The 121,896-nt window shown below is 41.8% G+C and overlaps 10 protein-coding genes, 1 long non-coding RNA gene and 1 other non-coding gene across 15 annotated transcripts in view; 8 read left to right on the top strand and 4 right to left on the bottom strand.

Annotated features, from left to right (window-relative positions):
- Nucleotides 1-1,543: 1,543 nt before the first annotated feature.
- On the bottom strand, nt 1,544-6,519 carry LOC128436634 (BTB/POZ domain-containing protein 1). 2 transcript variants are annotated; one of them, XM_053418429.1, is made up of 8 exons: nt 5,946-6,519; nt 4,738-4,894; nt 4,106-4,211; nt 3,819-4,016; nt 3,429-3,621; nt 3,248-3,335; nt 2,440-2,586; nt 1,544-2,342 (listed from the first exon to the last, which is right to left on the bottom strand). In XM_053418429.1, the coding sequence occupies exons 1-8, from the start codon at nt 6,362-6,364 to the stop codon at nt 2,184-2,186; spliced, it is 1,467 nt and encodes a 488-aa protein (XP_053274404.1). In that variant the 5' UTR covers nt 6,365-6,519; the 3' UTR covers nt 1,544-2,183. The 2 variants fall into 2 exon arrangements, with proteins under 2 accessions (XP_053274404.1, XP_053274412.1); XM_053418437.1 differs by having other exon boundaries at nt 3,429-3,558.
- Nucleotides 6,520-7,415: 896 nt separating this feature from the next.
- On the top strand, nt 7,416-10,765 carry LOC128440796 (transmembrane 6 superfamily member 1). Its single transcript, XM_053423639.1, has 10 exons — nt 7,416-7,527; nt 7,636-7,739; nt 8,047-8,148; nt 8,239-8,338; nt 8,595-8,677; nt 8,900-9,018; nt 9,376-9,480; nt 9,562-9,654; nt 9,740-9,859; nt 10,574-10,765. Exons 1-10 carry the CDS (start codon nt 7,436-7,438, stop codon nt 10,763-10,765), a joined length of 1,110 nt encoding a protein of 369 aa, XP_053279614.1. The 5' UTR covers nt 7,416-7,435.
- Nucleotides 10,766-11,679: 914 nt separating this feature from the next.
- Nucleotides 11,680-17,747, top strand: zrsr2 (zinc finger (CCCH type), RNA-binding motif and serine/arginine rich 2). Of its 2 annotated transcripts, none has more exons than XM_053427276.1 (11): nt 11,680-11,961; nt 12,409-12,485; nt 12,570-12,660; nt 12,786-12,894; nt 13,192-13,278; nt 13,673-13,711; nt 13,890-14,020; nt 14,137-14,350; nt 14,875-14,930; nt 15,024-15,133; nt 15,255-17,747. In XM_053427276.1, the coding sequence occupies exons 1-11, from the start codon at nt 11,915-11,917 to the stop codon at nt 16,226-16,228; spliced, it is 1,935 nt and encodes a 644-aa protein (XP_053283251.1). In that variant the 5' UTR covers nt 11,680-11,914; the 3' UTR covers nt 16,229-17,747. The 2 variants fall into 2 exon arrangements, with proteins under 2 accessions (XP_053283251.1, XP_053283242.1); XM_053427267.1 differs by having other exon boundaries at nt 12,409-12,488.
- Nucleotides 16,460-21,274, bottom strand: LOC128444683 (AP-1 complex subunit sigma-2). The gene is made up of 5 exons (XM_053427288.1): nt 21,097-21,274; nt 20,105-20,283; nt 19,448-19,556; nt 19,221-19,358; nt 16,460-18,257 (listed from the first exon to the last, which is right to left on the bottom strand). Exons 2-5 carry the CDS (start codon nt 20,281-20,283, stop codon nt 18,210-18,212), a joined length of 474 nt encoding a protein of 157 aa, XP_053283263.1. The 5' UTR covers nt 21,097-21,274; the 3' UTR covers nt 16,460-18,209.
- phka2 (phosphorylase kinase, alpha 2 (liver)) lies at nt 21,116-38,334 on the top strand. 2 transcript variants are annotated; one of them, XM_053427247.1, is made up of 32 exons: nt 21,116-22,832; nt 22,933-23,029; nt 24,596-24,754; nt 24,929-24,976; nt 25,346-25,514; nt 25,634-25,716; nt 26,184-26,264; nt 26,384-26,482; nt 26,574-26,720; nt 27,166-27,219; nt 27,373-27,495; nt 27,579-27,674; nt 27,882-27,989; nt 28,212-28,290; nt 28,503-28,637; nt 28,710-28,819; nt 28,956-29,100; nt 29,457-29,535; nt 29,636-29,790; nt 29,885-30,055; nt 30,654-30,763; nt 30,853-30,989; nt 31,076-31,238; nt 31,689-31,768; nt 31,862-31,940; nt 32,035-32,164; nt 32,346-32,447; nt 32,996-33,114; nt 34,380-34,433; nt 35,662-35,895; nt 35,989-36,189; nt 36,580-38,334. In XM_053427247.1, the coding sequence occupies exons 2-32, from the start codon at nt 22,952-22,954 to the stop codon at nt 36,751-36,753; spliced, it is 3,702 nt and encodes a 1,233-aa protein (XP_053283222.1). In that variant the 5' UTR covers nt 21,116-22,832; nt 22,933-22,951; the 3' UTR covers nt 36,754-38,334. The 2 variants fall into 2 exon arrangements, with proteins under 2 accessions (XP_053283222.1, XP_053283229.1); XM_053427254.1 differs by lacking the exons at nt 21,116-22,832; nt 22,933-23,029; nt 24,596-24,754; ... (2 more) ...; nt 25,634-25,716; nt 26,184-26,264 and having other exon boundaries at nt 26,388-26,482; nt 26,551-26,720.
- On the top strand, nt 32,732-32,819 carry trnar-ucu (transfer RNA arginine (anticodon UCU)). Its single transcript is given in 2 exon segments — nt 32,732-32,768; nt 32,784-32,819. It is a non-coding gene; the product is annotated as a tRNA-Arg (tRNA).
- Nucleotides 38,335-42,465: 4,131 nt separating the features above from the next.
- Nucleotides 42,466-43,810, top strand: LOC128444652 (inactive protein tyrosine kinase pTKL). The gene is made up of 2 exons (XM_053427235.1): nt 42,466-42,760; nt 43,210-43,810. The coding sequence occupies exons 1-2, from the start codon at nt 42,524-42,526 to the stop codon at nt 43,678-43,680; spliced, it is 708 nt and encodes a 235-aa protein (XP_053283210.1). The 5' UTR covers nt 42,466-42,523; the 3' UTR covers nt 43,681-43,810.
- Nucleotides 43,811-46,310: 2,500 nt separating this feature from the next.
- On the bottom strand, nt 46,311-54,043 carry ppef1 (protein phosphatase, EF-hand calcium binding domain 1). The gene is made up of 18 exons (XM_053429347.1): nt 53,980-54,043; nt 52,669-52,701; nt 52,428-52,555; nt 51,993-52,053; nt 50,382-50,545; nt 50,202-50,316; nt 49,833-49,879; nt 49,494-49,660; nt 49,345-49,381; nt 49,091-49,240; nt 48,367-48,527; nt 48,026-48,260; nt 47,753-47,938; nt 47,529-47,671; nt 47,060-47,166; nt 46,805-46,968; nt 46,595-46,679; nt 46,311-46,516 (listed from the first exon to the last, which is right to left on the bottom strand). The coding sequence occupies exons 1-18, from the start codon at nt 54,041-54,043 to the stop codon at nt 46,311-46,313; spliced, it is 2,253 nt and encodes a 750-aa protein (XP_053285322.1).
- Nucleotides 54,044-57,560: 3,517 nt separating this feature from the next.
- Nucleotides 57,561-62,280, top strand: rs1a (retinoschisin 1a). The gene is made up of 6 exons (XM_053427223.1): nt 57,561-57,615; nt 57,954-57,979; nt 58,207-58,333; nt 60,513-60,654; nt 61,290-61,485; nt 62,128-62,280. Exons 1-6 carry the CDS (start codon nt 57,561-57,563, stop codon nt 62,278-62,280), a joined length of 699 nt encoding a protein of 232 aa, XP_053283198.1.
- Nucleotides 62,281-65,159: 2,879 nt separating this feature from the next.
- Nucleotides 65,160-93,396, bottom strand: cdkl5 (cyclin-dependent kinase-like 5). Its single transcript, XM_053427211.1, has 21 exons — nt 93,138-93,396; nt 90,378-90,702; nt 88,294-88,328; nt 80,582-80,627; nt 80,326-80,462; nt 79,752-79,872; nt 79,286-79,345; nt 78,363-78,453; nt 76,956-77,058; nt 76,003-76,089; nt 75,343-75,423; nt 75,052-75,221; nt 73,395-74,254; nt 72,678-73,018; nt 71,803-71,904; nt 71,442-71,547; nt 70,604-70,739; nt 69,940-70,045; nt 68,822-68,983; nt 67,270-67,518; nt 65,160-66,735 (listed from the first exon to the last, which is right to left on the bottom strand). Exons 2-21 carry the CDS (start codon nt 90,412-90,414, stop codon nt 66,328-66,330), a joined length of 3,438 nt encoding a protein of 1,145 aa, XP_053283186.1. The 5' UTR covers nt 90,415-90,702; nt 93,138-93,396; the 3' UTR covers nt 65,160-66,327.
- Nucleotides 93,397-96,443: 3,047 nt separating this feature from the next.
- Nucleotides 96,444-118,929, top strand: scml2 (Scm polycomb group protein like 2). Its single transcript, XM_053427200.1, has 14 exons — nt 96,444-96,532; nt 100,508-100,577; nt 100,789-100,857; nt 101,775-101,845; nt 102,784-103,018; nt 103,674-103,762; nt 103,858-104,101; nt 113,528-113,835; nt 114,170-114,302; nt 114,420-114,626; nt 115,590-115,763; nt 115,887-116,102; nt 116,398-116,549; nt 117,082-118,929. Exons 2-14 carry the CDS (start codon nt 100,556-100,558, stop codon nt 117,205-117,207), a joined length of 2,046 nt encoding a protein of 681 aa, XP_053283175.1. The 5' UTR covers nt 96,444-96,532; nt 100,508-100,555; the 3' UTR covers nt 117,208-118,929.
- A 1,957-nt stretch (nt 118,930-120,886) lies between these two features.
- The window catches only part of LOC128438877 (uncharacterized), a 13,802-nt gene continuing 12,792 nt past the window's right edge, over nt 120,887-121,896 (top strand). The window contains exon 1 of the long non-coding RNA XR_008338394.1: nt 120,887-121,131. This is a non-coding gene — a long non-coding RNA (uncharacterized LOC128438877). The remainder of the gene's footprint in view (nt 121,132-121,896) is intronic.

Here is a 121,896-nt window from a genome sequence, read left to right as displayed (position 1 = left end):
CGCCCCTGCTCTCTCTCCCTCTCTGAGTGCACAAATATTTTAAATGATTGTACCAGTAGAGATTAGTCACTGACAAATTACAAGATGAGAGCTTGAGCACATTTTCAGAAACAGCTCATAAATAGCATAATAAACACGTATGAGACGGTTGTTTCATATCTAATCAGACTGTACATTTGTTTTGTTTATTCTGGTGATTCACTTTTTTAAAGTGTATATGTAGGTAAATATATTCTGTATATGAATAGTTACACATGTATATTTTGTTATATAACAATAAAGCCTACACTTCTCTCCACCATCCCCTAAATAGAAGGAGCTTTCACTGGGTTTGCTTTTACTTTCTCTTAAGACCTTGAATTATTTTTTACGTGTCCCAGGTGAGGGCAGAGGTCTCTCAGTATTTGTCCTCCTGCTTCTTCAGCAATTCGATTCTGGTGGTTTGTTAAAAACCAGTGATTCTGAACATGTTTCTCTTCTAGAGGCTGTGTTAGTGGGCAGCCAGCTCTCCAAGTGACTCACCTGACAGCCTCTCCTGTCAGAGCCCACTCACAGCCAGAGAGAGTGGCCTTGTTGCCACTGCCTGTCTCATGTGAATGTGCCAATTGTGCAGTTGAAGAGCTCTTCATCTCGGTGCTGCAGCCTTCAGCTTCGTTTTCTTTTCCACTGGCAAAATAAGAAACACACCTCATCCGACAAGAACTAATCTGGGACTGTTGCGATTTATAGAAGGATTGAGGAAGACACACAGAAGCTGAAACGACAACGCTGACTCGTTTTCTTGGAATTTTATAGAATTTGAAACTCTCAACCTCCAGCCGCAGCCTTCTGATAAAACAAAATGTCTGTTTCCCTTCAATACCTGCTCATAGATTTTAAACACTGCAACACCAAAATGAATACAATCAACAGCTATATCAACTGTTTGGCTCTGTTTCCTCTAAGATTAACTTCAAGTTAAATCTTCAGGAGTAGGTTCTTTATAATTTTTATATTTATATTAATAAATGTCAAACTTTTTCATCCACTAAATATTTTGACAGCTAATACCACTTGTGACCTTACAGCTTAATTTATTCATCCAAAGCATAAGACAATTTCTGTGAGAAATAATTTGATGATATATGATACACATATGTATTTAAAGAGAATATTTTACGTCTTGTATTGCTTTCCTCTTTAATAGTTATCATATATCTTTGTACTTTTTGGTACTCTTTGCAGCTCTGATCATATGGATTTAAGTTTATATGCATTTTATTTACTGGGGCACTTTAACTTAAATATATACACACCCACTATGATATTGTGACTTTTAATTAAGGAAAAGATGAATGATAAATCTACACTAATGTGATAAAAAAAAAGGGATATTTTCCACTTAATTTTTGCTGTTGATTCTTTGCTTAACCTCCATGCTGGGAGCCACTGGCTTTCAGAGTTTGTTGTATAGCAATAGACAGTATCTGGCACCACCTAGTGACAGGAATAGGAATAATATAAACTAGCAGCAGTATGGTATACATACAAAATATAACCAACACCATCTTCATCTGGAATTTATTAAACAATCCTACTTTGGTCTGACCACATTTTATTGACAAAAAAAACATTTTTGTACATTTTAATTAAGTGCTAAGCGAACATGAAGTCAGAAATTACAGCATGTACCACTGGCAAAGTTACACAACACACATGGATCCTGAACACAGTGCAAAAACAAAGTTCTTGAGGATACCAGCTTAATAAATGACGAGTGCACAATTAAAAAAATTGCTAATTTTACACTTGCAATAAATGCATCAGAATAAAACTGACCAAATAAAGTGAAATGGCATCAACCAACACATGGAAGCTGTCTCTGTAGTTTCATTCGTCAGCTGACTGATAGTAACACTCACACTGGACAAGAGTATTTAGATCATATAAAAAAGGATGACACCGGTCATTTAGTGTTTCCATGCCGTGATTTTCACCACAACTGTGACCGTCTCCACATTCCTGATCGCGTCTGTACACGTCTATTCTATAGACAGATACACACGTACAGCATCGACACGCACTCAAACACACACATTCTTGATTCCAAGGGATCGTGAGGCACTACGTACGTTTGTATATCCAGCAAGCCAAGTTTTTCCAGCAGTCTGAGTTCAGTGTACCTGCATGACACCGTGTTAAGTCTAGGTGTAGTAGATGATCTCTGGTATCTGCCCGTCCTCCACCGACGTACCGTTGTTATTTCCAGGTGAGCTAAAAAACAAAAACGTCGTCTTTGTCCCTGTGGCTAATTCCTGGGTGACTTTCTTCATCCCCTTTGTGCCATAATGTGAATCTGAGCCCTGAGGAGAGGAATTAAAAAAAACAGGCCCTGGGTTAGTCCTATTTATGGTCGTGTTTATTCGTCCTATTTTTGAAATGGAGCAAATTCAGACTGACCTTTAAGGTGGCACATGCAGTGTAGCTGACATTGGGAAGGATTTCCACCGGTTCTTTGAACATCACTCTGAATGTGCTCGCTGTGCCGTCACAGCTGAAGCCAGTGTCGTTCTGGCCCAGTGTGATGCGTTTGTCGCTCTCTATGATCTGAAGAACAAGATTAAGTCTTTACTGGATGGAAGAAAAGACATTAAGGAAGAAAATCCACCTCTTACCATTCACTCTATATTCCACTATGTCCGTTTTAATTGTTGGTTGAATTAAACCAGCTATTTGCACAGAGCAATGTTAAAAGTTTTGAAAACTAGATTATAATGATTACAATTAAAATAATAAGAATAATACATACAATATGAACATAACAAGACCAAATCAAAATAAGAAAGATAACACTTTGTTATTGGTTAAAATCAGGTATTATAAAAATATATATTTAGGAAGGCCCATTTAGAAGCCTTTTAATACCTGATTTTAAACAGTTATAGTGGGTGCAGCTGAAACTTCGTCTGCGTGGACGGTAACAACTTTATGGGAAATAGACATCTGTGCTGCAAATAGTGCTGCACACAGAGATAGAGTCCAGCTACAGAGCAAAACACCAAGTTAGAGATCTCTCATGTTACTATGAGAAATATAAAAAGGATTTGGTTCCTTATGAAAATGTGGCCGAACAAAGTCGAGTTTGATTTGCACCACAGTCTGGGTAATAAATGGGAAGCGCTGGCTTATTTAATCCTCACCATAAACACATGGATGATATAAACTATGCAATTTTTTTATTCATCACATTTGAACAGTATTAAGTTACCTGTATGTTGACCTGGTAGTCAGTGGGTCCATGTATTGACCCATACAAGCCAAAACCCACTATGGATATTCTTCTGTTAACGTTGAATCTTTAGAGAGAGACAAACAAGAGAGAGGAAATTAGCAAACACAATCAATTTACTCCGATTGATAACTAACCGGGGATGTTTATGTCATATCACCTGATTCTGTCGCTGGTACCACTGTACCCCCATCGACTCTCAACCTGCTGGAATCTATTAATGCTGCACTCCTCCCCCCTGAGGCAGCAGCGAGGCCTGTCAATGTAGTCGACCCGTGGTTTGGGGTTTACTGTAAAGTGTAAAAACAGATTTACCACCTCCCGATCGAACAATATTCCAGACTGGGCAGGCCCTGTTGCACAAGAAAGAATATCAAACTGGTTTCTGTGGTTTGAGTTGTATGGACACAAAAGGAACATGACGAATATGTTTATTAATGGCTACAATGGTGTGTGCAGTGTTTAAAAAAAACAAAAAAACATTGCAGTATAAGAAACGCACACAGTGGGGTCTTAAAGTCTGAGACCACTGGTTTATTTTTTGGCTTACCTGCAGCAAACTCCTCAACAGTCATGAGCGGAAAGCGGATGAGAGGGAGGGCTTTCCCCAGAACCTTCTGCTTGTTCTCCGAGGTCGGGGGAAGCTGCTGCCTGTAGCACTCAGCCTCTGCCCAGCGTACCACCGCCCCGAACAGACGGTTCTCCCTGATGCTGAGAGTGTCTCTTTCTAGTACCGCACATAAGGTGTCTACACACACAAACACAAAGGATATTCATCATCTCACATCCGCGTCAGGCTGCGGAAAAGGTAATAATATGTGAGTGAGACTCACGTACCAAGGTCAATGTCTGTGAAGCCCTCAGCGTTTATTGCATCTGCAGTGCTTTTGTCTATGGTGTCCAGGCAGAGACTGGCAAGTTGGGGCTCATCAAATAACCTTGCCTGTAACGAGAGTACAAAAGAAGCCACACTCACTAAAACTGTTTTCAACTCATGAAAGGTTTTGGTCAAGACATTTTCCTGTATTCCCTAAAGCTCATAAATCGTGTTGTCTTCTTGTTAAGTTGCCGTCTTCAGCATTTTCTACATGTGTGACATCTCATTTTCATCCTCAGATATTTGTATTCTTTTTTTGTTATAAATTTCATCAACACGCGCACTGGCTTATTCTCTGATATGCTCACTCTGACATTTTCTGGACATTTCACTCAGGGACTGCCAGCAAAGGTTCCAGAAAATGTCCAGGACAACTGACTCAGGCATTTGCAATCTTACATAAAGCCTCTGTGGAACCTTTCAGGAAAATGTGCAGACTTCAACGCAGGTCTAAAAGTAGCTCAAATATCCATTAATCAATTCTGGTAATTTACTTTATACTGTATTTACCAAAGGAGAACTACTGGGAATATTGTTTAAAGTCACATTTGCTGTTTAATGCCAATGTCAAGTATGAATATGGGACAATGACCTGAGTGAGGAGCATGAACGCATTGTCGGCTCTGAGGTGCTTGGTGAGGAACTCCACGCAGTGACCCTCCAGCGCAGGCACCGCGTACTTCTTAGCCGTATACAGAGTCGTCATCACAGTCTCGGGACCGATGTGGACCTCGTCAGAATACAAGAACCTGTGCAGATGAGACAAATGTTTGTTTTTGTATCTGCAGTATTAAATCAGAAATCTCAGGCCACCACATTTGAGGCTGTCAGTGGATTTCATGGGAAATTAATCGAACATATGTAGCTGATGTTGAAATACAGCTGATCTGTAATGAATAGATGGTAAGGTGTAACTATTGCATTCTTATCTTGGGATTGATTTGTTTGTTATTTGTCAGCAAGATTACAAAAAAACTACTGGACAAGTTTTGAAGAAACTTCATGAAAGGAGGCGGTGAGGGTCAGGAAAGAAGCCTCGACATTTTGGTGCAGATCCACAGATTTTCATCACATTCTTTAACATTGTGATTTATTGTTAAGCTTTTTTTTGATACTGGATAAAATCAGGTGTGGCAATAGCTGCAGCTTTATTCAATTTAATGGGAATGTTGGGCCTTGGTGAAGTTATGACTCATTCTAATCATCAGACACTTCAAATTTCTTTGGGCCCACATTCTGCACATCCTTCATGTGGAATGATGACCTTTTGGTGGTTCAAGGCTGTTTGCCAGATCTGGGCCACAAGTTAGCCATAGCATGACCACATGTCAACCAAAGGATGCCAACGTATTTTGTACTATTTGGGCCAAAGTCACTATTTACTACCTGAGCCACTTAAGGTTCACATCCAGATTGCACCTCGTCGTGAGGACCCCATGTTTGTTTTGGAATGTTTGGGCCGCTTTTGCTATTGAACAAGTGGGTCACTTAAGGCCCACATCCATTTAGTTCGAGCCACAAAATTACCTGAGGTGCTGCCTCATTGCCTGAAGTGGCCAACATCCGTATGCTACTTGGGATTCAGTAACACATGCTCAGTCATTTTGCACCAAAGCTACCCTGACACTGTGCGTCTCTAGTGGTCTTGTGGTTATTGTATTACAGTGATCCAGTGTTACGATAGTCATGTAGCTCAGGTTTGTTTATCCCCAGTGATCAGAACAATGGCTACATCCCACCCTCCTTCAAATGTGACTGGAGCTTCACGTGCACGTTCCCCGCAGTGACCACCTGTCCCACCTGAGCAGGGCGAGGAAGGCTGCCGGCTCCACATCAGGCAGCTCGATCTCCGCCGAGGTGGTGGCCATGCCTCCGTTGAACATGGCATCGAACACGGCACTGCCGGCGGCCAGGACGAACTTGTGGGCCGGTATCCTCTGGGCCTGTCTGCCCTTCCCCACGATGAACCTGACGTCGCTGAGCAGCTCGTTGTTGAACAGGAATGCGAAGCGCTCCTTCAGGGAGCTCTTGGTCGCCTGCCAGTTGTACACGGGCTCCCGGTGCAGGCCGAGCCCCGGCGGGGAGGCGGACGAAGCGGGACCGGAGGCCGGCATGTTGGAGATCCCCGCAGCGGCTCCAGAATGAGCCGAGTTGGACGCTCCCTCCTGCCCGTCATGGTTAGACGCCAAGCCGCTGCTGCTCCCGCTCCCGGTCGCCATGACAGCTCCCTTGCGTTGGTTTGGTTCTTGACTCTCCCTCCACGATGCACAGCTAGTGGTGCCCGAGCAAACACCGTCAGAAGCGTGCGTGTTGTTATTTATTTACGTCGCATCCATTCCCGCGGACGCCATCGTTCCTGCAGCTCCCTGCTAGCTACGTTTCTCCGGAAGTGACGCTACGCACGCTTCCGCCAAAACAGTTTTTTTCCCCTCCTTCCATTAATCTTTATTGCTGGGTTAGAAATTGACCAAACACACAAGCTGACAAATTAAAAAGAAACAAAGATAAACACTACGGGAAATAAGTGATTTTTCAATTCAATCCATAATTTATTTTATTGTGTTTATTTTCATTTGAGCTGTGATGTGCCATTTCCCAACAAATACATAGTAAAGTGAGGTTTATGATTTTATTAATGATAAATACGTTTCGTGCTTCAAATTGTCTACATAACCTTCTAAAATACACCATATTTATTTTGATAATTAAAAAAATAGAAACTGTTATTTTCCAGTTGACATCTAGATGTCACTCCCTGTATGTCTGTTTGTGTGTGTGTCTAGTCTTTGACCTTGTCAGTACCAGTAAACCTAATGGTGACCAAAGCCTGGTCCTGAACAGCAGCTGGATATCGGAGATCCTGTCTATCGTTAGTTGTAAGATATAATAGTGCTTAGGGTTGAATTGGTTATTGTTGAGTCTGGGGACAAGGTTTTGGTTAGGATGTCCACAATAAAAGGAAGACAATGCAATGTCCTAATAAGGATGATATATTTATGTGTGTGTGTGAGAGAGAGAGAGCAGAGTGTAGGTAGGAGACAGAGAAGTGGTGAGGGACAGAGAGAGTGGGGGATAAAGAGAGAAATAGAGAGGGAGAGCATTGTAGAGTAGAGTAGAGGCAGAGTGGTGGTTCAGAACATACTCTATCACTCTACAGCTAAAAATAATGTGGACCTTTTTTTATATTTACACCATCCGAGCTTCTTTGAAACCTTTTTTTTTTTCTAAATAACTTTTTTTAATCAATTCTAAGTTCTCGGATAACACAAATCTCTGAAAGCTGTTCGGCCATGAGTGCTTCTGCAGGGACGGGGGTGTTCGTCCTCTCCTTGATGTCCATCCCCACCTGCTATTTGTTCAACTCCTTCATTTACAGCAATAGGTGAGTGACAGCAGACCGGCTTTTTTATTAAAGTCTTTCATGTGAAAACCATTTGTCAGATATTTAGGAATACTCTTAAACTATCTTTTTTTTTGACTTTGCATTTAGTGCTGATCTTTTCTTCTTCGCTGGGTGTACCACAGTCTTCATCCTGGCAATGTCAGCTCATTTTATGATCCTGAAGAAAGCTCCCACAGATCCTCTTTTCTATGGTATGAATTACCATGTGCATGTATCTTGTTGTATTTTTAATTTGTACAGAGCAACATTGCTTTTATACCAAGTCATGAGATAGAAATCAGTTCTATTGGACTTTTGAATCAATAGCTGCATATTTATGGTGTTTAGAAGTTTTGTTGTGGTGTGAGGGGTTTTAAAATTGTGAGCTATTGAAGTGATACACATTATGTTTGCATGGTGTCCATGTCTGATATAAATGTGGCCTCAGTCAGCAACTGTGTTTACTCCAAATTATCCCACAATCAAAGTGAATGAAAGTTCATGCATGTGTCTGTGCAGTGTTCGCTGTGTATGCATTCCTCAGTGTGGTGAATCTGATCATTGGGCTGGAGCAGGACAACATCATTGATGGATTTGTGACGTTTTACCTCAAAGAGGCAAGTCATTGTGCCAGGTGTGTGTGTGTGTCCTGTTTGTGGGTTTGTCTCTCTACACATTCTCACTGATAAATCTGCCCCGTGTTTTAGGCAGATCCACATATTAACACAGCTCATGGGCACATGATCTCCTATTGGGACGGCTGTGTGCACTATCTCATATATCTGCTCATGATTGCAGCCATTGCTTGGGGGTGAGTGTGCTGCATTGTTCACAGGGAGTTTTACCACAGCTGCATTACTAAATATGTTAAAATGTACTCCATAGTTTCCCTGATACTATACTAATGCCCATACCATAGTATTTGTATGTGTTGTAAAGTTGTTTGTATTTGTTTGTATACTTCAAATAAAGCTTACAGAATCTATTACTTAATCTATCTGTCTGCAAGTCTTAGGAGGTATAGTGTGTTCATATGGCTTTGACAATGTGTTGCGTGGTTTGCACAGGGACAGCTACCGAGCCATCGGACTCTACTGGGTGGGATCTTTTCTCATGCGTGCCATTGTTTACATTCTTGGGAATGCTGTGGGTAAGTAGACTAAAAATAATGGGATGCTTTACATGGCTCGTGTATGGTAGCCCATGCAACTCCTTGCACACTCACACCGAGAATACAACAATGGTCCAAGCTTTTCCTTTTTTGTGGATTAGAACTGAAACAGATGCACATTTCACTGTAGACATTACATTTAGTTGTTTATTATCTGTGTTTCCACACAATTATACATAACCTGCCTCTATCCTTTCCCAGGGAAATACGAGACCCATGTTGGTCCTCTGTTCCTCCTCCACATGTTGTACATCTCAGTGTCCGTCTGGGCCTGTTTGCGTGTCTTCAGCCAGCCCTCCATCCAGGACGTTCAGACGACAGTAAGTCATGATCCGAACTCACAGTTTTAACAGTCCCCGATATATTCCTTTTTATTTTCATCAAGATGAATTACCCTTTGAGATATCAAGAATAAAATTGCACTGTCTCCTAATGTTAAAGAAAGAGAGAAATAATTGGAACGGCCCCCTGATTCAAATCCACAACTAAATTTAATTATTATTATTCCGTGGGTCATGCCTCATCCCTCGACAACATTTTATGGAAATCGCTTTTGTAGATTATTGCATAATCCTGCTAAGAACAAAACCTGCAAGTTCTTCTCCAGGTGTGATGATTTTGTCCTATGTTCAGCCAGACTGAATGTGACAGAGAGCTTTCTGCTTTCTTTCGTGCAGAACCTACAGGAGGCTCAAAGAAAAAGTTTACTCCACAGACCTCTGGATTTACTCTTCATTATCTACCTCATCCCTGCCGGGGCTTTCTGCGTCTTCAGAGGCCTGGTGAGAAAACACAAGACGATCAACTGCCCACTTCACAAAACATATAGACTGCCTCTATACTTCAGAATGTCTGTATTCTAGGTTGCTCTGGACTGCTCCAGCAAATGTTGTCGAGACTACACTCAACTGTATGAACCTTACTTGAAAGACCCTTCAGCTTATCCTAAAATCCAGGTAACTCAGTCACAGTAAAGTGGTTAAAATATTCATTCTGAAAACGCAAATCTCTGAAACTTTGAACCTTATCCGTGTTTATCAGATGCTGGTGAGCCTGCTGTACTCTGGTCCGTACTACATCATCGCTCTCTACGGGCTGTTGGTCCCAGGATGTGAGTGGATGCCAGATCTGACTCTCGTCCACTCCGGAGCAGTGGCACAGGTACTTTCTATTTTTTTTGAATGAAGAAAGAATTGCTGGGGTCAGTTTTCCAGACCTTGTTGTGGTTTTTATAATTCAAAGCCATGTAAAGGGATTTCTGTACAGAAAGTTTTAGTGCTAAATATTTTCTCTTCCCGTATGAAGTTATCATTCCTTAGGTAGACCAGGCAAATCTAGGCTGCTCCCAAATGTTCTCCTTGTGGTTTTAGGTTGGTCTCTGTTTAGGTTCTTCCATGTCGTCAAACACCAGTTTCTCCATGAGCAGATATAGGGTCAGAATCAGCACTATTTTATCGGTTTTATATCTAAAGATTGAAACTGAAGCGTGGTGGGAGCAGCACGATGTGGCGATCTTATCTCCACAACACAGAGCAGCTATTGTGTTTGAGCTGCAGGCTGACAGGTCACTCACCGAGAGGATCAGGGCAGAAGATAACTTCAGTTGAATGTCAGCTGTTCAGCTCGGCTATGAATAGGATGGCCGGTCCTCCGACAGCCGTGGATGCCATGAGACACGTTCTGCGTCTCTTTTCAGTGATTTCTTTAGTTTTTTTTTAATGAAAACTGTAACTGACAGAAAATGTTATTAGAAATTATTTGAGGATTGGGGGCCATACCAGTATTTATCCAGACCATTAAAAGAGCAAAAATAGTAACTGTAAAGCTTTTAGTCATTTTCCAATTTTCCTCTCTCTTGTTTTCTTTACTTCACAGGCTCAGTTCTCTCATATTGGAGCGTCTCTCCACAGACGGACACCATTATCCTACAGAGTGCCTGCTGACGGCCAGATGCTATTTTTGCTGATCAATGTCCTGTATGCTGTGGTGCCTCAGGCTCTGTGCTACCGCTGCTGCACCAGGCCGGACTTCTTTCTCAGGCCAACGCCAGAGAAGAAAAGTGATTGACCAGAGTGTCAGTGATGGATAGAGAGAGTGCCAGGGAGGTCAAGGATTTCTAAATAAAAGACTTGCAAGAACTTGCATAGTGCTGCTCTTTTTTTGCAGTTACTAGCAGTTGCTATTTTTGGACAGGGAACTGCGACCTATGGGCTCAATGAGTGGGCAGTATTGGAGACATGACAAATACTCAGGTGTCAGCAGAGTGTCCATCATCTGAATGTCAGGTTAAAGAAAAGAGAACTGTGGATGGGATTCAAACTACTTGACGATACTTATATTTTTGTGTTTTTGTTTGAAAAACTGCTGTGGTGTTTACAGAGAGTGTCTGTGCAGCGCCTTTCAGTCAGTGGCTTGACAAATAAACACATAGTTCACTTGTCTGCGTGTTTCATAGTTACTCTACACAATGGATAATTATAATACCATTTAATCAACATCAGTTTTATTTGTGCCATACATTTCATACAGAGGTAGAATGTGCTTCACAGCAAAACAGATAAAATCACTGTAATATTAAAAATTGCCTTAACTTTAGATTTAGAGATACTATTCAAGATTCAAGATTCAAGATCTTCAAACTATACGTGATCTATTTTTGTTGTATTTCCTGGAGATTTTTTGTTTTTAATTTTAATTTCAAGGGGTATGATAACCTATATACTTATCTCTATGGGAAGGTTTATTGAAGCTATTCCTAAACATAAGAAGAAACCAATCACATTTGGAAAAATGTACACTTTAATTAAATTAAATTTAACAGCCTTTGAGTTTGATAGGAACAACGTTTAAAAAAGGTTAAATTAAATGTCCAATATTATATTATATAATGTTATATTTACAATGTTTACTGTGTATTTTGACAAGAGACCAAACTCATGGAGGGTAGAGTTGACCCGGAAGTACTTTATGTGGACCCCGCCTCTTCCGGCGTCACTCATAATCTAAACAACACAGCTTGCACAGTCCACTGAAGTTTACTACAACCAACTGGAATTACTTACTAATATCGACACATTAACAAACCGAATCTGATTCCGATACAACTCATGTCGCTCAGCGAACATTTGCTCCAGCGATGTTTTTAACTAAACCTTAATGAGAAGAGACCTGCGACTCAAACACGTTGTCGTGCTAACTGGTTAGCCGCTGCTAGCAATGATGGCAGCCTCCACTCCTCCGGTGATCTCTGCTCCTGTGTTCAGGTCCGTGTCTGGCTTTAGATCTTATTAATTAATGTCTTAATAGTGTTTTAGTAATAATGTCACTGTAGCTACCAACACTGAGTTGTTAAAGCTTAACGTCAGATGTTAGCCACCGTCCACATTTGAGTGGTTTTCGGATCATATAGCGACGCGAACACCTAGAGATCGATTAACCGAATAGTCGATCGTCACACAAACAATCGGCTCCCGTTTCGTGTATTGATTAATCGTTATAGTCTGTAAAATCCCGACCTACTACATGTGACGATGGTTGGAGTCTTCCCAGTCATTTTGCTGCACAATACCCTGTAGCTGATTCTTATTTTTCAAGACATATGACCCGTTCTAGCAGACAAAAGCCTATTGGACCTCCCTGTGTGTTAAACAGTTTGCTGCAGGGCACATTGATTCATGTGTCATCTGCTTCCTCCCCCCCCCACACTCTAGTCAAAAGCAACGCAAATCTGCTCAGAGGAAAGACAGAAGGAAGCGGAAACGCCAGGCTCTCGCCCAGGCCAGAGAAGGTGGTATGTACATGTTGTCATCAGCTGGTATTCTTTAAGGTTGTAGCTGCATCATTTGACAGATTATTAACAACGCTCCTTTAGGTTTAAAAAATGGAGAAAGCTGTATTCCTGAGGAAGAAGAAGAAGAAGAACTCCATGATGAAGACGATAATGATGTTGCTGAGGAGGAAAGGTGCGTCAGTACTATTGTCACTCTGCCGTCCTGCAGCTACACATCCAGTGATAAGCAGCCCAGGCACCCTGGTTGTGCAGGCTTTATTTATCTTATCTTTATTTTTGTTTGACTCGTTTTCTCAGACTGCGACTACACGAGGCGTGGCTGCAAAGAGAAAATCGTGCTCAGGAGGAATTCAGGCTTAGGTCTGAGAAAGAGGAAACTGCGAGGAGAAGAAAAGAGGAGGAGGAGGTAATCATGTTTGCTTGCAATTCACAACATTCACTCATGTTCACACTGATGATGATGTGCTGTAGGAAGTAACTGATACAGGAGTTCATTATTAATATGGGATATTTCTGGTCAGGACGCAGATAGATTTAGTTGGGTTTAATAGAGCTCTACTAAAGATTTAAGAATAATTCTGGAGATGTATTGTATTTTTTCCATTAGTCAACAAATACCATGGAAAGACCTGACAATTATCTGAGTATTTATGTGTAGCCAAATCTTCATATTCACTGTGTTTATGTGTTTTTTTATTCACAGCGGATGATAAAGGAGGAATGGGATGCCGAGCAGAAGAGAGAACAAGACGCAACTGAGCAGAAACAGCAGCAGAAACGAGACAAAGAGGTGACACGGGCTCCGGGAGGATAAAAAACTAAAAGAAAAATATCCTCTTCTACATAATCATGAGTATTTACACTGTTCATCTAAAAGTGAAGAATATAATATTCATACGGTCTCACCAGATGAGTGTTTCCTTTGTGAAGTGTTACATTTTTTTCCTTGACCGAGTTGCACGAGCAGCCATCGCACTCCTTAACATACAGAACCTTCAGCTCTCACAGCAAGGATGTATCTTTTACTTTGTGTGACAAAGATCCAGACACCCCCCTCTCAAATTTCATTTCAGTTGTGTGCCTATGAGTCCTTTTGAATGTGGTCTTAACCCACTGAAACAGATATTCTGCAGATTGTTGACCTCTACACATTTTCACCAGCCGTGTGTTTACACCATTTGTAGGAGGCTGTTCAGAAAATGTTGGATGAAGCTGAAAATCAGGTACAAAAACCCAAATGCGATTGATTAGACAACTAACTATATATTTACATAGGGTGAAATGTTATAGAGATCCATTTTTATATTTTAAAGTGCTACGTGAAATCTCATTCCAATCAACATCTCAATCTAGCCTAAGTCAAGTATAGATACAATTTTCTGTTGATGTTCTCACTTCCAGCTCGAGAACGGGGGAACGTGGATGAATCCTGAGGCTCCAGTGACCGAGAAATCAGAGAACTTTGGAACAGAGCTCGATGTAGCCAACTGTCCGTTCTTCCTTAAGACTGGAGCATGTCGATTCGGAACCAGGTTCGTGCTCCATTGAATCACTAGATCTGCTATTTGAGTGATGTATGAATGTATGTACAGAGACTAACACCTCCTCTCTCTATATATTGTCTTCTCTGCTCCTTCTATGAGTCCAGATGTTCTCGGAAGCACAGTTATCCCTCTTCCAGCCCAACTCTGATGATCCGCAGTATGTTTAAAACGTTTGGCATGGAGGAGTCACACCGGGATGATTACGACATCGATGCCTGTTTGGAGCACAGCGAGGAGGACCTGCAGGAAACCTTCACTGAGTTCTACCATGATGTTCTGCCAGAATTCAAGAGTATCGGCAGAGTGGTTCAGTTCAAGGTAAAGAGAGAACAGCACAGGCAGATAAAGTGATGCATGTTTGTACTCAACAGAATTAGATTCAAACTCTGAATAAAACTGACACAGATACAAAGTCTGGAAGTTTGAATATAGGCTTTTTGACTTTTGTTAAACTCAGACATGCTTTTACAATTTTTTTAGATTTTTTAAGTAAAATGAAGAAAGAAAAGATTATTTCTAAATAAATTAAGACATTATCACTATTTAAACAAATTAAAAAATATAGAAACAATGAAATGGTAACTGTTGCAAAATTAAGTCACTGTCCAAAGACTTAATGCATGTTTGTTGAAGGGGTTGTATTGACTTCTCTTTACATCTTAAATTAACACTAAAATATGTAATTTTCTGAAACCTTTGCAAACAACTTTGCCTGAAATAAGCTCTGATATTTTCCAATACTATTTTCCATTCCCAATACCGATAACTGGACTTGCATATGATGATGCTGATATGGAGAAAGGATCCATTACCATTGCATTGAAAACTTTTCTTTTTTATAGGTCAGCTGTAATCATGAACCCCACCTGAGAGGAAACGTTTACATTCAGTTTGATACGTAAGTTTTCACAACATCACTCTGTGACTTTTTCAAAATATATAAACTTTACATTATTCGATTTTTGTAACTCTTGTCCCCGTGTCTGTTTAGTGAGGAGCAGTGTACAGAAGCTTTCATGAAGTTCAATGGGAGGTGGTACGCAGGCCGACAGCTTCATTGCGAGTTGTGTCCTGTTACACGCTGGAAGAATGCTATATGTGGTGAGTAATTTATTCTTACAGACATGAGATATTTTTTTAAAGTACAGTTTGACTTGGTGACATAACAAGATTCAGCTCAGCCTATTAACTCTCCTGCTCATGTTGGTTTTCCGTTTCTCAGGATTGTTTGACAGACAGAGGTGCCCCAAAGGGAAGCACTGCAACTTCCTGCATGTGTTTCGAAACCCTGGCAATGAATTCTGGGAGGCCGACAGAGACCTGCACTTGTCACCAGACCGCAGTGTCAGGGGGAGTCGCAGAGACAGTTGGCGTTCAGAACGACAAGGAGACCGATCGTGGTGGCAGCGCCGCTGCAGCAGAAGCCCACCAAGATCAGAGAGGTCCCACAGCAGGAGGGAGGACAGCAGGAGGGAGGACAGCAGGCGAGGGGACAACAGGAGAGATGACAGCAGGCAAAGGAGCAGGAGTAGAGAGAGGAGGGACTCCCACCAGGACAAAGACGACAATTGGTCCAGATCCAGACACAGTGAAAGGAGGTCAGATAGGTATTTGAGAAGTAGAAGCAGAAGCAGAAGTAGAGACAGAGCGAGGAGTAGAAGTAGAGACAGAGAGCAAGACAGGCTGAGAAACAGAAGTAGAGACAAAGACTTGGAACACAAGCCCAGGAATAAAAGTGAAGAAGGAGACAGACAAGATGGTGATGAATACAAGAGAGAACCTAAAGAAAGGTCAAGAAGCACAAGCACAGAGAGGGAAAGAATCAAGCTTAGTAGAGAAAAAAGCCCCAAGAAACCGGGTAAACATAAGAAAAGATCTAATGATGACACAGACACACACACTCGACACAAACGCTCGAAGAAGAGCAAGAAAAAGAGCAAGAAGAAGCACAAGAAGAAAAACCATTTGCCTGAAGGAACAGCGTCCTCAGGAAACTCGGAAAAGGAGAAAGAGTCGGAGGAAGAGACGAAGAACAATTCTGCTACGACTCCCTGTGAACGGACCAATGAGACAGAGACAATTCTGAAAAACTGTGAAGTAGATGTGAGCGTCGACACTGAGGAGCGTAGTCCTGAGGTGAAAAGTGAAGAGTCTCACACAGACGTACCAGTGGATCTGCTGCAAACAGTGACATGAACGGCTTCTTGATTTGAGTCTGGACTCTGTGTGTGTGTATAGGAGGGAATAAATGTGAGTGGTGAGCCAGTAAGTTAATGGTGCGTTGAACTGGACCTGTGGAACTACATGGTGATAGTTTGAGTAAACACATCACAAGAAAACACCAACACATAGTTTTTTTTCTGAATACATTTATTGATAATAACTTTCAAACAGAAGAAAGAAATGTTGGCAAGTGTGTCGGCAGTGTTTGATAGAAAAGTAATAGATTTATTTTGCACAAATCAAAGAGGAACTTCTTTAATATTTGCTGAACAGAAACACTGTGGTTTTAAGAGTGCAGATTAAAAAAACACTGGACTGCCATAACAGTTTGGGATGAGCATCTGTTTCGAAACGTGTTGACTTGAACAAGCCGTCAGTGATGAATATTATTGATGTACCCTGATATGTGCAGTTCATCTTTCCACCTTCCTGATCCATAAAGATACGCCTGTCTTTAAAAGGACTGTAATAATAACATAATACTGGTGTGTATTTATATATATTGTTACCAAATAACCCAAACATCCTCCCATCCTAAATCCCTTTTCTGCCATGTTAGACACCATTGAGAAGGTTAAACACAGTGTTCTTTGGTCATGTTAATAAGTCTTTAAGAGTGAGCCAAACTATCATAATACATAAAATAGCATTTTCCTTGATTTTGGTCACTATACTATCCTGACCTAAGACTAAGGGAGAGACCAACCTAAGATTTAACTTCAGAGACTGTGACAAACTTCATCTGAAACAAATGCCTTTGTCAGAAAAATGCAAACATGAAAATACAGTTTTACACTAACTACACAAAGACAGCTGGTTTTTAAAAGTAAACATGCACTTCTTAAAAAGAAATATGAAATGGTTAGTTTCTGGAGAGGAGTCACCGAACAAACTTTTACGAACCTGATACTGATTGTTGGTACTTCAATTTAATTTCTCTGCAGGGCTGAATTTACCCATATAGAAGTGATTGTAACAGTTTCAGTGTTTCCCACATTAGCACGAGCCCAAGTTGATAAAAGTTGAATTGTTATATTTGAGCAACAGAGCTGAGCAACAGATCTTCCAAAAAAATGCATTTCTGATGATCATTCGAAAACAAAACTACCCAGGAGGTCATTTCACAACACTGCTGCTTTTCAGAAGTTATTTCTAGGCTTTGTTCAGACTTGATATTAACATCCGCCCTCAGACCCGGTCACGAGTGTACAGCTCTAAGCAGACAAACTCCCAATATGGTCTGAGTGCTTGGATCTCAGGATGCATTGAGGACACATTTTGGTGCGTTCAGACCAGTACTTGGCGCTGACCACGTGTGATCAGATCAATCAGGGCAGATGGGAACACCCAAGTCTGAACAGGGTCCCAGACAACAGCCCAAAATGACATTTCTCCTTACTCAATTTGTACAAGAAGAAAATTTAACATCTATTATTTGATAGAAATGTCTTTTTCATCCACTTGGTTGGAAGAGTTAAGAATTGTGGGGGGGGGGGGGGAAATCTAATTTCCATAGCTGAGTATTTATTCTTTCCTGAAATCCAATGCTTTACTCTGTGACTCAAACCAACTGCAGCTTCAACAGAACCTTAAAAAGTTCCTGAAGCTGAACAGCACAACCAACTCTTCAATCGGTGATGATGGATGATCTTAATATGATGCTGGAGATTTCATGTTGTTGCTACATTGTTCTCTGTGGTGTTTTGAAAAAGTTACGAGAGTGATGTAAGATAATAGCACAGCGGAATACAGCGAGGGAGCTTGTACATAAGGAGACACATCAAAAGCACAGTTGGCACCACATAGAAAGGACATTACAGGAGAGTACAGTACAGAGATGGTGATAATATACATACAACACTGACACAGTGACCAGGAGAAGGTGGGGGGGGGGGTCATGGATGTTGCCAGATCTGAATTGGAGTAAAGAACGGCGAGGCAGCAGAGAGGTGATTTATGTCAGCCCAATCTCCTCTAAAACGCTCCGTGGTGCCTCAGCCTCCTGCAGAAAAAAAGAAAACGTCCCTTGTTGTTAGCTTGTACATCAGTCACATGTTTTGTAGAACACAGGGCCCCTGCACACTATAGTTATAAGTCACTGCAGGTCACTAAATGTCTAACAATAACAGGAGACCTTTCCCATGAGTTGGACCTTTTACAGGCCTGTACAATCCTGCTGGTATCTCAACAGTGCTGCATGCTTTGCTAAGAATAAATCACTGTGCACCGATTCTGTCGACTGAAAATGACTTCAGCCCGGCAGCAATGCAAACCCTCAGGACAGTACCTTCTGTTGTGCACTGGCACAACATGGCAGCATTAATCAAGCACTGGGAGCTTAAAATAAACAAGTGATGGCATGTACTGATGGTCAAGAGGTGAAACTGAAAAACAAAATCTTAGTTCAACTCTTATCGGGTTTGACATGACTGAGCCTGAGAGAAAGTGATTCTTTCTTCATTTAAACCAAGTCAGAAATGAAATTGTTTATTATTAAATCTAAGTCTCATAATTGAAGAATCATCTAAATCAGGGGTCTTCAACGTTTTTCAGGCCAAGGTCCCCCAAACTGATGGCGAGATGGAGCAGGGACCCCCTACTATATAAATTGCATAAAAGAGTGTTTATATTATTCTGGGCCTAGTGCCATGTATAAACATAGCTACCCTGCTATTGTGCATTCAATACTACCCTTGTGGGAAAAACCAGAAGGAAAACCTCCTTTAATGGCAATGAGAAAGGGGTCCTTAACCTTTTTGGGCTATGGGTGCTTTAAAAAACACTCTTATCGACGCTAATTGTGGTGGAGAAAGGTATGTTTGACATTTTCCAACCAAAGTCTAAAATCGATAAATCGAGAACATAATTGAAAGGTTAGTAGAAAGGGAAAATAATCATTAGTTGCCACTTTTCCCCAAGCGCTGTTGACCTGACACTATATCTGTTGATGAAGAACCGTGCGTACCTCCTGCAGCAGGTCGGCTTGCTCAATGGCCTTCAGCACGTTCTTCTTGGACGTCTCCTGGGCCTCTCCGCCCAGCAGGAACTCATCCAGGATGAAGTAGGCCTTCTCAAAGTTGAAGATGATATCCAGCTCACAGACCTGTTAGATCACAACAGAGCAGATGATCAGGTCTGTTTGTTTCCCCCTCCCCACATCATCAGTCAGCGTATTACATGTTTGACACTCACACTGCCAAAGTATTTGTCCAGCAGCTCCACGTATCTGTGGATGATTTCCAACGTGATCAGCTCGTTGTCCTGATCCTCGACTGCACAGCAGAAGTATAGGCTTGCATATCTGCAACAGTAAGAAAGCAACAGATTAACATTGGTGATGAGTTGGGTGTTAATCTGAAAATCACTGTTCAGTCAGCTCTGCAAATGTTGAATGCAAGACCAAGAATTCAGCTGGTCTTCAAAGAAACTAAGTATTTGATGATGAATAAATATTTCAATCAGCATGGTAAAAAAAAAAAAATCATAGGCATATTTGTATCACTGCCCTCAACTGTTTGGCTGTTATCAGTGAAGGGGAGGTTCTGAATTTCTTAACACACCAGAAGGTGAGAGCTTCAGACACTCAAGTGACAAACCAAACAGTAATACAGAAATTTCTGAAATACCAAACAAGAATTTTTAATCCCCAAAGTCAAATGTCTGTCAAATATTTGAAGGTTTGGCAAACTCAAAATCTACTTGCTACATTTTTTTAACCAAGGTTTTCAACTACATCTCCTAGTCAATCTTTATACTATATTACTGTACAGACTGTGGACCTGAGACAAGCAAAGCCAGGGACTGTAAGAGTCCCATGACCCAATGCTTCACCATCTCTCATTCCTTTACCTCTTGTACACAATCTTGAGGTCCCTCCACTCCAAGAAGCTGCACATCTTGGGTTTCCTGGCCAGTATGGTCTGCACCAGGTCCCTGGAGATCTTCTTCCTCTCCTTGTCGGACAGAGGCACGTACCATTTCTGTAGACGCAGCTTTCCCTGCCGGCTGAACAGCAGCATGAACTGCATCTGAAGGAAGGAAGGAGGGAGGGAGGAAGTCCAGCTCATTATCAATTCATGGTTGACTTGAAATGAGACAGATATCAGATTACATGAGCTACATTCAGGGTATTTCACCTGAAGACCTGTTGGACAGAGAACTGAGCTACTTATGGAAAAATCAAGTGCAGCATTGACAGTGACAGAACTCTTCGCACCTCTTTTTCTTTTCATACAAGTGTCTTTTATTTCCCCTTTTCATATTTCCTGTATCAGAATCTGGTTTAGTTGACTTCCCAGGAATACGAAAGTCAGGAGGAATGCTCAGTAAACAATGTATTTAGTTGAGAGGGATACAAATTCATTATAAACTAAAATATAAGAATGATCATGTTCACATCTCCATCAATTTTGTTCCATTATGTGTGGAATGAGCAAAACGTTCAAAAACAAACACCCATTAGCTTAACATTGTGTTTTGACATTAAAAACAAGGAGAAGATGAAGGAAACAAATCCGTTTGTGCTGAGTTATTAACAAACATGTCACATTTATTTCAATGTGCATAAAGTTTCAGTGCAGATAATGGACGAGGGGGGGGGGGGGGGGAAGCCCAACACGTGTACTTATATATTATCCCGTTGACAACACGAGCTAAACGTGCTAACGTGTTTATTTCATGTTTTGCTTAATTTTACGCGCAGGAGGCTTTTCCGCAAAGTTTCGCTAGCCTCCGTTAGCTAACCATGCTAACGTCAACACCGCGTTCTGTGTGGTTTGCGCTCCCCCCTCCCTCCCTCCCGCGACGTTCTGCAGATACGACACGTAAACAGGAGTCTTTACCTTCACACCGCAGCTTCGCTTCAGTCGCTCGCACCGTCAACTTCAGGAGGAATCAAGCGACACACATAACGGACATAGAGCGGACAGGAGGGTCTCTGGCTCCGGGGGGTTAGCTAAAGATGCTAAAAGGAGCTAGCGGATGGTGGCTGCTGCTGGTAAGGCGCTCTGATTGGCTGGGGTCGAAACCTCGGTGCGATTTGATTGGCTGAAGGATTCCGTTATTCTCTGGGTTGTTCCCAGCAGATATGGCTTCTGGTGGATGTTGAGTTTGGTCATTTCACTTTTCTTTGGTATTAATCTAAGAAAAAACAAGGACAGATGGAAGAAGTGTACTAATATGTAGAAATACTCTGGTGCAAATAAATATATAAAGCCAAATATACTAACATGTGCATTACTTCAATACACAAAGTGGTTCAAGTGGTGACTATTTATTTCTGGTTTGCTTGTGAGATTTAGCTCGTATATTTACTTATTTTGCTTGTTTATTCTAAATTGTAAGATTTATTCCTTATCTGCAAAGTAACTGGTAAAAGAAATTGTCAAATAATGCAGTGGAATCAAATCACTGACAGAATTCAAAATCTCATAGAATCTAACGTAAAATATCACATTCCTACATGTGTGTTGTGAGGAGTTATTACAGCATGATAAATTAACTGCTCTACATTGGTGCAGTGAAAAACACATTAATGAATAAGTGTTGAAATGTATAATAGTAAATAATCAAATAAATAATTATATACATATGAGTAAATAAACGTAGAAATGAATGAATACATAAATAAATGTAGAACTGTAGAAATACCTACATAAATAAATACATGAAACTACTGAAATAAATAGTGCAATAAATGTAGAAATAATGACATGTAATAACTACTAAATAAATAAATGTAGAAATGAGCAAACTGAATTAATTTTATTTGGTCATTTACTTACTTATACTACTTTATTATTACGCTATATATTTACAACTAATGCAAGCAAAATGATTGTTGCTATAAGAGAAGATAAAAGATAACATAACATAACATAACATAGGATTAGATAAAACAATAAAAGATAATCCTTCATTGATCCCACAAAGGGGGATTTGCTGTGTTACAGCAGCAGAGAGGACAGTAACATTATAACCAACGTGCAATACATATAAATACAAGGGAATATGAGAAGCATAAGAATATAAATGGAATGGAACTAATATATACAGTGTAAACAGAATATAAACAGCATGAGAATATATACAGTGCAAATGATTACACATAAGCTATTGAATTGCACAGACAGAAATTTATATTACACAGTTATACATATACTTTCCTCACTCAGCTGCTCTTTTACCTCCTATCTTTTAATAGTATTTTTATATAATAATACTAATACATGTGCATTGAACATCTATGACCACAGTTTAAAACCCCTTAAGGTGGAACGTAGAGGTCCTTTAGCGCCCCCTGTCGCCACCAAATCAAACAACAGGAACAAATTGTATTGTTTTTCTCAGTATGGATGAACAGTTTGACACAGACGGTCTGTTACTGTGACACGTCACGTGCTGTCCTCTCCAGCAATCGAACACTGTGACCGGAAACATCTGTGTGTGTGTTTGTGTTCATGTGTGTGTGCTTGTGCGAGCTTATCTCACAAACAGCTGGATGCTACTGGGCTAGCAGGCGTTAGCAGAGCTCCGGTCAGACCCGCGCTGCAGCACCGGGAGCTACGATCACTGCACGGTGGGTCACGGAGTGTGTTCACACGTAGACAGGAGTGTAGACCTGCAGAGACGTGCTCACCGGTGTGTGTGTGTGTGTTTGTGTGTGGGGGGGTTTGCAGAGATCAGCGAGCAGCGAGCATGAGGAGCCGCAGTAACTCAGGAGTGAGGCTGGATGGTTATGCCAGGCTGGTGCAGGAAACCATCCTGTGCCACCAGGTGAGTGTGGTCCAGGCAGAGAGACACACACACACACACACGCACACGCACACACACACACACACACACACACACACATACACACACACACACACACACACACACACACACACACACACACACACACACACACACTAATCCTTACCATCCAAACTAAATGCCATACCCAACCTCAACCCAATTCTTACCTTAAAACCAAGTCTTAACCCTCAAATGTCAACACACAAACATACACTTGCTGCTCTACCAACCAGACCCATGTTGTTTCGCTCCACATCATTGCATTAATCACTAATTTGTTAAGTATTTGCTCCACTAAAGTGCAACGCCCACAGCCGCTCCTTCCGACTCCAGTTGTACAACCTGTGGTCGTTATACACAGAGACTCAGAATTTAGCGTTAAGACCACAACTTTTTAGGTCATAGAGCAAATGCAAGGCTGCAACTTACAAACATGACTTCTCCGAACCATTATCGTCATTACAAATCAATAGATTGTTTTGTTTATAATGTTTATCATTATTGCTATCATTATTTCCTGAACAGATTGTCGTCCAGTCAGCAATTTAATATCCACAGATGTGGAGATTCTATAATAAAATTCTTGGAAACTAGCAAATGTCTATTTGTCAGATGTTGTGGGCACTGCATCCAAATTAATCAATAACTTATTTCCGCTTAAGTGTTCTGTTTTTGTTTTCTGTCTCTTTTTGGAAATAATGAACCTGTATGCAAATAATTATTCCCCTTGGCCTCTCATAGGGTTTAACCTGCTATCAGAGGACAAATATCACTGAGTACACATCCTGAATTGGAAATCTTAATGGCACAAGATTCATGGATTTGCTTCAAAGTACACTGACGTTCCAAAAGTGAAAGCAACACTTAACAAAGCACATTCATTTCAGAATAAAGTACATACTGTAACTGAATTACAACTATGTAACGCATAAGTACTTGACCTTCAGTTCAGAATACTTTCTTTCCACCACTGCTTTTCATATATTTGTGATCCTCCATCTTTTCCTGATGTTTTGTGGTCTCTTTAAGTTCAGGTTCCGATTCAACCAGACTGAGCTTCATAGAAATAAACAAGGCGTGTCCAAAGTTCAGCCCCTGGAATAGACTGAGGACTGGAGAACTATGCAGCTTTATCAGTGTCAACAACCCTGTGACCCACAGCTCCCACTACTGATAGGAAACAGGGCCAGCTTTTCTTAGAAAGCATCTGTATGCAGAACTGTAGTTGGACCCTTTTGGCTGTGAGAACTCTTGAATTAGTATTTTAAATTTTTTGTGATGATGGTTTTATGGACAAAATTATATGTCTGTTAAAAATGATGAGCAGTGGCTGTAAAGTAGTTTTCCACAAGTGTTTTTTAAAACCCTGTGGAGTGTATTCAGGTGGCTAGGAGAGCCCACCAGAGAGGCAAACACATCCAGGAACATTTTCATTTATTGTCAGACCTTCTCTGATCTGAATTTCAGAAGCTGATCAGTAGAAAGACACTTCCTCGCCCTGTCCTTGCTGTAAATTAAGCGTGCATGTGCGTGCTTGTGTTTCAGAGCCCAGTGACGGGTCTTCTCCCCGCCAGTTCCCAGAAGAAGGATGCCTGGGTGAGGGACAACGTGTACAGTGTCCTGGCTGTGTGGGGGCTGGGCATGGCCTACCGCAAGAATGCAGACCGGGATGAAGACAAGGCCAAAGCCTACGAACTGGAGCAGGTGTGGTTGTGACGGAGAGATTTGAAAGATTTATTGATTTATAGGAAATCTCTGAATTTAGTCATAAAAAGGATGAATTGCATTATTTGGCTCAGTTTGATTTAATAATACAAAACAGAAGTATTTATTTTTCGTTTTGCTGCTCACTGATGAGATGCTGTTGCTGCTTTGCAGAGTGTGGTGAAACTGATGCAGGGTCTGCTACAGTGCATGATGAGACAGGTACGTCACTGCGCCGCACATTCATTTGTGTTTGCTCACAGAAACGTCACGTCACATGGTGGCAGGAGATCCACTCAGCCAGTGTTCATGTTCTGAGAAACCACAGCTTGTTATCTGGGGCACTTTGGTATTTAAACAACAGTGATTTATGTGAACAGCTCGTCCTGGTGTCTGGACAGGGTCAGTTACTATCTGCACAGACAAGTCACGATGTTGATCAGAAAAAAAGCTAATGATTATCAATATGTTCGTGATCTAGGAAAGAGGCTTCACCGTCTGTTGCTGGGATATTTATATATATTTAGTGGAAATGTAACACCACTGAGTTCTCTGTTGGTATTTGCATTCATACGCTCATTTGCTTTTCAGGTGGCCAAGGTGGAGAAGTTCAAACACACCCAGAGCACAAACGACTGCTTGCACGCCAAATACGACACCACCACCTGTGCCACGGTGGTGGGGGATGACCAGTGGGGGCATCTGCAGGTGGATGCCACCTCCATTTACCTGCTGATGCTGGCTCAGATGACAGCGTCAGGTACGGCAGTGATGCAGAGGTTTTGGTATAAAGGGGTCACACATACTGTAGGGACACATTTATTATGCAAGCGGCACTGAACATGAGTTGGCTGCTGAGTGTGTGTCGTTGTCGTGCAGGTCTCCGTATCATCTCAAACCTGGATGAGGTGGCCTTTATCCAAAACCTGGTCTTCTACATTGAAGCTGCCTACAAAGTGGCGGTGAGTAAGATTTAGGTTTGGGGTAGGGTTTGCGAGAGAGCAAGAGATTGTGGATGAGAAAATGATCAGAGTGAGACATCACGCAACCAAAGCTCAGAGTTGAATTGTGGGTAATGTAGGAGCTATGGTTTTAGCAAATGGTAAATGGTCTATATTTATATGAGAAGGGACAATTTGGGGTTCAGTATCATGCCCAATACTTCTGCATGCAGGGCAGACGGGGATTGAACCGCCATCCATCAGTTTTAAGGATAGCCGCAAAGAAGAAGAGTGCATAGATTAAATATAAGTTGACATATGCTACATCAATATATATATAAACACTCCATCATGTATCTGACAGTGAATGTAGTGCAATGCTAAGCGAATGGAGTCCTCTTTTAAATATCATCCTCAGAGCCACTGTGCAGAGAGTTCAACGACTTGAGAATTAAGAAATGAAGTCATTACTTTTTTTCCTCCTGCAGGATTATGGGATGTGGGAGCGCGGTGACAAGACCAATCAAGGCATTCCCGAGCTAAATGGCAGCTCCATAGGAATGGCTAAGGTACAGCGGAGTCCATTTGTTATTGTCATTGTTCATTATTCACAGTTTAAAAAACAAAAGTAGAAAGTGCTGTGTAAAATGTCTATTGCTGCCTGGGGTTGGGGTTGGGGGTGTTGCAGGCTGCTCTGGAGGCCATAGACGAGCTGGATCTCTTCGGCGCTCACGGAGGACCGAAGTCAGTCATCCATGTTTTGCCGGATGAAGTGGAACATTGTCAGGTACCTCTGAATTTCCCTCAAGCCTTCTCAGTATCATGGACTGCTCATCTTCTTTTTGTTCTGCTCAGCTTGTCGGTGTGATTTCCCTCAGTCCATCCTCTGCTCCATGCTGCCAAGAGCTTCCACTTCCAAGGAGATCGACGCCGGTCTTCTGTCGGTCATTTCCTACCCGGCTTTTGCCGTGGAGGACGCTGACCTGGTGGCCATCACAAAGTCAGAAATCATAAGCAAACTGCAGGTACAGTCTCAGATGGATAACATATAATCATTTGTGATGGACGACAATAGAAACAGTACACAACTCAGCATTTTACCATATAAATGTCATTGTATGTACAGTCAGTAGGCAATTTTCCTATTAACGAACCACAGACTGCGTACAATACTTCAATCTTGATGATGTTTTCCTACACCTGACATCTATTGCACTTCTGTCCGTCTTGGGAGAGGGATCCCTCAAGTGTGGCTCTCTCTGAGGTTTCTACATATTTTTACCCTGTAAAAGTTTTTTTTAAGTAGTTTTTCCTTACTCTTGCTGAGGATTAAGGACAGAGGCTGTCACACCCTGTTAAAGCCCTATGAGACTAATTGTAATTTGTTAATATGGGCTATACAAATAAAATTTGATTGATTGATTGATTGATGTCAGTCTGAAATCGTGCGTTCTTTGGTGTCATTATCAGGGTCGGTTTGGCTGCTGCCGCTTCATCAGGGATGGATACCGTTGTCCTAAGGAGGTGAGATATTCTGACTATAAACGCTCCACAGTTAAAGTAACTAATGATTGAGGATGTTTTCAGTGGACGTGATTCACCTGGTGTTTTTTAAGTGACCTGTGTGAAGTATAATTTGAGCTGGAAGGTTTACGTTCCCTGCTGTTGTTTCACTAGGATCCCACTCGGCTGCACTACGATCCTGCCGAGCTCAAACTGTTTGAGAACATCGAATGTGAATGGCCTGTTTTCTGGACGTACCTCATCCTGGACGGAATCTTTACCGGAGACCAAGTGCAGGTGATAAAATCAAGTGCACCCGTCCACGTAATGTTTCTACTGTGTGCAGACAACTTACTGGACTTGACTTGAACTTGTCACAGGTCCAGGAGTACCGGGAGGCCCTGGAGGGCATTCTGATCAGAGGGAAGAACGGCATCAAACTTGTGCCTGAACTTTATTCTGTACCAAGCGACAAGGTACACCATAATTAAATGGCCAACAACATTTTACAACAGTGTTATATCCTTTCACACAACAAAAGACAGCAAACTCCAACTTATTGTATCTCAAAGCAGTAAAGTTCCATATTCAGTGGACGGTAAAAGTCTTTTAGTCACATCTGAACCACTGTACCTGTATAATCAAGCATTCAAAGAAGAATGAGCCCATTGTCCCTCTGACAGGTGGAGGAGGAGTGCAGCAATCCTCACTCGGTGGACAGAGTGGCCATGGGGCAGCTGCCGCACATGTGGGGACAGTCCCTCTACATCTTGAGTTCTCTTCTGGCTGAGGTATTCACACGTTACCCTTAGTGCACCACTTCACATCTGCACGAGCACCTGTTTTACTGTGACTCTCACAAATCAGGGATAATGTGGAGGAAAGAGGGCGTTGATGTTAAGATGTTCTCAGTAGACTGTTGAAGCCCTTCACACCACATCTCCTATCGCAAGCTACCTCTGACATCGTGTTCCCCCGTATTTCACCATCTCTCTGTTTGTTTCTACTACAAGGGTTTTTTAGCACCAGGAGAGATAGACCCCCTCAACAGGAGATTCTCCACGAACTTCAAACCAGATGTCGTCGTGCAAGGTTGGTGATCGATGCCTAGTTGTGTCAGAAGTTTAGATTTACCACCTTTAGTGTCTACTTACCACTCAAGTTGTTTCTTTCCTATTAGAGATTTGTGTGAAATGTGGTCATATTTCACTTGTAAATTATGGGCACAAAACATCCAGACGATTGTGCCAAATTGGAAGAAATTCCCTCAAGATGATGTCTTCTCTTCTTTTTCTTTCTTCCAGTTTGCGTTCTGGCCGAGTCGGACGAGATCCAGGAGCTGTTAAGTGATCACGGGATAACGGTCCAGACGATGTCAGAGGTTCTGCCCATCAGGGTCATGCCTGCTCGCATCCTGAGCCATGTCTACGTCAAACTGGGTAAATAAGCACAAAGCGTTTCCTTAGTCAATATGTGTGTGTCCGTTGTGACGTCATGTGTCGTTATCACAGGAAACTGCAAGAAACTGGATTTGGGTGGAAGGCCCTACAGACACATCGGCGTGCTGGGGACATCCAAATTCTACGAGATCCGAAATTGCTTCTATATATTCACCCCCCAGGTAAAACTAGCATAAAATGTTCAAAATCAAAACAACGAAGCCATTTAGATAGAGTCAGTGATGAATTCTAACCTTTAATACTTTGGTTTCTCTCTCTCTGCCTGTTCTGTTCTTCCTTTGTGTTCTCACCGTCCAGTTTCTGGATCAGCATCATTTCTACCTGGCACTGGACAACCAGATGATTGTGGAGATGTTACGAACAGAGCTGGCCTATCTCTCCTCTTGCTGGAGGATGACGGGACGACCCACTCTCACTTTCCCCATCACCCGCACTATGCTGGGTAATGAGAATATCAGCCAAAATGCTTTTTGGGTCGCAGAGGTGTTTATGTTGCAATACTTTTAATGTCCACTGGGACAAGTTGGCAGCCAGGTTGAGTAGCAGTTTTGTATCCACCCATAGACAGTTTATAAAAATAGTCGTAGACTCTAGATTTTGTATTACAGATTTTAAACTTCGATTTAGATTTAATGGAATTGCTGATGTGTGAAACCTTCTAGCGTTTAATTTTAAATGGCAGTGTGCGGTACCTGGGTATGAAGCTGTGATCATGAAGATACACACTTTATATTCCCATAAGGCCATTTTGCCATTTGATCCTTGTACACTGACAACTTCTTTGCTTTTTACATCCAGTTGAAGATGGGGATGCCATTGATCCGTGTATCCTTGCAACCCTCCGGAAACTACAGGATGGTTATTTTTCCGGCGCGAGGTCTGTTTCCATCTGTAACACAACATCACACAATTACTGTAAACAGAAGATGTGCCTTTACATGTGTGTTGTGGTCTTTTTCTTGTGGATGTTACGATAGGGTGCAGATGTCCGACCTCTCCAGTTTCCAGACAACTTCCTTCCACACTCGCCTCAGCTTCCTGGATGAAGAGAACGATGACGGCTTACTAGAAGATGAAGACCAGGATGACTATGGAGACGAATATGGAGAATATTCCAAATGTGGGCCCTCAGGTAGTGTTAAAGACAGTGTGTGTTTCTTTCAGTCGTATTTGATTAGTTGAAGTTGAACTAAGTATAATTGTGGTGTGTTTGTATTTAACTCCAGAGGGCTCAGACGACATGTTTGAGCAGTACCTCACGCAGCTCCTCCACAGCACCAACAACAAGAGCCATCTCCCCCCCATCCAGAGGGGCCAGCACCATGTCTTCAGTGCAGAACACACAACAAGAGACATCCTGTCTCTTATGGCCCAGGTCCAGGGCCTGAACTTACCCAGTGAGTCATCCTTTAAGAGCTTGGTTGAAAGATTTGGATGCTGGTGCACATTCCTGGGATGAGGTTCTGATATCAAAGCCACTGTATTTTAATACATTAAGGGATACAAACACATTTTCCTTTTTAAAAAGTGACAAAAGTTCACAAAACACAAGTTTGTTTTCAACTTTATTATTTTCTCCAGTAGCTGGTTGCACACAGATTTCATGGCCAAAGACTTATTAGATAAATATTTGATCTATGAGTAGAGCAGTCTTCCTCTAACCAGAAAGTCTGCAGTTGATCCCAGTCCCCTTCATTTGATCAGGGGTGGATTAAGTAACTTTTCTCCCCCACCTCTGGTCAATGTAACCATAATTACAAAGGAAGACAGAGCAGAAAAGATTCCAGTTGAATTGGGACTTGAACCGGTAACCTTTTTCCTTTTCTGCTAGTATTAATCACTGCACCACCGTACCGCCTAGGAGCCTTTAATCCATGTGTACAATACAAAAGCCAAACACAAAGTCCCAAAGGCTCTATTTAGATAGATATAATACCAACTTACACAATGTGAGTACAACAGAATTGAATGTTTTTTGGTGTGTGTGTGTTTCAGAGTCTACCATGTACCTGCCTGTGGCTCCTTTCAAGAGCAAACACCGCAGATCTCTGAACCTCCTCGTGGTTCCTCATCCTCAGCACGGCTCACATGCAAAGCAGCACAAGGTGAGTGCAGCAGATCCTTCATCGAGCAAACACGTGTCTGTCGTGACTTCACCGTGGAGCTGAGGTGTCACACTCTCTTCCCTCACAAGCCCCACAGCGTCGCTGACCTGCACCTGCCTCGAGACTCTCAGGGCAACACGGACTTTGCGTCACTGGCGAGGCAGCTGAAGGAGTGCCCCACTCTGCAGGACCAGGCGGACATCCTCTACATTCTCTACGTGATGAAGTACGGACACGGAGAGAAGTGTACAAACACTGATCAATGGAAGCTTATGTCACACCTGAACAATGTGGTTTTCTTCTCATGACCAGAGGAGCTGATTGGCTGGTGGAGCTGTCAGGTCCCGGGCAGGGCGGGATGAGTGTGCGTTCTCTGTTGGAGGAGCTCTATGTTCAGGCTGGAGCCTCTAAAGAGTGGGGTCTCATCAGATACATCTCTGGAATACTACGCAAGAGAGTGGAGGTCCTCGCAGAGGTCAGTGACGAGTCATTGTGGCCAGAGGCCTCGTGTTTTCAGGTCGTCCATCCGTCCCGTTGGCAAACTCACCTTGAGGGAATTTATTTTCTTAATTCACTTGGACTCAAAGATGAACGATAAGAAGTTGAAGGTCAAAGGTCAAGATAACGGCAACCTCGCAATTCTTTTTGCCTTGTGAGCGCATTTTTTAAAAAAGAGAATTATTTCAAATTTGGCAAAAATACTAATTTGGCTAATCTGACTAGATTTTGGTGGTCAAAGGTCAAAGGTGATCATAGTGGCCTCAAAAACTTGTTTTCAGGTATTTGCCCATAACTAATCTATCATCTGAGGGAGAGAGGAAGTCAAAGCCTACACACCAAACTATATGTTCTGCTGCTGCGATAGACACTGCAAACGTGAGCTGTCTGTTACTAATCTCACTCCCCCATGGTGTCTGTTCCTCAGGCCTGCACGGATCTGATCTCCCATCACAAGCAGCTGACTGTGGGTCTACCTCCTGAACCCAGAGAAAGAGTCATCGCAGTGTAAGTCCTGGTAACAGGTGTCTCCAGTTATTTAGTGCTCACGTTATTTAACACACAATAACTTAACTGTTCCTCCTCGCTGATTCCTCTCAGGCCACTTCCTCCCGAGGAGTTGAACACACTCATCTATGAGGCCAGTGGTCAGGACATCAGTGTAGCTGTACTCACTCAGGTACGTCCATAGACCGTATATAAAGAAGTACGTCTCTTTAAACTTGTGGACCTGACATGTGACTTTTATCTGACGTGACGTGTTTGTCATATAGGAAATCATGGTGTATCTCGCCATGTACGTGCGCTCCCAGCCTGCTCTGTTCGGGGACATGCTTCGCCTCAGGATTGGACTCATCATGCAAGTGATGGCCACTGAGCTGGCCCGCAGCCTGCACTGCTCTGGTAGGAGAACTAAGCATGTTTATGCACCACAGGTCTAACTTTTCCTAATAGAGCTCACACATTATGCAACATACACTATTCAATTATGAAAAAAATTCAATTTATTACTTTTATTATTACTACACACAACCGTGAACAAACACAAAAAGTAAACATGAAACGCTGTATGACTCTTTTCTAGGGGAGGAGGCATCTGAGAGTCTGATGAGCCTGAGTCCGTTCGGCATGAAGAGTCTCCTGCATCACATCCTCAGTGGCAAAGAGTTCGGGGTGGAGAGGAGCGGTGAGTTTCACCTTTTTCTCTGCCTCTCTTTGGGTCAGTTTGCGTAAGTGGGCATTGGTTAAAACATGAGATTTAAGTGAAGAAAATAGAACATGAAAAAAGAGCTTCTGAGCCACAAAGACATATTTCAGTCTGCTCCAGTGCATCGGACAGACTGATACTGCTGTCACCTCACCCGCACCATTCAGCTCTATATATATCCATGTATATATATGGAGCTGTGGTATGCCATGTCAAAGTATTTGGGAATGCGGTGGGCTCTGTGTGTGTGGGTGTATGTGTGAGGCTCTGTGGCGCAATGGATAGCGCGTTGGACTTCTAGGGAATACCAAAGGCATTCAAAGGTTGTGGGTTCGAGTCCCACCAGAGTCGACCGATACTTTTGACATGTTGTACTGGTCTATTTGATCCGGTTGTTTTCTCCAACTCCGAATAGTGCTGGCACATCGCCAGTTTCCACCCCCAAAATTACAGTTAGAAATGGCAGGACTTCATCTACACAAGTTGATGGGGTTTTTTTCTCTTTGGTTGTTGTCTCTGTTCATCAGTGCGCCCCATCCAGTCTACAGCCTCGAGTCCGGCCATCTCCATCCACGAACTTGGCCACACTGGTGCCACCAAGACTGAACGCACAGGAATACACAAACTGAAGAGTGAGATAAAACAGGTTGGATGCACAAGTCTGTTTATCTGTCTCTCTCTTTATCTCTCTATCTCTCTATCTCTCTATCTCTCTATCTCTCTATCTCGCTATCTCCCTATCTCTCTATCTGTCTGTCTGTCTATCTATCTTTCTACTTATCTATCTATCTATCTATCTATCTATCTATCTATCTATCTATCTATCTATCTATCTATCTCTCTCTCTCTCTCTCTCTCTCTCTCTCTCTATCTATCTATCTATCTATCTATCTATATATCTGTCTATCTGTCTGTCTATCAATCTATAACAGTGTTGTGTTTTTGGTTACAGCTGGATGGCTCTCGGCCGCTCAGTGTGGGTTGAATTTGATAATTTCTAGCATGGGACTGTTTCTAACGTCTTCCTCGACCTCCGCCTAAATCCTCTTCATAAAGCTGTTGTAACATTTTGTGAGCCACCGCGCCCTCATTGCTGGAACGTCTTCCACTTCAGTAGGAAAACATGCTTCGCTTCTCTGATTGTATTTTTGTAGAAGAGTGTGTGATGGCAGATTTTATATTTAGTTAGGTTGAATGAAGGTATGATAAGTATAGATGGAGAATATTATTCTGAGATGTGTTCCTGTGTGTTTTAAGACTGCAACATGTGGGGGTCAGCTTAGGAGACTCAGATGTGTATTCGTTGGAGATTCCTATGTGCCTCTGCTGAGACAAAAGGTTTTCACACCTAGACTCTTTTATGGGTCATCCAGCAGAGACGGGGGTCTAAGAGAAACTTGGAGTCTAAGCAGATGCCTGATGCTATTGTATTGTAACTTTCAATGGGGTCCTCATTTAGATTGAAGGTGAGCCTGATTACAACAAAGCAGAGATCTGATTGGATGAACATTCTGCATCTGTGTGAGGAGGGGTTTGACTTGTATAAAAGCATTGTGAGTTCACTGTTCATGTGCGCTTGCTCGGATCTTTCAGTGGTACAAGCAAGTTGCCCCCAGCCGCAGCTGGGTAAGAATTAAACAACCAGAATTGATAATTTTCATTGCTGTGAAATGTAATTAAATATTCTATTACAAGTGTTAAACTAATTTTTTTTTAAATTTCATGAGCTTGTGAAAGTATTTCACCATTGAGTTGTCATTTGTTTGTTATTATTATTTTATTAATATCTTGTAAAGTTATTTTCACTTCTCAGATGGAAAAATTGTGCGGCTGCAGCGTGATTGAAACTGTAGTGTGAGAACCATGTGTCCCATCTCAAACTGCTCTCTGTCATCTGTCATCCATGTGTAGATCATCAGCGGGGGTCTTTCCTTAAGTAGCAATGTCACCTCTCCTCGCTCCACGGTAAACCATTCCACCTCATCTGCTTCAAAAGATCCTGCTTTGTTCTGCACTGGGCTGTTGTAGTTAGAATTTATTTATGTTTTTATTAAATCACTTAAACATTTATGTGCATTTCTGCATGTGAGGACAACATTGGTGGTATTTTACCTTTTTATTAAATAGACAAAAATCTGCAATTAATTAAATCTTCTTACAAGTTTATCAATGTTGTCAAAGTACTGATATAGCTTGAGTCAGTGGCACAAAACTCCATCACTATTTATAAGCACATACACGCACACACTTAACTTTATTAATTTGAGTGTAGGTACATAGTTATTTTTCAAGTTGATCAAACAAACTTAAAATGTTCAGTGTAGTAAACAGTTATTGATCGCTGCCTAATTCAGTTCAATTCAAAACAACTTTATCTGTCCCTGGAGGGCAATTCTAAAACATCACAGGCTGGACTTGAACCAAGAACCTTCGCTGTTATGCTTCTGATGCAATTCCTCTACTTTGTGGTTCTTGATGTAGTATCTGTTGAAAACCATGTCAAGCACTTTGTTTTGAAAAGGGATTATTAATTATTAAAGCTTTTATTATATCAAGCTGTGACTACACAGATAGCACTTGTCCCTAAAGCTAAATTCACAATCCATCTTTTTAAAAGTAATTTAAAACACTAACACACAGAATAACACCAGCCTTGTCCTCTAATGTGTCTGCATGTCTGACTGCATGATTTGCTTGATTATATAGTGTTAAATAAATTATTTTCTGTGTGTGAGAGAGAGATGACTGACAACTTATATACATGTATTTTGCTGCTACCAATGCAATGGGTTTGATTTTGAACCAGTTGTAGAACATAATGTTAATGTCAGTCATAATCAGCAGTTGCTCTGTAAAGTGTATAGAATATAAATTGGATATTAAATTAGCTCATGTAAACATCATAATCAAAAGAAGGTCTTATTCAAAGTAAGGTAAGCAGTTGGAAATCGATTTTTCTCTCTTTGATTTTAAACATCAAAGTCTATTCATAGCTCCTGGGGAGTATGACTCCACATGTTTAAAGAAAAAAAAAGGGTAAAAATGTCACTCGAGTCAAATTTGCTTTGATTTGAAGAGTGAACATTTTCCTGCGAGGAACACAGTTAAAATACATGAGATAAGGTTGGTCTACTGTGCTGATGTGGTCCATTAAACATGTTGTAACAGCATCTTTTCTGCTCTCCCGCCACAGCGTTGCAGCAGTCCGTCCACCCCCAGTGGAATCCTGTCCCCTGTGGGTCCCGGTCCATCTGACGGACAGCTACACTGGGAGGACAGGCAAGGCCAGTGGCTGAGGAGACGCAGGCTGGACGGAGCTATCAACAGAGTACCAGTGGGTTTCTACCAAAAGGTCTGGAAGATCCTGCAGAAGTGCCACGGCCTGTCAATAGATGGATATGTGCTGCCGTCTTCTACCACAAGAGAGGTAGCATCTCGCAGACATGCAGCTGTAGATGGATTTACTATCTTCTAGGTGTGTGTGTGTGTGTGTATGTGTTTCATTCTGTTTTCTGTATAGATGACAGCAGGAGAGATCAAGTTTGCGGTGCAGGTGGAGTCTGTCCTGAACCATGTCCCTCAGCCAGAGTACCGGCAGCTGCTGGTGGAGACTGTGATGGTTCTCGGTTTGATCGCCGACGTGGATGTTGACAGCATCGGTGGCATCATCTATGTGGACCGCATCCTGCATTTGGCCAATGACCTCTTCCTCAATGACCAGGTTCTACTGCCTGCATCAGATACAGTTTTAAAGCTTATTTATGCAGCCGTAATGTTGTTAGGCAATACATCCACTAGAGGGCAGCACAGAGGCTTTGAAAATGTACCTCTTAAGAAAGTCCTTGTAACATATAGATGCCTGCAGTTTCAGTATATTATAAAGTAATCGTTCATTAAATGCAATCAATGTAAAGATTTGGTTTAAACGTGATTTGAAGTCATATTCCCCAGCCCTACTGCCCCCCCACGATTTCCTGGGGTACTGCTCCATTTAATCTGTTTAACCTCCGGATTAAATGATCACAGAGTATGGACAACATACACCCGTCTCAAACAATGTAATGATTCAATGTCTGTTTTTTGTTGACCTTTTCTTCCTCTACATCCCCAGAAATCTCACAGCGCCTGTGATTATTTCCTCGAGAAGGACCCGGCGACTGGGATCTGCAACTTTTTCTACGATAGCGCCCCCAGTGGCAGCTTTGGAACCATGACGTATCTCTCCAAGGCGTCGATCACGTATGTCAAGGACTTCCTGCCAAGTTCCAGCTGCCTGATGCAGTGAACAAAAAGACAAGTGTTAATACAACTATAAACACCTGGAGAGACGTTTCTATAACTAAAGTGTCAAGTGGACAAAGTCAGCAAAGCTTCTCATTATCAACTCGTACAAGTCGTGAGATGCTTGTAAGTATTTACTCAATAAGTAGTCAATAAACTCAGTAGCTTTAACACAATAATGTGACATACTAACCTAGGCAGCTGAATTGCAAACCACTAGTTATGTATTTGTTTTTTCTTCGTAAGGGTCCAAACTGTGAACATATTTATTATTTAAACATGCTTTACGGGACTCACTAACATGCGTTTTATTTAAACTGAAATTTGCAAAGATATAATTTCAGTGTCCTTGGTGTTGTGTGTGAGAATATTATATAAACAGCCTGATAGTTGAATATGTCAAATGTCCGGTGGTAATCAGAGGAAACATTTCTATAATTTCTGCACTTTTAAATTCAGCCTCTGCTTTGTTTTTTAATAATATAATTATTAGTAAATCTGTATCTATGCCTACAAATGAACCCAAATCGTTTCCTCTGATACCTGCCAGGCTCTTTATAAGTCAGTGCTGATGATACTAAATATTAATATGTATCTCTTTGAATGCCAGTGTGTTTTGGTCCTTGTGGATGTGCATGATTGTCACCCCAAGTTTTTAATACTGATATGGCGACTAGACATATTTTATTCATTTGTGAACAGTGAAGTTAGGTTGTTTGTGGTATGTTTGGTTCGTGTTTGATAGAATACACAGTATTTTCTCTGTGTGTGAGTCGTATACAGTTAACATGTGAAATATTTGAAACTCCTTCAATATAAAAATATATTTTCCCCTCATAAATCTATATTGTATTTAGACACAGTCAGATTTTAATTCAGGTGCCTCCCATCTGTTTTGGTCATCTTTAAGATGCATGTACATTTTGACTGGAGTTCACCTGAGGTAAATACATGATGTTCTTTTTACACCTGACAATGCAAATCAGAGCAAAAACCAGGCGGTAACGCAGAAAGAACTTGAATTATTTGGATCTGCACCAAACTACAAACGTACAATATCAGTCCCCTTAACATGCCTGATTTATTTACTCAAGATCCATGAATAAGTCTCTTGTTATGTAAAACGAAAGGGGTCATGGCTTGGTTTTAGTTATAATATGTATCGTGAACTATGAGACCTTATAAATACACGTCTTGAAAGGGAGGTACCTAAAAATACTTTTAAGTACCATGAGAAAAGATCGGAAAATATAATAGTAAGTTATTTATTTTTATTTAATTTGCAAAGAATTTGTGAAATTCTCTGTTTGCTTTGTCATTATGGGATATTGACTGCAACATATCAAAATGTAACAGAATTGAAGGGGTCTGAATACTCTCTGAATGCACTGACTGTATATGTACAGAATGAAGTGGCCGTGCAGCCAGATGTTGGTAAAGTGACAGAGGTCCACGATGTGTTGGATAAGGTGAATGTAAGTCTGAGATAAGTGTGACTTCACTTTAACATTAAACAACTTTTATATCTGTGCTTTTCTGTTCAGAGACCAATTCGCAGGACACAATAAAATGTTGATATATTTAACGCCGACTCGTACTCATATCTTTAACATAAAACCAATAAGAGAAAAATAGAGAGGTATTTAAAAATTATTCTACCATTATGATTTATTTATTTTTATAAAACATTATACAGATGATCCATTTATTTACAATGCAGTTCCCTCTCATCTTCATCACAAAGGTATGTTTATCATGTCATTTAAAGTATATTTAGACAGTAATAAAGTCAAAGAGCAATGATGGTTCTAGCATATCCAGAAATTATTGATGTATTAAGGCCGGCGCCTGGTTCTGTAACTTAGAGACGCCTTCTTTGTGGGAGGTGGTCGTCGTCGACTGTTTATTGACCGCCTCCCATAGACTGTATATATAAAGCCTCCTCCCAGTCTTGTTCTCTACACACACACAGTGAACGATGGCAGAGAAAGCATTCCTAGCGTGGGCAACCCAGAGACAGTTGATGGAGCTGCTGAACATTGAAGAGCAACTTGTGATAATTGATTATCAACAACGACAACGACAGACGAGGAGATGGAGGCGGAGGTTGTTTGTACTGCCACTTGACCAACCGACGTCCAACTACGACATGGTAAATATAGAGTTCTTGGTTTCTGAACAGCCTCTGTGTGTTCGAGCTTGTACGCCAGCAGTGTAATCAGAGTGGGAGAGTTCACGTGGTTGTTTGGAGTCTTCTTCAACATATTGCAAACGGGGTAAATGGTGGTAAAAAGCCTGAATTGTAGATGTAATGCAATTGCCTGTAACCTTTGCCATGGCAGCTATAGGCTGTTTTCATATCGCTAAAGAACTGTGGGCGAGTATTGCCTACACAAGTTTTCTATCTCGTCATTGTCGTTAGCAGTGTTGGGCAAGTTACTGAAAATTAATACTTAGTTATAGTTACTAGTTACTTCTTTTAAAAGTAATTGAGTTACTTCACCAGTTACTGTTCATCAAAAGTAATTAGTTACTAGGGAAAGTAACTTTTAAGTTACTTTTATGTCTGCTTTTTAAATGTAATGAATATGAACAGTACTGAACAGTCAAACACAATAAACATATTTTTTGTAATCAACAGGGCAACAGGCCTTCAAATAAAGCAGTAGTACAAAAATCCCTTTTAATACAAAATAACTGTCTCAGTCATTTAACAGTGGTTTTTTTTACCACATTAGGCCCAATGAAATAAAAGTGAGGAGAAGCTTCTCAAACTTATGATCTGAGAGCCTATTTCCTCTTTGGAGAGAGAATCAGGCTCACCTTGCGTACCTGCCTGTAGCTCTCACGGAGCGGACAGATTTAATACACACGCCAACGCTGTCAGTGTTTCCCCTAGGTTTACAGCTTTTTTTGGGTGGGGGGGCCGCGGAAGCTCTCTGTCCGCTGGTGGGAGTGTGCCCACCTGTGTGTGTTCGCATCGGGATGGAACTCCGCCGTGAGCGATACAGAGAGCAGATGAGAAATCTAAACGCTCGATCATGTGGCGGTGGGGCGAAAAAAAGAAAAAGAGCTGTTACGTGCGCCGGAGCGTCCTCATGACTGCCTCTTGTCCAGTGCGATCGTTCCACACTTCCTTCGCGGTCGACCGGTAGATCGCGATCGACGTATTGGGCATCTCTGCAAAAGAGAGTAACGCGAGTAACGAACTCATTTAAATTTCAGTAATTGTAACTGCGTTACTTGATTTTAAAAAATACCTCGTTACATGCTCGTTACCGCTAAAAGTAGTGGAATTACAATAACGCGTTACTTTGTACTGCGTTACTCCCAACACTGGTCGTTAGTAATCCATTCCATAAAAGACTCCTGGTCACAGACTCCAAATCCATGGACAAAGAACAACTGTCTGTTCTTAAAGTGCCCACATTGTTGATGTAAGGAATGCAGTTAGGTTACTTCACCATTGCAGCCATATGCAATTCCCATGTTGTTAACAGACCAACTATATGTTCTTTTGTTATCATGAACAGCCCTCAACTGCCAGCATGGCCATGGACGAAGTACCATCATCATCTGAGGCCTCCCCCGAGCCATTCACTTCCTCATCACCTGAGGCCTCCCCCGAGCCATTCACCTCCTCATCACCTGAGGCCTCCCCCGAGCCATTCACCTCCTCATCACCTGAGGCCTCCCCCGAGCCATTCACTTCCTCATCATCTGAGGCCTCCCCCGAGCCATTCACCTCCTCATCACCTGAGGCCTCCCCCGAGCCATTCACCTCCTCATCATCTGAGGCCTCCCCCAAGCCATCCACCTCATCACCTGAGGCCTCCCCTGAGCCTTTCATCCCCTCACCCGAGGCCTTCGTCCAGGCGACCACTTCAGCTTCTCCGAGGACCAGTTTACCGGCTTCCTTCACCCTGTCCGACCCTCCAGCCTCCATGATGCCGCCATCTCCTCTGTCTCAAACAACAAAAAAGAGGAAAAGAAAGGGGGAGCAGGATATCGGTTGCCTCGCCTGTCACAGGGTCGATTTGGAGGAGCGCAGGCTGGTGCTATTAGGGATTATGTCGGAGCCAGAAGGCTGCGTCAGATTTGTTAATACTCTGGAGGACATAGTGAGGGCAATGCCGCCAGAGATGCGGCGTGCTGCGATGGACAGGGTGTCGACCTATTTGCAGGGCGTAGTCCAAGACTTCGGCACTAAATAATTATTTTATTAATAATAGTTAGTTTGTATTTTGCACCTTGTACTTTTGCACTGTATTATTTCTTATTTGGCACATTTTCTTTTATTACTTATTTTACAACTTGTATGTCAATAAAACACCATATAAGTATTGAAGCAGTTGGATTTTTTTATTCACATGACTGAAAGTCATGGTGAGTTCATGAGGTCGTTATCAGACCATCTGGGTTCGATTGTGACCACTCCCTCTGGGGTCATAGAATTGCATCAGTTCATGTCTCACACCTTTAGAAGCTCCAAGCTGGTCATACATTCTGTGCACTTTGTAAATAGTTCTCTGGTATTATTTGATTAATTTAGGTTTTGCACCTTGTTTGAATGCAAAGTATAGACAGAAAAAAACACCAAATATGTTTTTGAAAGAGTTGGGTTTTATTTACACCTCTATTCACATGGCTGAAAGTCAGCATAGGTTAGTTCATCAGGTCATCTGGGGGTCAGGTGTGCCTTTTAGGCATTTGAACATTCGCTGTACTAGTAGCTCTGATTGGTGAGACTCCTGCCAACATACAACAGCCAGCCAATCAGAGCTCCAGATGCTGTTCCGAGGGTTGGACCAATTAATTTTTGTTATCTATTGAACACTTTAGTATGTTAAAAAAAAACATTAATTAGAGGAAAAACAGACATTATATATTCAGAAACAAATTGATATCAGAATATATGCCATATCAAAAGGTCTGAAATTGGAATAGTTTCTAAGTTATTTATTTTTATTTACTTTGCAAAGAATTTGTGAAATTCTATGTTTGCTTTGTCATTATGGGATGTTGACTGCAACATATCAAAATGTAACAGAATTGAAGGGGTCTGAATACTCTCTGAATGCACTGACTGTATATGTACAGAATGAAGTGGCCGTGCAGCCAGATGTTGGTAAAGTGACAGAGGTCCACGATGTGTTGGATAAGGTGAATGTAAGTCTGAGATAAGTGTGACACTTTAACATTAAACAAACTTTATCTCTGTGCTTTGCTGTTCAGAGACCAATTCGCAGGACACAATAAAATGTTGATATATTTTATTGCCGACTCGTACTCATATCTTTAACATAAAAAAGAAGCAAAATAGAGAGGTATTTAAAAATTATTATAAATAATTATTATTTTACTTTTATAAAACATTATGCAGATGATCCATTTATTTACAATGCTGTTCCCATTCATCTTCATCACAGAGGTATGTTGATCATGTCATTTAAAGTACGTTCAGACAGTTATAAAGTCAACGAGCAATGATGGTTCTAGCATATCAAGAAATTATTAATGTATTAAGGCCGGCGCATGGGTCTGCAACTGCGGCTGTGGCATTTCACGCAGTTGCATCGACGGACTCGTTTTGGTTTATGGATCCCCAAGAATTGCGCGTTCCAAATTCAAAGCAATTCCCCGCCAGTACACTAGGCGGAGTAACGTGTTTTGACGAAGACGGCCTTAGAGACGCCTTCTTTGTGGGTGTGGCAGTCGTCGTTGAGTGTTTATTTACCTTCTCCCAGTCGTGTTCTCCACACACACCGTGAACGATGGAGTTCTTGAGTCAAAGTGAGTTGGACGAGCTGGAGATGATTAACATTGAAATGCAAATGATAATATTGCGAAGGAGGATACGAGAAGAAGAACCAGAAAACAGTAGACGGAGGCTCAGGTTTTCACCTCTCGCTCGACCTGTGAGGGAAATGGACCAAACAGAGGAGATCCGGAGCTTTGACCACCTGGGACCACACGTTAAACACCGGGCGACGTCGTCCAGCTACGACATGGTAAATATAGAGTTCTTGGTTTCTGAACAGCCTCTGTGTGTTCGAGCTTGTACGCCAGCAGTGTGATCAGAGTGGGAGAGTTCACGTGGTTGGTTGGAGTCTGCTTCAACATATTGCAAACGGGGTAAATGGTGGTAAAGAGCCTGAATTGATAATGTAATGCAATTGCCTGTAACATTTGCCATTGTAGCTACAGGCTGTTTTCATATCGCTAAAGAACTGTGGGCGAGTATTGCCTACACAAGTCTCGTCATTGTCGTTAGTAATCCATTCCATAAAAGACTCCTGGTCACAGACTCTAAATGCATGGACAGGGAGCAGCTGTTTTTTCTTTAAGTGCAAACATTGTGGATGTAAGGAATGCAGTAAGGTTACTTCACCATAGCAGCCATATGCGATTCCCATGTTGTTAACAGACCAACTATATGTTCTTTTGTTATCATGAACAGCCCTCAACTGCCAGCATGGCCATCGACAAAGGACCATCGCCATCAACCTCCCCCGAGCCATCCAGCTCCTCATCACCTGAGGCCTCCCCCGAGCCATCCAGCTCCTCATCACCCGAGGCCTCCCCCGAGCCATGCATTACCTTACCAGAGGCCTTCGTCAGGGCAACCACCTCAGCTTCTCTGTTGACCAGTTTCCCGGCTTCCTTCACCCTGTCCGACCCTCCAGCCTCCATGATGCCGCCATCTCCTCTGTCCCGCATGCCCAAAAGAAAAAGGCAGAGACAGCAGGACAACGTGGTGATGGAGTTTCTGGAACAGAGAGGCACTGCTCTGCGTCAACACAAGGAAGCGGATCAGTTCACTCGCTTTGGAGCTACTTTGGCGGATGTGATGAGGAAAATGCCCGCAGAGAGAAAGCATGAAGCCATGTGCAAAGTTTATAACATTGCAGCGGCCTTTCTAAAGGAATGAACGACAGACACTTTATATTTTGCATGTGCTTCAATATTTTGTCTACTTGGTATTGTTTTGCAGTGGTTTTTGCACTTTTTTTACTTGGATATTTTGCACCTTGTTTGTATTTTTCTAGTGTGTTATAATAAAAAATTGGTTGGTTGTGAAACAGTTTGGATTTTTTTTCTTTAAAATTCTATTTACAATTCTAAAAGTCAGCATAACAGGTAAGATCATCAGGTCATCCAGGGTCAAGTGTGCCACGCGACACTGGTGTTCTGCCGAGGTACTGCACCTTCTGGCACAAAATAATTGCATCAATTAATTTTGCACGCATACAGCAGGTGTTCATACAGCCTGCTTTATAAACAACAGGACTGATCATTAGCCTAAAGACAGTATGATGCTTCTTTGCACTTTGTAAATAGTTTTCTAGTATTATTTGAATAGCTTGTGTGTGGCACCTGGTTTACATGCACAGTAAAGACAAAATACGACAACAAATGGGTATAGAAACAGGTGTTTATTTACAATTATAAAAGTCAGCATAACAGGTATCATCGGGGCCAAGTGTGCATCGGGACACTATGTCGTTTGCCATGTAACCGCTCCCTCTGGTCTCAGAAAGAATTGCGAATATTCATTCCTAACAGCCACAGCAGCTCTGGTGGAACGGCTCCTTGTGATCTGTGGTGTCTGAGAGATTAGAGTCGCCAGCCACCACTCTGCGCCACTCACCAGGCTGTACCGAACCTCCTGAGTCTGCATCAGGGTATCTGGGTGGGATGTAGCGGCTCCCGGGTGTGTTTGCCTCATCTGTAATGGCCAGGTACTTGTGAAGAACAACACCTGCCTTGACAACATCCACAGCTTTGTCTGGCAGGAACTCAATTGCCCTCCCAAGAATCCTCCAACGTGCCGCCATGATTCCAAAGGCATTTGCAATGACCCTCCTGGCTCTGGAGAGTCTAGTTGAAAAGCTGCTTCTCCCTGCTCAGATTCGCCCCTGATAATACAACAAAAAAATGCAGTGTTACTGAATAGAACATGGTTGCCCCCTAATCATAGATAAGATACTATCTTCTATCAAATATCAATGCAATTCATTTATGGTTTGTGACATACCTGGAAATGGACGCATGATGTTGTTTGTCGCAGTACTATAATTCGGCCTTTAATGTATGGTTCTCCAAGGGTTGCGTGTGTTGCAAAGTAAAGTAAAAGTATTTAACATGGGCGAGGAAAGGAGGCGGAGCGCTTTTCACAGCGCTTCTACCTCCAGTGCGTCCCGGGGTTAGAGGATGATGGTGTGACGTGAATGTATTGTTTTACATTGCATGTGTCACGTCATGATAAATCCGTCTCCTATGTCGTCTGTACCAGGAGCCGCCTGTGTCACTGGTTATCTTGGCTCGCTGTCAGGCTGGTAACCAGCCGTCCGGACCGCTCCGTGAAGAAGGAGGAGGAGATGTTTCTTTACTTGGAATGCGGCCACTTTATTTCTCGGATATACAGCAGGCGCAACACTCGCATCACCTCTAGGTGCTCCGTCACTTCTCCTTATAAACACACTTTTAGCGTATTTTCCCACAATACCCTGGTGCACTACGTCACACACTACAAACTTTCCTTAAAGGGGCAGGCCATACCTGCAACACAACAGCTCTCGGTCTCATATACAGATGGCAAGAGAAAGCAGAGACGCAGACTCAGCAACTACATCCGAGATCCGATGCACCTTATTATTATCTGAGGGATTTTTACACACTGTCTGATAAACATTCCGACAGTAAAGGCAAGGGGTAGTGATGGATAAGGTTTTCTTTAACAAGTTAAGTCTTTCATTCTCACTGTCCACCTTAAAACTATGAAATGAACTGAAATATGAACTAGTTCAGAATTTAAATGGTGAACTATGAACGTGAACTATTCATGTTTACTTGTATGAACTGAACTTTGAACTAGTTCATGAGAGTAGTGAACTTGTACAACACTGGTTATTTGTTTCTATTCCTGTGTGTGTTCCCACTTCAGGAACATCACCTGTACAACTTGTATCAGCTGATTCACCTACATATGATCCACCCTCATACAGTTACATGAAGTTTTTGTGAGAAGTGTGTTGATTCAGTGTCCTGTTGTTACTGAGGTAAGCTGTACTGGACAACAAACGCTATAGTTGATCTATTATTCACACATTTTTCCGATGAAGATGACAGAACCACCTGCACCCTGATTGGACTCTTCTTATCATAATTCATCATTTTAACTTCAGCGTTTCAGTTGTTAACATGTTTTATTCACTCTCAATGTTTTTATACGAATACAAATCCCCTCTACACATGTACTTTTTTATACAAATACAAATATATTCTACAAATACAAATATGTTTATATACATGTACAAACCGTATTTACAGCTACAAGCTGTTTGTGAAGCAATGTTCAGAAACAACTTGTGACACTAATTTGAACCCATACTATAAATGAAAGTACATCGTTATGTTATACCAGCTGGATTACTCTAAAACTTCTAAACTGATTCCCATGAGATGTGAGAATGTCTTTTATTATTGTTGTTTTCCTACTTTCCATTCTTTTCTTAACTGATCACAACTTCCACGTTTCGGTATTCCGATCAATCCCCTTCACGAACACTTGAGTGGCTGATCCTTGATGTCCAGTTTGTGTACGACTCTGAAGGCCTCCAGGAACTCAGTAAAGTCTATGCTGCCGTCCTTGTTGAAGTCGATGCTGCGAGCCAGCTCATCGATGGCCCTGTCGTCGATGTCCACGCCCAGGTGAGCGCTGAACAGACGCCAGGTGTGACGGAACTCCTCGGTGGAGATCAGACCTGAGCACGACACACACGCAGATTTAATGTTGAATCATCAAGACAATGTCTTCCAAAAGAGACACAGAAGTTATTTACCTGAATGGTCTTTGTCTATAATGTTGAATATTATCTCGATGTCCGTCCTGTATCTGAACAGAGTTTCAGCCAAGTTTGGAGCGACCTAACACAAGAGGGAAAGAAAAGAAATTAAATACATTGTAGACACTGAAAACTCTTGATACGTTTAGTAAATTACTGTATTACAGTACTTAGAAGTACTGCGGGACACTACTTGTCTATTCTGACCGTAGGCAGAGGAATCCCTGTGCTCATGTCCTCAAAGCAGGACTGATACTCCACACTGCCATCTGCTGTCAGACGGCACAAGTGTGGACGGAGAGTCCTCCAGGGCAGGTCCAGTCTCAGCACGGACTCCAGCACCTGAGCCCACTCACTGACCGACAAACGACCTGAAAGAAGATATGCTGACGTATATAACATGTATAACACGTGAACACATCTTTATAAGAGAGGTAAATAAACAGGGAGGTTAAAGGTCACCGGTGCTGTTCTGGTCGAACTGCTGGAAGCCCGTCACCAGCTCAGAGCGATGGGTGAACAGCTTCTCCTTCAAGGCCCTGAGAGCAGAGCCTTCAGCCACTCGGACTCTGCTAAGACAAAGGTGAACATATCATTTACAAATACCTATCATTATGTATTAGCTTCTCCCATTAAGCATTGTATTAATGCCATCATCTGCAGAATAGAGCCGGAGCTAATGCCAATTGTATCCATTCCCATTACAGACTAAAGCCGGATGTGAGTGGGTTATTTGATCTGTGGAAATGAGGCTTGAGTGTGAAATTTGGTGCAGTTTGATTGAATTCAAGGGGACTGTTGGGCCTTGGCAGAGGTTCACGCTCTACAGAGAAATATTCTAGTTGTTTGAATGAACATTAAATAGACTCATAGCCTCGGCACAAAAACTCCCAGCTGTGGTTAAACAAACACATACAGTACACAGTTGTACCTCTGAGTCAGGGTGAGTTTGCGTGTTGTGCGGCTGACTTGGTACTGGTAGAAGCGGGGAACCAGCTCCCTGCCCAGTTTGATGTAGGCACCGCGGTTACTTCCCTCCTCATAGTAGTTGGACGCGGAGAAAATGGTGATCACCTGCAGAGCAAACGTTTATTCCTCCAGCTGCAAACCTATTAGACAACATTTTACTGCAGATAGGTTTGCCACTGCGTCTACCTGTCCACCGTGACAGAGCTCGTATCCCTCCTGTTTGCACTCGTGGGACCTGATGAGCAGCTGGAGTCCGTGTTGGAGCAGCAGCCTCTGGGTGATGTCAGGGCCGAAGTAGCAACCTCCTCCTCTGAACGTGTTGGGACTGCAGCCCGCTTGAGATTTGGGGTCACTCCACAATATATCCACTATCTGCAACCGAGAGGAAAGCAGGTGAACAAGATGCAGAACTCAATCACAAGGGAGCACGGTTGAACAATATTAACTCATGCCTCTGACCTGTTTCCATTCCCGATCATGCCGCGGCGGTGCTGGAGGGGGAACAGAGGACAGAGAGTCCAGGAAAGGCACTTGGAGGACATTGATGGTGTAAGGCATGCTGGGAGAAGATGGGCACGGACGAGGTGAGAGGCAGGATGGAGTCCGAGGTGAGCAGATGGAAGAGGAGGAGGACGACGAGGAGGAAGAGCTGGAGGCGGCGCTGTCTTGTTGGTTGAGCCCACGTTGCCTCTTCCTTTAGAAAGAAAGGGACAGAAAACAGAGTCTGCTATTTTCAGACGTCTAATTGTACATTTGAACTTTGTAACATCTGTAGGCATCTGCGTTCTGAGGCATCTGACCTCAGACTGGGTGTTAACTGGTTCCTTTGGTTCTTGCTTTGGCTTCGACTGCTGCCGGGACGAGAGCCGTCTGTCAATCTCATTCTTTTGGCCTGTCTGCTGGACTGACCGATGTCCAGCTGCTCCAGACTGCGTCGGGGAAACCTCAGGGCAGATTTCACCTGGAGGGGAAGAGGAGAATGGAAGACAGACATAAAGAGACAAAAAAGATATGTGACATTCAAACTGACACGTAAGTCTGCACAGAACTGAGATTCATGAACTATTCTCTCAGAAATCAACAAATGTGTTGAAGAAAAGCATGTCAACATTCCTTCCAGTAAGCTTCACAGTAAGGCACCCTGAAGTTTTTGTGTAATCTTGCTCATGAACCAACCAGCCAACAAACAAACGGGCCGAGGTGAAAACATAACCTCCTACTACCTGGCGAGGTAGTTACATTAGTCCATGAGTAGTAATTTAATTAGCTCTGTCTGTAATCCAGGCTTGCTGCCACCAAACACTGTTACGAACAGGCTGTGGAAGAAAGGCTGACATGTCAGGCACTAACAACCTAGATATTTTACTCAGTAGTCGGTGGAGATCACAACTAAATAGAGAGAAACATTGACATGTGAATCTGTCAGTATGTGTAGAAAATAAGCACTGCCGACCTCTAGTGGTCTAAGCTGATTCATGCAGTTAAAAGTGGACAGAGGATGAAGGTTTGACTGTGTCCTCAGACCTTGTGTCTCTCTATGGAGCTGAGGAAGTCCAGGTCAGTCTGGTCCGATATTCCTCCATGTACTATCAGGATCTTCCCGTCGATCACTGTTGCGACAGGCAGGAGGCTGAAAATGTCCTGAAACAGCTGCAGGATCTCGTGGCAGTGGGTCTGCACAGTCACACACAACATATACAAATTAAAATAGATAGTAATAATTAGTTCTGTGCATGAAGAAAAGCAGAAAGATCACATGAGTCTGGACTTCTCTGTACCTTGTACTTCTGCATCACCTCTTTTGTGAACCCGTATCTGAAAGAGCGACAGAACAACAATCGAGCTCAGATCATTTTTAACGCTCGTATTTGTGACAGACAAGGATGAATTTACGTTTTCTTTCATTTCTACTCTTGTTTTCATGCACCTGAGATTCATGATGTGGTCTTCGTGGTTTCCCCGGTTCAGGTGCATGTAGTCGGGATAGAGCAGAAGATAAGCGAACAGGAGGACGACCACTTCGATTGACTTTTTCCCACGGTCCACAAAGTCCCCGTTAAACACATATGGCGTCTCCGCGGAGGGGAGGCCGTTCTGAATGACACAAACGTACCATAAAAAATATGTTAAATCAAATCTAAGAGGTGTTTTTAAATGCTACAAATGTTTGCATGTTTGAATCCTTTGTGCATTTCCATAAAATCCACTTGTGATTTTACTGTAAACTATGTAATAAGTGAAAATAATGAAAGAAATATAGCTGTACCTTATAAAATATGAGCAGTAAATCATCAAGCCTCCCGTGTAGATCACCTGTAACAGAAGGAGAATGAAGGCGAAGCATGCTAAACGAATCATACTGTGTGTTTTTGTTTTGTTCACAAGTATTCTTGAGTCTAATGAGATGCGGCTGTGCAGGAGGAAGTAGCTCTGGAACCGACGTGAAGTGGCTTATCAGTGTGCAAATAAACAATAAACAAGACCCTCCTTCTCAGAACGATGCCATTAAAATACAGTCTAAACACATCAGTGGTCGTTTAACCAATAAGTGGGTCATCCATTTATTCAGGGGCTCAGTGTGTAGCACGTGTTTTTTAGCATTAAATTAAGTGAGAGTGAAGCCATGTTCACCCACCACATATCGTGATGTCATTGACGTAGGATGTTGACAGGTGGATGATGTTGGGCATCTGCTTCAGGAGCTTTTTGGTCTCGTACAGCAGCTGCAGAACATATCTGGCGTGCAGAGTCTGTGTGGAAGAAAGAGGAATGAGTCCACGGGAGTGAGAAACAGCAAAGACACTCGTTTGGTTACCTGCTGCTCTTTGAATGCACCGAGCAGAGCGTTAGTGTCCGAGACGGAGAGAGGAAACGAGAGTCGGGGTCCGGCGTACGACTCCGGAACGGGGATCTGGTCGTAGCACCTCTCTCTGTCCAGCCAGGGGTCGACCAGCGGGTCCAGCAACTGGGAGATCAGGTCTGGAGGAAACAGTGAGCGGATCTTTGAACATACGGAGCTCCTGACTTCTTCTCTTACATGTTTTTAGTCCACAAACATACAATCTTAGGTTGTTCGAGGCCAAATGATTAATTAACACCTGACAAATCAAGGTATTTATCATCATTTAGTTGTGATCATTGATCTGCTCAAGAGGAATGTCCGTCCATCCATCCACACATCCATTACCTATAGCCACCCACTTATTCTTAGAGTCACAGGGGGGGGTGCTGGAGCTAATCCCAGCTGACGTATGGTGAGAGGCGGGGTACACCAGGTCGCCAGTGTATCACAGACCAACACACAGAGACAAACATTCACACTAACATTAACCTACGGACAATTTAGAGTCTTTTATCAAGTTGCACGTCTTTCTGATGTAGGAGGAAGTACCCAAGAGAAATAACAGACGATGGGAGGACATGCAAACTCCACACTGAAGGAATCTGACTGGAAGGAGTCCACTGCACCACCGTGCCACTCAAGAATAAGATGTGGAATAAAAAAAAAAGGGAACGATCGTTGTTCATCTTCAATTGTAAAGATTGTTTCAATTTGTAAAATAAATAATGAGGTTTAACCAGCTGAATAAAAACATATTCCATGAACAGATTTTCCTCTGGCTCAACACTGCACCAAATCCATCTCTGCATGGATCTCCATCTCTGGGGTGTATTGAAAACCCACTTCATTATGCTAATAAAAACTAATGGCCTGTAATATATGCACATGAAAACCCAGGTATGAACAAACCTCCTATACACAGGCCCAGATACCTCTTTTAAAAAGTCTGTTTCCCTTTTCAGGTGCTTTCTTCTGTCACACAAACACAGACTGTGATTAAAACACAGTCTGGTCCGGTGCATCACAGACTCGATGTAAACCCACGACGAGGACGTGCTGCAGATGCTGCAGTAAGGACTGACCTGAGGATTAGCTTGTCAATGGAGCATTGTGCTTTTTAGCTGGATGAGTGGGTCACTACACACTGAGAGCCAGAGCTGTGTCAGTGCAGCACATCAACACACTGGCCTCCACATCCACAGCAGTTGCTAAGGAACGCACTGGGTTTTTCTAATCTCGACTATTGCACAGTGGCATGACGAACAATGGTTTTAATTTGATGCAAATAAAATGACACGTCTACTTAAAATCTCCCTGTGTAAGAAAATGTTCAAAACATCCATTTAAATCCATTTGATGAGTCAAATCAAACTTTATCTCCATTTACAGAATTTTTCAAAACTGCCCTTGTTTCCTCGTTCAACCATGAAAAGTTACGTCCACAGCGAAAATAAAATACATGAGTAAAAGTTATAATTGAGCAGAATAACCTCACAGAATTAAACTGCAGTAGGTCACAGTTGTTTTCATACACAAACACACACACATTACAAACTTCTGTCCATTTAAGAGTTGTCATCTAACCTGGCCCACTTCCATTCAGCTGAGTGACGTTGTCCAGCATGAAACTGAAGAAACTGGAGAGCTGATGAAGAACAGAAAAACTAGAGTCATCTCCTTGTGGTGGTTTGACTCAACCAGTGCAGTTAAAGTCAACATACATTCTGTTTAAGACTCATATAAGCTCACCGTGACCTTTGACATCATGTTTAAGAGGCCAAAAACATCTTTGCGAGGAAACAATGACCTTGAACTTTGACCTTTGGACTTTAAATTCTAATCAGTTCATGACTCCAAGTGCAAGACCTCTTGTGAAATCATGTTCACAGGAATGTTACATTATGTACATACAGTAAAACCTGAAAACATAACGCCTCTGGCCAAAATCTATAGAAACTATTCATGACGCTTCTGAAAATGATCGAACGTGTGCATTGACATGATGAAGCCGACAGTCACCTGCAGCTGGTCCTGCTCTCCGGCGTACTCTATCGACTGGAAGATGTTCCACGTGTACCTGCGTCTCATCTCAAGACGGGCCATGTAGCGCCGGTACCATCGCTGGATCAAAACCGCCGCCTTCATGGCTACAACACAAACACATGTTACATATGAATGTGAGGCCGGAGCACAGCGTGTCAATTAATCAAAAGTAGAAGCTAAATCTTGTGTATTTTTTCACAGACGAGCAGGTTCTTACTCAGAGCCGGGGGGGTCGTCTTCACGGCTTCATCTGTGACGGGAAAAAACTACAGATCAGCTTAAGAAACAGGTAATTAAATAAGATCCCGTGCAAGGCAGACACACACGCAGAAATAACAAGACACAGGGGAGGTCATGAGCAACAATGAGCCTGGAAAAACTGAGCAAATTAAAAGTGCTTTTGGGAGAAGCGACTCATTAAACTGAGGAGACATGACAGGCGGCAAAAAAAGAAACGCACCAGCTGTCAGACTCCTGCAGAGTGCACACGTGCATGTTTTAACATCCCAGTGGGGACATTAACCTGGAAGCACACTAACCTACAGGGCGCTAATGTCACCGTGCGGATGAAAGTTAAGGTCCCGATGAGTAGAGTTTGCTTTGAGGTTTCAGGTTTTGAGGTTGTGTGTTTTTGTTTGTACAACTGAATGATTATTAGATTCCTTCAACACAAACAAACAAAGAACACAACAACAACCTTGCCATAACTACAGCTAGTAATAATATTACAGTATTTCAGGAGCACTGAATAATGTTACACATACTACTTCGAGGAGATCGACAGAGCAAGAATTGTAATTCAACATTAAAAACAAAATATACAGAATTTTACATGAGCCGAAATGACTATTTAAATACAACGATGTCATATTTACTATCTGGTTTAACTTAGATGTTTTAAGTTTGGATTAGTCTGTGGATAACTTTCCCTTTTTATTCCAATCAATTTTCTTTTTTTAATGAAAGAAATCATGAATTCACAATTTCATAGGGTTCAAGGTAACTTCTTCAGGTGTGCAAAGTATTCATGTATTATAGGCTTTATGATGTTTTTCATGATTTCATCGTGTTTTTCTTGTTACACATGAGAATATACAACATGGTTGAATGGATTTTCTTTGATCCTCTGATTGATGATCAACTTAGTTTCTAGTTTTCATTAGGGTGAGGAGATTAAAAACTGGGGTGTCAGAGTGTTTGGCCTTTAATATGTGAAATCGTAAAATCCACTGTAACTCTATGTAAGAAGGCAGAAATCAGAGTTAGAGTCTGCGATCTCTTTTATTGGAGTTTGCTAAAAAGCACTTGTGCTCCAATTAGTCTCCGACACTTCAGGTCCTCAGCTCACACACACCAGGTGTCTGAACATGCCTGCTCTTAATTTGATAAAGCTTTGACTGTTCACAACTTTCCAGAGGTCAGAAGTTTCCATCCGACAGGGACAAAGGAAACACGAGTCAGTCCTGGACAGATTTAAAACTGCACCTGCCTTTTGAGCCTGTGAGATTGTCAGCACTCTCCTGAAAACCAGCTGCTCCCGTTTCCACTCTCCTCCCTTGTGTTTCCGTGGTAACAGAGGTGCCGCATCCCATGATGACCGGCTGAGAGGTCCCAGGTTCACATTAGACTGAAGCTCCCAAAACTGGTGACAGTGGCGTCATGTGACCGTTTGCACAGGAACCTGAAAAGCACAAGAACACTGGTGTTTTCAGGCCGATCTGGTGCAGTGACTGAACGTGTGTGTTTCATTCTCTGGATCTTCACACGTCAGACTTCTCCACATCCAGAAGTCAGACTCACAGGTTCGACTCTAAGTGGCAGCTCTTCTGGAAAACTGGCTTTTGTTCATCCCCCCACTCCATTCATGGTTTACTCCACCAGGGAGGTTGTGGGTTGTGTAGTGGAGGGATGTAGTATGGGTCAGGGAGGAGACTTTTTAAATTGTGAGGACAGATCCAGGAGTTTTAATCACATGCTGATCATAATCTGTCAGAGAAACAAACACACCAACAAAAGGACAGGGGTGAAAACAAACTTCTTATGGACGCAAGTCACCTAGTCAGCAGACTGCATGACAATGACATCACAAACAAATGCACGAATAAAACTAATAAGCTGGTGAATGTCCGATCCTCCTGCAGCTCCGTCTCTCAGCTCCCGCCTCCTTTGAGAAACGTGTGGAACAAATCAAACGCACCTCGCGTCACTTTCCCACATTTTCACTCTGCAACATTTATCAAAGACGCGCTTACTTCACGCACGAGGCGCAAGTACAAATAAATGAATGGCTCCTACCTGCGGCGTGAGTCCGCGCGATCCTGAAATCACGAAGGAGACTGAACGATCCACGGAGCAGGAGGAGCAGGAGGAGGAGGAGAAACAAGAGGAGTTACACAATGTTCAGAGTGGCGCAGGTGATGGAGCAGGGAAGAGAGGGAGGAGGAGATAAAGAGAGGGAGGAGGAGATAAAGAGGAGGAGGAGAAACACGTCAGAAATGTTTCCCAGGTAACTGCATTGAGTGGCCACTTTATAGTAATTTTTTTTTTTTATATTTCAAATCAAAATATATTGTGTTTATATTAAATGAAATATATTACGTAATATTTTGATTCTTAATCTATTCAAGTTGTATATGCCTTACTTAAACTGCTTATTTAATATATTTCCAGTTACATTTTTGTAATAGAAATTTATTTATTAACTTGTCAATCCAATATACATACATACACACACACACCCCCCAACATACATTCAGCTCTCACAATACTTGATCATTACAATCGTCATTTCTAAAAACAAGTGCAAAGAAAAAGAAATTTAAATATTCTTACAATAAACACTTTACCGACTATAATAGAAGTGTTTGTTTAAATTAAATGATAATGATATTCATGCTGCAGCCCATGTTTTCTATGAAGCACACATTCACCCATGTTTTTTGGATAGTAACCATCTTGTCCTGCTTCAGTCACATTGTGTTTTCATGATGTCTGAACACTGAAGGTCGACCAGGACCAAGTCTACCTGAGGTTTGACCTCCAGAGGATCAGACCTCATGTAGAGCTTCAGACCAGAATATCACAGGTCGAAGGTCAACGTAAACTCCACACACAGCAACGCTCCAGTTTGCTTTGTCACAGGAAGCAAATATTTATCTGTCACCTCCTCGCTCTCGTGGATTAAACATGAAGCGGAGGTTCGGTGCTGATATATTCACATGTGTTACTGGGCCCTGACAGAGCAGATTAAAAGACCGGTCACACAAACAAATATGAGAGTTAGGGATCAAAGAAAAGTCACTTATGTGGCCAAGTGCATGTAGCTCACCTTTTAGTCGCATTTATGAGATTGTACCCTTAACTGAATTTGAGCTGGAAGTGAAAACTCACATTCTAATGTCGACTAAAATAAAAAACGTTGGATGAAAAGATGTGGCCATTTAAAAAAGCACCTCTAAAATGGAAGGCAGTCAGAGGAATGATAGATTTGAAATTAAAATGTTTTGAATTTCAATTGTGCAAACACAACACTCTACTGCCAGAAATTAGTAGTCAATATTAATTTATTAAGAGACTTAACAAGAACAAAATTGCACTTTGCTTATAGACAGTTTAAAAATTAAGAACTTTTAAAAATAATTGTAAATCCTTTTGTTTAGCTCTAGTCCGGACTGTTCATGCAGCAGCTCTCGTGCACATCCTCTGCTGCACGAGTGTGACGGCAGCGTGGATCTCCTGCAGAGTGACCACCTTCAGTCTGTTGCTCCTGGACAGCCGGGACGCCTCCGAGCTCACCAGCCTCAGCAGGACTGGTCTGGGTAAACTGAGCCGACTGGTCAGGAAGTCCGGACTCCTCATCCCAGCTGGACGAACCTGCAGGAGAGACAAAGAGTCACAGGGAGGTTTGAGTCTCACTTAATTAGCAGAGGACTCTGGTGCTGGTCTGAATGCAAAGGCCTTCAACCGGTCTCATGAAGTTGTTTTCTTTATCATCTGTGACGTTAAGGTCATCCAATGAAAGAAACTCTAAATGCCCCACATCTACACATCACTATTTTTGCTGACCTCTTTATGAGCCTTGTACATGAGAGAGCAGTGGGCTTGAATCCTCTTCTTTGTTGGTGGAGGAGGAATCCTGCGAGTTGCTTGGACAGTAGCTTTCATTTTGTTGCTTCACTTCTGTCAAAAAAAACAAAATAAATCCACTTAGGATCACGCTCACAGCAGCAGTTTTTATAAGGCCCCAGATAATGAGGAGGTGAGAGCAGAGTGTGCGATCGAGACGAGAGGAGGAGGTTTTAATGAACACAGATTGAAAACAGCTTTCCTTAATTGGACTCAATTACTTTCACCCACCTGCTTTTAAAGAGTGTGACCTCAGACGTCTGGAGCCTCAGTGTGTCTGGATCCTCAGTGTGTCTACACTCACACCACACTTCAGAAATACATATCCTAGATGTCTGGAAATTATTATAAAATATGAATATATAAATAATCTAAATATTTAGATTTATAAATATGTATATATTTATATACATAAATTGGCACTGGGAATTTGTATGTAGTTTTACAGTTTTACAAAGCAGAACATACCTTGTCATAGGACCTCTGTCCTAAGAATTAAATGACGAATATATTACATTAAAAATAATAATAATTTTACAGAGAATAGGGTTGAATCTGTATCTCTATCTCTGTCAACCTTCTGCTCCATCATAGGGGGCCATCACAAGGCCCAGCATCAGCCATCACCACCCTCTAACCCTTCTTCTCTCTCACTGACTCTGTTACACACACACACACACACACACACACACACGCACACACACACACAGACACACACTGAACGGTGGCTTTACATTTTTGTTTTTTTCCTCTGGAATTTGTGACCTGACCCACATGAGTGTGCAGTGATTTGCAGAAGGCATGGTGGTGGTGGTGTTGATGGTGGTGGATGAACAGCTGCAGGAGAGGCTTTGTCAGATAGGGGACGGCATTAGGTAAGACCATTAGTGTCCCGTGGATTATTGTAATCCAGCCTCTCCATCACTTCATGGTTCGGTTGCTCATTCTACAGTCGGTCTCGTCTGGTTTGAGGCAGGTTGGAAGATGGCTCTCGACGTGCAGCGTTTCCTGCTCCCCCTGCTTCTTCTGGGTGCTAACGGTACGAGTTCTGTCTGTTCACTCTGGACCTTGTGCTGTTGTGGTTTTATGAAAACATGATCTGTGTTTATTTACTTCCCAATATTGGAGTTACAATACGCTAATGTCAGAAAACCTTTAACTTGCGGTTTTACTTGGGTTTTCTCTCACTGTCCATGTTTGGAGGCATTATCCTTGATTATTTATGTCTGTGTAGTATTTAATTGACCTTTTTAAATCTGTGGTTATTGATGCACAGACTTTGTTTTCTTGAATGAGTAACCACGCGTCCTAACAGTGTGGTTTACTCTCTTTTCTTCACCGGATGCCTGGACCTTATCTTATCCTCTGCTCGGACAGTGTTCATCTGCATCTATGCTCAAGAGGTACGAAAATGACACACTGGACATTTTCCCAGTTTAACTAATATTTGTACTCAAATGATTCCCATATAAATCTACAAATATGAGATATTAGAAGGTTCAGTCTCTGCATCATTGTTTTTGCAGTTATCCATGAATATAATTTCTAATAATGGCATGTGTGTATTTAGTTTCTGATGACATTATTTTGCAGAGCATGTTTTGAGAGATGTTGTGTGCGTGTGTTTTAGAATGGTGTGTCCGAGACATGGACCAGCAGGTCTTGCAAATGTGACTGTGAAGGAGGAGAAACCCCCACTGAGTTCTCCTCCATCGCGTCGGGCTCCTCCATGGTGCGAGGAGTCGACTGCATGCCAGGTAATAAATAACCTTCAAATACAGTTATGGGGAAAAACACACACACACACACACACACACACACACACACACACACACACACACACACACACACACACACACACACGATAACCTATGTCCTCCTTTGAAACATACACTCTGCTTTAGTTTAAAATTAATTGTTATCAAAAAAAAATTATGTTTTGTTTTCATTCAGTTTAAATGAGACTCAATAATAAAGGGACTTTCGATGAGTTCATGATCAAACTGTACCACAGAACTAAAACAGTTCCTATAACGTGAACAAGAATCGAGCAGCAGATCTGCTACTAAGATTTTTTTTTTTATCAGTTAATGTGTTGCATATTCTTTTAAAGAATTATTTTTTTGTTAATAAAATCCAAAAACACGCAATTTACATACATTTTAGACAAAAATGTAAATATTCACATTTTAGAGGCTGAAACCATTTCGTCACCAATGATTTGAACAAAACTATCAAAATGTTTGCCAGCTGAATTCCTGTCATGTCTCAATACATGTAGATGTATGGACCGTTTTCATGTGTGCTAAATGGAAGAGGAGACAGAAAGAGGAGGGATCTCTATACGTTGATGTACATGCATGAGCGCATTAGACTCCAGATTTGCCGCCGCAGGGTGGTCATGCTCCACTGGACACCCTCGGGGATGGGGATGCAGATGGAGCCTCCATCACGGCTGCACGGTTCTCTGAATTTACGAGTACAATCATGGAAAATGTTGTTTGTATCTGGCTGTTGATCTGTATCAAACTACACAAGTTACATAAGGACAATAAAGCTGTCGGTTATGTTCAATATGGATATTAAGCCTGTACGTGGATCCAGATGAAAACCAAAAAACATCCATTATCTCGCCGAGGGTCTGGAGCCAATCGCAGATGATATATGGTGAATATTCTAATTTGATGTCAAAATGAAAAATTGTCACCACCACGTCCATTAGTGGCTTGTTAAGAGCTTTCAATTAATAACTACTCTATTTCTGTGATTGATTTAAGAACCGAATTTAATACCTAAACCTGTTTTTGAGATCTCAAACAAAAAAAAAGACTTGTGACACCAAAGATTCAGACTTGAACCCTGTCAGGCTTGAAGAAGAAGAAGAAGATGAAGCAGCTGATGTACAGTGAACAGGGTTTCCCCCTCAGTGAATCAACTGAGCCACAAATCACATGGCAACCGGAGACGGAGAGGAGACAGAAGTGCTCCAGATATTCATTATCTCACAACCGCATGCTCAGATTACGGGGTCTGGTAATAGACTGTGCCTATATATCGCACAATCACAGAAAGCAGTAATTATCACCGCATGGGAGTTGTGATGGGAGATGACTAACTCTCCTGTGACATTTCCTCACTCCATCCTGGGTCTGACCTTTCGGCTTCTTCCGTGAATTCACCCTCTAATGTGTTCCAGGAAATACATTAGATAGGACGAGAGTCGCTCACATCACAGTTATGTAAACACTTATCTGCTGACTGACTCACGTCCACGCTGCTGTATGCGTTGTAATACTGGGATTACACAGGATGTGACCCTGCGCCAGATAGGCTTAAGCCAGTAGTAAACAAAAGCGCAGCAGACGGCTTCTACTACAGCTTCACAGTTTCTCTAAAAACTTTACGGGAAAAAAACTCGCCCGTGTGCCTCTCTGTCCTCTCTCTCCCATTCGTGGATTTGTGAAGCATATTTACTAAATTGAGAACAGGACTCGCTCTGGTTTGTTTTCATGTGAAGGGAGAGGTCACGATATGAGAGCAGCATGGAGCTAAAGCTGTGGCGAGGAGGGAACACGGCCATCTGTCCACCTGCCGCCCTAATGGACACCACTGATCTCTCACTGTGGAGCATTAAACTGCAGGCTTTTAGGATGGGATTATGTCACACTGGGCCGCTGACTGTGGTTGTGTGTGTGTGTGTGTGTGTGTGTCTGTGTGTGTGTGGATGGGAGTTGGCAGAGGTGAGGATGAAGAGCGAGGAAAAGCTCTTCATCTTTCAGAGAAGCTCCCCGATGATCTGGTCACGTTTCAGTGTTGTGCTGAGACAGACGTGTTTGTGTTCTCTCCTCCGTCAGGGTGGTGACCTTGAAATCCAAGTCTACACCTCTATTAAGTGAAAAAACACACAGCAAATTAAGTAAACATCTCCTCCCGCAGAGTGTCCGTACCACAAACCTCTGGGCTTCGAGGCCGGGTCGGTGAATCCAGACCAGATCAGCTGCTCCAACGAGGACCAGTACACCGGCTGGTTCTCCTCATGGCTCCCCAGCAAGGCCCGGCTCAACACCCAGGGTTTCGGGTACGTCCGGGCCGACAGTTGCTCAGTTTTTTACATTCACAGACATGAACCTTCTTTTTTTTGTTATAGTGAAAACCAAAAATCTGCATAGTTTTATATCATCATCCATCTTAAGTCTGTGACTTAAGTTGTCAAAACATTTTTGTTTCCATTTTCATCTCAATATGTTGTTTTCACCAGAGATGGTTGACTGTTCTGACTCTAATAAGAAATATCTCGGCCGTTTCCATCTGGAAGGAACAGGGTTAGAGAAATCACACTTATTATATAAGATGCAGTTGGTTAGGTTGACTTGTCAATATGCTCTGAATTAAAACATTAAATAGACCAGTTAAATAACCGATGAATTAAGTTCAGGATAGAAGGGGTCTCGAAAACTGTCCAATATCTCAGATGAGTATAACAGTTTTCAAATCATTGACAGAATCTCAGATATTAGATAACCCTAATACTAACTCGCATGTTGAGGCTTGAGTCCGACCCATTTGGTTCCGACTCGGCCTTTTATTGTTTGTCTTCCCCATTTTATGTTTTAACTGACCTGTCAACAAATGCAAAAAAGGCCCCAAAATATCGCAAAAATATCTATGATCAATTGAAGCCTGATTTTTAAACCGTACGTGTGTTTTGTGTAGGTGCGCCTGGCTCTCCAAGTTCCAGGACACCAATCAGTGGCTGCAGATCGACCTGACGGAGGTGAAGGTGGTGTCAGGGATCCTGACTCAGGGCCGCTGTGACGCCGATGAGTGGATCACCAAGTACAGCGTTCAGTACCGCACGGACGAGAAGCTCAACTGGATCTACTACAAGGACCAGACTGGGAACAACAGGGTCAGTGGGACACAACAACACAACACAACACTGGGTTTACTGCTTTTGACTTTGATCAAACTAAAGATGGCTGATGTATTGGGTTCTCCTTTATCGATGATCACAGAGATTGGCCTTGTTTTTTAATTTGTTGTAGGTTTTAAATGATTGGCCTGATGCCAGACACATTAAAAACGTGTCGATATTTGAAGATGAAAATGTTTGACTACATTCTGTCTTTTCATTTAAAACTAACAACATATGTCTTTCTGATCAAAGTCTTTTCCGAGAACTTTCATCTACATTTTTATCTTATGGGGTAAAATCCTGGAAACTTCAAATTAAAGTTGGATAAGTTGATTGAACTGTATTAAAAAAAATAATTTCAGTAATTTATTCATTGACAAATATTTGAAGGTTGCCAGGTTTTTGAGAACTGGTCGGACAAAATTATTAGTTTGAAGATAATGTCATTTTTCACTTTCTTATGATTTATATATTTATTTGATGATCAATCCTAATAATTACACTTTTATTCTATTTATTTATCTCTATATTATATTTTATCATTGTCGTCATAGCTGTAATAGGACAAGTAGTATACTCAGTCAGCTCATCTCAGTGGAAAACACCCATCCTGATCTCCTCCTTCTCTTTCCTCAGGTGTTTTATGGAAACTCCGACCGCTCCTCGTCTGTGCAGAACCTTCTGCGGCCGCCCATTGTGGCGCGCTACCTTCGCATCATCCCTCTCGGGTGGCACACACGCATTGCTCTGCGCCTGGAGCTGCTCCTCTGCATGAACAAATGCATGTGAACGTCTCCTCCCGTCGTTCCCCAAGGCCTTGTCCCAAAACGTCCAACTCTACCCACAAAGCCCCATCATCACAGCGTACAACGTCCATAGTTCTGACCCCCTTCCTCACGCTACATGTAGAAAACCCCTCAATTTCAAACAATGATCAGTTGAAAAACCTTTTTAAAAAACGGGAGGGGAACAGTCCGACTTGTGTGATTCCATTCAAATGTCTGTTTGATATGCTCAATGAGCTTTCACTCAGCCCACTCCTCATTGTCTCTGTGTGACCCGTCTCGCTTGGGGCTTTAATTTGGTGAATTCTCAATAGATTGTTCCAGTTTCAATCAAATGGCATAAATTCAAAGCAATAATTAGGCATGATGAGGGAGAGGCCGCGTTGCTATGGAGGTTGTATCCACAGGTCTGAGACGAGCTCGCTCACAACAACTCTTTCCTTCTGTGGCAGGTCGAGGATTTTCTGTCCTTCTCTCCCTTTATTTAAAGATAAACGGGGAGTTTTTAGTTCTGCACCTCAGTCGGTTTCTCCTCCATTTATTCCTGGTGATCCTGTGTTTTTCCTTATCAACAAATCCCAAGAAAAGTCCCCCGAACCAATTATGAATTCCTGATTTCATTATATCGGCCCTGTTATGTTTGTTATCCCCGGTAATTCTGAAAACACCTCAGTGAGCTGCAGTGTCGTGTTCCTTCATCACACGGGTGCTGTAGTTTATTCTCAGTCACCGACACGTCCACTGTCGGGCTGCTCTAAATCCTCCGAGGCTCAGCGTGCATCAGCTCTGTATTAATCTGCAGCTCAAAAAAAATAATCCCCAACAAACGTAGTGTTTACTCCTGTTTGACTCGTGTTTGCTGAAAACTAGTCTCCAGCTGTTTTAGGAAATGACTTAGTCTTTTTTTTTTCTCTCTAAAGCTTTTCATCCTCAGTACAAGTGGCTTTGGAGCTGAAAACCATGAACCTGTTTTATTTTTGTCTTTTCAAAGGATTTGTTGATATCCTCTTTCTCTTTTTTGTTTCGTAAATCTCAGGCACTTTTTAAAATCAATCACTTTTTAGGTGCTATATAAATATATATATATAAATATCAAGTGAGGAGAAATTCACTAATATTCCTATGTGGTTTTGTATCGTGGTTGTTCCTGATTTTGTTTTGTTGCCATTTCAGTTCAATTTCCCATGGTGCTTTGGGAGCACTGTTGACGATGACGTGTTCCTTACTGTATCTTTAATTTGCTGTTTCCTCGACTAAATAAAAATACTCGTCTCACGTCCTTGTTTGTGTCGCTCTGTGCCGCAAAACAAACACACGAGCCCATCAAAAATGTACAGTCGTTTTTTATTATGAGACCCTATAATTAAAGTAGAATGGTCAGTATAGATACACTCTATTATTTCTATGTACACCCTGTAAGAAGTGGGGGAAAACGGCCAAAGGAAAAGAAAAATCTAAAATAACAGATGTTTTTATGAAAACACATTCATATTTGTGAACAAAACTGATCCTTGTGTCGGTTCTCGTTGTGTGTGTGTGTGTGTGTGTGTGTGTGTGTGACTCTCTCTGGGGGGGAGGGGGGGGGGGACGTCTCCATTTCCTTCTTAAGAGCTAGTGTAAGGCTTCAGGTCACCGGCAAAGCAAGCGTCGTCCCAGCAATGATTCAAACAAACCCACACGTCCTTTACAATCATTTGTAATCAGGATTTTTTTCCATAACACACAACACGGGGAGGTTTCTCTTGTCCTTGGCTTACGTTCACGGACAAATTGAAAATTGAATGTATTGCAGAAGCGATGTTTAAGTGATTTTATACGTGAGCACTTCTCAAATCCTTCAATGAGCTATATTTGGCTCGAGATTAACTGCCGTTGGTTTGGGACGATACAATCTGAGGCTCCTTCTCGACGTTATTGCTCTCAATCAGCCACAGAGTCAATTGGTTCATTTGTTTTTTTGCCTGTGTCACTTTATCCTTTTTGACAGATTCAATTCTTTCTTTTATCCACGTTTTGAATTTATGCACAAATGCATCCACCCGTCCTTCTTCCCTTGGTTCACACCATCGGGGATGAGAATCTTTACTGGTTTTTGTAATGCCTCCCTTAAGGTGGAAGAGGGAAATGAAGACTGGAAGAAGATCTGCGCCGTGTACTTTGCCTAGGCCACAAATAGTGATGTGATCTACATGACTCTGTTGTTCAGTGGGCCACAGGTAAATGCTTATTATGAACAATCGAGTAAAACCATCCCTGATCATGATTATTGATGTGGAAAAAGAGAAGTTGTGACGAAAAAAACAAAGTCAGGTTTACACAAAAGGCATTTACAAAAAGCAATGTTTTCATATGCAAATAGAACTAAATATACAAAAAATCATTTCAGGGTAAGTCTGGTGTTATTTCTTATCTTTCTTACAGTCAACAAGTCCCTTTTTCTTATTTTCTCACCCCATTAATCATCTCATGTTCCCTCAGATTCAGGGGGAGGGGATATTTGGGAAACAGCCAGAAAATTATTTGAGTACTTCAGGTACATTTACCTCACAGTACTACTGTTTTAAAAGTAGGTAAGATTTAGAGTTTCAAACTTATAATCGTAGAGTATTGTTGTATGTTGGTGTATTTTGGCACGTTTCACTATGTTTCAGTCATAAAAAAAACTCAAAATTCATGTATTATTTTTACATTTAACTTTGAATACTGTATTCGTTGGCTGCTTTTCAGGGTTCGATAGTTTTCCTGGGTATTTACAAAAGCTAACGTGTGACTGATGAATTTGTGAGGATTCAGTCTGTGGCACACAGTAGTTAGCTCCACTTCAGATGAGACATGTTTGAGACCTGATTCAGTTAAACTTTTGAATAGAACCAGACTTTCCCCTGAAGATCTTAAAGGTTGTAGGTGAGGTTGTTTTTTTGCAGAATGCTCTCCCACAATCTGAAAACACTGTTTAGAGACAAACTTCTCAGCGGGGGCCGTGTGGTGATTACTCACTTACTGTTAAGGCTGAAGACGAAACCAACATGGCAGCACGGAGCTAAAAGGATAAGGACACTGAGATTGGGACGTCATGTGATGTGAAAGTTTCTGTGTGTAAAGTTCAGAGTCTAACAGTCTCACTCCGGCTCCTCTGCTACCGAACCCTCTGACAAATAGCCCGATGTGTCACTCAACTCATAAAGTGATGTCATGAGGCTGATGAGCAGATTTGAACTAGATGTTTTTTTGTGTTTTTTTTTTTCACTCTGGGCAAAAAGTATTCATCAGTAATTCTTCATATTTTGATGAAAAAAAATGAAAAAAAGGATAAAAATAACATTATGAAAATCTCTTAATAACATATCAAATTGAACAGAAAAAGGACATTCACCATTATTAAATATTCCTTTTGACATATTGTATTATCAACACATAAATATCTATTCAATTCTTTGTGTCGAAACTAAAGCTCTCGCAATTACACATTTAATTCTATATTACCTTATAATATTCCCATATAGCCTACATACTGTGTCATTTATAGCTTATATCCTTGAATTCAAAACAAATAAATATTCAATAAATAATGTTGATATAAATCTTTTGTTTTTTTGTTCTTATCAAATATCGGAGCTTGAAAAACAGAGCTTGAGTTCATTGGCCGCGGTGCGGTCGGCGGCTGTCAGGTGTAGTAGCGTCCTGTGAGCAGGAGATGGCAGCAGAGAGGCCAAAGGAGCAGGTTCTCCTTGACGGGAAACATCAGCTTATTACGTTCGAATCCCTTGTTCAGTAGAGAAACAATAACGTACAACTGACACAGGGCTGTCTTCCTGTGACGGAGCGGCCCTGTCCTGTCTCCTGGACGCAACCGTCCCCGCTGTCTGTGTCTGGCTGGTCAGCGTCTGGTCCGTGTAGGTTCCAGACACTGTGTTTCTCAATGAGGACTTGATCCAGTGAAATAGGCTTCATGTAAACTTGTACTACAGTACCAGGATGTCTGCATTGACAGATGCTTTCAGGATGGAGCTATATTGGAGGTGGTGTGGTTTGGGAGGGTTTCCTTTCTTTTTTAAAGCGCAGTCTCCTTCAGGTCGTTGAGGTTTGGCATCCTGTTGCGGGAGGATCGGGTAAACGTGGGTCCGTTCTGCCCCGGTTTGATGCCCAACTGTTCTGGGGTGAACTGAGCGCCCTCCGCCCGCTGCAGAGCCGACACGTGCCAGCTGGACTCGATCTGTCCAGGGAGGGGGTAGCTGGGCTTGCGGCTCTTGGACTGGGAGGTGCTGCTCACCCCGGAGTGCCCCCTGCTCTCCACGTGCCCTCGACCCTCGGGGTAGCCCGCTTTGGAGGAGGGCTGAGGCGGGTTGGAGAGGGGGGCTTGGAAGCGCAGGTCTTGAGGAGGAGGAGGAGGAGGCTGTCCTTGATTTGAGGAGGAGGGGGAGAGGTGAAGGAGCCGGCGGAGGGACTTGAGTGGTTGGCTCTGGGAGGAGAGAAATCATTGCTGTAAGCAAGAAGGTTCTCCAGTCTGAATCTTAGTTCTTTCTCTTTACATTAATTAATGACTCTAAATCGATCGTAGTAGTGAATGTGAGCATGTTTCTATACGTTGGCCTTGTGAAATGCTTGAGACCTCCCCCATCTAATTTATGCATCCTCCCATTATCTATATCACTTATCCTTTAAGGGTCCTGGGGGGTTTAAGCCAATCCCATCTGACATTGGGTGGGAGGCGGGATACAGGTCACCATCGTCACAAGGCCGACATACAGAGACAAATTTAATTCACTCTCACATTCACATCTACAATCATTTTAGAATCTCCATTTAACCTCCCACCGATTTGCATGTCTTTGGACCGTGGAGGAAGCCAGAGAAAACCTACACTGAACAACGAACCAGGATTCAAACAGAGAACCTCACCACTGCTCCACCCTGCCGTCCTCAATTTTCACATTCTGCAAGTGATGATATCATTATAACCGAGGTCATTTAGGTGCAACACTCTTCTACGTACCTGTGAGTGTGAGTCCACGGGTTTCTCCTGTGGCCAGTCACTGACTCTCTCTCTCTCCCTCCCTCTCTCCCTCTCCCTTTCCCTCTCTCTTTCCCTCTCACGTTCTCTCTCTCGGTCTCGGTCCCGGCTCTGTTCTCGCTCTCGGTCCCTGTCACGGGATCTCTCGCGGTTTTTCCGCCGGCTGCCGTGATGAGAGGAGGACTTGGAGCCCCTCTGCAGCGACAGGTGTTCCTGTCCGATGCCCACGACCTAACATTCCAGAAGCAAGAGACAGGAACATGATCAGTTTGTGTCTCTACGTCGAGTTTTCATCACACAACACGTCTCACTCAAATCACGTCTCAGATCCTGGAGAGGTTCCTCATGCATCCCTCTGGCAGGACCAGACAAAGCACAAGGACGTGGTGATGGTGATTCGTGATGATGTTTTATTCTCTCGTGTCAAAGTGGGGAATGACAAACTACAAATAAAATAATATTCTCATGATCAGTTAATATGTTTCTTCCTTTCTGATCAGTTATTAAGTTAAGGGGACTTCTTCATCTTCTCCACAACAGCTAAAAAAAGAGGGTTTAAATTCATACTAAACGAAAAAAGGAAAAATTAATTTTAGCAAATATTTGTATACTGACTGATTTAAGTATCACTATGTAATTGAGCAACAGCGCCCTCTGCAGCAACACGTGGTTAATTATTCCTATCAATGTGCTGAGTGGGGCTGTGACTGAACTGAAAACAAATGATTACCCATGATCCCCAGCTTCCTGAACCAGAAGAGCTGCAGCTGTTACTAATCCATCAAACTCTGTTTACAACTCCTCATAATTGAAGTTTTTAAACTGATCTACAGCTCAGCATTACTCTTGAACTTAGAGGAACTGATTCTGACTATTTCAGCTCCGACTATCAGTCAGTTCAACCTAAATAAAAGCGAGATATCAAAGTAATTTTGAAGCTGCTGTTTTAAGGTGGAAAGGTTTGGATAGTGTTGCTTTAAAGGATAACTCAGTTATGAAGTAAATCAGAGGAGGCACTTGAGAGGTGCTACTTGGTAGATTGAGTCCTATCGGTTTTCAGTATTTGTGCTAAGCTAGGCTAACCAGGCTGCAGCTTCATATTTAATGGACAGACACAAGAGATGGTTTTGACCCTCGTGGTAAACTCTCAGCAAGAGAGTGAAGAAGCACATTGACAAAAATATTGAGCTACTCTCTGAATCATACAGCCTGGAATGAAAATGTCTGCTGCTGGTTTGTGAGTTTATAGAAGTGACACAATGACATAACTGCAAGGGATGAGTCCGGACGTGCAGACGTGTCAGCCTCACAAACACTCACACTGCAGCATGAGATAAATGTCTCCTGTGACTGGACACATACATCATAGCAAGACAAAATGGACGCACAGGCCGCGTGCAGCATTCGACTCAAAGCTCATTTGAAATCTTTCTCTGTCGAGCATTCACAGAGATCTTGAGAGGATTTCAAAGCGGCTCGTTGCGGTGAGTGAGGTGTGAGTGGACATGCAGCTGTAGTGTTGAGGTTAGATTACTGGTGAGGCAGGGTAGGGCGCGGTAGGCTGGTGTTGTACCATGGGCGAGGCGACTACAGGGAGGACTTTGACAGCTGAGTTGTGCTTTAAGCTATTCTTAGAGCTAAAGAGGGGGAAGAGACTTTTCCTGATGCTGGGGTTCCTCCCGTCCTCCATGTCCGTCTGTAGAGCAGAAGACGCACAGCCACAGCTCTCAACACAAACCTCCGACGGCAACACAACAACAACTGCAGCACCTGACCCTCGCTCAGTTAAAGAAACATCATTAACTACAGAACAAAAGTAAACTAAATCAGTAACGACATATATCTGTTAGATAAACAGGGAGAAATTTAAACCAGCATTGTAGAATAATCCTGTTAAATTAAACCATGGGTCTTATTATGTTTGTCTGTCTGTGAGCAGGACAACGCCAAAAACTCCTGAACCGATTTTATTGGTTTTCGCTTCACATTTTGGAGCAACTTCAATTAAGAGGTTTAATCCACAATTTATTTTTCAATTTCTTTAACACTGTTAGATTGGGACATTTTTTATCTCATTGTTAATTTCTCAAGAAATCTTGTTGAAAATGTTTTAATGCACATCTGGATAATGATGCAGTTTCATTTAATTGAAATAAGATCTTATAATAATGATCAAAACAAGTATTTCAGAAAAATATTAAATTACTGTACGGCAACTAATCTTCCTTTAATCTAAATCAGACAATGGATATTCAGTATTTGCGATTAAAAAAAGAATATGTTTAAAGTTATATTGACTGCTTGTGTGTCTTGTTCTGCTGTCATGTCATCCATCTTTAGATATATATATATAACCAATAGGAACGAAGGCAGAAACCATAGAAATAAGACCCATGATGTAATAAAGCAGAATCACCGTTTAACATGCTTGGTGGTTGATATCAGTAAATACATATAAAAAGTATAAGTAACAATAACGACTTAAGATACTGATGCTGCCGGAAATCACTGTCAGATGCACTTGTCTAAAAAAAGCCTTCACAATGAAATATAAATATACTATGGACAAGGGAGAAAAAACTAAAAAGGATCCAAAGGAACATTTTTATATGCGCTGAATTAAACGACAGGCGAAGACTCAAGCGATCTTACTATTTGTGTCTTCTTCTTCTTCTTCTTAATGGCTCTGAAGAAGCCTTGTTTCTCCTTCTCTTTGACGGGCTCCGGAGGGTTCATGACCATCGCCTCCGCGGCGCTCCTGTGAGGCAAATGTGGAAAATCGTCAGGTGACTAATGTTTGTAATTACAGGCTCAGGATTAAACGGTGACTTTGTTTCAGGAGTATCTTACATCAGGGCTAACAGCAAAATAGATTATGTCACAAGTAGAAGACGTATAAAGTGAGAAAAAGTCACAGGTCCTAAAATAACACAAGCAGCACCATGTGAGACCCGTGAGAGACGTTTGAATTATTCTCACTTTCAAGATTTCAGCTTTCAGTCCGATAATAACTTTTCAAATGATTCACTTTCCAGCACAGCGAGAGACAATTGTGTATATTGTACAAAATATCAAATTTTATATTAGATCCACAATCAATCAATAAATACAGACAACAAACATTGCTTATTTTTCAACTGTCAACAATGGGAACTAGAATCACTGTTTAGAGAATCTGCATTAGTTATTTGATAGTGAGGAACATATGAGACATGGTTTGATCTGGTTGTTTCTACAGCTGAAGAAGAAGAAAACCAGTTCTTTGTTACCATGTTGATCAGATAATGCCTGAAGTTACAGTGAGAAGAAAACCCACCAGTCAAAAGCCGTCTGGCGTTTGGAGTGGTTTCCCATGAGGACAGGGTCTCCGGGTGCAACGGGGACGACCGGCCCTCGACTCTGGACGACGCCGTCGTGGAAAGAGGAGGAGTTGTCTGGTCGTGGGGAAGGAACTGAAACAAAAACAAGTGGAGAAAATAATAAAAGGTGTAGCAATCAAGATGCTGTTGTCCATCTTTATGTGAAGTATATGGATGATTCCTGTAGAATTTTCTGTTTTCCTCTGTTTGACTGTTTCTCTGGCGCCACCAGCAGGACGACATCTGTTTGTTTTACTAAAATAACTGTTTAATGAACTGTCGTTAAATTTGCTGCAGCCATCTGTTTCCCCCGGATAATGAGCTGTAATAAATTCATAATCTGCTGACTTTCCCTCTAGCGCCATCACAAGGTCAAAGTTACACTTACCCATAACTTTTATCATTGGTATTATTGATTGATGATATGGTTTGGATTAGCAAACTGAGTTATGTCTTTTCTCTTCTGTTTTATTCTCTTAAATTGTGTATTTCATGTTCTACCTTATTTAATTTATCCAAAATCCAATATATGTCGTTATTTTATTTGACAAATCTTTCTGTCTCATACTTTGTTATGGAAGACATTTTGAATTTCATTGTTGTTGAAAGTTTTGCACAGAAACTCCCATTAAGTATTGAAAGTAGTAGTTTAAAACACATTTTATTGCAATAGTAAAAAGATATGATTGTTAATAAAATTTAAATGCATTTGTCATTTACTTCTCCTGCAGGCAACCTTGAGTAAAATACAGTTAAATCATCAAAGTGTTATGTTTGCAGACGCCTGTTTCTTACCTCGGTAGAAGCTGCCGACTCTCCTCGGCATAGACTCAGTGAAGATCATCCGGTTCTCCTTGGAAGAACCTCCATCTTCCCCATGAGGGTCGTGGTACATACCCACCTAAGAAACACACAGACAAGGTTCCTCGGTACCCGCAGCTTTGTGACGGATCATCTCATCTAATCATCACTGAACATGAGCTGTCACATTTTCTTTACCGCCTCACATCACAAGACATTCCAGCTGTTCAGTGAGGTAACATATAAACCAGCGACAACGTGCAGTGAAGCTGTTGAACCTGATCACAAACAGACAGAAAACACAATATGGAAACCAGCGGTCAGAAGAGCTTCTGTCAGTGTCGGGGGGTCGGACCTCGTTTTTAGAGCGCTGCTGGTGAAAAGCAGCCGCGTTGTCCCTCGCAGAGTCTTTGATGGGGGCACAAGGGTGGCTCATGTCTTTAGGGGACGGCTCACTCTGTTGAGGAGACGGACAGACGCAGCATGAAGCAGTGGCAATGAAAATGTGAAACTGACACACACACACACACACACACCTCCTTGTAAAAAACACACATTAAAGAAAAAAATCACCCTTTGTCACATTGTTCAATATCTTGAATAAGAGATGTAATTATTTCTGTGAGTACACTCTCTTTTCTCTTCTTCCCCTTCTTCAGTGTTTTCCCACATTTTAATGAATCATTTACAATCGCACGATTATGTTAGAATTCACATTTTTTTATCACATCTTGTTTCTTTCTTTATTCCCTCAATTCCTTTTGATCAGATCTTTATTGATCACATTTTCTGTTCCACTTCATATTTTAAAACCACAAATTTTATATTGTTTTTATTAATTTACCTGTTGATTTACATTTTTTTAAAGATCCTCTCAACAATGACATGTGTGTCTTTCTGGTAGAGAATACTGCAGCTCTTATTATATATTGTTTTATTTAAACAAATATTTAGTTTAAAAGCATCTCAATCCTCCTTTAAAAAAGTGTGTCTGAGACATTGTGCTTTTTAAGAATGAGCTGCTTCACCTATTTTAAGTCATAAAAGCGTTCGTTAAGATCAACACTATTCTGTCAATTGACTATTTATGCCTGAGAATCAGAAAAATGCAACACTGAAGCTGTAACGGACCAAAATGGAACTTTTCTTTTGCACAGTGACAGTTTCAGTATTTTAGGGTGAATGTTTCCTTTAACTCGTCCACACTCTCAGGACCTGTCCCCCACTAACCCTGGTCATGTCATCGGTGCAGTCCTCTCTCGATGAGCTCACTGAGTGTCCGGTGAGGGTGGTGCGGTGCTGCAGCTGCGGGGAGAGGAGCTGCAGGCTGCTGGCTCTGGTTGGTATCACCTGCCCCGGCGGAGGCAAGCCCGCCATCCCACCCTCCACGCCGTGGGGCCGCTGGCGCTCCCTCCTCACGTACATGGAGTGGCGTTGGGGGCGCTGCTGAGAGGAGAAGGGGGAGGTGTAGCCCAGGCCGTAGTGATAAGACTCGTGTGGGGAAGGCAGAGTGTGAGTGGAGGGCATCCCCGCTCCTCCCGGGTCTAAGAGCTCCGGAGCGCCGATATCCTCTGGAGAAGAGAGGAGAGATAGTTATTAACCACTAAGTCTATTAACTTTTTGTTTTTTAAAACAATATTGTGTAGCAAAGATCTTCATATTGCTTTTGTCCAACAAACCATTCATATCTAAAAAAATATATTAAATCTAAAATCATATTAGACATAAAAACCGCAAACCTCATATTTGACAAGCTGGAAATTGACAGTTCATTTTCTGTTTATTTTTAAATACTGTAAATAATTTAAATCCAAATCGAATAATCGTTATATCTTGCGCTGAATAGATTTCCTTTTATTTTTAAGTATCACCTATATCTGTTAATATTTTATTCACACTCAGAAAACAACAAAGATGATTTAAAACAAATTGAACTCCTACTCCTACCTGGTGTTAGAGGCTTATGTCTGGACTTGTGTCTGGAGGACGAGTCCAGTGTGCTGCTCTCCATGCGGACATTGCCGCTGCTACGAGAAGCGGGGCTGTGTCCGGATCGATCACTGTGTCGCGTGGAGGGGCTGCCGGGGGGCCCCTGAGGGCCCGAAGGCGCATTGAGGTCTAAGCAGCTGGCAGGGAAGAAGCGGGCGCTGGGTCCCACCCCTGCTGCTGTGTTGGAGTTTGGGTCGTCCGGGTGGAGCCGACCGTCGCTGAGGTTCCCGACCGATTTGGCATCGCTCAGCGCGCTGTGGCTCTTGGACAGGCTGAGATAAGAGGCCGAGCTTTTAGACGAGGAGGACATGGAGCCGTGGGCAGAGTCGGCCATACTGTGGCTGTGTCGGCCATGTTGTTTCTCCGCTCCAGACTGCAGTGTGTTTGTCTTGCCTTCCAGGAAGGTGTGGCGCCCGACCTGCTGCTGCTGCTGCTGCTGCTGCTGCTGCTGCTGCTGCTGCTGCTGAGAGCGAGACGTGCTGGGTTTGCTGTGGCCGTACTTTCCCCCGTGCCCCTGGTCCGGCAGCTTTGTGGAGGGTCCCATGCTGAAATCAAACTCAGTCTTTCCTTTGACCTCTTTGGGACTGAGGAGGTGTGGCAGGTTGTTGTTAGCCAGGTCTTTGTTGGATGAGGCAGAGCGATTGAGGGTCTGGGACATGTACTGGCCCTTGGGGTGGAGCACTGGACTCAAACTGGACGGGGCCGGTTTGTTGCCATTCAGGAAGCTCTCATTGCCGAGGTGATGGAGGTCCCCGTGGCGAGGGAGGCTGGAGCACTCTTTACTGTTGGAGCGACGGCTTGAGCTCTTAGTGTGACTCCTGGAGGAGCAGTGGGGGGAACAGTTAGTCAGTACACTTAAGCCTGAAACATGCTTCTGCGACTGCGTCTGCGTGTTTTCACGCCGCTGTGGCGCAAGACTCGTTGTCATTCATGCTTCCCCAACCGTTGCGCGTCTTACAAAGCAATTCCGCGCCAGAACACTAGGCGGAGTAATGCTTTTTGTCGAAGACGACCTGAGAGACGCCTTCTTTCTTCTTCATCGATTGTTTATTTACATAGCTACTGCGGCTCCTTGTAGCCTTTTTCAGGCAGACAAATACGCCAGTCAGTGACGGGTTATACAAGTGGACATACTTTCGGATCTCTTCTGCCAAACGCTCTTCTATTTGGTCCATATTCATTCTTCTAAATCTCCCGTTGTTTCTGCCTGTATTATGGGGCATGAAACCGGAAATGCAGCTCCAGAAGGGATGTAGAGCAGACCAATCACAGCCTTGCGGGCTGAGTGAGCTTGCGGAGCTTTGCCGTAAATTTTAGAAAAGTGGGTCGACACCCGTCAGCACGTAAGGAAGGATACATAAGCACGTAAGGGACCCGGAAGGGCTCTTGCGCTTACGGGCCCGTGAAAACGCAGAAGCATGTTTCAGGCTTTAGGAGGGGGACTTCAGTTTGGACATCTAATTCCTCTGACCACTGGTTGGGGCCGACATGGAGGAATTAAAAAAAAACCTTATAAAATCACATTACATTCTGAGTATCGGGATCTTTCCATATCAAATAGCCCTGGGTTAAGAAGAAACTGTGACATTAAATAAAAATAAAGGATCAGTGAAACCTGGTAGGAACTGTGTTCTCTCCATGATGGTGTGTTTTCCTCTTGGAGGAGCGCGGCGGGTTGGGAGATGCAGGAGGAGGCCTCTCTCTCTCTCTCAGAGGCTGGAAGGCCGGATGGTTCAAGCTCTGCTCCGTCAGAAAACGCTCGGTGGGGTTCAGCAGCAGCAGGTTCTGAAGAGAAAAGACACAAACAGGGAAGGAAACTACTGTTTTATATATTACTAACTGACAAAGGTGTAAAGGTTTACAGTGGACAGATTAGTTTGAGTTCTGTGCTTCTTTGTATTTTTACCTTCATCAGATCCAACATCAGAAGACTCAAGATGCCTTGGTACCTTCTCTCCAGAGTCTGAGGATGAGTAACTGAGGGAAACTGGCACACACACACACACACACACACACACACACACACACACACACACACACACACACACACACAAACACACAATTCAAATCCAAACTGAACTTGTTTTGCACTTTTAAAATTACTATTACGATTTTCAATATAACGTAGATGTTTGTGCCATTAAACGCAACACACATCTGACAGAAATCTATCACCAGCTCACACTAAACAAACTATCAAACACACACGTACGTACACACACACACACACAGTCACATACACGCACACGCAAAGTCTAGTTTGGTCGTCTGGGACATTTTCTCTTGCTGCTAAACTGAACACCAAACACCTAGCTCATGAGTCACAGCAATCCACTCAGTCATGGTGCTGGGAACTCTGCCACGACAGAGAGATAGAGAGAGGGAGAGAGAGAGAGAGAGAGAGAGAGAGAGAGAGAGAGAGAGGGGAGGAAGGAGAGAAGGACACAAAGCTGGAGAGAGAAGGAAAGGAGGTAAAACAGAGGAGGAGGAGGAGGAGTAGAAAGACGAAGACAAAGAAGAGAAAACAAGAAAGCGAATAACAAAAGGATGAAAGAACGTCTCTTACCCTGATTCCATGAAACCGAGGGTTGTTGTAGAAGAGTTTCATTTGCTCGGCAGGGAGTGAACCCAAAACCTTCTGAATGGTGAAGAGCTGGAGGAGAGACGAAGCATCATAGTTTAACATGACAGTAGAATCGACTGCATTAGTTCATGGACAAAACTATACTTTACGATATTTATTATATTTATAAGCATCTTTTTAAAACGATGAAAAACTTATTTTTAATGATTCCCCGTGCATAATGAACATCTCAGGGCTAGTCTGACACGAAGCCGACATTTGCAACTGCAAGCGGTTGACCAATCAAAAAAGGGTAGACCAGCTGGCCAATCAGAGCAGACTGGGCTCTATTGGGAGGGATTTCTTAAAGAGACAGGCGCTAAAATCAAGGGTTTCAGACACAGGCTGAAAAGAGGATCTGCAGACAGTTTGAGGAGAAGTCTGACACACTCTCATCATATCGATGTTAATTACTGTCATTATCTATTTATTCACAGCACTGTGGAGATATAGAGCTCTCTTTCATCAGAGAAAGGGATGATGATGGAAATGAGGGGAGAGCATGTGCCAGCAAATCCATATATTCAATGTTGCTATCTTGTCTGTCATCCCAACAAATAAATCAATAAACTCATGGTGGCATAACAAAGGATTAGTTACATTTTTGCTAATCTCTAAATTAATCAGTCCGTTGATTTGGGGGGAGGGGGGGGGGTGCCTCACAAGGACACAAAACACTACTAGTGTCCTTTGCGATGTCCCATTTGAAAAATGTGGACGTCTGTCAGATACAGAGAATCAAACAATTTATCTGAGCAAGTTAAAGCTTAAAAAAGATTTGCTTTAAAAACACGATATAAAGAAAAAAACTTTCACAGATGAGAAGACCTACAGTAAAATGATTATGATTTCTCATATTTAACGCTGTTTAATCCGCGACTTGTTCTCTCACCAACCTGATCAATCTCACTTTCCCCCGGGAACAAGGGCTGTCCGTCGCTCAGCTCCCCGAGGATACACCCCACCGACCACATGTCCACGGCTTTTCCATAGGGAGCCCTGGGGACGGATGGAGAGAGACGAAGAGACGGAACATCACTCAGGTGAAAAACAACAGGGATGCTACACCATAATGGCTGTGGTGATAAAAATGAAACCACCAAATGAAAAGGAAACCACAATGAGAATGTCGGTGAGGGGTCGGACATTATCAGTGGTGGTGCTGCATTATAGAATAAAGCAGTGGATTCTGTATTTCTCATCAGAAAGATGGTCATTTCTGAGGGAATGGAGCTGAGGAGCCTGGTGAGAAATGGCGAGAGATCTGGCAGCAGAGAAGCAGAGGAGCGGTGGTGTTGGAGCGAGAGAGTATTTGAGTGGGTGGCATTCAAACGCTGTCTCAATAAATGTTCCAGGGCATTTACTAAATCAGGCTACAGCAGCGAGGCTAGATGACGTTCAGCCGTCTCCGAGCGAGAATGGACGTTTAGCAGCAGCCGCAACAGAAGCATAGAAAACAACTGAGATATCTGATCTCAGGATTCAGTGAAGAGCGGAAAAAGGTTTATGTCCGATTCTGAAGCAGGTGAATCATCGACACACGTTTAACAGTGATGTGGACGAAAATACACAAATGACACAAAGTACTTTCTGGGACTAGCAACACATGTACAAAATGAATAAATCTCTGCAAAGGAATAAATATACTGTTCGTTATTAACAATAACAAACAGTACATTTAACCCTTGTGTTTCACAACTCTAGTACTCCATTATATAACTTATTAACCTGTTGTTATTACTATGTTTATTGATATTATTGAATTGAACTTGACTTCAATATTGTTTAGTGTCCCTCAGACCTCACCTGTCTCTCTGTCACAACCTCTTGTGTCACATGAAAGTAATGTGTATTATGCTACTTAGGCATAAATTGTCTTACATTAAGAAACATACAATATGTCATCCTGTAAAGACATTTAAACCAATTAGTCCACTGACAGAAAATCAGTTAACAGGTATTTTAATATTTTAATAGTTAAATCTGTACAAACATTTTTTGGAACAAAATCACTCCGTCACAATGTTTATGGATTTAATTTGTTATCTTCTCCAATGACAAGATGTGCCGCCTTACACTTAGATTTATCGGTGTTAATTGGATATCTTGGGGGAAAGATGATGGTTTTAACCACTGTACCACCGTGCCTCTTGAGATACCTTCATCTATAAAAATGATGGTGTTCAAGAGATTAAATAAATACTAAGGTTGATATGCAAAATGTGACAGAATGAGGAAAAATTGTATGTCTAGTGGTTTCTCTTGTTTCTCACACACACACACAGACTCACACACAGACTCACCCCAGCAGCAGCTCAGGTGAGCGGTACCACCTTGTGGCCACATACTCTGTGTAGTTGGCGTCAGTTCCCTCCGACAGGTTACGAGCAAAACCTGAGCCAGAGCAATACAAAAATCACATCGACCCGGTACTGAACATAACACTGATCATTATGACTGCGATAATATTCATAAATCTACCGTCCTTCATGTAAAGCTATTAATGGCAAATTGATGAAAATAAAGTTCAATCAACAGTCAAATTAAGTAACAGCATGTGACCGGACTCGAACCAGTTATGTCACTGCAGGCGGTTTGAGACTTTAGATCACTGCTGGACAGTGAGTTCATTTTCATCACAACAATCACGATAAACAGATCGACAGCTCCAACAGTGAATAATACAGATCTCACCCCAGATGACTCAGTGGGATCACATTAGCCAAATATGCAAAGAGAACTGACAGTTTGATTTTGAAGAGGAAGAAAATTTGAATATGAACTTCACACCTGAGAAACTGTAAAAACACAAAACTATTCTGTTTCAATACAGTTCATTCATATTTGTACTTCTATATATCTACTTTGAGGTAGGTTTGCTGTGGTGGATTCATTGTTATAACAACCACCAGAGTACATGTTGTACTTCTGCTCGGCTCCTTCCCACTGACAGAATCGATCTTTCTAACACGCAGCTGACAAGCTAACAAATTAATGGTGTGATTTTTTTTTATACTGTGAACTGAGCAAAATAATCCAAACAGGCCAGAATGAAATCACAGATTCAAAAATAATTTTCACAGCATCGGAAACGAATCCACACATGCAGAACAACATCAAATAGATCACTAGCAAAAGATCAGCTGAGTGCGTAGAGCAGATTGCTTCATTATTACAATTCAATGTGAAAATGTGAATCCGTTAAGATCATAAACCAAAGACTCACCAAAGTCACAGAGCTTGAGGACGTCCTCAGAGCTGATGAGGAGGTTCTCAGGTTTGATATCTGAAATAGAAACATACGAAAGCTTGTTAAAGCAACACTGTGTAACTTTTACTGAGGAACATGTTTTTTCATACATGTTTCAAGTTTTCTTCAATTCAGCATGATGTTCATTTTGTAAATCATGGTCCCATTTAGAGTCAAATAGACGATAAAGCACGGTTTGCATTGAGGCATGGATATTGTGTCACTGACAGCTAGTATCGTCCAATGGATGCAGGTCGCAGGTGTAGGTGGATCTGCACCGTCCTCAAGCTCCCTTCCAAATATGGTCACTTCTGGTTTCAAATAAACAAGATGGCTCTGGCCAACATGCCAAATGTGAGGTTTCAAAGCTGCAGCTCACAAACAATTGGATATATTTTGCAGTAAAGGGACATGAAGACAGCAGGACAGATAGACGTCTCACCTCTGTGTACAATCTCGTTCTTGTGACACCAGTTGATGGCTTTGATGAGCTGGTAGATGTAGCTGCGGACTTTGTCGGGCGCTGCACCGTTGGGCAGTTCCTCCAGGAGCTCCAGCATGTTCTGCAAAAGCAAACAGCAATGTCACCTCTGAAGAGCGATACAGGATGTGCGGTGCAGCCTCAGCTACTTGACATGTGGAAAGTGTGCTTTAAAACATGAATCATTTTCAAGTATTTCCCTAAATCATCCTCCGAGTGGGGGATTCCTCTCCCCGGTCTTGGTGTTTTAACCCTGACGGGGCAGAGAGTGGGGACACCTTTGCTAAGATGATTCGAGTACAGCATGAAAATAAAGCCTGTCATGAAATAAACACTTGGCTGGATACCCTGGCAACACAGTGGGGAATACCATTATTCACCAACAGCATAGTTCATATGTTGCCATGGTGATGCTTTTTTATGTTTTAACCGAGCAGCCTCACTGTCCTGAAACCGAGAGTCCATGCAGCAGAACAGCAATGTGAAAGTGAATGTGTGCACAGTGAAAACAACACGATAGCGTCGCTCTGCTGACCCTCTCCACATATTCAAAGACCAGGTAGAGTTTCCCCCTCCTGCGAAACGCCTCCTTCAGCTCCACGATGTTGTCCTGCTTCAGAGTCCGAAGCATCTTCAGCTCCCGAAGAGTCGTCTCCTTGACCTCCTCATTTTCTGTACGGAAATTAAAAGGGACAGCGGTGATGCGGTCGATCGCCTCCTCCTCCTCCTCCTCCTCCTCCTCCTCCTCCTCCTCCTCCTCCTCCACCTCCTCCATGTCTCCCTTCACTCACCTTCGCTGTCTTTGAACTTCTTGATGGCCACCAGCTCATTGGTTTCCTGCAGAGAAGTGAGGACGTGATTTGGGTTTAAAACAAAAGATAAAAACTTACAGCGTCGAACAAAGCTATCAGCGACTTTCTAAGGCACATCGAAGGAACATAAAGATCAGAGTAGGAGTAAGAAATAAGTAGAATTTGAAGAACGAAAGGTGGAAATGAGAAATAAGAGGTGAGGATATTTAAATTGATTTCCTGCCCACTGTCAACATCAGAAGAGCGATTGGCAGTGCTCTCATTTGAATTATTTTACCACAGGGCGCCTGCACACACAGAAACAGCACATCCTTGGCGCAGTTAATAAGGATCAGATTACTTGAACGACCTTGCAGAAGCTGATGTGTTTGCGGATTCAGAGATTTATCATATACATTTGTTTCAAAGTCCATGTGCATGCCACAGATTTAACATAAGTGTGCACTTTGACTGGAAAACAACAGAAGGCTCAGCTCTGTTTCTGACAACTTCATTTTACTCTGATTGAACAAGATTCAGGAGAAGCTTCGGCCATGAGAAATTTGCAATCTTGTGTTTCACAAGGTTTAAACCCAGATTGGGATGGTCCTTTTTGTGTGTGAGAAGCGACAGTAAAAAGTGGAATATGGTCAAAATAAAAGAAACTGCAGGGATCGATTGATGATGGGAATGTTCATCGCTTGTCTCAGATACAGAATCTATTCCACATGCAGCAGCCGGCTCAATGTCCTGGACTTTGAAGTTGCGAATGTGTTTTTGTTGTTGAAGATGAGTAAAGAATATCTGGGTTAGGGTGAGATTACTCTGTGTTCAGAGCTTTTTAATGAGCGGAGTGAAAGTTTGTGGGGCTAAAGTCCTTGATAAATGAGGGAGGAGACTCAGGGGATGGATGTAAAAAGCATCATAGTTAGAGAAAATAATCTCACATTCAGATGAGAGTCGTTCAGAGGTGTGCACGACCTCTTTTCATAAAGACTGAGCGTCCTCACTATAAACCTAACATCCTGCAAATCATACTACGACACATTTTTTTGAAATACCTATTTTTATATTCCTGCTATTATTTTCTTGCCACAATCATTTTATGTCTTTTTTTCATCTTTCTAATTTATTCTTGTGACAATACTACCTTATTATCATAATATTGTGACTTTATCTTCAATTATGACTTTCCTCTCATAATCCTACGACTTTATTTTCACTAACAACTTCATTCTCATAATTTACGACAATATTACGACATTAGTGGGAAAATCACATACATAGCCCTAATACTGTGTCAAAACATACCTACCTAAAAGAGTGATGTTATAGTTTCCTGCAAGTAACACATTCTTCTTTAAATCCTGGAACATGTGAATAATATGCTATCATGACATTATTTTCCCTCAATGCTGGACCCAAGACAATGAGTGCAGAGGAAATTATGACATACAGGCAAGTCTCTGTCTCATTCCCTCTATTGTCCTGTTGTCTGCAGAGGGTCAGAGAACAGAGGCCTCAGTGTGAAGCGGCGGCCACATGACGAGGAGCTGCTCGTCACAAGGCGCGCTCTCACTCACACGAGCCGATTGTTTGCGTGAACGCACTGTTTTTTAATACAACCATGTGTGTTTCGAGATTCTCACAACAGAGTCCATGAAACTACACAACATGGATTCACAGCTCCAGCAGCATCGTGAGTGAACTGTTGTAGTCTCCAGGCCTTTGTCTGAATAACGAACTGGCACATTTAGTGTTGACCAGTAACACGCATGCTAACATATGGGACAATTCCAGCTCTGCGGCTTTGCAACGTGCTGATGATGCTTGTGCTCGTGTGAGGTGTCTCTGACCTCCACTCATTTACCTTTTGAGCCACTGTTAAGTCAGCACGGCTAAAAATAGCATTAGGCTCGTTAATTTTCTGCTGAAGTCATGAGCAGGTCCTGAATGTCACTAAGCACAGAAGAATAAAGCTTTAATGTTTCCCTTGTTTCCACAGGAATCAGCCAGGAATGCAATAATAAATGCAAATAGCCGATGATGATGCAGGAGTTTGTTAGTCAGTTTGAAGTAGGTGATGCTGTTAGAGCATGTGAATAGAATGACCAAGGCCCAACAGTCCCCTTCTGAAACCACATTTAAATTATTTTTATCAGACAACCAACCAACCAACAAACCAACCAGTCAATCAACAAACCAACCACCCAACCAACCAACCAGGTAACCTTCCAACCAGCTAACAACAAACCAACCTTCCAACCAACCGACCAACCAAGAAATCAACCAACCAGCTAAACTTCTAACCAACTGACCAACCAACATACCAACCAACAAAGAAAACAACCAACCAGCCCACCTTCCAACCAACCTTCAAACTAACCAACCAACCGACAAACCAACCAACCAAGAAATCAACCAACCAGCTAAACTTCTAACCAACTGACAAACCAACATACCAACCAACAAAGAAAACAACCAACCAACCACCCAACCAACCAACCAGGTAACCTTCCGACCAACTAACAAACAAACCAACCTTCCAACCAACCGACCGACCAACCAGGTAACCTTCCGACCAACTAACAAACAAACCAACCAACCTTCCAACCAACCAACCGACCAACCAACCAAGAAATCAACCAACCAACACAGATTGTTCCAGAAAGTATTTGGATGAAGTTTCTGTTGCTAAATGAGGTTTTGACCCGTTACTAAATACAAGGGTTCACTTATTTTTCCACCAGCAGTGTGAATATTTGCAGGATATTTCCAACAGACGCACAATATATAAATTGTGTTATTAGTTTAAGCACATTGTGTTTTGTTTACACTTGTGACTCAGTTCACTTCCCTGTGGGGTTCACTTCTTCACTTCTTGCCAATGTATAGCCAACACAGACTAGAGGTAATTAATTAACATGTCAGCAATACAATGCGGCATAGAAATACTGTATAGACACCAGGAAACACTGGCTGGCGTGTAGGTTGTGCTATTGTCACTCCCAAAACACAAATTCAAGATAACACATAAGCCTCCATACACACACCCACATACGCTAATACAACACTTGCATAAAGTGGCAGGACATTGCACAAACGCTGGCACACATTCACTCGACTAATTAAATCAACCATCAAACACGTAATGTACTGTACTGGAAGATGTACATAATTTATACTGGGACACGTTTAAAAAGCGTTTAGCTTCTTCATAGAAGAAATCAATCGTCCGGCTGGGGTAAAGCCCGGTGCTCAGGCCCCCCTCTGATTTCCTCAGGTCTGCTAGACTCCTAACAGGGTGACCCATTTACCAACATAGATTCATATTCAATACTTCCCTCTCCATCTCGTCCACTCCACACACACACACACATACACACACACAAACACACACACACACATGCTGCTTGTCTCTCTCTCCCTCTGCCACCCTGCACTCCTTTGCCCTGCTTCCAGCTGAGAAAAGTAAAAATAACTGCTCTCTTGCAGGAAAGCTACAAAGCTTTTATTGCCATGGCCTGTGTCTGTGAAAGAATTCCCTACTATGTTATCAAAGTGTGACACATGTCACATGTCACATTTTAGTAACCTCCTGCTTTGAAAGACATATCGTCTATTTAACAAAGCGACAGTTAGACTGGTGATACAATTTTTTTTATGAAACTGAGATTTGAGAATCAAATTCATGCAACGATGCTACACAGCTATGAAAACATCTGGTTCAAGAGGATATCTCTACTTCCCCCCCACTGTTCAGAAATGAAGCCGAATCAGCGATAGGAGGATTGATCCACAGTATCAAGGTCCCATGTTATATGCACTCGACCAATCGTGGGTCGGTCTCAGCTGTCAATCATTATGTTTCATCCCCTTTTTACAGCATTAAATAACCAATTCAAACCAACTTAGTACAAACACGAACACTGGGACAAACATCAATGTAATAAGAAGTACCGTAAAGGACAAATGCATCTTGTATTTGACATGTGCTTTGAGTTTTGATTTAGTCTATGTCCCATACACTAACATGGAGGAGGCATGGTTTATGACCTATAGTCCAACCAGCCACCAGGGGATGGCATCAAGCTGCTTTGGCTTCACTTTAGGGAAGCTGTCAAGTCGTTGTGCACAGTCTATGTTATTAGCACTGGGTATAATGGTAGAAACTATAGATATAAGACCCACATACAGAATATATATACTATAATATAGTATATATATATATTAATATATTATTCATGTAGCTTTTTTACTTAAGTAGCCAATATTGACAGATTTTTCCAGATAGGACTATATTGAATATATACAGGGTTTAAGAAAAGCATTTGAGTTTTAGTGCTCCAGATATTTTGTGATTTCATCATATTTCATTTAGTTTTTTCATATTTGAAATGACTGCGTTGTTCCACTTGTTGGTTTCCTCGCTGAGGTTCTTTTCTTTTGTTTTTCAGAGCAGTGGTTGAGCAAGATGACGTCTCAGCTTGAGACAGAATAGACATCCTAATCAATAACTACAATCCTCTGTCTCGCCCTCTCACTCTCTCTCTCTTCCTCTCCCCCTCTCTCTCCAAAATAACCTCTATTAGTTATTTATTTCAAACAACAACAATCAAGCCAAGTAATTTTCCAAAAAGCCTCATCACATTTCCATGGCCTCTCTGCGGAGGCTCAGCCAGCGAGACACAGACGCTCCCTGCTACCCACTGACCCTGCGAGTCAGCGAGCGCCATGTTTCAACAGATTAGTCATCTGTGCAGGTGGCCGTGGTTAACTCTGCAAACATGCACACATCAAAAGAGTCTGACGCCCCTCTGTCCCAAATACCATTTCTGCCGCATCGCTCTCACAAATGCAGCACTTAACAAAAGACCTGAGTCAGAGCCCAAACACAGAAATGTGTCAACTGATTTCCACATTCACTGACAGTTGCAGTTTGATTTTTTTTTTTACAAATTCGGATGCTGCTGCTCCAGTGTGGCGTCTACCTGCCTCTGTCGCGGCCGCAACTTCCTCTCAAACCTCCACGTTCTGCTTAGCGTGTCATTTTGCTCATGCCTCCAGAATGCCAGCGTTTGCATGTAAAGCATTTTCACTCAATGTATATAATTCATGGCGCTTTTGAAATTTTCATGAAGCTTTGAAGGAACTTGGTGTTCAAGGGACACGTTTGGGGGCTGAAATGAAAGAGACATGCACAAGTGGAACATACGGGACAAATACTGAGCACTAGGGGTAAAGAGGGACACTGTCAAAAACATTGATTTTGACTTCCTGTTGTTTATTTCCTGCTTAGTCCCTTCAACAACAGGGGCAGTAATAAGCTTGATTTGTTTTGGATATCTGAATATAAATCTCAAAATATTTTGTTTTCACATAAAACTGCAAAGAAAACAAAAACGTTGACACAGATCGGGTCTTTTTGTGACACATTGGATATCGCAGCAGCATTAAACATTTAAAGATGTGTTTCCATCTCTTACTGAACGCTCTCTCTCTCTCCTCCTACAGGAGCTCGCTCTCATGTGCGGGGTTAGGTGTTTTTCACAAATATATCATTTTCATAGATGTGCTGACAGATGGACGAATGTAAAATTAGACTAAAAACCAGAGCAGAACATGTCGCTTTATTAACTCGGATGAACCTTTACTACACAACGGTTTTTATTAATGTAGCTGTTTGATTCAGTTTAGTAGAAGTATTTCCAAAGGTGATTAAAAGGTGACATTTTATGGATATGTATGATCTATAAACAAGTGAACCTATAGAATAAGACTCTGTCATGTGTCATGTCTACTGCACACGGAGGAAAAGGTAAAGGTAATGATTGTTAATATGTGGATTAAATATGGAAAATGTAAGATGTGAAATTTCTATTACAATTTAACCAAAACTATATATTTTCCTGGTTCCTGAATTAAACGATCCCACCAAACTCCCAGACCTCCTCCCTACAATGAGGATTTTTTCTATGTTTCTATTTTCTATGTTTAAACACCAATTATGGCATCATGATACACCTTATCATGTCTTATTTTTTTAAAGACGAGGCCCAGTATAAGACGGTCTGATAGGAAGGTGCTCGGTGACAATATATTAGTTGTTATACTGACATCAGATGAATGGATCCCTTTGTTTTTTGTTTCACAGGACTAAATGTAGAAATAGCCTTTTTTTTTTATAGCTGCAGTGTCTTGTCACAGTTTCATCCCAGGAATAGGAACCTAAAATTACCTTCACTTCAGAAAAGAAGACTTTGAGATCCCTCTGCTCTGGATTAAGTGAATGCACAAGACTTTCCCTCTGACACTGAGACAGAACATTGAACTATTAACATGACACATTTCTTGAATACCACAGTTCCTGGATTACAACTGTACTACTGTTCCAAAATTGTAATATGTTTTACAGTGTGATTATTTAGAATTGCTGTATCTGGGGTTAAAATCTCAACATCAGTAAATGCGTCATTCATTTGGGATCTTGATTTCTTACCTGTATTTGATTTTGTCACTACTTCTAACATTATGGTTCTGCATTAGTAATGGTAGTAATAAATTTGACTTTTGCTTACAATCAAAAACACATGCAGGTACAGACAGTTCCTCAACAGATTATTTTTCACCTCTGGACACAATATTTTGATTATAATGTTTCCATGAGTTGCTAATAGAGTATTCCATTGATATTTCCCTTGACATGTTACAGGACATAAGCCGACTCACATCATTACATCCACTAAGCCATAGAGTCCAGCATTATTCCACTGGAGTTTAATCAGTGACGTTACTATATACTATTGTGACTGTTTCTTTCTCATTTTGCAAAAGCTAAAGCTCCTTTATATTTTTTCGGGGATGTGTCATAAAGCAGTTGGCATGTCTGTCCTAATTTATGTAGTTTATTAAGCACAGTGTGGATTCATTGGTATCATATGTAAACTGTGTCAAACACAATCCTTTGATAGACTACGAGAGAAAAGACTGATTGTTGACGGGTCACCTTCACAGAACCTGCCGCTCTCGTTGAGATTAAACTCTTCATTAACGTCACTTTAATAACAGAGGCCTGAATACAGGTGCTAATAATATTTGCAGTAATCTGCACTAAACCCTGTTCCTGTTGCATCAAACCAGGACACCACTCGGATGTTTCGCTAACACTGTTGATGGATTTAAACACTGGACCAGGATCCTCAGTAAAAACCACATCCTGTTTAAAGTCACTTAGACGAGTGGATGAAAAGAAGATCACAGGATCACGTCATTGAAAGAAGTTACGATATTGGTCGATTTTTACGAGTTTCCCCATTGGCTGTTGCTCTTTGAAAATTGCGTCATTAGACATGGCAATTTTGTGTATAAGTCTGGACTACATGACAGCTCCCAAAAAGTGAAGCGAAAGCGTATTGAGCGGCTCCATGTTGGTGGATGGGACATGGACCAAACTAAAAAGCCATAGCGCATGTCAAATGAAAGATTTCTGACATTTTTGGTAGGTCTCATTTAGCTGATGCAGGTCCGTGTTCATTTAGGATTTTGAAAGCTTTTCACTTCACACAAGCCAATATTTGGTTTGTTTTTTTCCTCATAATCTCTCCATGAAAATGCACCAGGACACGGAGACTTCATATTACGATATTGCAAACCAACAATATTTTCATACAAAGGGACGTTAAGACATACAGAAAGGAAAAATGCTGTCTTACCTTGTGTCTGCACTTAAGCACCACTCCATACGCTCCTGCACGAGGACAAATAGAGAGACAGACAGAACATCGATAAATACTTTAAGATAATACAAAAAAATGTATATTGTGTAATGGTTATTTGCCTTACGAAATCTTTAATTCATTAGGGTTAGTGAAAAAACAAGTTAATAACTAAAACAACTTTAAATCATTACACTGCACTCCTCTTTGTTTGTAACATTTTGAGATGCTGACATGCTGACATGAGAATTATCAACAGTACAATAAGCACTGGGTTCTTCTGTCGTCTCACATCAGAGTGACGTGGAGATGTATGTCAGTGCACCTCACTGGAATCAGCTTCAAATGAAACAGCTGACTGACAGGAATAATGGGCACGTAGTTTAATGTGTGACACACATTTGTGAAATATCTGAGGCTCATGTGCAGCGAGGGTTTAATTTGTTATTCTCATTTATTTCATCTTCTGACCTCTGATCCCACAGAGGAAGAGTCGACCAAGCTTTCACCCTTATGCAAAAACACACTAACACAGATGCACAGGGATCTAACAGAAACAGGCATATGGAAAAGTCTAGATGTTTTTCTTAATTTGATTTTCGCTTATTCCAGGTTTGACCTCATTCAGTTTAAGATCATAAGAAAACACTGTTTACATGGCAGAGTCTTATACAGATTATTGGCTTAATATCAGAATATTGGTGTCCATGTAAATTGAATATTGATAAATCTTTCCTAACCTGCCTATACCTAGTTGTGAGAATACAAATATTTGTTACATTAAAAGAAAACAATGTCTGTTGACCCAAAATGTGAAAGGAGCAGTTCTCTCTGGTGTTCAGTTATTTTAGTTGTGCTTTTACATCTCACAATTCACCTTAATCTGCATTTCCTCAGCACTAATCCTCCTCAGACTCTCCACTCTGGTGTTGTGAGTTTCTCTTTTCAACCCAAATACTGTTTTAATTCACTAATTAATTCTGCTCTGTCTTTTTTGAGCCTAGTCAAATTACACTATGACACGTGCAGCAGATTAAAAGCCTGTTGGGATGGGGATGGATAACGGCCTTTGAGCTGCTGGAAGTTTTTAAAATGTGAAACACCGATGGAGGATTTTACAGTTATGTAACCACAATTGAGAAAAATGTCAAATGGAGGCAATTGGAAATACTTTCAGAGAAGAATTATTGTTCCTGTTCGAGACACTGGATAGACATATGTGATGAAATGAATCAGGAAACAGTGAGGCTTCTCTTATAAAGTAGAGAGATACAGGAAAAAAGATCTGGCTAAAGTTGTTTAGAGTAGAACACGCAGGAAGCAGAACAGGACATAGAAATATAAATTGCACTTCTCAGTTTTTGCTAACAGCTCATCGAAGGTGGGGGGAGAAGAATTTCCTGACTCTGCTGTAATGTTTGTTCCTGCATTGGTTATTTGTAACGCGTGGACTGAACAGATAAAACACAAATGCAGAAGTCACAACACAAATACAAACTGTGAAAACTAAACTACAAAAGCCACACAACGGAAACACAACCACAACAGCAGTGAGCCACAACCGATGCTGATAATGAAACTAGAGTTACTGTGACATGTGAGCAATCGTTTATGAAGGACAAATCAGTCGCCGCTTTTACTGCTGTGTTTTCCCAAAGTGCGCTTAAGTGAAACCGCTCTGCAGCCGTACACACGGGGTCACTCAGACATTTAGTTATTCACTAGAGAGCTGGAAGGAAAAGTTCCGGAAAACGTCTGCAGCAAATGACTCGGAAAATCTCAGGAAAATGTCGAGACATCGAGAAAACAGCTGGATAAAACCCTATTACGGATTAATGTCTGTTTCTCAATCTTCTCCAGTTTATCAGCCTCACATTAACAATCCTTCTGTGTTGGTTTTAAAATGTGAAGTGTGCAGGTCAGCTGTTTAATGTAAACTGATCCATGAGCTGCCAAAACAACCTTACATGAAGAACTACAGTCGATGACATCGGGCTCCTCGTTGGCCCTGATCACCAGGGTCAGATTTGTAGGTTAACAAACATGCACTAGGATCTGCTGTGTAAAAAAAAAACACCCACCTTCTCCCACAATGCCAAGGACCTCAAACTTATTCATCACATCACCGAGCGGGGGATTCCTCCAGCGGGTGAAACAAGCTGCTCGAGTGTTAGCGAGGAGACTCCTGCTTTGACCGGCATCTGACGGAGGGAACTGTAGAGCCCAGGAGCAAAGTAACCTGACCGCACCCCATCTTAACTCTTAACTCTTCATCTTCTTCTTCTTCTCACTTTCTTTTAATCATGGATCTTTCTCCAGTTGTTTCAATCGTCTGTGAACTCCCTTTATTCCGTGACTCCTGGTTGTGCGTGACGTCCTTCTGTCCAAACCTCTTAGCGGTCCTACCTGGAAGATGGGAGACAAAACGGAGAAACAAGGTTTTAAAAATATGCCGTGAAAGGGTCACTCCAAGCTCCAACTTCCCATCGTTCCTTGCACAGGCGGTTTATTCCTGGCACAGATGGCAGCTAACTAGGACATGTACAGTAGAGAGAGGCATTTCCTTCAGGACAGATCTAAATCATGGATGACTTCTGCACGACTTCCACACCCCCGTTCTATCCCTTCTACTCCAGCGGGCCATGCGTTCAACCAGGATGATGCTGCGGGGAATCACTGGAGTGCATATGTAATAACTGGCAGCAGCAGCGTGAAGCCATGCCTGCTCTGGAGCACCAGGTCAACTGGTCAGAATAATATATTGGTTGGACCAGACTAGAAAGTTCTCAACAATTATTGGACACCATGAAATGTCCTACAGGGTCAGTCTTCCTGCTGATTGTTCCTCTAACGACACCATTTTGAGCCATTTTCAGACCTGAAACTCCAGAAGATATCCGGACATTAGGGTCCCGACTTTATCCAGATTTAGCCTTTTCACACATGCAGAACGCAGCGGGAGATTCTCTGCACCAGACGTGTTCATAACAACAGGGAAATCTGCTCTGTGCTCAGGAGAGGAGTGGTGTCTCCCAGCCTCTATCAACACAAGCTCTAGAATCTCATCCATGCCTTCCTCTACGAGTCTACGTCTTGTAGACTTCTTTTTTATCCTGAGATATTTTAACTCTTTTTGTTTTGCATCCATCGCATCTTAGAAATGTAAAGGACACACCCACTCTCTGTGAATTCTCCTGACATGATCCTACTGTTCTCTCACATGGCCTAACACAGACGTTTTCCAGAGTTTCGACCCGGGGGGGCTAGCAGGAGTAACTCTACTGAATGTCCAGAGCAACTGAATCAGATGTCTGTATTCTCACATACAGTCCCTCTGGATAATTTCAGGAGAATACCCAGAGTTCAGTGCATGTATGAAAGCAGCTTTATTGAAAGGTCTCAAGAACCTTTGAATGGATCGCTATGGAATTTGGTTCGGATGTCCATCCATCCGTGTCTGCCAACTTTAGTGATCCGCTGACTTTTTCCACCAGTAAAATATCTCAACATCTCCTGGATGGGTCAGCACAATGTTTGGTGCAAATATTCATGGTTCTCACAGGATGTACCCGGCTGATTTTAGTCATCCCCTGACTTCTGATGCTGACTTTTAGTGAAATGTCTAAACAACTATCAGATGAACTGCCATGAAATGTGGTACCGACGTTTCCAGTGATTTAGGATTTACAGTATAGAATCATCAACGTCATCAGGACATAATTATGCATTTTCTATATTTTAATACTCAATGATGAAATATTTTTGTTTTAAGCGTGAAAAGGAGCAATCGTCTCAAAAGCCTTAAATCTCTGTCTGTCACACGTCCAAAAACCGTCCATGATTATTAAAAGGCCTCTTTTGTATTGTGGATGCTGTTGGAGTGGAACCATCAAAGCTCCTCGCGAATCAGTCCAACTTCATTTGTGTAACACTTGATTTATTCCGCGGTGCAAAAAAAACACTTTAATGTTGATTTGGCTCATGTGTCAGAGTGGGCGTTTTCCAATGCAGTGTACACCCCACACAGCTTTCCAGGGGGAGAGATAAGGTGGATGTTGAGGCCATCCATGACTAGTCATCTAAGGATGTGCTGCTGCAACCGGGGAGTGATTGGATCCACAGTGTATCACAAATACCCCCCCCCCCCCCCTTCCATAAGCCTGCAAATGGAGAAAAACTGCGGGATGCGAGTAAATGTTCCCTAAAAAATGGGTGCAGAACAAGAGGCAGTTTTATTGATACTGCAGCTGGTTAATGGAAACAACGTGGAAACAGCTCTGGGAAAGTCCTCAGTTATAAGAAGGACTGGGCTGTTGCAACATGCCCCTACTGGTGTCATGCAGAAAGCCAGTGGGGGGCGAGTGGTGGGGATGAGTGAGTTCGGGAGTGTGAATTTAACGGGCAGGAACGTGCGTCCGCGTGCGTGTGGGTATTCGTGCGCGTGTGTGAATGAGGTGAGAGAGCAGGACAGAGGGAGGGAGAGAGAGAGAGAGAGAGAGAGAGAGAGCGAGAGAGACAGAGAGAGAGAGAGAGAGAGAGAGAGAGAGGGGTAGTAATGCTGCGCTTTCTGCACCGAAACTGCGTCTCTCTAATCGCTGCGTTGCGGAGCGCACCAGCAATCCACCGCTTTCCACGCGTTCTCCAGCCTACACAGCAACCAGTGCATCCATTACAACGTTGTCCACGCACCGTGTTCACGACAGTGTTGCACAACAACATCCACGAATAGCGTTTACCCACAAACACACATTTGGACGTGATTTTACGCACGCAAAAAATCCCCCCACTAAGGATAAAAATGAAGCCATCGCCGCTCGTCCATCGTTGAATGATTGTTTTACCTGCAGATGTGATGTGTCGCCTGTTCGAGGTGATGGAGCTGAATCTGTGAAGCCCCGAGCATCATGCCCGTGAAAATGATGAAGACGAGGAAACATCATGTGGCGTGACAGTGGGAGAGAGGCCTGCGCGTCGTGACACCATCAAATCCCCCATACTCACTTAGTCTGTGGACGAAGATGAGCTGCAATCCGCAGACACACCGCCGATGACGGGGTGTCCGTGTACCGTCAACAGTTCTTCAGAGGCTCCGTGTTCATACCCTCAGCATCAGCTGCTTATAGCAGCAACATCGTCATTCCTCTGAACGACGCTGCGCGCAGCCAATAGGAGCGCGGACGTCGGCGCGTTCCAGCGGTGGTTTTACATCCACTGCGAGGTGTGATGAAATAAAAACTTTGGCATGGAAATGGAATCCAGCTCCATCGTTGGATGACTCTCAAACCTGCCTCCTCTTCGTCACCCTCCAACACGCAGCTTGCACTCGGTCAGTGCTCCTCTATCATCCCTGATCCACGGTGTGTCCTGATTAAAGTGCTGCTTCTCCCTCCCTCCCACACCCCCTCTCCTCTACTGCACTAATTGGCCAAAATCAGCGTGAATCCACTGGATTCATGGGAATTTTTTCTTCCTGGAGAGTCCATGTGAGGTGTGTGTGACCTCCACACCATCCTCTCAGCACATTGCTCTCTCAGCTTTAAGATAACATGTAAAACCTGAAAGTAATGATGGGTTTTTTAATTAAGTTTAGCTAAAGGTTTCATTTTCTTTTCCCAGCCACCAAACTATCTGGAATCCCACTTCTGTATGATCCTTATTGTGATGAGTCAGTCAATAATTTGTAAACTTCTAACTGAGTTAGCATGTGTCCAGCACAGAAGGTCTTGTCATAGTTGTAACCACTGTCCCATAAGCTGAGCAGCCTTAACAAACCACACAAATAAAGTGAATTAATAAAGCCTTGCACAAAAAAATATATCAAACAGAACTTGGTTGTTCTGCATATTGTTTTCTGAAATAAGATCCAATGAGATGCAACTTTAAAGCAGATTGTCAGGCAGAGTTAAGGAAGAGAATAAAAAAGTTAAAAGAATAAAAAATTGGAAAATAAATATAGATACAGAATAATAGTATTAGAATATATATAACAAAAGGAACAAAACTAAAAAGCTATATGTATGAATTCACAGTAAACAATATAATAAGAAAATAAAAAGGTGTGAAGGTATATACATGTTAGAAAGTCGCAGGCAGATTCACACAAGTGGAATAATAGTTTAATATTATGTTATAGAATTTGTATATGTTATACATATAATGTGCAAGAGGACACTAATTTGAACAATTTCCGGTAAAAATAGTTGAAGTATAGTGGTAAGAGGTTGTGATGTGGAAAAACAGTGAATGATTTATTTTACATTCAATATTCTGCACATAGAGAGAGTCAATAGCATCTGTTACATGTTTAGGTTTCACAAATATTCAAATAAAACTTATTAAATATATCTATAATATTATAATAAACCACACATGATTTCAAATTAATATGGTTACTGAGACGAAATAGTGAAATTAAATGTATTTCTGTCAGATCTGTGTAGTAACTGGGTCCCGGTTCAGCTGCAACATCTGACTTATTCCATTCAAATGAGTGCTGAGTGTTAAATTGAGAGAAGTGCAAGAAGTTAGCTTAAGCATGTCACTCCTGAGTGGGCTCAGCCACCAACCTGTAGCTAAATAGTCGAATGTCGTTCTCCCAGCGTCTGAGCTCCAGTCTTCTCATCCAATCATGGCTTTCAATTCCAATGTGAGACTGGATTAAGGCCAATTGCTACCCGGGATGAAATTGGATAGCTGCAATCGCGGCCCTGCTTTCCATTGTGAGGTTGGATGACGTATAGATATTGGAGAACAGTTATCGGTCCCACAATGAGGAAGTTAGCGTAAAAGCTTGTTATACCATGGTGGACCACCAACCTGTAGCTTAATAGCCAAATTCTGTTTCCGCAGCGTCTAGACTCCAATCTCTCCAGCCAATTGTGGCTTTCATGTCCAATGTGATATTGGATCTGGGCCAATTGCTACACAGGATGACATTGTGAGATTGGATAACATACACAAATAGTTAATTAGCATAAAAACATGTCGTCCCTGGTCGGACTCAAACCACCAACCTTTCGGTAAACAGCTGAACGCACAATCGAAAGCAGCATTGCGATAGGCCCTTTCCAATGTCTGGATGAAGGTTGTGGTTTTAAACTTCTTTACAAGCAGAGAATGAAAAACACTTGAAAAACAACAGAAACATTTAACAAATCTGAGGTTGATCAATTGTGTGTTATTCCTCCTCAATGAGCTCACACAATGGATCAGCATTAAATCAATATATCAGAATTTAACCATAAGCCATAAATCACAGTAATGGATTGAAATGACTTATTGATCTATTCATTATTGTAACATTCGATTATCATTTACAGTAACTTAAATATTATACTGAAAAAAAAAACACAATTCACAACCATTGATAATTATGTCAATACATTTCCCACTTGGTGAACTTGAAACAATCGGTTGATTTATTGATTAATGTACAGTCGATGATCATTTAAGTTATTTCTCAAGTCCAAACTTATAAAATGTGATACTTTGCTACTTTTTCTCTGTGTTTTCTGTCACTTGATAAACAGCAAAAACTTATAACAAATGTGTAGTAGATCGATTATATGTTAAACCTCCTGACTGTGACAGTACAAGCACTATATACATATATCAATATATATTGAACCTTTGTTATTCTGATGAAAATTATATTGTGAGAATTATAGCTTCTATCACCAAGCCCCAATTAAAAGTAACTGATTGAAGCTATTGGTTGATATATTGATAATGGTACATTTGATTAATTAAATAAAGTTAAACAGCGAAAACAAATGATATTATATAACAAATCTGTATTTGATCCACTACTTGTTGAAACCTCCTCACTGTGCTTACACCATAGACAGCCATACATATCGAACTTCTGTTCTTTAATGAAAAACCTATTGCTTGTGTTATTGATTCCTCACCTTTGCGTCAGGTCTTTATTTGTCTGTCACCAGCTTCTCCTGCAGGAGGAACAGGAAGCTTCACGTCTTTTCGTTCTCACGTGACCTGTAGTTTAACATCAGAGCCCGACCGGACACTACATCCTGCTCATTAATTAATTCCCCCTTCTGTGTCCGTTATGTGAGTGAGTGAGCGGTTGTGTGGGTATTTGTTCTTTTTTTTTTTTTTTTTTTTTCCTCCAGTGGAAAAATATGAATTACAGCACTGCGTGGTGGACATGCGCGGAGCTGCAGCGAACATGGCGGCTTGCATCTGATAGAAAGTGAGGGGATCTGCTGCTCGCACGGTTGGTACCACTCATGCCTCGTTCTTTTTTTACACCCCCACCCCACGTTCGATTCCCCCTCGCGTTTTCTTTGCGGGCTGCGGTGAGAAATAAGAAAAAAACGAGCGGACGTGCTCGCGCTGCGGTCGGAGCGCGCGGTGCAGGGGTAGGTGGCACAGCGTGTTTCCCCGGGAGGAGCAGCCTGGTGCGCACTGTGGCTCCTCTGCAGATCCTCCGTTTACTGGCTGTTTACCCTGAGAGGAGGACAACCTTCTCATCCCCGCTGTCTTCTAGCATCGGGTTTTTGTTGTTGTTGTTGTTGTGATGTAACGTTAGAGGTGTTTATAGTTAATAATCAGCACCGTCCCGCCCACTAAACGTGACCGTAACCCAAACCAAAATGCGTCACGCACTTCCCTTTCACGTTCCAATGTTATTTTCTGCTTGTTCAGCCTCTTTTTCTTTCCCCCGAGTCAGACACAAAACTGATAAATGCTCCCACTGACGCTTCCTGGTTCCTCCATAGGTTTGATGTAAAGCTTCTTAAGAATGTTCTGCTGAAATAAATAAATTAAATATCCAGGCTGTATATTGATGACATTACATGTTAAGTGATCGTGGAGGTGACGCCCTGCAGCGGCTCGCACCCCTCAGCAGCACCCATGCCTGATTTAGTCTTTATTCTATCAGTCAATTATCATTTCAATCGTTTAGGAAGCAAGTAAATCGAAATCTGGTGTCTCTAACTTCTAAAATTTAATAATTTGCTGCTATTTCTCTGTTTTTAATCCTCACTGTAAATTTGACAAATGATTATTTACCAAATATCATCAAGATGCAGGTTCTCATTTGTGAGGAAACACTTCGTGAGGAAACACTTCTACAAACCTGGGGTTGATCAATAATGTGTTAAACCTCCTCACATACATTAAGCTGAGAAATACTCTCATTGATGCTTCCTGGTTCCACGGAGGTTTGATGTAAAGTGTCTTAAAGGTTCTGCTGAGATAAATTAATTAAATATTCAGGCTGCATATTGATGAAATAACATCTTAAGAGATGATCCTGGAGGTGAGGCCCCCCAGGAGCTCATACCCCTAAGCCTCGCACCAGCTCTAATGGTTGATTTATTAATTAGTGTAACATTCTACTTTAATTTCAATTATTTATGATTCAAAAATCCAAACATGAGGTGGCTGTAACTTCTAAACCTCCTTTTACTAAGCTCCCACAGTGGATCAATATATAAATATATGGGGATAGTAATTACATGGCGATTACACTGTTTTATCACAAAGTCCTAATTTAAAGTAATGGATGGAAACTATTGGTTATTATATTAATTACTATAACAGTCAATGATCATTTCAAATTATTCCACAAGCAAAACAAATCTAAAAATGCGGTGGCTCAAACTTCTTAAATGTGACAACATGTAAATCTTATGAATTATTTTGTTATTTTTCAGGTGACAAATATTGATATCATCAAGCTGCAGGTTCTCAGTTGTTTGGATGTTTTTGTCTATAAAACATCTTTATATCATTCAGAAAAAGTTAGAAACCTAATTAAATTTTGTTTTACTGTCAAATAAAACAAAGAAGAGAAGCACAGCCTCACTGCAGCAAACAGAGTTTGTGGCATTTCAGATAAAAAATAAAGACTAAACTTTTGACATTTTCAGCATTTTCTGACATGTTATTAACTTAATGAGGAATCAGTTAATAAAGAAACATATTATGAGATTATACAGTGTTGACAATAGTGATCAGTTTCAGCTCTTACAAGTTTGAAGAGGCAGAAATAATTTTGGAAGATAATGATGAAAACAGAGTAAAGTCTATTTCTGTTTTTTTTTACATTTTTATCGTTCTTCAGATTCTTCAGATTTATTCTAAATAGGAGAAACATTATAAGTTAAGGCCATATTTGTTTGAAGAAAAAAATCCACTGACTTTGTGTAAGCATTTGTCCGGTGCGGTGTTAACATGTAAAGTGGGACAATTTATCTAAAACCAATCACTGTAAAATCAATCAAAGCTCATTTTAATAAAAACTTGCCAAATCTGAGTTTGCTACTTGACAGAGAAAAGCTGTTAATTTACTATTTTTGGAAACATTGAATGTTTAAGCCACAAGCTTCATCTCTGGGAACTTTAACACAACTTTAACAAACTTTTATAGACTTATTGAAATAAATTCTCGTAAAGGTAATTGACTGTATAATTAATTTATAACTAATTTACTTGCAGCTTAAGTGTAATTGGAACTGCTGCTTTTTTATGTGAAGTAACTCAAATTTGTGTGAGCAGCAAACATCCAAAAGTCAAATGCTTTGTAATGCAGCTTTTAGATTTTTTTTACTATCATAGCAATGATTTCTCTGTGCAAAGTATAGTTGAAATATTATCTGTAACCTTTGACAGTTCCTCATATCAAACGACAGTTGAACCGGCTCCTGAAACCAGGCCGGGGGTCGTTCTTCAGGTTTGTGAGCATCACACTAATCCCAGATCAGTGGCGGCCTAAGTGGAAGTGGAGGTTGTAAAAGTTAAGTGCTTCCTGGTCTTCGGGGCGGTTTTGTCTGACCCTCTTGAGTTAGGCAGACAGACCAGTGCAAACACTGGAGCAGCCTGAAGCGGAGCGAGCTGCCGAACTGGAATCCTTTTCATGTGATCCAGCAGATGTCCCACATCCACACGTCTTAATGGCTTTTTATGGCAGCTTGGAATCTTTATGGCTCCTTGTGACTCAATGGGTTCCGCTGCAGAGACAGAAGGGTCTTCAGAGGGAGAAGCAGCCACACTGCTTTGCAGATGCCAACATTTTTAATCCTAAGTAAAGGAGACATTGTTTGGCCTCTGGAGAGATTTTAACTTTTGGATTCTTGGTATTTCATTTGGACTGGATCACTGCTTTTGATGCTCTGCTTGCTTAGACTGTCTCCATGCTTCATTTGGACCTTCACCATGAACGCCCTGTCTCTGCAGTGGGACCATGCTGAGAGTTTTTGCAAACCTAATCTGGATTTTTCTGGCAGATTTTCAGCATAAACAGTGTGGTAACAATTTGTATGTGATGGGTTGTTGTTACAGTGCATCAGAAGTTAATGTGGCGGAGCTGCTAACTCAAACAGTTTGGCCAGAGGAGTTCATATGGACAACACATGCTACTTTTTAGTTTCAAACGCTCTTGCATCAGCACATGTTGTTAGTGTTCATTCTGCATGATGATTATTTATCGTTCTCACTAATACAAGTAGATGTTATTATTAGGATCGAATGCACAAGTTGTAAATGTTGTAGATTTTTTTATTTGAAGTTTCACAAAATTGTAGAATGTTTTCTCATTGGGAGGAAGTTGGGAGTTTAAAGATTAGATTTCATGATACAATCGGAAAAATGCATTATCGCCTCTGTTCCTTAGGCCCGTCCATCCCTATAAAGTACAGACTAACAACCTAGTGCTACGTTGTTGATGTTATAAATATGTAGCTTGACGTATTTCTCCAAAAAATTAAAACACACTCAGCCATCGATTGATTCACATTTACTGCTGAATATTTACTGCTGCAGGACTGTGAACGTGGGATTGAGTCAAAAGAAGCTTCAGCTTGTTTGTATGGGAATGAAGCAACGTGTCACTCTGTGTTTAGAACAGTGGAATAAGTTATTTCAGGTTATGGCCACTCAGACATTAATTGTTAACTGGTTCAGTCTATTGTTGAGTACATAGTTCAGAGTCCATCTCAACAACAGGCCAAATTGCTTGAAAAGGTATTAACACAATATATTAATGACACATATATAATACAATACAAAAGTATAAAACGTAGACCTGTGCAGCTAATAAATTACATTCATTAAAAAATAAAATAATAGAAATAGTAATTTCCCAGGACATTCAGTTTACTCTACAGACTACATTAGAGCAGGTCTGTGCCTTCTGGCATTCTGTGACTATTCTGATAAAGTTTTGTATCTGTCTCTTCTGCAGTCGGTCGGACATCACCTCCTCTGCAGCAGCACTTTGACTCTGGTCGTCATGGGCCGAACTCCACACAGAGGTAGGTCTCCACAAAGCTGCCGGCTACTACATTCTCATATTAACAGGCTTCCAGATGTAATTAGACTTTTTGCTGTTTGGTATTCTGGACGTTTATTTTTCTCAGAACTATTACAGTCGGAGGTTTAATGGCTTCATTCTCACAGTAATTAAAGTCTGCATGTCTGAAGCTCCCAAAGTGATGAGCGCTTCAATCACTGTTTTGATTTCAGATCAAAAAGAGGAGAAGAAGGAGAGGGGGAGCAGCATCACAGCAGGCTCTGCCCTCGACAAATCCAACGGTTGGCAGTTTTCATTTCTGGCTTATTTCCTTTCATTGCTCATCCTTTTATTAATGATTCAAAACTTTTTAAGTTAATAGTTTTTTTTTGATTAACCCAGTTATGTGTCAGTACTTGCATCAGCAGTGATCAGTGGGCTGTAAAGTATTTTTCAATAAAGGCTAAGGTTGGGTTGAAAAAAGCTTTCACATATTACACGTTAATCTCTCCAACAAACTCATTTACAAAAAAAATTTCATGTAAATATGTTTCTTATAAATCTCTGTGAAGTCTGCAGATTTGGGATAAACAAGCATAAAATTGTCATTTTCCTCTCTGCAATTCATTTTTCATCCAAACTGGCAGTAGAAGGCCCAGCAGTCCCCTTGAACTCAATGGAGCTGCACCACTTTGCAGACACTCACAGATAAAGATGCCTGATTCGGTTTGATCAACGTTCCTGCATAGAAATCAATGAAAATGTCAAAACCAATTAGCCAGATTCCACAAATTTAAAGACAGGGTTAAATATTTCTGGATCCAACAATTTTGTCCATGGTACATGCTAAAATGAAATGGTCATGTCTCATCCTTCCACCAAAATTCATGCAAAATATTTGTTTTTGTTTATTGCTGTTGACAAACTAACAAACTCACTAGGATGAAAACATAAGCTCACTGGCAGAGGTGACAATTTATTTAGGAACACATTATAATGATTCACTTAAATGAGACTTATTTTTCTTTTGCTTCCTGCTTTATGATGATACTTATGATACTTAGATCAATTCTTCTTGAAGTGTTTCTCAAGCCTGACAGACTCATATCTTCCAGTAAAGAGCTCAGATTTGTTAAGGTCAGACCATAGTCGTCACTGCTGTGCTTTCGTTCACAGTTTCTTTGAATAATCTGTGGATTGTTTTCTGTTTTCTTTCCAGAACCGTTCAGCTGGGAAGATTATCTGAGACAAACGTCTTCCGTTGCAGCTTCGCCAACATGCTTCAAACAGGTAGCTGATCTGTATCCTTCTCGTACCTTTTCCTTATGCTGTCTCCGTAGATGATATTCTGTTTCGCTAAATAGATAGATAGATAGATAGATAGATAGATAGATAGATAGATAGATGGACACTTTATTAATCCCGTGGGAAATTTAGATCATCCAGTAGCTTATACACTTAAACACATCACTGACATACATCCATAAATCACATACGGAGAACATATTTACAGATACAGGAATGGAATGCAATGATGTGATTGTGTCAGTGTCCATAAGGAAAGTGTTCTTGTGCTGCTGGAGTGGATAGTACAATAAAGTATATATCTATATAAAAAACAACAGAAAAAAAAATATATATAAATATATAAATATATAAGAATATATAGTGGTAAATACAGTCTGCCGTGGACAAGCAGCAGACGTTTGGGGATATTCTATGTTTTGCTACTTGTCAGCGAAGACCAACAATGATCTTTTTTATTCCTCTTCGTCACGCGGCTCCATTATTGCTCTATTTTACAATGTGAAGTAAAATTAGTACGTGCCATTTCTGGAAACAGTCGATACCTGATTTACACCTGTTAGTGAAAACTATCTTACTTTACATTTGAAAAGTGGTTGTTTGTGTCATTTTTAAAGATTTCCGTCTGCAGGCAGAACAAATGGTCTCAGGACCACAGACACACAATTGTTGGGTTTATGTGGGATTTGTCGACCATAACACAACTGAAGAACACTGACAACTTATTCCTTTACTTACTGTAAATTAATTCTAAGACTCATTGTGCTCAGGACTCTAACTTGTTTACAAGAACCAGATTTTATGACCCCCTCTCACTGGAGAAACTCATGATCTGAGTCAACTGAAATCACAACGTAACGTCAATGATCACACTGGTCATTGTTCCCAATTTGACCCGAGGCTCTCTTTCTGTCCCTGTGCAGTCCAGACTCCCCCCCGCCAACGACTTCAAAGCAGGGATGAAACTGGAGGCGCGGGACCCTCGCAACTCCAACTCGGTGTGCATCGCGACGGTGATGGGCATGATGGGAACTCGTCTCCGTCTGCGGCTGGACGGCAGCGACAACACCAACGACTTCTGGCGGCTGATCGACTCGTCGGACATCCAGCCAATAGGAACCTGCGAGAGGAACGGAGACATGCTGCAGCCCCCGCTGGGTGAGACATCCCAGTGTTTACATGTCATTGTTTGTTGTTTGAATAAATACATTTGATTTAAAAATTAACTAAATTTGTTACAATGCACAATAAGAGATGAAAGGGATGTGATATAAATGAGAGTCCATTTGGCGTTTACACCCTTCATGATGTCATCGAGGTGGAGAGGGGGTGTGGCTGCATAGGGTGCGGACACTGCTGGTGGTTGATGGGATCTAGAGAATCCTGTTGATGTGAAGGAGATTAGATAAGTGGACTCAGCAGGACTCGGCCAGGTTGTTTAACCTGGAGGAGACACCGGGAGGAGGCTGGCACAGAATCACTGAAATAACAGTGACAGAGAGGAGAGCAGATTCAAAGTTTGGGAGTAATGACATGATTGGCTTATTGAGATCCTGGCAAATCTGATTGGATTAATGTAAACACCACCAGCGGTGAGCTGATTAGAAGATGCAGGGCAGGTGATAAAGAAGTGTAAACAATAATGGAAATAAAGAGAAATAAACTGTAATTTATGAATCTGTGAAATTTCTACTCTTAACAAAATCCAGCATTAACACAAAGAAATAGATTTTCATTATTGCCAACAGTAAAATAACCCACAGAAATATGAAGGAGAAGGTGCCTCGGTTTAAATGGAACTGTTGTGACACAGGTTTCAGGATGAACGCCTCCTCGTGGCCCATGTTCCTGCTGCGGACGCTGAGCGGAGCGGAGATGGCCCCTGCCTCTGCTTTTAAGAAGGTAACAAGAACCAGAAGGTTGATTCCAACAAGGCCAGTACATTTCCGTATTGATCCTGAAACAACTGTTTTGTTTGTGTAAATTTGTGTATGTAGGATCCGGCCAGCCCTGTTAAAAACTACTTCCAGCCTGGTATGAAGCTGGAGGCGGTGGACAGGAAGAACCCCTACTTGATTTGTCCTGCCACAGTGGGAGAGGTCAGGGGTCAGGAGATTTTCGTCATGTTTGACGGCTGGCGAGGCGCCTTCGACTACTGGTGCCCCTTCGATTCCAGAGACATCTTCCCCGTCGGCTGGTGTTCTCTGACGAAGCACAGCCTCCAGCCGCCCGGAAACTACTGTAAGTTCTTCTGGTTTATTGCTTGTTTTAAAACGCAGTTTGTTTGTGACTCGTGGACATTGTGAGTTCCAAGTGATAGGAGCAGCTTTGTGTGTATAGATAAACAGATGATAGAGCTGCTGCTGATACCACAGGTTAGGTGATATACTTACAATTAAGCCAAAAAATCCTGGATTAGAACGCTGCCATCTTGTACATTTGGAGCCAGAGTCTGCACAGTTGTGATCGAGGGATGGAGCTTCAGTATCAAGGTCCCGCTGATACACATGCTCGACCAATCAGGAGTCATTCTCAGCTGTCAATCAGGACATTTTATCCTATTTTTAGAGCATGTAACTAAACTTAACTAAACTTATAAACATCATTGTGTTAAGAACGACTTACAATGACAGCAGCTGTAGTTGAAATAAACTGGTGTGTATTTTGACTGAAGTTTGTTCTGGTGTGGATTTTGACTCCTTAGAGTAGTCCATGTCTTAGAGACAGAGTTTATGACCTGTGCTGCCGCCAGCCACCAGGTGGCGATAGAAACGCTTTTGTTGTTTCACTTTGGAGAGCAGTTACTATTGAGTCTATGATTGAGATAAATTAACGTATTGTCTTCTAGCCGTGATTCCATTAATATATATAAATTTACATATATTAATGGAATTAACCCTAACCCCCTTGTGAAAAGCAAATTAATATTATATCTAACTAAATTGATTACGTTTTATATACCATAATTTCTAAAGAATGATAATTCAGCTCATGTGCTTATTGACTGTGACCAAAGTTCATATAAGATTCAGATTTATTGTTCACTCCCACAGATTTTTTTTAATAACTCTACATTATTTTCTTTGTGAGACTCTGCTCTTTTGGGTCAATAAGTAATTGTTGTTGTTCTTATTGTAGAAGGTCTTGTATCACCGAGAGATCATCTGAAAGGAGATGATCCAGCTTTACCTCTAGAGGGCAGCACAAGCACAGATTCTGATGCGTCTGTGGCATCGTTACAGGATCAGAAGCTGTTTAGAAACTTGTGTTTTGTTTGTTGGGGTTGTGAGGCCTGACTGTAATTTGTGCGATCTGATAATAGGAGCTATCTTCAGTGTGTTTTCATATCCTCCTTATTTTTTATCTCTGCCAAGGAAGTTATGTTTTCACCCTTCAGTTTGTTTGTTTGTTTGTTTGTTTAACATTGTGGAATAAACATTTTCTCCAATTTCCCAGGGGAATAATTCATGAATCTTGATAGATCAGGCCCATTAAGGGAATAATGATCGATGACTGTGCTACATTTGACGAAGTCTCTTGCTATGAACTCTACTGAATACTGTTCTTGTTCCAGTTTTTTTTTTAAAGCCCTGAACCCCACAGACAAAGACACTTCTTGTGTCTGCAGAAATTAGAGCTTCAGTTGACATTGTTGAAGAGTGCAGGCACATCTGAACTATTCGTAATCAATCTGGATGTAATTATACAGTAATTACACTCTGCAGTTACAGTTGCATGTCTCCACATGAGCTTCTCTTAAGCTGTTTAGTTTCTTTTGCAGATATTTCGACATTTGCCATCCGTCAAAATCACTTTGACGAACGGCAGAGGCATCTTAAGATTCTGAAGTTTGTGGTGTGGATAAGGTTTAGCAGTGGTAATAAATATCAATCGTCCTCTTGTTGGCTGTTAATGTTTGATCAGCTCCAGCCAGTTCCTCCCCTTCACCCTGTCACTGGTCAGGGGACATGTGGCTCTGGAGTAGCCCAGGCTGTCTGTGTCTGTGCTCTTGTATATTTGTCAGGACCATTTTGAGCAGACACCTTACAGAGTGAGGACATTCTGGATGGTCCTCACTTTTCCAAAACGTTGTTTGAAGGTGAAGACCTGTCTTTAGGGTTAGAATTAGATTTGGATTAGGGTTATGCAGTAGGGATGGCTAAGATTTTGATATCTCATTAGAACTTGCACAGAACTTGTAAGGATTCCCTTATGGGGATCAAAGCCTGGTCCTGATGAGACAAAACATAGTTTCTAAGGTCTTGGTAATAGTTAGTGGTTAGATTGTGGTTAGGTCAAGGTGAAGGTATGAATTGGTCATGATTTAGGGATAAGCTTTTGGCAAGGGCTGTTCAGAATGAATGGAAGTTAATGCCTAACAAGGATAGGTGTGCAAACTTGTTGCGAGTGTTATATGTGTGTTTGGGTTTCCTTCTCTCAGTTGATGGATGACAGCAGTTGCACGTCTGTCATAACATGTCTGGACATTCAGGTCTGGACTTTCTCCGGACTTTGCCTTTCACATGTGGAGAACGGCCTGGAGCACGTTGGAGGCAGGACGCCACGTTTCGGCCGTTAGCACCGAAAGCTCTTGAACGTCGTTGTCTTTCCAAGTTTACACCTTCGCCAGCATCTTCCTTGTGCACGGCGCCTCATTCTCATCCGGAGATATTTCACTTTTGTGTCCATCACGTGTTAGAAAAGCTTCGCCTATTCTAGAAATGTTTGTGATGTATTGGCACGTGGGCTCATTCGGACATTCTTAGAGTTTTTACTCTGGAGAATGTCTGAAGCAACTGACTCTGACATTTGTGATCTCGCACGCAGCCCCTTCGGATAATTTCGAGAGAATATCCAGAGTCATGTGCATGTTACAAGATAGCTAGCTAAGTAGAATAAATGGCCACAGTAGCTCAGCTTTGCTTCAGGTCGGCACGGCCATGACGGTTTTTTCACTGGTGGAAGTTTTTTTATAGAAGTCCATCTACCAGAGGTTTAACAAATCTGAATGGTCCGACCTGGTTTGGAAACAACACCAGAGTTTGTGGCCGTTCACTACACAACAGACCGAGGCAGCTTTGTGCAACAGATGCACTCACACGTGTATTTCAGCTACAGTCTGTGCTTTCAAATGAGTGCGGGCGCAGTTTGGAGAGAAACAGACGTGGAGGAGAGGATCATGTAAATTAGCAGACAGCGATGTTTGTGTGCATGTAAGTGAATAAGTAGAGCCGGGTTGAGGTGTTAATGAGCGTTAATTAGCTCTGCATACGAAAGAGGCAGCGAGGATCTGTAATTACCACTACATTTAAAATGTCTAATTAGCTTTCATCAGATTTGTCTCGTTGTGAACCACATACGTATTTTGGGTAAGAAGTTTCAAAGGATTTCTAATGTTTCTGCTTTTTGAACAGTTTGTGCACGAATCATCATTCAAAATATTTTGGATTTGTAGTGTATATTTTAATTTGGGTTTTTGTGTGATGTCTTTGTTAAACTGGGTCAAAATGCAGAATAATCCTTTTTGAATAATGTATGAAGAACACAATGGCTCCATACAAGTAGAAACAGATGTTGTAGATTTGATCTATTTAGGGCAAAATAACACAACTTTTGTCAGCTTATAAATTATGTTTGAACAGAAATGACCTTGTATTTAATTTTTGGGATTAATGTAGATGGAAACAATGGTAATTTATTTTTATATAGGCCTAAGGTATCAAACAAAACATTATATCAGTGGTATCCTTAAAAGCAGTTGATAAATGTATTGCGGCCTTTTGTTGTAAACTCCTAGATTTTTTATTTTACTGCAACATTAACCTTCTTTCATATTTACATTGAATAAACAAATCAAACTCTCAAGGTCCTGATGTGAAAGTCAAATAATTATATTTTTTCATTTATCTTTTATTTAACCAGGAAGTCCTGGTCAAGGAAGGAAAAAAGTCTGAAATATAAAATATATACGAAGGGACAAATAATACATTTACACAATTAGCACATCAACACCAGAGTCGGCCCTCATCAACACATTTCTTGAAGAGCCACAGAAGAGGCAGAAGAATATCTTGTCTTTCCAAGTTGACATCTTCTTCTGTTGCTCCTCATTTTCATCCTGAGATATTTGTTTTCTTTGTGTTGTTTTCAATTTTCTGGTGCTCTGTCTGAAAGCAGTTTTACACACACACACACAAACATACTAAACACAGCAAGCAGATGAAAAACAAAGAACATTCAGCATAGGCTACAGGAATCAGTGACTCTAATTAGTCTTGGAAAACTAAAAGCAGATGTTAAAAGCACAGAATGTTGACACATGATTTAAACAGGCCGAGAGAGGATGACGATTCAAAGTTCAGGACACTTATCCAAGAGATTTTTTTTTTCTTTCTTGAATTTGCATCGTAACCGTTTTAAGACGTTTGTGCGATGAGGGACTTTTCCCCGGCCGGCTTCCTCCGGCTGCTCTGCTCCACATTGTTCCAGAGCCGGGGTGACATCCGACCATGCCACTGTTTCCTGACGCGGGACCCGGCCATCTCTCATCAGGGGGAATGTCTGAGTGGGCTATAGGGTTACAACTGAGTGTGTGCGTGTGTGCGTGTGTGCGTGTGTGTGTGTGTGTGTGCGTGTGTGTGTGTGTGTGTGTGTGTGTGTGTGTGTGTGTGGGGGGGGGGGGATCCCTCTGGGGCTTGAGAGCGAGAGAGAGAGAGACATAGAGAGAGAGTGTTGAGAGAACGCTGGCTTCTGTTTGCGCCAACTCCATGAGTTTTGCCCCTTCCACCCGTTTCAATCAGGAACTCTTCAGATCCAGTTTAACCTTTTACCCCCCCCGTCCCCCCCCCACCCCTCTTCCCCTCTTCCCTTCTTCCCATCCCCCATCCGCTCTCGGAGCCCCCGCCGTTCAGCCCTCTCTCTCCCTCCCCTGCGTCATCTCCCCCCTCCCTGAGAGACTTGCTTAGAAGCAGGTGACTGATGTAGACTGTCGATATGGCCTACAGATAACATGAATAAAGAGCTGCCCCCCCCCCCTACACTCCTTGCTCACCACAACCACCAACCCCACTCCTCCCTCCCTCCCTCCCTCACTCTACCCAAGCCTCTATGCAAATCCAAACACACACCCTCCTCCTCCTCTTCCTCCTCCTCCTCCTTCTCCTCCTCCTCCTCCTCCTGTCCATTCATTGGAAGGGAAGCTTCGACCAGCAGCAGAAGCAGAAGCGTGGGCTTTGTTGTGGACTACTGCCGGCAGAACAGAGAAGGAAGAGGCGGAAAAATAGAAAACTTAGTGTAGAAGAGGAGAGAGTTTTGAAGTTGGGAAGAGAGAGAAGTCCAGAGGAAAAACAGATCAAACACCGGCTGAAGCAGAAAGAGTTGCACCAAAGAGGGAACCAGGAAGCAACTGTACTGAGTGACTTGTATTGTTCCAGGCTTTACTATCATTACCGCTGCTGCTGCTTCTGCAAATACTTCTGCTACTGCAAAACACAGTAGCAGTGAAGTTTTTTGGAGGGGTATTTCCTGGTGAGTTTCAATTTTGCAAAGTTTTTCTTTTTAGATAAATGCAACAAAAAAAAAGTTTGTACTACATGTGTTGTGTTTTATAGAATGCTTCATGATTAGTTGTGCAGCTTTAGTGAAGGGAAGTAGAGGCTATAGAGGTATTAATGGTGCTTTGGAGTGTCCCTGTAATGTAATGTATTAGAATTTGTGAAAACTGCACAAACGCAAGTCAGTTCAATCACGTTCTCAATTCAGGAAGTTGTCACGTCTTAAAAATAGCTTGTTTATTTTTGATACTTTTCACATTTGATACTTAAGGTGAATTTCATTGTCCTGGTGAAGCAGAAAAAAGTCAAGTGAGGGAAAACCATGCTCTCCTTGTTCGTGGTGCAGCCGCCTCCTCGTTGAGAGTAAATAATTTTTCTATGTTTCTTTAGATTGATTCAGATTCACTGTACAGAGACCAGTGGCCCCCGTCACTCAGAGAGTCTGGAGATTTAACAGTATCCTCTGCGGTAATCAACTTCAGGGCTGCATGTGTTTTTGATCATGTGATTTTTGTGTGTGTATAAAGCTTCGGGAATTAGTTTGCACAAGGCTCAGGAGAGGATTAGTGGATATCAAATATTTTCACTACACTAATTATATGCATCTGTCAAGTTAAGTTCAACATTCACACAAGTCACAGTCGGGAGTTTTATTTGGTCTTTTAGACTTGAGAATTTGTGCAGGGACTATTGTTGTGGTTTTACTCTGTGGCCTGAAGCTGTTTAAGGCACTTCCCCTCCTCTGTTATCTAGTGTGCAGTCACACACACAGACACACACACACACACACCTGAATCTGCAGTTCACGAGTGTCATGCAGCTTTAAATCTTCTCGAAAGAACATCCTGTGTGTGTTTCGACTGTTTCCATCGAGGCTGCTCGCCATGTAGGGGTGTGTGTGTATGTATATATGCGTGTGTGTTGGGGGGTGTAATTAGATGAGAGGCAACTCTGTGGTGCCCCTCCCCCAACACCCCCAGACTGCAGACACACTTCTCTATGACCCCGTTCTCATGCGTGTGTAACACACACACACCCATATCGCACACAGGGACCCACAGACACACACACACACACGTTTCCTCGGGCAGTGGCTTACTCAGGTCATTGGGTCGAGTTGGAATTATATCGTCATGATCAGAACCATATGTCTTTGTTTGGTTGCATGCTGGATTCCTTACTCACGTTTTTTTTAAAGCTTTTTTTGGGAAGATTTAATTATTCAGTTTTAGTCAAATTACAGAAAACATTTTAGATTTCAACCGTAGCTCTGGGCTCTTGTGCGAATCATGTTTCTTTGGTTTGATGATTTAGTCAAATAGTTTTCTGAGTAAAGACACAAGACTTTTTCTCGGATTCAAGCTTTGTTCATTTGAAGATTTGCTGCTTTTCTCTGTTTTGTGTCATTTTTAATTTAATGATTTTGGCTGGTTGAGAAGGTTAAGCAATTTGAAAACTTTGGTGTCTTGGATATTGTGATATGTATTTTTAATTTGTCAATTAAACTTTCAGTAGAGTGCATATCTACGTAAAGGCCACACACTCCCCCTCATGAAACCACATGAAGTTTCACTAGCGCTGCATTTTGATTTGTATCTGCACCAAATTAACACACAATTATCAGTCCCTTAAGCATATCTAAAGATTCATTCATTATTCTCTGAGAAACTCTATTCTTTTTAAAGTCCTATCATGCAATGTTAAAGAAATTATGGTTAGGGTTAAGTTTCATAATCAATCCTGCACATTTTTTTTATCTTACTAACCAACAGAAATAAACAAGCAAACAAAAGCAGATGAAAACAGAACCTCCTTGGCGACGTAATGAAAATTGTGAATTGCATTTTTTATTAACTAAATAATTGAAAGTAGATGGATATGCTTTTAATGATGATATTAGGTGGATGCAGTTCTAATATCAAGTGAATGCAGTTGAACATTCAGCTTTAATTGAGACCCAAGCAGAGAAAGTTTTCATGGCGATCGGTGCATAAAACCATAAACAGCCCATTCAAAATCGTTCCAGTTGATGAAATGGTGCATCCATTAAGAAACACAGCGCTCTAGTCTTAAATAATTCAGTCTGTGCCGACACCATATAACTTCAATGAAGCTCATGCAGAATATATGTGACACCGTCGGACAGTGTGGAATAAAATCAGCGTGTAAGCAGCTCATCTTTGAAAGTTAAAATCCAGAGGTGATTAGTCTTTTTAAGTTTATCGGTGAGGTGGAAAATGGTGCATGTTGCTGTCACATAATGTGAAGGGATTAGATTTTTCCTCCCTACAACAGGAGCAGATCAAAGAGGGCCCCTGACTCAGATTCCCTGGGTGTGTTAAAACCCACTGATACTGATTGGAGCCCTGCAAACAAATTTTTGATCTGCCTTTGTAGGGCTTACGTCTCGGGGCTCAGTGTGAATAAGTGTGGCAGTGTGCGCGCAGGCTGCCGCTGCCGCTCCTCCGTGTGCGAGCTTTGTGCGACTGCTCCCGGTGAGAAAATGAACTCTCGTCCTCCTGAAACAAAACACCGCTCTATTCTACGCCCACTTTCACTCATTTCCCAATTAGGCAGCTTTCAGGGTGCCCCGGCCGGCCCTCGGAGGATACTGTAAACCTTCCAGAGTCGCTCCACACCGCCTCAGTGAGGGAGGCTCTGATGAAAGCCCCCGGCCCCTTGAGAGTTTCCACATGCTCTCACCAAGCCAATGCATTTGTATTGAAATACGAGATGGTTATCTTCCTCTTTTCCACCCTTTCTCTCTCCCTTATATTTTCTCTCTTTCTTTCACACATTCCCCCGTGATGATTGTGTGATCGTATCACAGAGTCACGCTCAGGCTAATGAAGGCAGCGGCAGCGTGGTGGGGCCACTGCTTTGTGATTTATTTTTCTCTGTCTTCCGAACAATGGGTAAAACCTTTTCACACTCTATTTTCACTTGCTTTACAATTGAGTCCTTAAGCTGATTGACATTTTAGAATCCTCTTAATTTCCAGAGCAAAGTCTTTAAGTTGGAGGTTATCTGGGATCACAACAGGGCCTTCATGTATTGTTGCTGGATTTTTTTACCTCTGTAATGAGGTCCTGCTTTTGTCTTGTTAGTTAGTTAAGCAAAAAAAGTACTCAGCCGGTTTCCCTGACTTTTTGTGGAAAGGTGGGACATGACTCAAGAAACAAAACTTAAATTTTGGTGTGGATCTTGATCAGGGTACGGATACAGGAGTTTTTTTTTACTTTCTTTAACATTGTGAAATAAGGCTTTTTAAGCATGTTTCTCAGATAATAATTCATAATTTCTTTAAAAAAACATATAGACATATTTAGAGGACTGATATTTATGAATGTGGGCAATCTAGTGCTGATCCGATCCAAAGAATATATTATCAACATTGTTTGCTTATTGCTCTTTGTTGATGATTTGCATCAAAACTCTCAAAACACCTTCAAGTGGTTTAGTTCAACCACAGAAGCTGTTTAATACACTCAGAGACACACTGCTTCTATATTATTTTCATTTCTTTATGACCACTCAAAGCCATGAATAGGACAAAACAGAATTTCTTATATTGACATGAGAAATTACATTTAAAATTGATATTGTGAGTTTATTGTCGGATAATGGGAATCAGGCCCAAGAATCCAATATCTTGCTGTTTGAGGAAGGCTTTAAATCGGATCAACATAACTACTGCTTCTGTTGTGTTGCTGGAAGCCAAGGGGTTTTGATGAATTCTGGAGCAGGCAGGTCTCCGGGGGCTCGTGACTTTTGACTCTGATTTCGGTGCAGGGAGGGGTTTAATACAAAGGAGCTGCCAATCTCACAATCCTAACAAATCTCCTCTGCAGGGCCAGTGAATCGTTTTCCTCTGTGCTGTGGCTCTCTCCACAAATGTCTTCATCAGTTTTGAAAAAACAATTTCAATCTGGACAAACCCCTAAAATACTGTCCCTTAGGTGTGAGAATGAAATGTGACATATTGTTTGGTGCCTGTTGATTATTACGTTATCTTTCTCTCCTATTATTTTAAATGCAGGAAAATACAGGAAGAAAAACAATATATTATTTATCTCTCCCTCTCTCTTCTCCCTTCTTTGTCCTGTTTTTCTAGTTACCCTCCCTGGTGCGCTCCTTGCCCCTGCTTCCTCCACCTCTGTCTCCCTCACGACCCGTCGCTCCTCGTCCACCTCCTCCTCCTCCATGCAGACCTCGTACCGACTGCCCAACCCCTTGCCGCCCCTCCCCGTTCGAAAGGGTGTCCGAGGTCGCCGTCCCAAATCCCAGACTATTGCTTTGTTGAAGGCGGCGGCCGAGGCGGCGGCGGCAGCGGCAGCAGTAAATGGGGCGCCACAGAACCCTGCCAGGACTGAGACTCAACTGGCCCCCAGACCACACAAGAAGAGAGGGCCCAAGCCCAAGGTGAGATGTCAGAGGAGTAGTAATCTGTTATGCTGCGGGCCAGCGACCCTGTCATTTTATGCTATATGCATCTTGGCAGAAATGATTTTGATAAAGAGGAGGCGAGATCAGAGGTGAACTTTTCAAGGAAAGACAGGGGGGGGGGGGGGCTTTAGTGGATGTTTATACCTTATGAAAATGTACAGAGGAGACCCGCTTTGTTTGGTGCTGCTGTGCATTTGGTGAATAGCGGTGAACGAGTTAGGGCCCAGCTCTTGATAAATCATTAACTAACTGCCCTTTGTAGGTTGCAGAAGAGTAATGAGAGAGGGTTTGTTTGCTTTTTTTGCACCAGAAGAAGCCTCGGGTGGAGCACTCCCTGGGGTCATCATCAGTCACAGCTCCGCCTCCAGAGACCAGGCTGAGCTCCAGCCACGTCTCAGCCGAAAACAACAACCTTAGCAACAGCTCAAATGTAGTTTGCACAGGTGAGTCAGAGGATTGGATGTGCACTCGCGTTCTCGCGGATTCGCAGTTCAACTAAAATTGTTTGAAAAGTTTTTATTCTTCTTTGCCGATGCTTCCCTCTCTGTGTGATGTCCTAGTTTGTGTCTACGTGAACAAGCACGGGGACTACGGCCCGAACCTCGACCGGAAACTCGTGCAGCAGCTGCCGGATCACTTCGGCCCGGCTCCGGTCAATGCCGTGCTGCAGCAAGCGGTTCAGGCCTGCGTGGACTGTACGTACCAGCCGTCAGTGCTGCTGTCCTTCCTGCAGAGCCAGTCCCACACGGGAGGAGAGGTCATCAGAGGTAAACGCAGTAAACAAGGATTTTATCTCTGGAAGAAACCAAATGTATTCAATATGAAGTGATACAGAAACAGAGAAGAGGAGCAGATCCTCACATTTGAGAAGCTGGAATCAGTTTTTCTTTTGAAACTACTTTAGGATTTAAAGCTCATTGTTGTGTATAATATTTTCTTTCTGCCGAAAATCCAAATTAGAAAAGTACTTCCTGGAGTCTTGGTTCAAGTGCCTGGTTCAACTCAAGAAACTGTCTCCTAGTCAGATATGTGTAAATGAATTGGCCTTAGAGTTGGGACACTTTTATATATATATATATGTATTTGGACATAGCCTGGCTAGCTGTTTCCCTCTGTTTCCAGTGTTAATGCTAAGCAGCTGCTGATTGCAAATCAATGCTCTTATCAGCTTATTTGCCAAAAACTCACTTTTGGAAAATGTCAAGCAGTCTGGTGAAATTGGTTTAAACTCACTCTTAGGTTGTGTGTGTCTGTGTGTCTGTGTGTGTCTGTGTGTCTGTGTGTGTCTGTGTGTGAGAAAGAGAAGAGGAATAAAAGACAGTGCCTGTGGCAGCAGCTGATGCGAGCACCGTTCCTGTAATCAGAAGTGACATGTGCGTCTAACCTGGTTTGGGATTCTGGGATCGGGTCTCCCTTGGGGGGCCAGACTGGGAAAGTTATGGGTGGGGTGGGGTTGGGGAGGGGGCTTTAATTTGTGGATTTGTGCAGGCTTGGCTTGGGTAGGTGGGTGCAGTGCAGAGTGTGGGATTGGGTGAAACGTGTCTGTGTGTGTGTGTGTGCGTGTGTGTGTGTGTGATTATAGAGGGAGGGTGATCACCCTAAACCATCTGCTGCTTTTCTTTCGCTTTGAATGTATGCTTTGTCTGTGTGTGTGTGTGTATAAATAGATACAGCATTCAGACTTATTTATGTTTATCTCCTTGCCCCCCCCCCCCCCCCCCCCCCTCCAGTGAGGTCGGAGCATGGTATCCGCTACGTGAAGCTACCCTCCGTCTCCAGTGCATCCTCGGTGCTGCGCTTCCTGGAGAACATGTGTCAGCATCTGGAGAGCGACTGTCTCTTCAGCTCGCAGCCGTTCAGCCCCTTCAACAACAACACGCGCTTCTACAACAAGACCAAATCAGGTCAGGGTCACTCTCCATTTTATTCTTCTGGTTTTTGTTGAGGCCAAAATTATGAAGTGACTCACTCACCACCACCCACTGCTCTCCTTGTCTTTAACGCTGTCTCACCCTCTCGTGAAACAGAACCGCCTTCCCACGCTGAAAACGGCCTGCGCAAAGATGACTCGACGAACGACCCCAGCCCCAGCCCCCGCTCCATTCACGCCGCATCGGACTACAGAGCAACCAAGAAGGAGCGGCCATATTACCCTGGACACACCCACACACCGCCGCCACTGCGACGCGTCAGCTCCAACCCGGCTGAGCTTGATCCGATGTGTGCACACAGACGAGTGGAGGGTAGGATGTAACACACACACACACACACACATAAACACACAGGACCAAATTTAGGTTTAAATGTTAGTGATACTAAGAAACATACAAATAACACAAAACATACAAAGATATATCCATAATCTGGTGGTTTGCCATGCTGCCTGCCCACGTTACACAAAACCACTGCAGAAATACACATCCCACATTCAAGCTAGTGACACAGATGAAAAAATGGGGAGATGCTTTAATAACTAATAAAGATATTAGGCATTGGTTTGATTCCTTTTTTCCCTCTCACCCTCACCATCTTGAGCAGCGAGCTCAACAACAGGACCAGACCACTTGAAACAGGACAAGGAAGGTTCAGGGAACAACGCCTCTGCCTGGTCGGTTGATGATGTCATACGGTTCGTCCAACAGGCGGATCCCCAAACTCTGGGTCCACATGTCGAGCTGTTTAGGAAACATGTGAGTATTTCCTTCATGTGAACTTCTGTCTTTGTCTTGTTTGATGTTCGTTGAATTCACTTCCAACATTTAAACCATAGGCTGCACATAAAGATGGACCAAGAGTCTCCACTTCCTTCCATTATCCAGACAAAAAGCTGCGAAATCCCCCCAAAAAACGCAGCCATCTTTAATATTTGGAGGCAGTATTGGCAGTGATTTGGGGGTGGAGCTAAGGAAGCAAAGTCCTGCTGATACATGCGATCAACCAATCATGAGTCAGTCTCAGCTGTCAATAATAACGTTACACCCCATTTATTGGTGGGTGTGGGCCAGTTCTGGGCCAAACATGGAGGAGGTTTGATTTATGACCAATAGTGGAGCAGGCCACTTGGGGGCGATCAAGAGGATTTGGCTTCACCTTTTGGGAGCTGTTATGTCGTCCATCTTTATGTGCAGAGTATGATTCAAACCAGGTCATCGACATGTTGATAGAAATGCCATGAGGAAGTATTTGTGAAGTGACAGCCCCCCCCCTCCCTTTTTTTCACAGGAGATTGATGGCAAGGCTCTGATGCTGCTGCGCAGTGATGTCATCATGAAGTACATGGGACTGAAGCTCGGCCCGGCGCTCAAACTCTGTCATCACATCGAGAAGCTGAAACAGACCAAGCAGTAGACGACAGAGACTCGTTCTTCTCTCACTGGCAACCAAACACACAGACCTGGATCATTCTGCAGGGACGTGATGCAGTGGTCGTCCACCTCCACCAGGTCGGAGCCGCCGCTGAGGACGCCGCGCTCACGTCCTCTGGGCTTTTTATTAATTTGGGGATTTTAGCAGACTGCCTGGATTTAAGGATTTACACACGGTGGTGATTTTATGAGCGGATTTAACTTCTTTTTTGGCCAAATAGACAAATAAATACTCAAAGATTACAGCTTTGATACCTTTGAAAAAACAATTAAGACCTTAGATATTTAGATTTTAAAATTGCACAAAGTAAAATTAAACAGTAATCAACAATGGTAATTAATGCAGACATGAGAGGAACAATATTTATTAATGGAAACATCTTTCACATTATGACAGATACACAACACATAAGTAGTATCAGTTCATCTGACCACAGATAACATTAGTGTATTTGTTCATGCTTTTTGCCTGATTATGAACTTGAGGTCATAATTTATCAGTTAAGTTACAACTACATTGCCACTGTAACGGACACACACAAACACACACACACACAGACAAGTTCCTGTCACTGTATTTCCCCCCTGCTCTGCACTGGAGACTGTAAAAGGCAGAGTTCAGGTACTGTCAGTGAACGTCTCACTGCCTCATCTCTCATGACGCCCAACATCGGTCTCTGTCACAGTCAGATTTCATTTATGCAAGTCAGTGAATGTATACAGTCCCGGGTGTTGTAAAGAAAAGGTACTACAACCAGAAAGGCTCAGCTCTGTGGAGAAGCGTTGGAGGTTTTTGTTCCAGAGAAGACGTCTTGTTCCCTGAAGTCAGTCGTCCTCAAATGACTCAGCTGTTTTTTTTTCGACAAAGATCAGAAGTGAACTCTTTGCACCTCTGTTTATTTAAACTGTGGAAGTTTTGCTTCAGAGGAAAACCTTCCATCACTTGTGATTCTGCAGCGCGGGCCGTCGATCTGTCACTGAAGAGTTGCTTTCTCTTTTATTTGTCACGTGCTGGAAGTTGGACGATCATATCTGATTGAAGTCGGGCGGTTTCAGCTTGAGCCCTGATGATTGTATTATGCTTTGACAGACACACACATGTACAATGACTGGAATACTGTAAGTGTTTTTGACATTAACAAAAAGGCGAGGCCCTTGAGTGTCAAGTTTTCCTGAACGAGCAAATGAAGGACAACCTGTTTTGTATAAAGTCAAGCCAAAAGGTTGGTTTTTGATATCATTTTGTACTGTAACAAAGTGTATCAACCTGTATCAAACTAAAGTGTAATCATTTTTTTTCTGCCTGAGATCGTTTTTGTGTGCACCATCAAATTACTACTTACAGGGCTACGTTGTGTCCGAGTAATTATTCACACATCTCAAAGTGTTTATCTGTTGTCAGCGGCAGAAATACAGATTTTTCTGAACATTTCAGAACCATTTTTCAAACCAAATCATGTTTGTGTTCGCTCCATTTCACTCGTTCGCTCTCCTGTGGTGGTGTCAAGTCCACACTTGAAACCATCTTGCTTTAAATGTTAAACTCAGGTTTTAGTCGAGGTTGATTCTTAGAATATGTTATACAACATTCGCAGTTTGTGTTCATGCAACTGCACAATTATCATTGTGTATATTTTCATGCTTTGTCATCTATCGACCCGCAGCATTTCATGTGTGTATATATTCATTAAATATATATATACAACTTTTTACTGTAAGTTTACTGTTTGTCAAATGTTTGATATGCGTTCACACAATTAAACATTTCTTGACCTCCTCTTAGCGTTTGCTGTAGTTATAATCAACAGGTTCCCCACTTTTTAATTTGCGATGCTATAAAACAGAGAAATGTCTCCTTGTAATCGATCTTAGCGATTGGTTGCAAATCAGTTACGACCAAATTGACCAAATAGTTCGTAGGTTATGTTTTCACGAGTCTGATTGATCATTGATCTGTTTGCGAGCTGGATTACAAATTGCATTATATGCTTTACTGAGTGTACAATCTTCTTGTTTTGTTGTTATAGGACACAAAAGAAAAATATAGGTTATTTCTGAGGTAAGGTTGGAAGGAAGTCTGAAAAAAGAAAAGCATTGTGTGTAGAATAAAAGGGTTGTTCTGCTCCCCTGTCTTGTTTATCTTCTTTGGGCCCCCTCAGTATTTTCTCGTGACCCATCAGAGGGTCGAGGTCCACAGGTTGTGAACCTCTGGCCTGTCAATTCAATAGATTCCTTGAAAACTTAATTAAAAGTTAAATGAGAGATATTAGAGGATTTAAATGGGTTTAAGTAAATTAAAAGGCAACATAAACAAACAAACAAATGAATAAATAATGTGTAAGAGCACCAGAAGAACTTAAACTACGTTTATTATGCAGGTGTGTGTAGTGGTTTGTGACTTAACCTCTGACCCTTTACATGGGGGGGTCAATGGATCCTAGACGTCTTATTTGAGGAAAGTGACAGTTCAAAAGGAATCATTGTTCAAAACATCAGCCAGTTCAAACATTATGATTATGACTCTGCATTATGTTGTTTCACGGTTGAAGAAAGATCCCAGCTCAGTGCTCATTGCTGAATACTCAAGTATTAATGTGATAAACAATGTTAAATGATTATATGATGTGTAGCTTTAAGGAAACGGCAGCAGCTCTCCTCAGTGACACTGTGGACATTTATTTAATACAGGCCAGCTCAAATGAAGTTACTGCTTCAACAAATCCTTTTACTCTCAGAAATGAAAATAGCAGAAATAGATAATGTGACTTTGTGGACCAAAGCCTTGTGAATCTGTAGGTGAGATTTAAAACGTATATATTAACAAATACCACTGTGACTTGTGTCTAATGCATTCAGGATAGCTTCCCATTTCAGAATAATACGCATTATAATTGTATTATTCTGATATAGTATATTTCTACAGTAGAAATATACTATATCAGAATACTACAATTAAATAGTAGAAATTCTACTATTTAAAGTTGCAGCTGATAAATCTGGGGGTAACTTTAGTTACTTTAAATATTGATGGATTATTTCTATTCCTCTTAAGTAATAATTTCTCATGTTCTTGTTAATTATTTTTTGTATTATAAATCTGCATCTAGAAAATAACAGTGAAATAAACGATATGTACAGTAATTAGAGCCTGAAATATTTTAGAAAAAGCCAGTCAAAGCAACACCAAAGCATTAAAGCATTGAAAATAAAAATGTTAAGTTACATGGAGAATACAAAATAAATAATAATGTGAAAATACATTAATAAATAATAGTCCAGAGAAATAAATTAGTAATTGTTTGATTTATTGAACGGTTGTGGAACATATAAAATAAAATAAATCATACTCCATTTTTTGAATCTATAATTATAAACATGAATGTAAACGATAACTCCACTGTTAAATAAATAAATGTAGTGGACTAAAAAGTAACGAATAAAAGGTAAATACTCGAGTAAAGTATGATTGGCCGAAAACTTTACTCAAGCAACGTACCTGAATTAATGTACTTCATCACTTTACATCACTATATTGTCCTTATGTCATTAGTTCGAGCTCATTTTATTGTAAAGCTGTTTATTGATAACGTTTTCTTTCCACAATAGGAACTAATGTTATTCGTTGATGTGACAGTCGAGATAGTTTTGCGGGGGCACGTGGAGGTGTTGGTTTGCAGGTGAATCATTTTCTTCTTCCCTTCCTATGAAGTTACGCGGGTAAAACACAGATGTTGGCGGGATCCAATAATCAGACCTACAACACGAGATGAGGATGAAGATGAAGATGACGATGACGATGAAGATGAGGATGAAGATGAGGATGAAGGTGCGAGCTGGACCGGACAGCTGCTGTAAAAACAACAGGAAGTCAATATCAACACGATAGAGAGACGTGGAGGAAACTGAGGTAAGATTCACGATGTGTCTTAAAACAACCACAACTCAACGATGCACTTAGAGTTTATTATTCACTGTTCAATCAACACACGTTCATTTACTGCCAATTTCACATCTTTTACTTTATATTCAAGCATTTCAATCATATTAGATGTTATGATACTGGGAGTTTTAAAGATTTCAAGCATATACATTTGTTGGTTAATTAGTTTATTCCTTGTTTGGAGTCGTCTGTTTCCCTCACCTGTGTTAATGCTCCTGATCAACTGTAGAATGATTCTTTGTCACTAGTGACTCCTCCTCAATTTCTAAAATCACTTTCTATTGTTGGTGTGCTGAGCTTTTTAGTCTATGGAGCTAAATCCATTTTGTTCATCCTACCTGGATTATCTGCAGTGAAGTTTAGTGACTGTTGTTTTATAAAATGAAACAGAATTAGCTTTATTACTGTTCGTGTGTGTGGTTTTAAATATGTTTGTGGATATTTTTAAAGCACTTTGTAACCATTTTGACTAAAGTGCTATACAAATAAAAGTTATATATTATATATAATGTGTACACACACATAGTGACTGCAGTGGTTGGAACTGCACCTTCTCGGGTAAATTACCATAATACTCAAGTGTGTAGTCGAGTAGATGAACGTTTGCGAGATGCGTGTGTAACAGAAGATGCTGGCAGAATAAAGCCACATATTGAATAGTACATTTTTAAATAATATACGAAATGTCAGATGAAGGTTCAATCTAGTTTTTTTTATCAGTAAAATTCAGAT

This window comes from Pleuronectes platessa, chromosome 1, assembly GCF_947347685.1.
Source record: "Pleuronectes platessa chromosome 1, fPlePla1.1, whole genome shotgun sequence".
NCBI lineage: Eukaryota > Metazoa > Chordata > Actinopteri > Pleuronectiformes > Pleuronectidae > Pleuronectes > Pleuronectes platessa.
The sequence above is the reverse complement of the archived record's forward strand: the minus strand, read 5'-3'. Positions and strand labels throughout refer to the sequence as shown.

Excerpts from the sequence above, each read along its gene's own strand:
- LOC128436634 (XM_053418429.1), bottom strand. The coding sequence starts at position 6,364 with ATGGCGACCGGGAGCGGGAGCAGCAGCGGCTTGGCGTCTAACCATGAC. Across the intron at positions 3,336-3,428 it reads GGTACCAGCGACAGAATCAG|ATTCAACGTTAACAGAAGAA; the intron begins GTGATATGACAT and ends CTCTCTCTAAAG. Across the intron at positions 2,587-3,247 it reads ACTACCAGGTCAACATACAG|ATCATAGAGAGCGACAAACG; the intron begins GTAACTTAATAC and ends CTTGTTCTTCAG.
- LOC128440796 (XM_053423639.1), top strand. The coding sequence starts at position 7,436 with ATGAGTGCTTCTGCAGGGACGGGGGTGTTCGTCCTCTCCTTGATGTCC. Across the intron at positions 7,528-7,635 it reads TCCTTCATTTACAGCAATAG|TGCTGATCTTTTCTTCTTCG; the intron begins GTGAGTGACAGC and ends CTTTGCATTTAG. Across the intron at positions 9,655-9,739 it reads CAGCTTATCCTAAAATCCAG|ATGCTGGTGAGCCTGCTGTA; the intron begins GTAACTCAGTCA and ends CGTGTTTATCAG.
- zrsr2 (XM_053427267.1), top strand. The coding sequence starts at position 11,915 with ATGATGGCAGCCTCCACTCCTCCGGTGATCTCTGCTCCTGTGTTCAG. Across the intron at positions 13,712-13,889 it reads TGGATGAAGCTGAAAATCAG|CTCGAGAACGGGGGAACGTG; the intron begins GTACAAAAACCC and ends TCTCACTTCCAG. Across the intron at positions 14,931-15,023 it reads GTTTACATTCAGTTTGATAC|TGAGGAGCAGTGTACAGAAG; the intron begins GTAAGTTTTCAC and ends GTGTCTGTTTAG.
- LOC128444683 (XM_053427288.1), bottom strand. The coding sequence starts at position 20,283 with ATGCAGTTCATGCTGCTGTTCAGCCGGCAGGGAAAGCTGCGTCTACAG. Across the intron at positions 19,557-20,104 it reads CTCAAGATTGTGTACAAGAG|ATATGCAAGCCTATACTTCT; the intron begins GTAAAGGAATGA and ends TTACTGTTGCAG. Across the intron at positions 18,258-19,220 it reads AAGCCGACCTGCTGCAGGAG|GAGGCTGAGGCACCACGGAG; the intron begins GTACGCACGGTT and ends TTTTTTCTGCAG.
- phka2 (XM_053427247.1), top strand. The coding sequence starts at position 22,952 with ATGAGGAGCCGCAGTAACTCAGGAGTGAGGCTGGATGGTTATGCCAGG. Across the intron at positions 25,515-25,633 it reads GGCTCAGATGACAGCGTCAG|GTCTCCGTATCATCTCAAAC; the intron begins GTACGGCAGTGA and ends GTTGTCGTGCAG. Across the intron at positions 31,941-32,034 it reads GTGTAGCTGTACTCACTCAG|GAAATCATGGTGTATCTCGC; the intron begins GTACGTCCATAG and ends TTTGTCATATAG.
- LOC128444652 (XM_053427235.1), top strand. The coding sequence starts at position 42,524 with ATGGAGTTCTTGAGTCAAAGTGAGTTGGACGAGCTGGAGATGATTAAC. Across the intron at positions 42,761-43,209 it reads CGTCGTCCAGCTACGACATG|CCCTCAACTGCCAGCATGGC; the intron begins GTAAATATAGAG and ends TATCATGAACAG.
- ppef1 (XM_053429347.1), bottom strand. The coding sequence starts at position 54,043 with ATGGGATGCGGCACCTCTGTTACCACGGAAACACAAGGGAGGAGAGTG. Across the intron at positions 52,702-53,979 it reads AGTGGAAACGGGAGCAGCTG|ATGAAGCCGTGAAGACGACC; the intron begins GTTTTCAGGAGA and ends TTCCCGTCACAG. Across the intron at positions 48,261-48,366 it reads CAGTTAACACCCAGTCTGAG|GAAGAGGCAACGTGGGCTCA; the intron begins GTCAGATGCCTC and ends TTCTTTCTAAAG.
- rs1a (XM_053427223.1), top strand. The coding sequence starts at position 57,561 with ATGGCTCTCGACGTGCAGCGTTTCCTGCTCCCCCTGCTTCTTCTGGGT. Across the intron at positions 57,980-58,206 it reads TCTGCATCTATGCTCAAGAG|AATGGTGTGTCCGAGACATG; the intron begins GTACGAAAATGA and ends CGTGTGTTTTAG. Across the intron at positions 61,486-62,127 it reads ACCAGACTGGGAACAACAGG|GTGTTTTATGGAAACTCCGA; the intron begins GTCAGTGGGACA and ends CTCTTTCCTCAG.
- cdkl5 (XM_053427211.1), bottom strand. The coding sequence starts at position 90,414 with ATGAATAAGTTTGAGGTCCTTGGCATTGTGGGAGAAG. Across the intron at positions 75,222-75,342 it reads TGATGTTGGATCTGATGAAG|AACCTGCTGCTGCTGAACCC; the intron begins GTAAAAATACAA and ends TTTTCTCTTCAG. Across the intron at positions 71,905-72,677 it reads GCACCGATGACATGACCAGG|AGTGAGCCGTCCCCTAAAGA; the intron begins GTTAGTGGGGGA and ends TCTCCTCAACAG.
- scml2 (XM_053427200.1), top strand. The coding sequence starts at position 100,556 with ATGGGCCGAACTCCACACAGAG. Across the intron at positions 100,578-100,788 it reads GGGCCGAACTCCACACAGAG|ATCAAAAAGAGGAGAAGAAG; the intron begins GTAGGTCTCCAC and ends TTTTGATTTCAG. Across the intron at positions 114,627-115,589 it reads GGGAGGAGAGGTCATCAGAG|TGAGGTCGGAGCATGGTATC; the intron begins GTAAACGCAGTA and ends CCCCCCCTCCAG.